The sequence below is a fragment of the Sarcophilus harrisii genome, chromosome 3 (genome assembly GCF_902635505.1).
Source record: "Sarcophilus harrisii chromosome 3, mSarHar1.11, whole genome shotgun sequence".
In the NCBI taxonomy this organism is placed as follows: Eukaryota; Metazoa; Chordata; class Mammalia; order Dasyuromorphia; family Dasyuridae; genus Sarcophilus; species Sarcophilus harrisii.
This window is the reverse complement of record NC_045428.1, coordinates 427,513,874-427,638,092: the sequence shown is the minus strand read 5'-3', so window position 1 is coordinate 427,638,092 and position 124,219 is coordinate 427,513,874. Positions and strand designations below refer to the sequence as shown.

General features: G+C 34.5%; 1 protein-coding gene and 1 long non-coding RNA gene across 3 annotated transcripts; one reads left to right on the top strand and one right to left on the bottom strand.

Moving 5' to 3' along the window:
* Window positions 1-26,988: 26,988 nt before the first annotated feature.
* Window positions 26,989-54,775, bottom strand: MMADHC (metabolism of cobalamin associated D). Its single transcript, XM_003763849.4, has 8 exons — window positions 54,685-54,775; window positions 54,283-54,373; window positions 48,123-48,267; window positions 44,355-44,572; window positions 41,276-41,384; window positions 39,514-39,644; window positions 31,043-31,129; window positions 26,989-29,410 (listed from the first exon to the last, which is right to left on the bottom strand). Exons 2-8 carry the CDS (start codon window positions 54,289-54,291, stop codon window positions 29,216-29,218), a joined length of 894 nt encoding a protein of 297 aa, XP_003763897.1. The 5' UTR covers window positions 54,292-54,373; window positions 54,685-54,775; the 3' UTR covers window positions 26,989-29,215.
* Window positions 54,776-54,848: 73 nt separating this feature from the next.
* On the top strand, window positions 54,849-119,641 carry LOC116422470. 2 transcript variants are annotated; one of them, XR_004233131.1, is made up of 3 exons: window positions 54,849-54,969; window positions 75,043-75,150; window positions 118,893-119,641. It is a non-coding gene; the product is annotated as an uncharacterized LOC116422470 (long non-coding RNA). The 2 variants fall into 2 exon arrangements; XR_004233132.1 differs by lacking the exon at window positions 118,893-119,641 and adding an exon at window positions 75,590-76,590.
* Window positions 119,642-124,219: the final 4,578 nt, after the last annotated feature.

Sequence of the window (124,219 nt, the reverse complement as noted above, 5' to 3'; positions counted from 1 at the left end):
ATGACGAATATGGGAGGAGATGTGGGAAAACTGGGACACTGATGCATTGTTGGTGGAGTGATGAACTGATCCAACCATTCTGGAGAGCAATATAGAACTATCCTCAAAAAGTTATCAAACTGTGCATTCCCTTTGATCCAGCAGTGTTTCTATTGGGATTATATCCAAAGAGATTTTAAAGGAGGGAAAGGGAACCACATGTGCAAAAATGTTCATGGCAGCCCTTTTTGTAGTGACAAAAAACTGGAAACTGAGTGGATGCCCATCCGTTGGGGAATGGCTTAATAAATTATGGAATATGAATGCTATAGAATATTATAGTATTATTGTTCTATAAGAAATGACCAACAGGAGGATTTCAGAAAGGTCTGGAGAGACTTACATGAACTGATGCTGAGTGAAGTGAGTAGAACCACGGGCATTATAACATAGCAACAACATTATATGATGATCAATTCTATGGATGTGGCTCTTTTCAACAACGAGGTGACTCAGGTCAATTCCAATGCTCTTGTGATGAAGAGAGCCATTGAACACCCAGAGAGAGGACTGTGGGGACTTACTGTGGATCACAACATAGCATTTTCACCTTTTTAATTGTTTGCTCGCCTTTTGTTTTCTCTCATTTTTTTTCCTTTTTGATCTGATTTTTCTTGTGCAGCAAGATAATTGTGGAAATATGTGTAAGAAGAATTGCATGTATTTAACATATATTAGATTACTTGCTTTCTAGGAGAGGGAGTGGGAGGAAGGGAAGGAAAAAAATTGGAGCACAAGGTTTTGCAAAAGTGAATGTTGAAAATTATCTTTGTATATGTTTTGAAAATAAAAAGCTATAATTTTAAAAAAGAACAAAAACTTCTTTGCATTAAGCAGTAAAACCTTGAAACAATACCTTACCTAAATAGATCTTCAGTATTACAGAAATGATTTTACTCTTTAAAAAACCCACAGACTTGAAAAATAAAATATATATTTAGTTATTAACACTTTGTGAACAGGCGAAAGAGCAGTTTTAAAGGTGTGCCAGGGATCCTTTTTCCCAAGTGGTTTGGGAAGTTTGGTGGAAGGCTAGTACCAACTTCCACATAAGGATTGAGGAATGAGGAATTTCTTTTCTTGGAGAAATGTTTAAAGTTAAAAATTTTTCATCTAACCAGCAGGAGGGCCCAGAGAAGACCAGAGGACAAGTGAGATCTTTCCACCTCCCCAATAATCAATGAAATGGGAGAAGGGCTCAGGTTAGATTAAGCAGCCACATCCACTGAGAGAAAGGTGAACTCCACCCTCATATATAATTATACCAAGAGATCTAAAATAAAACTATGATAATAAGAATACTGCTTGAACAATTTTGTTGGTAACAACTTTTTATACAGAATTCAAAATTAGCACTGCTATTAAAATAAATCTAGTAGTAAGCTTCTTAACTTAAACCCCTTAACTAGTACCTACCAAAGTGGAACACTGGCATTAGAACAAATTAATATGGTTATTTTTTTCTTTAGGAAAAATCCAACTTCTTGTTCTAATATTTGGCACATATTAGACACTTAATAAATGTTTGATGAACAAAAGTGAATTGAACAATTAATGATTGACAGGTAGTATGATATTGTGGGTAATAGGAAGAGCAATAGATTTGGAGTCAGAGGAACCGAGTCAGAATCCTGATTACTACCTACGTGATTTTGGACATATTTTGGTCTAAGATTCTTCAACTGTGAAATGCTGGAATTAGGCTAGATGATCTCTAACTTCCCTTCTATGACTATGTCATTTAATAAATAAAACAACCTTTTACTTTTCTGTATTCTTGTTCTTGTATTATTCATGTCCTAAGACTGGAGCTGAAGAAGGAATAATGATGAAGACTTGCAGACTTTGGGGAATATCAAAGAATATTATAGATGGAATTTGGGAAGGAAACATTTTTGAGTAAAACAGTTGAATAAAGAAAAGGAGAATGATTATAGGTTTAGTGTTGAAATGGACCTTCAAGGTATTAGGGGAGGACTTTGGGATTAGCCTGAGCCCTGAATATCTAATTCTTCTCAAGGAGGACTTCAGGACCAGTCTGATCTCTGATATCTGGTGAGGAGTGAGGAGTCAGGACTCAGGAGGATAAGCTTTCCACTCCATATACACTATAACCATGGAGTTCTGGCATGCACTAACTTGTTATTATGGACAGGTGGTTCTCACTTTAGTATAACGCTACTTCAAGTAAGCATAGGTGGACTTCTCAGGAAGGTCCAGCAGCCCTTGGGGGCATGGGGAGCCAAACTAGATGTGGCAGCAAGGTTCCTTACTGGGCTGGAGGGTCTTATACCTCAACCAGGGTTCTCCACTATCAATGGCCCTCAACGGTAAGGTTATTTAGTATAATCTTCCACAGAACCATAGAATCGACCTGAAAGACAAGGACTTCAACAGAAGAAGAAGGGTTAGAGATGAAGGAAAGAGAATTTGAGTCAAAAGAGGGGGAAATTTTGTGCAGAAGAACCTGCAAAGAATAAATAGGAGCAGAAAAAGGAAAATACTCTTCAGGGGCCGCCAAATGTGGCAGCTGAGGACGTTTATCCCCCTCACCCAGGGCTACGAAGTTTATTTAAAGGTTCACAAAACAAAGTTTTTGTTTTTACTATAGTCTGGTCCTCCAACAGTCTGAGGGACAGTGAACTGGCCCCCTATTTAAAAAGTTTAAGGATCCCTGACTGGGAATCGGACTTGAAGAAAAGGAAGTTGTAAGAAAGAAAGGAAAATAAACTAAGAAATTATATTAGAGAAAGAAAGTTTGGTGTAACCATGACAGGGCTAGCAAAAGGAGATAGTCCTAATAAGGGGTAAAGATTTTAAGTATATGAGGAGAGTGTTGAATTTTGCCTTGGATATGGTTTGGGACAGGAACTCTCAGAAAAGGATAAGGATCTCACTTCTGGTGAATATAGAGAGCTAGGTACATTTTGCAGTCCTATACAAAATGTGAGATATTTGCAATTCATAGGCAGATGACACAATGATGCCCAAAGTTCAGGTAGGTCTCCCTCCTAAAAGAGATGGTGAAAGGGCTACAAGTTATTAGGAACAATGACATTCTTTTTTTTTTTTTTTTTTTTATGAAAAAGTTCAGTGAAAACAGGGAAGAAAACATGAAGAAGCAGAAGGGAAGAAAAGTAATATGGAGATCTATATCAGAAGTTCGGAGGATAAAATAGCATAACAGAGGAGAAAAGAAAGAAGAATGACTACTGAAAGCTTCGACGGATCAATAAGTATGGTCTACCATGTGTCATTTGCTGTGGTGGAGTGAAACAGTTGCTATTCTTAAGGAACTCACATTCTGTTGGAGAAGACAATTTATAAATGTATAAGGATATAAATAATATTTACAAAAGGAGGCATTTTGGAGGAAGGGATGTGGGAGAATGAGGAAAGGTTTCATATGGATAGTGATAATTGAATTAAACTTTGAGAGAAAATAGGAATTTTAAATTAGAATAGAAAAAGCATTTATTAAGCTTTTACTATGTGCCAACTTCTGTGATAAATGCTGAGAATACAAATACAAGGAAAAAAAAAAATTCCTGTCCTTAAGAATAACATTGGGGCAGCTAGGTGGCTCAGTGGATAGAACACTAGCCCTGAAGTCAGGAGGACCTGAGTTCAGATATGGTCTCAGACACTTAACATTTCCTACCTGTGTGACCCTGGGCAAGTCACTTAACCCCAATTGCCATAGCAAAAATAATAATAATAATATATAAAAGTGAGATGAAAAGATAGGGAGAAGGTATAGGAACCAGGTGGAAAGATAAAAAAATCAGTAGTTGAGACAGATTGGGTGACCATAATTAGCCTTGGTAGTTTCTTAAATAAAGGTTCAAGGGGAGAATTCACAATTAGGAGAAGGCCTTAGAGATGGGAACATTTTCAAGGGGTTAATTTGACTAGGATAAAGGAGGAAAGTCCAGATAGTAAAGATCTGAGCTGAGTTAGAAGAAGCAAAAATGGGAAGCATTGTCAACTCTTGTTCCTGACATCTAAACAAACAACTGAGGCCTTGCTAGAAGCTGAGCCACTGAATCCTCTGATTCATACTTTTCATGGAAACTTTATTAATGATTTTATTGACCAACCTAGCTGACAGCAATCTTGTTTGCATGATGAACTGGGCAAAGATGGCACCCAGATTTCATGTATTTGCTTCTTAATGATCAGGGACCTCTTCTAGAATGTGCCTGGCTAGAGATCCTAATGACTAACCCTGTCTAACATTCATAGGAAAATCCAGAAAAACTTTTCTTTGCTCCTCACTTATTAATGCATAAAAAAACCAGAATATTTTGTACTGTGGCATAGAGATAGAAGTTGTATTGTTATATGAGATAAACAATAAGATCAGGTTAGCTGGACTCAAGAGAATTGTGAAAGTAAAAACTGAAGTTAAATAACAGATAAGAGGCTTTTTCTAAAAAAACAGAAACAAAAACTATAAAAGAATGGAATTGGATCCTTCAAAGTAAGAAAATGTTTATATTTTAAGGAATGATATTGGGGATTCATAAGTATTAATTTTTTTTATTTAATAGCCTTTTATTTACAGGTTATATGTATGGGTAACTTTACAGCATTAACAATTGCCAAACCTCTTGTTCCAATTTTTCACCTCTTACCCCCACCCCTCCCCAGATGGCAGGATGACCAGTAGATGTTAAATATATTAAAATATAAATTAGATACACAATAAGTATACATGACCAAACCGTTATTTTGCTGTACAAATAGAATCAGACTCTGAAATATTGTACAATTAGCTTGTGAAGGAAATCAAAAATGCATGTGGGCATAAATATAGGGATTGGGAATTCAATGTAATGGTTTTTAGTCATCTACCAGAGTTCTTTCTCTGGGCGTAGTGGGCAACCTTGTTTCACTCCAGATCTTATTGGGAATGGTTGCAGTTTGTCTCCATTACATATGATGCTTACTGATGGTTTTAAATAGATGCTGCTGATTATTTTAAGGAAAAGTCCATTTATTCCTATACTCTCAAGTGTTTTTAATAGGAATGGATGTTGGATTTTATCAAATGCTTTTTCTGCATCTATTGAGATGATCATATGGTTTTTGTTAATTTGGTTATTAATATGGCCAATTATATTGATAGTTTTCCTAATATTGAACCAGCCCTGCATTCCTGGTATAAATCCTACTTGATCATAGTGTATTATCCTGGGGATGATTTTCTGTAGTCTTTTTGCTAATATCTTATTTAAGATTTTAGCATCAATATTCATTAGGGAGATTGGTCTATAATTTTCTTTCTCTGTTTTCAACCTACCTGGTTTAGGTATCAGTACCATGTCTGTGTCATAGAAGGAATTTGGTAGGACTCCTTCATTCCCTATTTTATCAAATAATTTATATAGCATTGGGGCCAATTGTTCTTTAAATGTTTGGTAGAATTCACATGTAAATCCATCTGGTCCTGGGGATTTTTTCTTAGGGAGTTGTTTAATTGCCTGTTCTATTTCTTTTTCTGAAATGGGACTATTCAAGCAATTTACTTCCTCCTCTGTTAGTCTGGGAAGTCTATATTTTTGGAGGTAGTCATCCATTTCACTTAGGTTATCAAATTTATTGGCATAAAGTTGAGCAAAATAACTCCTTATTATTTCTCTAATTTCCTCTTCATTGGTGGAAAGTTCTCCCTTTTCATTTTTAAGACTACTAATTTCATTTTCCTCCCTCCTTTTTCTAATCAGATTTACCAAAGGCTTATCTATTTTATTGGCTTTTTCATAGAACCAACTCTTAGTTTTATTAATTAGTTCAATAGTTTTTTTACTTTCAATATTTTTAATTTCTCCTTTTAATTTTAGAATTTCAAATTTAGTATTTGATTGGGGGTTTTTAATTTGGTCTTTTTTTAGTTTTTTTAGTTGCAAGCCCAATTCATTAATCTTTTCTTTCTCTGTTTTATTCAAGTAAGCCTCTAAGGATATAAAATTCCCTCTTATTACTGCTTTGGCTGCATCCCACAAATTTTGGTATGATGTCTCATCATTGTCATTATCTTGAGTGAAATTATTAATTGTATCTATAATTTGCTGCTTCACCCAATCATTCTTTAAGATGAGATTGTTTAGTTTCCAATTACTTTTTGGTCTATTTACCCCTAACTTTTTGTTGAATGTAGTTTTTATTGCATCATGATCTGAAAAGAAAGCATTTACTATTTCTGCTTTCTTGCATTTAATTTTGAGGTCTTTATGTCCTAATATATGGTCAATTTTTGAATAGGTTCCATGAACTGCTGAGAAGAAAGTATATTCCTTTCTATCTCCATTCAATTTTCTCCAAAGATCTAACATACCTAATTTTTCTAATATTCTATTTACTTCTTTAATTTCTTTCTTATTTGTTTTGTGGTTTGATTTGTCTAATTCTGAGAGTGCAAGGTTGAGATCTCCCACTATTACAGTTTTGTTGTCTATTTCTTCTTGCAACTCTCTTAACTTCTCCTTTAGGAAGTTGGATGCCATACCACTTGGTGCATATATGTTTAATATTGATATTGCTTCGTTGTTTATGCTACCCTTTAGCAGGATGTAGTTTCCTTCCTTATCTCTTTTAATTAGATCAATTTTTGCTTTTGCTTGATCTGAGATAAAGATGGCTACCCTGCTTTTTTGACTTCACCTGAAGCATAATAGATTTTGCTCCAGCCTTTTACCTTTACTCTATATGTATCTGCCTGCTTTAAATGTGTTTCTTGTAAACAACAAATTGTAGGGTTCTGACTTTTGATCCAGTCTGCTATCTGCCTCTTCTTTATGGGGGAGTTCATCCCATTCACATTTACGGTTAGAATTACTAATTCTGTATTTCCTGCCATCCTAATAACCCCAGATTATGCTTTACTTTTTCTTGCCTCCCCCAACACTCTTTCCCCAAGTATTAATTTTTTTTTTACTGCTCAGTCATCTTGCAGGAAGTTATTACCAATTCTTAGCATTATGTTTACTAATGACCAGTGAGTTGATCTATTACCAAAATTTAAAAACTGGAACCACATTCATTTTGCCATTCTTCATATACTAAAGTTAAAATTACTTATATAGTGCTTTAAAGTTTAAAAAGTACTTTCATTGCAAAACCCCTCCAAAGAAAGTAGATAATAAAAAAAATATTACCTTTGTTTTGTTTATAAGGAGAAGCCCGGAGAGATTAAATGAATTGTCCAAGGTCACAAGTCATATAACAAGAGTGAGAAGCAATGAAAAATGGTTCAAATACCTCATTGGTACCTCTGGTATATTGAAAGAACCACAGGAAGCCTACAATGTATTGGATATATCTTCTAAGCAAGATTTACAAAAATATTTCAGTACATGGAAAGAAAAGGTAGAAACCACAATATGCATTGAAGAAAATACCCACATTATCAAAGTTATAGATTTTGGCAAAGCAGATAAGCATTTATTTATTACAGCTACTAAATGGTAAACTTCTTGGGAACAGACACAATATTTTGTTAATTTTTATGTTCTTTCCAAGTCCTATGTTCCAATATCTGTTGACCTAGCCGATAAAAGCTTAATAAATGTTTGTTGAATATAGTTGAGTAAATAAATGGTCAATAGGTTGAAGATTTAATTCAGTGATTAATATGCTCCTTAGATACTAAGCTAACAATACTTTACTCTGGTTTTCTTATTATTACCTCGGTATCAGCAAAACTGTAACGTATTAAGAAAATAGTCACGTTTACTTTCTTTTGATTCCTTGTCATGTTGAATCTAGGTACAATGGTTAAGTTGGTAAAATTCATTGTTGACTGTGTGCCTTCCCACAAAACCCTGAGCCATACCCATGGATTACCACTTACAACTCTTTCCCCCAGTCCTTTGAATGAATATCAGTTTGACTTTATGGTGAAGTAATCTGTAAGTAATAAGTAAGAGAATGAAATTTAGAGATGTCCAGTACCCTACCAACAGGATAAGTTAATTCCATTTTAATAATGTCTCTCTTGAGAAGTCCATTACAATATAATATATTAGGAGTCTTTGGGAATAGATATGGTCTCATGTAACCCTTCATAAAAGTTATATCATTTAATATCTACTTGTTCCTCTTACCCAAAGCTAGTCTTTCTCCTTACCTTTTCTCTGATGTATCATCTTCCACATGTCATGGAGCTAAGGGTTTTCTAGAAAGATTTTACATCCCTGATGAACTCTGTATCTGAAATTTTGCTAAGGTAATATTAGATTATCTTCAAGGCTTTTTGACAGTTGGTTCTTTCGTGGCTTTCTAGTTAGCTGTGTGATCTTGACAAAGTATGTCTTTGTGTGTCTTAGTTCACCTGAAAAATTGGTATAAAAACAAGTGACTTTTTCTAACTCCACAGATTAAAATGGGAAGGCCCTATTTATGTTGGACAAGTCACTTAACTGTTGTTTGCCTCAGTTTCTTTAATTAGAAAATGAAGAAAATAACTCTGACCTAAATGACTCAGTGGATAAAGTGTTGGACCTGGAGTCCAGAAGAGCTGAGTTTAAATCTGTCCTCAAACATCGACCAGCTATGTGACCCTGGGCAAGTCACCTAACCTGTATTTGCCTTACTCTACTGGGGAAGGAAATGGCAAACCACTCTTCAAGAAAGCCCCATGGATAGTGTGGTTCATGGGATTGTGAAGAGTCAAGCACAACTGAACAATGCTTTGAGACTTAAAAGGGTGATATGTAAATGACATGTTTATTAAAATTTTATCATGAGAACCTAATATTTATTTATGACAAGGATTTAGGAAATTTGCATTAGGGTAGTGAAGAGATTAGCATAGTATCCTTTCATGCCTATTATTAAAATAACATTTTAACCTATTGAGAGTAAACTGTTTCTCACTGAGAAGAAGAGGGTTTGGGAGGCTTGAGAGTGAGAAAAAAGGTGAATAGCAAAATAGGTCTTCTATACCTTAAACATTTGCAGAATAAGCTAGATTGTTGAGAAAATAATGTACTTTTAGTAAGGTTTTGTAAAAGGAATTTCTTCTGTCTGATTTCTTAATTTTTAAAAACTTTAAAATTAATTTTTTATTATTTATTATTTATTTTATTTATCAATAATTTATTAATTAATTAATTTTTAAGAGGTGAAAAGAGGAAAGTTTTTTAAAAATCTATACTGGAAGAAAAAAGGAAGATCAAAAGGACAGAACTTTTGTTTGGAATGAATAGAAAGACAATATAACTAATATTTATATAGCACTTGAAAGTTTGCAAAGTACTTTACATGTTAACTCATTTGATTTTCACAACAACCTTGTGAGGTAGGTACTATTACTGTCCCTATTTTACATTTGAGGAAACTAAGACAGAAGTTATTACTAGCAGGGTAGCCAGTATTCCTTATATTAGTCATTAATGGGAGTTAAAGACTCTGTATTCAGGATGAGTGGAGATCAAACATAGCAACTCCCCTTGCTGATGTCACACACCTAGGACTCAGGTCTTCCTGAAGTCAAAGTCCTACTTTAATCCACTCTGCCACCTAGATGCCTATTAACTAAAAATAGAAAGCAAAGTCACTCAATTTTTATTTCATTTTCTTTTTCATTGCAAGGGAGAATGACCTTTTACACTGGAGATGACAAGACACAATGACTAAACCAAGATAAGTAAGGAGATATTAATATCTGTTAACTGCCCTTCATGAATTCAAGTCACTTTGCTCCCATGAACTATATTCTCAGGGCGTGGATTCCCAAGTCACTGTTAATATATGAATAATCATGGAAAATGAGAAAAGTATCATAATAGTGGAAAAGGGTAAATGTTTCAATATTCAATAAAGGAAAGAGAGTAGAGTCTTCAAATTATGTCAGTGAATTTGACTTTGATTTCTGGGGAAGTTCTGGAATAGATCATGAAAGACAGGATTGGTGAATATGTAGAAAGAGAAAGGGTGATTAACAGAAGCCAACATGGTTTTGGTCATGTCAGATTAACCTCATTTCCTTTTCCTTTTCTTTCTTTCTTTCTTTCTTTCTTTCTTTCTTTCTTTCTTTCTTTCTTTCTTTTCTTTTCTTTTCTTTTCTTTTCTTTTCTTTTTTTTTTTTTTTTTTTTGACAGAATTACTAAACTAGTAAATGAGGGGAATATTGTGGATAAAATTTACCAAAATTTTAACAAAGTTTTTGATAGTTTCTCAGACTATAATTATGGAGAAAATTGAGAAATCAAATAAATATAATATGATCAGATAGATTCAGACTTTGTTGGATGGTTTGACTTAAACAGTAATTTTTTTTTTTTTTTTTTACATTTTAGCATCTATTTCTTTTTTTAAAAATTTTTTTATTATAGCTTTTTATTTACAAGTTATATGCATATGTAATTTTACAGCATTGACAATTGCCAAATCTTTTGTTCCAATTTTTCCCCTCTTTCCCCCCATCCCCTCCCCGTGATAGTAGGTTGACCAATACATGTTAAGTATGTTAAAGCATATATGTCCTAACAGATATTTTGCTGTACAAAAAGAATTGGAGTTAAACAGTAATTGGTAAAGAGTGATGGGAAAAATGGAAAACAATAAGGCAGAAACTAGATATAGACCAACATTTTACATTGGATACAAAGATAAAGTTAAAATGGGTAAGTGATTTAGACGTAATGTTATGCCACAGTGTCCTTGAATTGTTCTACCTCAGTTTCTCTGAAATGTTCTACCTCAGTTTCTCTGAATTGTTCTGCCTCAGTTTTCCTTAATTTTTGCCTCAGTTTCCCTAAATTCTTCTGCCTCAATGGCAACCCCACTTCCTGACCATTAGAACTGATACAAACTAGGGCTGGGAGCCTGACTATTAGCACTCCATAGAGCAGATGGCTCATCTCAGAAACCCTCTATCTCTCTTATTCCAGACTTCCTGTCTCTAGCTTGACTACCTTCTTCACTCCCAACTTATCAGAATTTATGGTCCTCACCCCCAACCTGTCAGAACCGAATTTATGGTCTGTTCCTGAAAAGTTCCCACTCACCAGTGTTCTATCCCTCCCCACCTCTGCCTTTGTCTCTCCTCATTGCTGTAGTCTTACAAAAATCCCTGGAATTCTTCACTCATTGCTGAATGCTTTGAGACTGGAGTCCCATTCAGGCTGCTGGGGGCAACATGTACTCCCAGCACAATCTCTCCCTCTCAAACAAAATATTAAAAACTCTAATCTCTATCTTGTTGCAGTTTCTCTGGCATTACAGTAATGGATGATATCATAAGCAAATTAGGGGAACATAAGATAGGTTACCTGTCAAATAGATAGTTAGAATTTAGGACCAGAAAAGAGATAAGAGAACATTACAAAATATAAAGTGGAAATTTTTCATTATACTAACTTTTTAAAATTAAATTTTATTTATTTTGCCATATTTCAAGTTCTGAACTATTTCCCTCTCTCCTTTCCCACCTTGTACTAATGAAGGTAATCATTTGATGCAGATTTATAAGTATATGTAAAAGCACATTATGCATATTTCTATTTATCATTTCTTTCTCTGGAAGTGAATAGCATCTTCCTTTATAGTTGATTTGAACATTTATTACAAAGAATAACTTGGTTGTTCACATTTATTCTTCAAACCGTAATGCTACAGTCTCCTTGAACTACCTCAGTTATTTTGCCCAAACCTTAGACTATCATACTACCCTTCCCTCTTGATCATAAATAATTGATAAGGATAAAAGATCTTATATTTTAGAATATCAGATGCTGCTCCCCATCCCAATCTATTAGAATATCAGATCAGATACTTTACCTCATTAGAATATCAGATAACTTTCCCATCTCCAGTGCTTCCCCATTATGTTATCCCCATCCGCTCCCCATTATGTCATTGTTTCTGTCACCCTATAAAGAATCTCTATACCTCACATTTGATACTGGATACTTGGAGACGAGAGTCTGATCCAATTGATTTATTCTCCAATAAATTAAATTATTATAACTCTCTAACCTCTATCTTGCCTCAGTTTCTCCAGCATTACAAAACAATATTGCTGCTCCTGTATACAATGTTCTCTTATTCTGCTCTGTAAAGGGCTGAAATTCTTAAAAGGTGTGCTTGAATCAGACAACCAAATGTAAGGCTAATTACCTATTGGACAATAACTCTATTAGCATATGTTTGGAAAAATGGCCCTTCTCACTATTCTGTGCTGGCTCGATCTTTTGGTGTATATAGATAATGGTAGGAGGGATTAGAGGGTGGAGTGAGACAAGCCAAATTCACTTTGCAGCAGGACCAGGAGAAGGGAGGTTGGTGGAGAGCTTGAGGCAGTTTTGTCCATCTCCTTCACTTCTTCCCCTAAAGACCAAATACTTTTACTTATCCTGACTCTGATTGATTCTGAGGCCTCCAGGGAGCTAGTCCAGAACTTACATTTTGGTGCCCCAACGTGAACCAAGGACCCTAATTTCACTGAAGAAGTCCCTGGTGACCAGGAAATAGAGTGAGTATTTTAATAGCCAAACAGGGAAATTACTTTGTTAAGAACTAAACTAGTAACTCTCATTTTCTAGCTGAAATGGGGCAGATATTAGGAAAAGATTCTCCCCCACCTCCAATCCCACCCTGAAGGAGATCTACAGGAAGCATACTCAGACTGATAAAGAGATAGGTTTGATTGTAACTTGGGAGCAGATTGGTAGACTCTTGGATACATTAGAATGCATGTCCCCTTGGTTCTTCAAGAAAGAAGAAATAGAGGTGGATAATTGGAAACTAGTACATCAACTATGTGAATATTATAATGAAAATGGTCCTGATTCAATTTCCAAGGAAACATTCTATATATACAACATAATACAATTGGCCTTAAAGAATCCTGCAAGTTATTGAAAAAAGAAAAGTTTTAAGAACAGTCAGATGAGGAAATGTGAGGAAAAAGAGGAAGACAAAGGACAGATTAATGGCAATATCACCAGAGGGCATAAGGACTCAAGTGAACTTGAAAGGCATGATGATTCTTACTCTCACAGCCCAGTTTCAACTCTGCCTACACCTGAGCAGACTCTTGATACGTCCCCATCAACTTCACCTTCTGGGATGGAGGGAGGAAGAGTAGTGGGAGGGGCAGTGATATCACCAGCACCTCCTCCCCAGCAATCACCCCCTCCTATGACTAGATTGCAAAAGGCACTACTTAAAGCCACAGAAGAAGGGCAGAATACAGCTGATTTGAGAATAGAAATGTATCCTGTGATTTAACAGTTTAACTCTTCAGGTCAAGAAAGGAGAAAATACACTCCTTTTGATACAGAAATCCTCAAAGACCTGAAAAAGACTTTATGGGGCTACATCGTATGTTAAGATGTTATTACAGAATTTGGCTTATGAAGTCTTAACCCCTAGGGACTGGAAATCTATAGCAAGGACATACTTAGAACCTGGACAAAACTTGTGGCTTTGTGAATATAGTGAGCTCTGTAGGATACAAGCCCAACGAAACAGTCAAAGTGGAGTTAATACTCCAATCATCTATGACCAACTAACAGGTGTAGGTTCTTATGCAGACACTTCAGCACAGATTAATTACCCCATAGCAGCATATAAGCAAATTGCTTCTGCTGCTATCAAAGCATGGGGTTTTATCACAGGTAAACAGGACAAAGGAGAGGCCTTCACAAAAATAGCACAAGGGCCAAATGAACCCTATGCTGATTTTGTAGGACATTTGTAGACAGCTGTATATGAACTATTAGTGAAAATGCAGCAACAGAAGTTATGATAAGGCAACTTGCTAAAGAAAATGCTAATGAGGCTTGTAGAAGAATTATACTAGGATTACACAAGGATGCTCCTTTAGAGGAGATCATAAGATGCTATGCCATAATGGGCACAAATACCTTTTATAGCCAGGCTATGATGTAGACTTTCCAAGATCCGAACATGGGAAGACACAATCCCTCTTGGCAAGCGACTTCCAGAGAGACTCGTCAATGCTCTCAATGTGGTAAAGTAGGGCATCTGAAAGTTCAATGTTGGCATAGAGACAGAGTGAGAAAAAAGGGTGGGAGAACAAGACCCTAAACCCCATGTCCAAAATGCAACAGAGGCTTCCATTGGGCATCAGAATGTAGACTGATTCAGGAAACAGGATGAGGGGTCCAGCCCTAGGACCCAAGGCAAAAAATACTTGGGGCATGATGGCAGTTGATGCTACACCCAGAGAGTCTTTAGAAATTTAATTCCCAGACATGATGAATTAGCCAAGAAGCCATCTGATGGGAGAAAGGGATTACACAATCAACCAGCCCAGAAGCAACCTGATGGGAGAAAGGGATTATAACTGGGGAGAATAGAGTTGTATGCAGCTGGGAAAACTGAGATACCCCATGGAGAGGTGAAATCTATTCCTCTCCAGCCTATGGATCCCTCGCTTCCAGGAACAGTAGGCTTTTTTTTCTTTTAATAACTTTTTATCGACAGAACCCATGCCAGGGTAATTTTTTTACAACATTATCCCTTGCACTCACTTCTGTTCCGATTTTTCTCCTCCCTCCCTCCACCCCCTCCCCCAGATGGCAAGCAGTCCTATACATGTTAAATAGGTTACAGTGGATCTTGGATACAATATATGTATGCAGAACCGAACAGTTCTCTTGTTGATCAGGGAGAATTGGATTTAGAAGGTATAAATAACCCGGGAAGAAGAACAAAAATGCAAGCAGTTTACATTCATTTCCTAGTGTTCTTTCTTTGGGTGTAGCTGCTTCTGTCCATCCTTGATCAATTGAAACTAAGTTAGATCTTCTCTTTGTCAAAGAAATCCACTTCCATCAGAATACATCCTCATACAGTATCGTTGTTGAGGAATATAATGATCTCCTGGTTCTGCTCATTTCACTCAGCATCAGTTCATGTAAGTCTCGCCAATCATCTCTGTATTCATCCTGCTGTTCATTTCTTACAGAACAATAATATTCCATAACATTCATATACCACAATTTACTCAACCATTCTCCAAGTGATGGGCATCCATTCATTTTCCAGCTTCTAGCCACTACAAACAGGGCTGCCACAAACATTTTGGCACATATAGGTCCTTTTCCCTTTTTTAGTATCTTTTTGGGGTAAAAGCCCAGTAGAAACACTGATGGATCAAAGGGTATGCACAGTTTGATAACTTTTTGAGCATAGTTCCAAATTGCTCTCCAGAATGGCTGAATGTGTTCACAATTCCACCAACAATGTATCAGTGTCCCTGTTTTCCTGCATCCCCTCCAACATTCTGCGTTATCTTTCCCTGTCATTCTAGCCAATCTGACAGGTGTGTAGTGGTATCTCAGAGTTGTCTTAATTTGCATTTCTCTGATGAATAATGACTTGGAGCGTCTTTTCATATGGCTAGAAATAGTTTCAATTTCTTTGTCTGAGAATTTTCTGTTCATATCCTTTGACCATTTATCAATTGGAGAATGGCTTGATTTCTTATAAATTAGAGTCAATTCTCTATATATTTTGGCAATGAGTTCTTTATCAGAACCTTTGACTGTAAAAATGTTTTCCCAGTTTATTGTTTCCCTTCCTTTATGCTACAAGCCAGTTAAACAAACCTCTTTGCTATTCTTCACATATGACACTCCATATCCTATTTCTATGTCTTTGTACCAGCCATCCCATTTGCTGCAATGCTCTCCCTCCTCCTTTACCTCTACTTCTTTTTTTTTTTTATTTTATTTTTTCTTTTTTTTTTTTTTTTATTTAATAGCCTTTTATTTACAGGATATATACATGGGTAACTTTACAGCACTAACAATTGCCAAACCTCTTGTTCCAATTTTTCACCTCTTACCCCCCCACCCCCCTCCCCTAGATGGCAGGATGACCAGTAGATGTTAAATATATTAAAATATAACTTAGATACACAATAAGTATACATGACCAAAACATTATTTTGCTTGTACAAAAACTTTTCAAGTTGATATAATCAAAATTTTCTATTTTGTAGTCAATAGTGATCTCCAGTTCTTTTTTGGTCATATATTCCTTCCTCTTCCACAGGTTTGAGAGATAAACTATCCTATGCTCTTCCAATTTATTTATAATCTCATTCTTTATCAGGCACAGTAGGCCTGACCATTTTACCTCCTGAGAGTACGGACAAAACAATGTCCACCCATACACTGATGTGGGAAACTGGGGAATGTGTAGATAATATCCCAGTCACTAATACAGGTAGACAATGTGTGACTTATCACCCAGGAGAAGTAGTAGCATCAGGTTTACTAATACTCCTAATAAGCAATCTGGTGATAGCTGCCCAGATTCTGACTCCAAGCAACAAAATCCAGGAATATACTGGACAGCAACTGTAACACCTGACTGACCTATGCTCACTATCTATATAAATCACATACCATTAGAAGTATTGGTAGACACTGATGCAGATCGTATAGTCATTAGAGGTGCCAACTGGCCTAGTCACTGGCCAAAGATTAAAGCAGACACCTACATGTCTGGCGTAGGAGGATCAATAGCAGTTGAAGTTAGTGCTACCCCTTTGAGATGGACGGAGATGGATGGATGGAAGGTGAAACAGGAGTTTTTACTCCTTTATATAAGGAGAAAAAATCCCCATCAATCTGTGGGGAAGAGACATTTTACAACAATTAGAATTACACATGAGTAATTCAGTTTTTTTAGGCAGGGCTTTTGTTGAAGGCCTGCCAACACTTTTACCTGTTCCTATCCAATGGAAAACTGATACACCAGTGTGGATAGAACAGTGGCCTTTAGGTAGTGATAAAATTCAGGCCTTATGAGATATAGTACAGGAGCAACTTGACCAAGGACACTTATAATCTTCTCTAAGTCCTTGGAATTTCCCAGCATTTGTTGTAAGAAAGAAATCTGGAAAATGGAGGATGTTGATTGATTTAAGAAAAGTAAATGAACAGATGGAAACTATGGGAATTCTTCAGCCTGGATTTCCATTCCTACTCAATTGCTTAGAGAATGGCCTCTTTGGGTTATAGACATTAAGGATTGTTTCTATTCTATCCCTCTAGATAAAGAGGATATGAAAAGATTGGCATTTTCAGAGCCCAGTGTTAACTTAGTAGAACCTTATAAAAAATATGAATGGACAGTTTTGCCACAGACATGAAAAATAGCCCTGCTATGTGTCAAATGTATGTTGCTACTGCTCTTACTCCAGTAAGAAAAGCATTTCTAAAAGTAATGTTATTACATTACATGGATGATATCTTGGGATGTGCACCTGAGGAGCAAATGTTAGAAGCATGTCTACAAAAGACCACAGAAATACTAAGAAGCTACAAATTGCATATAGCTCCAGAAAAAATTCAAAGACATGCTCCTTTTCAATATTTAGGATATGAAGTATACCCTAAGGTGCTTACAGTACAAAACCTTTCCTTTAGAACAGAAAAGCTAAACACCTTAAATAACTTTCAGAAATTGATAGGAGATATCCAGAGCGTCCAGTCTTAGGCTTGACTATCTATCAATTGCAACCATTATATGGCATTTTAAGGGGAGACAGTGCTTTAAACTCACCACGCCAGCTTACAAAAGAAGCTCAAGAGAATTTGAGAGAAGTTGAGCTGGCTTTATCCAATGTGGTTGAAAGAGTCACTGAAAAACCCTTGGAAATATCAGTTTTTACTACAAAAGAGTCATCCACAGCAGCTCCACTATCTTTAGATAATCACCAGCTGATGTGGAGAGACCCAGAAAATGGTGAATGGAAGGGACCAGATAGGCTAACTGCTTGGGGAGAGGGTTTGCTTTTATCTCTACAGATGGGTGCCAATGAACAGCATTTGCTTTGTCTATTAGAGAGAGAGATGGAGCAGACCCTTGAAACGAAGGAGAAGACCCAAAAAACATCGGGTGGTTCTGTCGCTGACTGTTCCCACCACTGAAAGAGAATGGCAGTTAGTCCTATGTGTGTGGCAACTGACTAATGTACATAACCATGGCTATAAAAATAGTTAATGACACTGGTGCAGGACTTCACAAATTACAGGAGTCACTGGATTTCCTGAGACATGAAGTGATGGACAATAATAGATGGTCTTTGGACTATCTCTTGGCTGCTGAAGGAGGTGTATGGGTGTCAAGGAGACAATGTGATAAGACTAGGTGAACCTCCCAGCACAACTAGAACGAAGCCTTACTCCTTACTGAGTGCTTGTGGCTAGAATTTTATTAAAGGCCATTCAGTGAGCAGTACAATTATCTGGGATAAGACCTGACAAGTTATACACCTTTTATACCAATGCACAAATTAATGTATGCTGTGAAACCATCCCAGAGTGGCAAATTTTATTGGCCACAGCTCCAAATCTTGTGCATGGGTCTCCATTAAAGATAACCAGACTATTACATAATTGGTGATAAATTCTTGAAAAAAAGGTTTCTAAAGTTCCCCTTAAAGGATTAACTATCTTTACAGATACATCCAAATGAAACATTTGTGCTGTATACTCTAGTGACTTAACTATAAAGAGAGCAGTCAGAACTCCTTTTTGGTCCACTAAGCAGAATGAATTGTATGTAATCATTCTAGCTCGCTCTTATTATCCAGGAAACATAAATATAATATCTGATTTGGCCTATTCAGTAGGTGTGGTACAAAGAATTGCCACAGCCCAAATAAAATTTATAGCCTCTAATATATATCAGCTCTTTAAGGAACTTCAAAAGCAAATGAGAAAATATCCATGTATTGAATTTTACATGATCACTCTCATAGTGGACTTCCAGGTCCTATTTTTTATGGAAATTCAAAGGCAGATAGCCTTCTAACCATGTTGGCCAATACTCCTTTATTTCAGGCAGCACAAGAATCTCATTCTAAATATCATCAGGCTGCTTGAGCTTCACGTTTACAATTTGGAATAAAAAGAGAGGAAGCTAGGAGCATAGTAAAAGCCTGTATAACTTGCCTTCCTTTCCATGCTTCTACACTGCCTCCAGGGAAGAACCTTTGTGGTTTGAGACCCAATGAAATTTGGCAAATGGATGTGACCCATTATAAATCTTTCGGTCATTTGTCTTTTATCCATGTTGTAGTAGACACATTTTTAGGATTTACCTGCAGTAAATTAATACCAGCAGCAAAAAAGATAGACCAAGTGGTCACTGAATTCCTTATCCAAGCATCTGCAATTATGGGTGTGCCACAAGAAATAAAAACAGATAGTGGACCTGCATATACTTCTAAACATTTTCACACTTTTGTGCACAGTATAAGATTTTACACACCACGGGCATGCATACTTTTTAATCCTCATGGACAGGCAATAGTAGAGAGGAGAAACAGAGACATCAAGGCACTCCTCCAAAAACAAAAGAAAGGGGAAGCCACAGGTAACCCTAGAGAACTTCTAAATTTAGCTCTTTATATAATTAACTTCTTGATTTTTGACAAAGATGCACTGGCTCCGGCAGACAGGTTTTATAACCCACCGGAAGGTCAGTGTCCAGTGCGAGCAGCTCCACTATCTTTAGATAATCACCAGCTGATGTGGAGAGACCCAGAAAATGGTGAATGGAAGGGACCAGATAGGCTAACTGCTTGGGGAGAGGGTTTGCTTTTATCTCTACAGATGGGTGCCAATGAACAGCATTTGCTTTGTCTATTAGAGAGAGAGATGGAGCAGACCCTTGAAACGAAGGAGAAGACCCAAAAAACATCGGGTGGTTCTGTCGCTGACTGTTCCCACCACTGAAAGAGCATGGCAGTTAGTCCTATGTGTGTGGCAACTGACTAATGTACATAACCATGGCTATAAAAATAGTTAATGACACTGGTGCAGGACTTCACAAATTACAGGAGTCACTGGATTTCCTGAGACATGAAGTGATGGACAATAATAGATGGTCTTTGGACTATCTCTTGGCTGCTGAAGGAGGTGTATGGGTGATTGTGAATTGATAGTTTTTTCTTTTGGGACTCATGGAAATCTTTTATAATATCTTGTTTATTCATTTTGTTTGTTATGTTACTTGTTGGAATCTTTACAAACTGTTAAGCCATTGGAGTTAATAGAAACAATAATTATCTAATTTGGCATCATGATTCAATATGATTGATTTGATCTTAGAAGGAGATATTTTGGGCCAGAACTTGAAACAAGGGACTAAGTACAACTGATATAAACAATGCTTGTGTTCACACCTTTAGAGAGCTCATAAGTATCTAAGTACTCAATGGAGTCCACACATTTGGGAGAATTCAGGGTTTAGAAAGAGATATCTGAATTCACACCTCCCTTAGGGCCAGAGAACATGCTGGGAGATATCCCACAATCCCACTCTCAGAGAAGTAGCATAAATACAGCTCCAGTAAGCCACTTGAAAGAGTTTTCTTGGGAGCATTCCCAGGAGTTGGAGAGGAGCACTCTGCAAGAAAGCCTACAAGCCCTATCTTCAAGGTAAGAGAGATTCATCGTATCTTCTACCTTGGTGCTGGCTGGAGTTGGAAGGACAAATCTTTGGATTTGGAGACATTTGGGCGGAGCTCTTAGAACCAAGTGGAGAGTAGTTAATAAAAGAGTTAAAGTGGAATTTCAACCGATAGGCCTCTGGGCTAACCGGGCTATATTGAAGGACACAATGAAAGTTCAGATCTTTTATCAGCTGGCTGTGATTTTGGAGTAAATATTTATTTCAACTGAGACTAAGGTTGCCTCCAGAAAACTTCTCCGAGAAACCTGCTTTCTCTCAGAGAGAATTCTTATATTTTAAAGAAGAAGAACTTCACAGTTACTACTTGATTTTGTGACTCCTTCCATGCTGAAGGGTTTATGTATACATGTTTCAGTTAAAACAAAAGAAAGCAGGAGATGTAGAGGGCCATAGATAATGGGGGAACTCTGAGAAAGGTATAAGACCCTTCATCCCAGAGAGACCCTACTAACAATGTCTGGTTCAGCTCTCATCTCCCCTTGGGGGCATCTCAGCCTTCCTGAGAAGTCAGGGTATGACAACCTGTGTTCTACTTGAAGCAGAGATACTTGCAGTAAAGAGGCATCTACATATTAATAGCAGGATGCTTATAGTTAGCACATGTGCAGTGTGCTGAGGTGATATAATCCTACTACAGTTGGCACATGCTCTGTGTGCTGTGGTAATATAATTGTACTAAGGTATTTAAGGCTGATAGAACTTGAAATAAACAGACTCCATGTTTGACCATCCACGTGGGTCCCTGCCTCATCACTCCTCCTTTAAAACCAAGGACTCCAAACCCAAGATCCTCCAGAGAGCTAGCCAACAGTACACCCCGACGTGGGGCTCTAGAAAGCACAGATGGCATAAGGCCAGTAAGGTACATAGGTGGTTGTTACAGTGGGGACATGGTTGCCTTCTGCTGGCATATGACAGAGGTGGCATTTGGAGATTGATGTCACGGGTTACATTAGGAAAGTGATCAAAGAGGTGGTGGTTGGGGATAAGTAACACAAGTGACTTTGGCATGTAGATGACATTGACTCAGAGCTGGTAAGGGTAATGGTGAAATTGATACAAGGGTGATACTGGTGACATTTATAGAAAGGTAACAAAAGCGACATTTGCATTTATGAGAATAGGGGGCATTTGCAGTTTTACATATATGTGCATAAATATATAAACACATTTATATATACATACATATATATATTTATGTATTATCACATTACATTACATATGGCCTGAGGTTGCAATCAGGGAACATTGGCAGATGGGTAACATAGGTGAGATTCCTTCTTAGCTAACACAACTGGCACTGGCAAATAGGTGACATCAGTGGCATTGGTGGGTTAGAGAAATAAGCAGCATTTAGTGATGAGGGCAAGCGACTTTGGCACATGAGTGGCATTTGGACAGGGGTAACATTTTCAGATGAGTGGAAAATATAACATTTGCAATTTAGAAACAGAGGAGATCTTTGAGCATAAGTGACATAGGTGCCATTTACCCCCAATATGTAGGTAGCTTTTGGAGATTGGTGTCACCGGGTGCATCGGGAGATTGCTAAGAGATGGCTTTTGGAGAGAGGTGACACAGGCGACTGACACATGCGTGACATTTGTGGTGGGTGACACCCAGATGTAGGTGACAAAAGAGGCATTTTCATTTAACAGACAGATGGCATTTATACCTAGGTGACCTAAGCGGCAGTTGCAGTTATATCACCTAGGTAACTTTGGCGACGGTGATGTGTTCTCATAACAGTAATATTTTACGATAACTGACAAAAGTAGCATTTGCACAGAAGTGACGTGGGAGCATTTGGAGACTGATATCACAGGTGACATTGGGAGTTAGGTGAGATAAGAGCCAATTGCAGATGTTTGATGAGAGGGCCATTAGCAGCTGCCTAATAAAGGATCCAGGTGCCGTGTGTGTCAAGTTGATTTGGGAGGCATTTGACAGCATAGGAGGTAGGTAGCATTTGGAGGTTGTTGTCATCAGGGGCATGGCTCAGATGGGTAAACGAAGGAGGCAAGGCAGATAGGTGACATGGGTGGCGTTTATCGGTAAGGGGCATGTGCCACATGTTGTCACCAAGGTGCCACCATTTCTGTCCCTCCAAGGATGATGGTTGTCACCTTGTCATCCATGTACCACCATCTTTTCACCTCTGTGTCACTGGCCTCTCTTGACCTTACCTGGCTGACTTCTTTTCCTTGTTGTGTCTCAAGGTAGATTTGAATTCAAATCGTCTTGATTTCCAGCCTGGTGTTCTTGCCTCTGTGTCCCCTAGCTGCCCCTCTGGCTTTCTTTGTTCATGGAAATTGTGGGGTACAAGGTATAATCTCCCTTGCCTCACCTACCTACCACTACTGACATCTCATTTCCAAAAGTGCACAAGGGTTGTTTCCTGAGACATTCTGAAGTGGAACAGAAATAAACACTATTTCAAGTCTTTTGTGACAAATTTTTTTTCAAAAGGCTGGAGACAGTGGGGTACATCTGAACCCTCGTTCTGCCACCAAGTTTCTATGCAACTTTGGTCAAGTCTCATAGCTTAACCAACTAACCATCAAGTATTTATTACATGGACTGCTATGTGCCAGGCACTCTGCTTGGAAATAAAGATACAAGTACAAAAAATGAAATGATCCCTACTCATCATAATGAAGGTTTTTTTTTTTTTTTTTTTTTTTTTGTTTTGTTTTGTGATTCAGATTAACTCCTTTTACACCAAAAAATAACCTTGTAATCCCTAGTTTCTTAGACTGTGGTTCACAATCCCATATGGTCTTGGAACTGACTGTGGGAGTCAGAAAATTATGTTATCAGTAAATGCTTGATTTGGCTTATCTACTACATACCTAAATACCTGAAGTCACATAAAAATTTCTTGGATGAAAAGGGGTCATGGGTGGAAAAAGTTCTTATGAAGCCCTGTAAATTTATTCTTCACTCTGTGTCCTGAGTGAAGTATATCATATCTCCTTGATAACCATAATATTGCTAAAAAGTATTCATTATTTCCCTGATGTAAGATACAACCAGGACCATGCTGGAGTCAATTGGTACCTATTCTGGAGAGCAATTGTTAAATTTTTAAAGTGAACATATATCTTAGAAATTGGCAAACATCATATATCAGGAAAGGCAGCCAGATGGTACAGTGGATATGGCACTGGGCTTGGGAGGGAGACTGACTTATCTTTGTGAGTTCAAATCTGGTCTCAAATACTTATTTTTGTAATGCTAGGCAAATCATTTAACACTGTTTGCCCCAGTTTTCTCAGGTATATAATGATCTGGAGAAGGAAATGGGAATCTACTCCAGTGTCTGCCAAGAAAACCATAAATGGTGTCATGAAGGAGAGTAAGAAATGACTGGAAAATGCTGAACTGATGGGCTTGATTATGACTGGACATAAGATGGAGAGAATGTAAATATTTTAAATTTAAAAGTGTGCTGTGCATATTAAGATGGAGAGAATGTAAATAATATTTTAAATTTAAAAGTGTGCTGTGCATATTTTTTTCTTGGAGAGCTAATTGTTAAAACTTTTAGAAATACATGCCAGACACATCTGTCCACAATCCTTCTATTAGTTGAGATTCTTTGTGTAACATCTGTTGGCCAGTCAGACCCACAAGCTTCTCAGAACTTCATTGGGCTATTTCTTGGATAACTGAAAAAACTTTCACCAAAGTTTAGTCACAACTATAGTCTTTGTAATAGTCTTCTTGTATAGTCTTTGAGAAACAAACACTATCTTCATGCTTGGATGAGAGAAGATACCAATGCAGGAATATCGAGAACATTCAAATAGTCCACATTCCAGCATAATCCTTTAAAAAAAAAAAGAAAAAAACTTCCCATGTGTTTCCTAGAGAGTTCCCCTTAAAATAAAATGACATTATTATTCTCATTTTAGCTATGATAGAATACACATTCAGGAAGATGAGAATGATCCAAAAAAGTGCCCAGCATAGAATATTCCCATAATTAATGTTTATTGATTCATTGTATATCAATCTATTTTCAATCCTTTCTTGTCTTGCTTCTTCCTTCCTGCCCTCCCTCCCATTTCCTTTCTTCCATTGCTAACATTTCTAACCACCTCAAATCTGTAACAAGCATAAATGAGGAAAACAACTTAAGGTCTAAAAATGTGTTTAATTTTACGCCTCTCACCCCTTTGCCAAGGTGCAGAAGCATATTTCAGCAGTTTTTTAATGTCATGATTGACACCTTTACTTGGAGTTTTTAAGTCTTTCAAAATGTTTTAATTTTGGTCATTATGTAAATTGTCTTAATTGTTCTCATTTTATTCTACATCACTTTATTTTTTGCTGAAGCAACTGGGGTTAAAGTGACTTGCTCAGGGTCACATAGCTAGGAAGTGTTAAGTATCCGAGACCATATTTGAACTCGGGTCCTCCTGACTTCAGGGCCAGTACTTTATCCACTGTACCACCACGCCACCTAGCTGCCCCTTAAGTATCTTTTCTAGTTGTAAAGCATTATGAACTGAATTTTTAGGCAGCAAGATGGCAAAATCCACTGGCAAAATGTGATACTGCAGATTGGCCCCTTTCAGGCATTGCAACTGTTTAAAACAGAAGGGAAAGGATAAAGTAGTTGTTTTTTTTTAAAAAAGTGGTCAGAAGTTGTGAGGTAGTTGGTGCAGGTGGTTAACTGAACCACAACTGTGTTGACTGTTCAACATTAAGCACAAAAACTGCTGAAAAGTACTGATAGTATCAAATTTGGTTTTCTTAATAGATTATGATAATATGCAAATCATTATTATTTAGTCCAAACCCTCATTTATAGTTGAGGCCTGGAGAGGCAAAATGACATCAGAAGTTACAAAACAAGTCTACAGCAGAGCTTGGGACTTGAACCTCACTTCCCATGCAATGCTCTTTCACACTATATCATTTCTGTTGTAAAGAATCAGAGTACTAGAGCTAGAAGAGATCTTAGAAAGCATCGGGTCCAATTTTCTCCTCTTATAGATGAGAAAACTAAAGTCCAGAAAAACAATTTATTAAAGTTTCTACATTGGCTACCATCCTTATGCCTGTATTTGTTTGACTCTTGGAATCCAAAGATATAGACAGAATTAAACTGACCAAATCCTTTGAACTTATTTGAGCAAAATGCTAGGAAAATTTGTGTTTAATTGAATTTGATTCTGAGGTACATGGACATTGAACAGTTATGTTCATCTAGGATAAATTGCCTTTTCTAGGAAGTTAAATAGAAGACAAGTAATCTCACAAGAATTGCTGTGCAGTGTGTACTGTACCATGAGGCATCTCATTAAAATGTCAATCTACAATAATTCCCAGTTTATTTTGTGCTATAACTTAAGTCACTTTTGGTGATTTAGCCATATCATTAAAATTTTGAGACTATGATGTAAGTAATTTGTTTTATTCCAAATGCCAAAACTGAATTAAAATGGTGGCAACAATGATATTTTGCCGTTAAGAAATGGAAACACTAGAGAATCACATGCTTAAAAATATTTACTATTCATGTGATGGGCAAGGATTTATTAAACAACTAATGAAAAATAAACAGGAAAAATTTAATACTGCTATCATAAAACATCTGGAAAAAAACAAACTCTGCTTTTTACAGAAGATGCTACAACAGAGAACTATCTCTTTTGAATGTATTTTCTAATAAGCTAAAAATAATGGCTTTTCCTCCCCCAGGAATTAAGAGGTACTATTTTTTATTAGTTTTGCATGGTAGTAAATTGCCCTAAAATGATCCCTAATTCTGAAGTTTTGGCATTTTATAGAGCACCGTGCAATATCTGTGAATTAAGACTAAACATTTCAGGAATAATTTAAAATCTCCAGTGGGTAAATAGATTAAACTGAAAACAAAGATCCATTTAACCCAGTTAGACTAATATATCTATACTGAGTCATTTCTGCATTTACCAAAATTTTCGGATTTCAACTGGGTACAAACTAGTAAAATGACATGCCATATCTTTCACCAAAACTACCAGCCATTCACTTCGATTTCCAAAGCAAAATAAACATGAATCGTGTTTGATCTACTTACTCTGCAAAGCTAGATATGAAACTCAAGATTTCATATTGTAATCGCTGACTACATAAAGAGCTATTAATACTCAATAACTCAAGTTACAACTACAACAGTATTTTTATGGAAAAATACTTTATTTAATTCATTCAAGTCAATAAATTTATGGATAATTTGATACTTAAGTTGTCCATAAATCCTTTGGTTTCCATTCTTTTAACAGAATGAATCCTTTGAAGAATATTTCTTGACAAGCTATGTGTATACAATTTAATGTTCAGAACCTAGACTTAAAAACAATTTTCTGAAAAATGGATATGTTGTTGCTTTCATCCTCTTTACATTTAGGTGTCTTGACTAATAATTTAGGGAAGAAAGAACTACCTCAAAGGTGGATTTAGAGACATAAGAAACTCTACTTGTAAAAATGTAGAAATAAGATTTTTATTTCTATCTATAAGCCCCTCCACAGTGATTATCCTATTTATTAGTCAAGGCACTGTATATTATATGATAAAAGCAGAAATGAAACATTTAAAATACGAATTTGGACCTTCTGGATGTTGACATGGCAAGGTATGGTTACATTATTGGCATAATACAGAAATTGTCATACAGCTTGTGCAAAGTATTAAAATGATGACTGTACAACTTAAGCTGCCAAAGTAGGTACAAATAAAAAAAATGAAAAAAGAGATAAAATATTTTCAAGATAAATGAAGTTGAATTTGTCAGTGTCACTGAATCAACTCCAATTTAAACCAAAAAACACTATTTTAAAACAGTAGTTGATTTGGATATTCACTAATTTTGCAAGTATATTTCTTAGCCTTAATTATAGGGTAACGGTCAAGGGAATGTGATAAAAAATAAGAATTGAGTTGGTTTTATAGGCATTTATTAGACAGTAACTGTCACTTTTTCCTTGTGGAAGGGTAAGTGTTCATAGAACTCACTGGAGACAAGTTTCTCTCCATGTTGACTATATTAAACATCAACTTTGTCAAAACACTATTTCTTACAGCATACAACTGTATAAGAAGTCCTTGCTTTTTGCCACATTGCTGGTAATTGCATCATCAACAAAGAGAGAAAACAAGTATTTTTCAATGCTTTTTTTTATCTAGCACATAGACAGCAGTAAACCTCTTTCTCCAGAATGGGGTGTTTTCTTTTTTGATAAATAGTACTCAGCTGACAGCATGAATATATGAAAGGATAAATCAAGAGCTTCAGCTGATGAATATAAGGCAGATCAAACTAGTAAAGAGTGAAGAAATAATATTTTGAGGAGTACCAATGCATTAAAAGATAGGTAAAATATGAAGTAGCAGGAAATACTTACAAACACTGGGAATGTAAATAACTACTGACAAAAAAACCATATTATGAGGTCATTTCATAGCATGGATCCTTAGGAATTCATTAGGAGTTCTATTGAGATGGTTTCACATCTAGAATTATAAAATGTTTAGAGACAGAGGGAACTTAGGGATTATCTTTTCCAATCTCTCATTCGGCAGATTTAAAAAAATGTTGACTGTAATGTTCAGTACTGGAAAAAAAAGAGAATCATTGCTTTTCTTTACAGCAAGTGGTAAGAAAACTTTCTTTATAAACATAAATATCACCTGTTACCCAAGCTAAATATTAATCAAGAAAGATTATACTACTAGACTTTTTCATTTCTATGGGTCATTAAATAGGTGTTTAATATCCCCATTTTTTAAACTCATAGAAAGAATGAGGCAATGAATACTTTCTGGTATGTTACATATTCTTATTATTTTCATGGTAGCTATTGGCATAAGACCAGTGATACAAGATTAGTTTTTTCAAGTTTATGTTGTCAAAAAATAAGTTCTGTCATTGACTGAGGTATTCTGTTTTATCACTGGATCACAAAATTAGATTTGGCAAAGGAAACAAAAATTGTCTGTAATACCATGTGTCTACATTCTGACATATTTAAATCCAAGGCCTAAAACATCTTAAGTTATATAATCATGTTGATGTATGCATCTTGACACAAAATAAATCTCTATAGAGTGAAAAAGATGAAAATATTAAAATCTTAAAAGCTTTAAATTTGAGGAAGACCAATTTTTTTTTTAAAGTAGGAAGTCTTGCTTTTCCAATAAACATGGAGAAAGATTCTTAACCTGAATGTAAATATTGCAACTATAGTTTACCAAAATTGTAATACTTGATTAAGATTTATAGGAGTTTGAATTTAAAATCTTTTAGGAATGAATTTGAAATGTACCACAATGGGAAAAGAAACATAATCTTTATCTTCTTAACCTGTGATTTATTTTTGGAAAGATGCAAGTAAAACTGAAAATTTCAAATGTAAGGAAGATATAGCTAAAACTCTCTTTCCATAAATATGTAATATGAGAAAATCTTGGCTCCATATGAATCATTGTTTTTATACAATGAAGGTGAGTTAACAAGAATTAAACAACAATACGAGGAGTGAACATTTGACATTTTTTGAAAATCTCATAAATCACATAAATTCTTATGTTTACAGATGTTGAAATAAATATTTTTTTCTTTAACCTAAAAATGAGTATTTTAAAAAACTGAAGACTTTTGGACAGAGTTTATAGATAAAGTGTCAAGTACAAATAATGCAGTTGCCACCTAGTTTCCACTTAATTTCTTCATAATGCAACTATCAGTTGTGGCATTTGTGAAGATACTTCCAACAACCACATGGGTACCCCAAAGACTATGGCGAATCACTTTGCAGCAGCCAAGATCATCAACAGAAAATCCCAATTGTCGATAACGCTCATCTGTTTCAAAAAGAGTGTTGCTTGTATATGGTCCAAAAAACTAAGAGGAAAAAAAAAATTAGTAAGGAAGATATTTATTATTTGGAACCAATGAATAGGAATAAACTGTTTCTAAACCAAGTGGATGTTAACTTAATGGCCTAAGTAAGTTTACTTGAAAAACAAAGAAACCATTAAGATACATACTTGAGAATAGTGTCTGTTTTTCTAAGAAACAAAGAAATAATTACAAATGAGAAAAATTGCTCCTCTAAATTAAAATACTGCTCTCTAGTCTTCTTTGGTCTTTCTTGTTTGAAAACAAAATCTAGCACATATCATATTTAATTCCATCATTATGTTCTCCTTTAAGTAACATCTTAAGCATTGCCTAATTATAATTTTCACTAATTGGCAAAAGAAAAATGCTTGCTACGTTACATATTAGAATTATGTCAGTTTTATTTGAATAAAAATATGTAATGATTTTTTTCACTCTACAATAGCTTTCAAAGGGACAGGAATTAGATATGTGATTTTAGAGAAAACTACTGCTACCTAAACAAGCCTTTCACATAATTTATAGTTTTAGAGATTTGCCTAGTACACTGATTCTGTTTCAAAGCCACTGTTGGAAGCAAGACTTGAATGCAGTCTTCCTAGTTTTAATTGATTACATCATGATACTTCTTACAAATCCTGTACATGTATAATATTTTATTGTGGTTAAAATTCTTGAAGTATAATATTAATTCATTGTTCTTAAAATACACAAATATAAATTTGAGATTTTAAATATTAAAAATAATCATAAAGCAACTTAACTGACCATAAATTTTCACTACGGATCAAGCTTTAAAAATGTTGGCATTCCAAATATTAATAAGGATGACCTTAATACATACTTTCAGTAATCTAGTTTTTTCCTTAAAAGAATTTGGAGGGGCAGCTAGTTGGTGCAGTGGATACAGCACCAGCCTTGAAGTCAGAAGGACCTGAGTTCAAATCTGGTCTCAGTCACTTAACACTTCATAGCAAGGTGATCCTGAGGAAGTCACTTAACCCTAAATGCCTCAGCAAAAAAAAAAAAAAAAAAAAAAAAAAAAAAAAAAAAAAAAAAAAAAAAAAAAAAAAAAAAAAAAAAAAAAAAAAAAAAAAAAAAAAAAAAAAAGGCATGAAAAGAATTTGGAATCTTTTGTTAGGGAAGCCAATTTAACTCAGTATAGATTTCTAATGTTCCATTAAATAGAAAACAATATGCATTCAATATGCTTAGCTTGGTACATAGTACTGTGCCAAATACTAGCGAGGCAAAGAGCAAAAAATGATCCATATTCAGCAGCATAACAATAGGGGAGACAATATATAACTATCTAGTCACATAAAATAGAGATACAGAATCTATGAATAGTTGGGAAGACCAGGAAAGGTTTCCTTGTGATTTAATAGTGATCATTACTTGTGTAAATATTGATTTTATTGCAAAACAGACATTATGTTGACTTTTCAAAGTACAGATAAAAAGCTGGAATGAGAGCTTTCCAATTGTCACTCAACTATGATTTTTAAGCAATATTTCTTGAGGTTTAAATTAACCTCCCCAAACACCTATTCTTTTTAGCAATATATGTGTCCACCCATTTCAGTCCTCTCCAATCTCAAATATTCTAGCTTTTATAACCTATTTACTCACTGCCAATCCAGATGATGGATCAATAAAATCAGCCCAATAGCCTTCAGTACGCAAAGCATAGCAAATTTCTTTAGCACCATTTATAAACTGTAAGACAAATAAATAGTAAAATGTTTAGAACGCCATTTTACAGTTAATTTTTATTATAATAAAATAAAATCTTGAACAGAACATCTTTTGCTTAGAAAAGACCATTAACAATACTAAGAACTAACATTAATAATGAATATTAAACTACTAGTCTATATTTTTGCCAAATGAAAAGTGAGGATTTGTACATTTTACAACTGCTTTGATCATTAAAGCTGATTTATAGTCTCACACTTGTTAACCTTCGTTTAAGAAGTCTAAAAAATTCATCAATATTCTAAGTTACTTCCTATTTAATGAACTATAATTCAAAATCAGTTCTGTGTAGATAATTGCCCAGGTTTCCTCTGACGAATCTCAAAATGGCCTGTAGTTACAATTTATCTTTGGAAGAGTATGAGTATTAAATAAAATACTAAAATATTAAGAGAGAAAACACTGGGTCACTTGCTGTTCCTTGAATGAATATTGCCAGATTCATTTCAATAAGAATCAATTAAAAACTGTATTTAAAAATTGTGATGTCAAACTAAAAGAATTAAGCTCTTGAAGGCTTATAATCTCTTCCAAATCTAAATTAAATATGAAAACATCTATCCTATCTACACACACATCCATCCACACACTTTTCTGAAGCAACAGAACATGAATAATAATCTTAAAGTATTTACTCTGCTTAATGATCAAAGCAAAACAACTATTATGTACCAATTAGCATCTACCAAATTGATAGAAGTAGACAAAAATGAAATGATGGTGGGATTATGGAAAAACTAGATAACACCCACACATGGTTGGTAGTATTGCATAAGATTTTCCAAAAAGATTTTTACCAATCTGGCAGTTTATTTAGAATTATGATAATAATAATCACTCCCTCTGGCTCAGTTACATTCATTATTGGGATTAAATTTTGAGATCATTATCCAAAAAGGAAAAAAAAATACCTGCTCTAAGATATTTTTAACAATGTTATTTGTAATTATAAACAAAACAAAACAAAACACCTCTACATCTGACAATAGAAAAAGAGCAAATAATTGTTGTATATCTAATATACTGGAACATGATAATGCATTTAAGAGCAACAGATAGAAATTTGATCAACTCAACAAACTTTATATTAGCTAGTAGGCACTGTGCTAACTACAAGACATACAAAATCCAAAATCAAACAAGTCCTTTTTTTTCAGAAGGACTATCTTCTACCTAGGGAACAAAACAAAGAGTAGTAAGGCTTAGAATGAAATTTGGAGATGGAGCATTAATAGTTAGTAGAGGAGAAATAAGGTAAAAGTAGGTGGCATCAGAATTGAGATTTGAAGAAATATGAGAGGTAGGAGGACAAGCATATCAAGCATGGAAATAGCCTGTGCAGAGGCATGGAGGTGGGAGATGGAATGTTGAGTTTAGGAAAAAAAAAGCACATTGATCAGCTTAGCTGGAATACAGCTATCATTATGAATAACAACAATAAGAAAACATTTATACTGCTTACCATGTGCCAGACACTGTGCTAAGAGCTTTATAACTGTTATTTCATGTGAGGTTGGTGCTATTATTATCATCCCCATTTTATAAGAGGAATCTGGGGCAAACAGAGATTAAGTGATTTGCCCAGGGTCACATAGCTGCAAAGTGTCTGAGGTTAGGTGTTTGAAGCCAGGTCTTCTTAACTCCAGAGGGGCACTCTTAACCACTGCGCCACCTAGCTGTTAAGGGAAATAAAATGAAATAATCTGGAAAGGTGGACTGACTGGAGCCAGATTTAAATGCCCAAGAGTAACAACTAAAAGTTCTTTAGGAGAGTGAAGTGAGATATATACTTTAGGAAGATTATTTTGACAACGATGTTGTCCAGATTTATTATAGCTTTCCTTCCAAGAAGCAAGCTAAAGTCACCATTATAGTGATCTTTGACCCCAAGGATATAAATTGACATTGCTTCCATTTTTTTCTCCCTCTATTTTTTAGGAAAAGATGGGACCAGCTGCCAAGATTATTATTATTATTTTTATGTTGAGCTTCAAGCCAGCTTTTATACTCTCCTTTTGCTTCTTAATTCTTCTTTATCTTTTGCCTTCAGAGATTGGAATTGCAAAGCCTAAATTAGAAGTGAGTGGTGGTTATATGAAAGATGTTGTGAAGGCAAAAACAATAAGACTTGACAACTGATTTGAGTAGCTCAGTATGAAGATTATATGGCAAATGCATTTTCTCTGAAGTTAGGACTTGGGTTCATAGTTTGCTTCTGATGCTAACCACTTGTGTGATTATAGGCACATCCATTTAACCTCCTGAGGCTTCACCCTCATCTCTAATAGAACGTTTGCCGAGTTGATCAAATTTATGACCATTGCTCTTAAATGCATCATTATGTTCCAATATATTGTTAACAACAAATTATTCAATCTTTCTCTATTGTCAGATATAGAGATCCTTTTTGTAACTGTTTAATTACAAAATTAATTTTTTGTAATTACAAATAACATTGCTTCAAGGACCTTCTCTAGTCATCCTGATCTATATCTGGCCACTGGACCCAAATTTATTTGTGGGGAGTGGGGGGGGGGGGGGGGGGGGGGGGGGAAACTAGGTGAAAAAGGTTCAATTGTTATCTATACTTTAATTGAGACCTGCTGAAGACCTTAGCTTCTTAGAAAAGCCAAGATCTCCCACTGCATCCAGGACCATCTCTAGTCATCCTGATTTGTCTCTGGCCACTGGACCCAGATGGTTCCAGAGGGGAAAATGAGGCAGGTGAGCTTGCACAGCCCTCCCTCACCTAAATCCAATTCACTTGCGAGTCAATGACTTCATCTCCCTGATGTTATTAATGCTCTTTGAGAAAGAAGGACAAACAAAATCTCAGTGCCTTAGGCCAGTAATGTCAAACACAAAAAGGGAACTACTAAAGCCACCTAAGAAGCTACAGGTGAATATTAACTTAGAAAACCACATATTTGTATTATCTATGCTCTATTGTATTTTTATTTACTTTGCTAAATTTTTTTCATTTGCATTTTAATCTGGATCTGAACACACTTGGAAGTTTTGTAAATACGTTTGAAATCTCTGCCTTTGAGGGTTTTTTCCCCAGCTTTAGCTATATAATCTCTATGACAAGCTATAAAGGAAAGTATGTATACAAATAGGGATAAACGGAGAAACAGGGATAAGAAGGTACTAATAAAATATCATATTCTTTAAAAAGTTTTATAGTAAATTTCAATTTGATACTATTGAAATCTTACAAAAACTTATACTATCCTAAAAAAAGTACTAATTCCTTTAAAGAAAAAAAAAAACACCTGTGAATTTTGATGTTTATGTGTTGTACATATCTTCATTAGCATTTCTCAATTTAAGAAATGCTGGGGGGAAAATCATGCTAAAATGCTATTGTATCACATCATTTCCTACTGCAATTAAAAATATAGTACAATTAACAAGAGATAGCAAAATAACCATTTTATAATAAGCCTTAACCAAAATTTCAGGATTTTTTCCCCTTAACTCCTCCTTTCACATTTTTTTTTCTCAATAGTATTTTATTTTTCCAATTATATGTAAAAATAATTTTCAAAATCCATTTTTGTAAGATTTTAAGTTCCAGTTTTTTTCTTTCCCTCTTATCTCCTCTCCAAGACAGCAAGCAATTTGACATAAACTATACATGTATGATTATTTTAAATATATTTCTGTACTAAGTTATGTTGTGAAAGAAAATCTAGAACAAAAGAATAAAAAAACACAAGAAAGAAAAAACAAACACCACCAAAAAAGATGAAAATGGTATGCTTTGATATGCATTCAGTATCCATAGTTCTTTCTCTGGATGTGGATACCATTCTCCATTCCAAGTCTACTGGAATTGTCTTGGATCACTGTATCACTTAGAATAGATAAGTTTATCAGTTTCTATTACTGCTGTACTGAATATTATCATCACTTCCAGTTCTAGTCATCTAGTACTGGTGTCAAACTCAATGGGGATTACTAATCCATACACATAGGAATCTCTGTAGGCCACATACTGATATTAAAAATATGATGTAATTAATGTCTTATTGCAATATATATATATATATATATATATATATTTTTTTTTTTACCAATTACATTTTAATCTGATTTGGGCTGTGATGGGAAGTTGTTGTGGACCACATTTGACAATTCAGCTCTAGAATGCATATTCAACATTAATATTAGTCATCTTTTAGCAAAATCCAAAAATAAAAAAGTTATTTTAGAGGTAGTAAAATTGCCCATCACGAAAAAGTATTTTTTAGTGGAGGTGGAATGACCATTTGTAGATTTTGTAGAGGGGATTTTTGGTAAATACTCTTTGAACTAGGCAACCTCTGAAGTAACTTTTTAGATTTTTCTCCATACGTGAAAAAGAAAATACTTTTAATTTTAAGCACTAAAACTAGATTTACAATTTTTTGCAAGCAAAAAACCTGAAATAGCTTAGCTAACATTATTTCTTCTCTTTTAAATATTAAAAACAATCAAATAGAGCCATTACAGAAAAGAATGCAGTCTTAATAAAATTGGACTCTTTGTTACAGTAATTATTTTAATAATAAAAAGCAAAATAAAATTCAGTCTTACCTATTAGAAACATGACTTTGTTGAAAATAAGGTTCATTTTTAACAATTTTCTTGAAGATATTTCTAAATAGCTAAGTCTGTCATGAAATTTCATGTCTAAGGTTAATACTCTTAACATCCTTATAATGACTTCAACAGAAAAATCTACGAATTACTAGATTAGATTACAATGCTAAAAACCACAAAAGTGCAAAATGATTCAAATAGAGAGTATTTACACACATACATACATCCACCCACCCCTTTAGGCAATTTTGATGACCTTACTATTTTTTGTTGTAATCTTTACAGTATTTGGTAATGACAATCATAAAGGCATTTTTTTCCCTCTCTGAACATTCCAAAATATTAATACTCACAATTCTGAACAAAACTAGGGAGAACTAAACAGAGATTTAGGATATGTAGTTTTGATTTCTTTGTGGTGGTTTTAACGCAAAAGAACCATACCAGAAGAGATGATGCACACATAGTTTTTAAAAGATAAAGTGAAGCTACAAAGTCTCAAACATTGCTCGTCCTTTTTCTTGAAGAGGACCAAAATGACATCACTATGTTAGAGTTGAGTTACAGTGTGTCTGACAGGCTGATGAAATCACTGCCATCTACTGGAACAGATCTGATTTACTTTTAATTATACATCATCTGTGACAAGCAATCCTTCACTGGACAATAATGTATGTGCAATATGTATATATGCATACACCTACATCCACACATACACACATAGATACTTATTCTATAAAGAGAGAATTCTGTAACAGTAATCTGACAAAAAAAATTCAGTTGTTGTGAAGTTGTTAATACTGTAGTATGTTAGAATAGCTGTATGTCTTCATCATAAGAAGATTTCACAAAACAGTTTGAAATGGATAAATGACAAAGCATTTTTTAAGTATTTACTACTAGCAAAGCACTGGGAATGATAGAAAAACAAAACAGTCTTTGGCTTTAAAAAACTTGCATTCAATCGGTTAAGACAAAACAATAAAGAAAAATGGTGACTGGAGGGTGTTTGTGTGTGTATGAGGGGATGAAGATCAATGACAAGAAGTTGAGTAGATTTTCAGTGCAACTGATGGACATACATTCCAGGAACTGGTCCTGTGGTGCAGATTATTGTTCTCAGATTTAAAGGTAGAAAGAAGGGAAAGGGGAAGTACAGGAAGCATTGAGTAATGTAGTATCACAATGGATGGGAATAGCAACATGATGGGATCTGAGTTATGTCTGATTCACACAAATATGAAGTAACAGAAAAAGGATTTGAGTCGAGGGGCTCTTCATTTATGGAGCTGAACATTCATTCATAACTTAACAGCTTTAAAAAGAAATGCCTAAGGCAGAAATTTCAAATGTGGTTTACAAAACTTACAAGTGTATTCAGAACCAGATTAATATGCAAATGGAAAAAATTTAACAAAGTAAATAAAAATACAATAGAACAAACAAAATACAAATATATGGTTTTCTAAGTTAATATTCACCTGTAGCGATTCTTATATGGCTTTAGTGGTTCCCTTTTTGTGTTTGACATTACAGGCCTAAGGCATTGAAATGTTGTTTGTCTTTCATTCTTGAAGAGACTATGATATCAGAGAGGTGATGCCAAGATGTGCAAGTAAATTGGATTTAGAGGAAGGAGGGCTGTACAAGGACCTGACTCATTTTCTCTTCCTGAGCCATTTGAGTCCAGTAGCCAATTGTAGATAAGGACCACTGGAGATGGCCCTAGGTGCAACTCGAGACCTTGGCCTTTATAAGAAGCTAAAGGGTTCAACAGATCCCAGTCTGACTGAGGCCATACTCATTCAATAATTAAGACTAGACAGCAACTGAGGCAAAGAATGCTCTCTTTCATCTAGTCCAAAAAAAAAAAAAAAATCTATAAATCAATCAATCAATCTAGGAGAGGAAGATTCTCAGGGTTTTGGGCCAAAGAAGAAAGGATTTCTATTTACATTCAATCAGGACCCAAGCAATAAACAAAAGGAGTTTAGCCTGGGACTTATCAATGAAAATCAGAGTGATTTTGGTTTAAAGCATGGTCCTTAAAAAAGAAATCCAGCCAGTAAATCCTAAGATATCTGGGGAGGGCAATTATAGGTAAGGGTATGATACCCTATTTGGACATAAGGAAAAGAAGAGGGAAGGGAGGGAAGAAAGGAGAAAAATTTGGAACACAAAGTCTAACAAAAATGAATGTTGAAAAGTATCTTTATTATATTTAGAAAAATAAAATACTATTGGAAAAAATAAATAAATGCAATATGCAACCCACATAAACAGGAGGAGCATCCTCAATAACATTTTAAACTAAACTGTTAAGTTTGAGAACCACTGATTGTGAGAATTGTATGAGGGTTTAGTTTCCATAGTTATGAAACTTATGATGAACTTGAAATGTAAGGAAGTGGAGGTTAGGGCACAGAACAAGGAAACAAAACTAACAAAAAGGAAAGAGGGTGGAGGATTCATAATTGAAAATTGGAGGGAAAATGTATCAAAAGAGGGGATTTAGAACAAGAAACACATACTTGAAAATGAAGAGAAAATGTAATCAAAAGTGGGGATTTAGAACAAGAAACACAAAAGGTGGGGACTTAACTACAAGTGGAAGAGAAGATATAATTAAGGATTTACATTGGAGGGGAGAGAGGGAGGAGAATTAATGAGGTAATTAGTGGAGATTCATACTCACTTTGTTGGATTAGGCATTTCAAGACAGGGCTGTAGCCTCTATAGTACTCAAATGGGGAATCAGGAGGAGAGACCTGTGTTTCAGGTATTAAAAAGATTACTGATTCCAAGGGTTCCTACTCTGGAGTACTCACTACTGTAATGTGTAATTAAAGACTTTTAACTTCATCCTTCCCAAGTCCAGTGGAGTTATTTCTCAAAATGATCTAATAGTTATGTTGTAGTTTACAGCTACACTACTAAGTCAGAATTAGGGCCCAACAGAGATCTACCAGGCACCTTTTATTCAAACTGCCTCTCATCCTCATTTTTCAACTACAAAATATGAATGATAAATATAGTATTTAGGGTTGGTATGAAGATCAAAAGAAAATGTAAAGTGCTTTATAAACTTTTTAAGTGCTATATAAATGTAATCTATAATCATTATTTTATTCATGTTTATTAAGATAAGAGGGGGCACGGTCACTTCTTTTAAAATACTGAGCATCATCTCATGCCTTCCACTATATCACTGTGGAATATAATATAATATAATATATACAAGGCAGAATGAGATGGAGAAAAGAGCTGGGCTTAAAAGTGAGGAGATTGAAATTTAGGTTTTTCATCTGTAAAATGGGGATTCCCAATGGATAGGATAATTATGAGGATCAAATGAAAATGTAAAGTGCTTTCTAAAACATAAAGTGCAATATAAATGTCAGCTATGATTGTTATTAATGGATATAACTAAAGGTCATGATTTTAAAGTGTAAAAACATTTTGATAGATTAGTATATAGAAGAGAAAAAGGAGGGTAGAGGAGAAGCAGAATGGCAAAGTGCATAGCAGGCTGACTTTGAATCGAAAAGGCACAAGATGAAGTCCTGAATGACCATAGACAAACAAGTTTAGCTTTTTAACATTCCAGGCAAATCTCTAAGAATACGAAGCTTCAGATGAATTGTCAATCAACACTGGTGGATAGTTTCCACATTAGTTCCTTATATCAACTATATCACAAATCCATTACATCCACCTCTGGGGGAAAAAAAAAGGTAAGAAATATTAGGCATACATACCTTTTCTAACAGCATTTCTCTTTCATTTTCAACCTCCTCACTCCACATGGTCATATCATTTTTGGTTTTCTGTGTTACAGTTAGAACCACTAGTTTGCCAGAATTCACTTCTGGAAACATTGATTCAAAATCTAGTGAAAGAATAAAATTAACATTATATGGATATAAAAATTCTAATTTTAGTCTTATTTTCTTCTTATTCGATTCTAAAAATAAGTGCCAAAGAGTTTCCAGAAAATTATTTAACTCAAATGGGTTGCCATGATTATATTTATTTAATGACCTACTTATTAGCCTTATTCAAATTATTTTTAAAAAGTAAAATATTGCAGATATCTCATTTTTAACAGATGAGGCAAGATCATACTGATGTTGGAGATGGTATCTTTGAAATTATGTCTTTTCTAACTTGAATCCGGTTCTTTTTCTACTAGATATTGCAGCTTCTCAATAATGATGATAATGACAATAATCATAACAGTTAATGTTCCAATTATTACTTCTCCTTCAGATTGTTTAGAAATAGACTGAAATTTTATATTTAAAACCTGGGTTCATCCTTATGCTCCACAGGCTTCTCCTACTCCAAAGCTTCAAGACGTAGAAGTGATGTTGGCTTTTGGAGGCTATGTTGACAAAACAAATGACTCTCTGAGGGAAAGCTTATTTGAATTTTGAAGAGGCTTATCACTAAAATGATCAATCTTCTTTGGTCACAGCAACTCATGCAGGTCCTTCATTGAATGCAAAATGACTGCAATGTGCCTCTGTGGAGGGGCGTGAATGCCAGTGATATCATAAATCTTTTAAAAGTATTTAAAGAAAGTTAAATAGAAATTCCATCATTATTATCTTGGTAGAGTTTGATCAGAATGTGAGCAAAGTATTTAGGGAAGAAATATATTACTCTAGTATCTTAAAAAAAAAAAAAGAATACTGCACTTTCTATGAGGTACTTTTTGCCCTTAAGAATGGAAAATAATACCTAAAATAAGTCCAATTATTTTAAAAGATATAAACGATTTCTGAAAGAAGAACAAATTTTGGTTTTCTAAGATGAACTCAAAACTTCTAAATTTATTTCCAAATTACTTTATATTAAAAGATTAAATCTCTCCCATAATTCTATTGACAAAAACATGTACAATAGAACTAAGTAAAATCAGATCATTCTTCTGCAACTATTCTTTCACTTTATTGATAAAATAAAGGCTCAGACAGGTTTGCTTAAATTCATATAATCTGATAAGGCTCATTGTAGGGACTGGAACTTTAGTAGGAACTCCTACTGGTATTTCAGTGCAGCAAGCACCAAGTATTTTAGAATCATATCCAGGGTTCATAAAACACACAATCTGGTAGAATGAAAGTTCTTAAGGATAGTGGCTGATTTTTTTTTTTTTTTTTTTGGTATTTTAGTAACTCTAACAATGCACAGTAGATGAATTAATAATTATTAATAATCACTGTTAATTAATATTTATTTATTTGGTATAGTCATTTTTCTATTCCAAAGTGGAATTTAAAAAAAAAAGGACAGCACAAAAGTGACAAAGCTGAACTCCTCCTTGAGGAATGTCATTATGGGGTAAGTATGTTGAAAAGTGCTTCCTGGAGTCAAGGTAAAAGCATTCAAATATCAAAGATGTATTAAATCAATGAGATTTAAACAAATATGACTATTAGAGAGCATTTTCCAATAGTAAGAAAATTACCTATGTTATCTGGTTATCAATGTCACAGAGGATAAAATATACTATACCTCTTCGAAGAAGCTCTGGACATGTTTGTATTACACATTCAACTTTGGCATTTTCAAAATAAGTTTCTGCCCTATTAATTTCCTGTTGTTCAACAGGTGCATCATTGCCCTAAAGGGAACAAAATAATAAGTAGATAAAACCTGCATTTCAAATAATCTATCATCTTATTGAGTTGCCTCTAATTAATTTGATTTAAAAAAAAAAAACAGACTCCAATCACACAGGGGTGGAGGTATGAACAAGTCATTTTTATAACATATTTGTCAAATTGAACTATTTCTTCCAAGAAATGGATGAAGAGTCTCACATATGTAAATGTGATAGTGATATTTATTTCCAAGACTTGATTTTCATAAAGAATAGAACATATAATAGGTTACAAAATGTATAAAAATGTCAGAATTATGTTGCAGTGACACCTGTGAAATCATCTTGTAACATTTCACTACCTGTCTTTTTTGTAAAACAAAGACACTATTAATCCATGTGGGATTCTTGTGTGAGATAATAGAAATAATTACGAAGCACTTACAAAGAGATATGTGCTGTCATTATGTACAAAGGAATGACTAACTTAATTGTTTAAAAATGTTGTATTAGCCTTTGAACAAATACTCTCTGTATATTACCATATTCTGATCAAGTAAAAAAAAAACTTTTTTTACTTGCCCACCCTTTTCTTTAATCCTTAACACACTAAAAAAGTACTTATAATTTATACAAGTTTTGCCTTTCTTCCTTTTTGTCTTGTTAAAGAAAAATTAAAATAATTTTCTACTCTATTAAAATGAAGAGTTTCCCTATGGAGTTTGCTCACTAATTTGAGAGGTCAAAGGAATTTTAGGTATAATTTAGATTCTCTATTATGAATTTAAAACAAAATTCTATATAGAGAATCAAAAAAAATTCTATTTAGAATAATTTTCAGTCTATATATTTGGGAAAATAATTTGGAATTATGTTTAAAAAGGACTAAAACATCTATATCTTTTGACCCAAAAACTATGCTAGTCATATGCCTTAAGAAGATCAAAGACACAAATCACATAAACACAGGTAGAGTATGTGTACATATATATTTATATGTGTGTGTGTAAATTATATTTACTCACATGTACTTTTTATATATTAAAAATATTCACATCAGCACTTTTTGTGGTAGGAAGAACTGAAAACAAGTTCATCAGCTGGGAATGATTGAACAAATTGTGGTATGTCAATAGAATAAATGGACCATTATTATGTTGTGAGAAATAATGAATATGAAGAACTTAGATAAGTTTTGGATGATTTCCATAAACTGATAAAAGTGAAGAATCAGAAAAATAAACATATTTGATGAAAGAAACAAAAAAAGAAACTGTATAACTATAAAGATCAAACCTGGTTTGAGATAAAAGATGAAAAAATGCACTACCATTCTGGATTCTTTGCTGGGATGGTACTATAAGTATATTGACTGGATATGCCATTAAATTTGGTTATTAATTTTGTTGAACTGCCTTTCCCTTTTTATTTTTTGTAATAAAGAATAGTTCTTTAGATGGAGAAGAGAGGGAAGGGATCCACATTTAGAAATAAAGATAATATAAGAAAAGATAACAATATTTTAAAGTATTTCTCTTAAAGGGTATATAAATACAATAAAAAAACCAAGTTCTTATTATTTTGGCCTTAGTTACTGAAATTCTACAATATGTAACCTGAAGGAAAAAAATCAATAAAGATCTGTTCATTATGAGGAATAAAGGAAAAATGCACATGATGTAGTAGAAAACTAGAATATTTAGAGATAAATAAGAGCTAATATTATGGTATGGCAATAACTAATGTGAATCTATTGAAAAGATCCTTCACTTTTACTTTTTTTTTTTGGGAGGGTGCCTAGTAACAAAAAAATCAAGAGGATTATGTTGATACATTATAATCTCTCTAATTCTCTCTCAAGAGATACCAGAAGGGTATTATGCAAATTAAAATTTTGTTAAGTTTCTGAGCTTTCATTCTATAGAAATTGCTGTATGGGTAAAACACATTTCAATGGTAGAAGAATCAAATATTTAAAAAAACCTGTATTCCCATAATACCTTCTCATATTATGTGATATTCATACTATTCTTCTATTGGACTCCACTCAAAATGTTGAAAGTTCTTCCTATAGAACAGGTCCACTGAACACTGTATGAAAAGCCATAGAGTACTTTTCTATTTCCTTAGCCCAAGATAAACATGTTTCACAGGTATTAAATAGAATAGTATGAATATGATTATACACACACACACACACACAAGCCCAGAGAAATTATTTTGCAACCTGAATTAATTACAAACTGTTGCTCCTAAATTCCATAATGGCAAAGTAAAACTGGGACTGGAAGTATGCGAATAACGATAAGCATGCTATGTAAGTTATTTAAACATTGTGCCTGAATTAGCATTTATTTAAAAAAAAAAAAAAAAAAAAGGGAGAAACACATTTTTGTACAAATGCTAACTAAAAGCCAAACTTTGGGTTAGAAATACTTTTGCATTAGATCCCTTCCAGCTATAGTGCACTCATGCAAATTTAATCAATTAGCAAGTAGTAAGTAGTTAAAATTCTGCTAAAGGTCAGGCACTATATTACATATTTGGAGTCAAATAGCATCTCCCCTCAAGTAGTTGGTATTCTTACAGGTAATTCAAATACATAAAAAGTATATAAAAAATAAATGAGATATCTTTGAAAGGGAAAGCAGTAACAGAACCTATAGAATAAACAAACTATAAGCTCAGACAAGGGTAAACATTTTTAGCACAGTATACCTACTTATTAACAATTAATATCTGTGAATTTCTAGGGAATATCAAATAATGAAAAGCAGCATGACAGAACAGATAGCTAATAGAAAGCTGGCCTTAGGAAAACCAGGTTTTCAGGAATTGCCTCTAATACATGCTAGTTTTTTGACTACATGCAAGTCACTTAAGTGCCTCAGATAGCGCCTCAAGCTAAATTATACTTGAATTGTCAATTTATAATAGTTGAAGTAATTTCATACAATTTTTACCTTTTTATTAGACAATAACAATTCTTACCTCAAATTCACTTACATACTGTGCCATCACAAATTCATGCCTTTCACTTGATAAAGGCTCTGCTAGGACATCAGGCAAAGTTCTATGAACTGGATTTTTCTTCTGTAGAGCTGTCCCATTGAGGTGACAGTCAAAACCTATGTTTCCAGGGAGCTGAAATCTTTGATCCTGGGGCCCAAATGGTCCCATTGTTTCATCTGGCCACACAGTTCTTGAACCTGGAAAGAAACAGAAATATTTCCCCCCCTTCAATTTTGGCACAGAAATCATGGCTATGATTTTAGCAAAGAAATTCTTTTGAAAAAACATTTTGAGGGGAGGGAAGGAGATAGGTAAGTTCTTAAGAATGGGGTTCTTAAGAAGTACACAAACCACCTACATAAATTCTATTTATCAAATAAGATTCAAGGTCTACTTAGAAAACAAACATGCTTTAAAAATTTAATCATAAGATATGGACATTTTAGTTTTGGCTTTTTTATTTTCCTGGTTGAAAAAAGGTAGATGTATTTGAACTGCCACACTTTTTGGTTTTAGTTAATCTTTAGAAATTCTCCCATCTACTACAAATTCGTCTCTTGTATTGCATTTCCTACCTCCTGGATGTGGCTCAACAGTGACTCTTAAGATTTTCAACCAAGATAAATAGGAAAACAATGGTATCACTACTATAAGTCAGAAACTAGGTGAAAATGATGAAGTTTTTTGAGACTTTAGGAAAAATCCATCTATTACAAAAATATGATAAGATTCTTTGGCTTAATTCTCTATGGAAGCAGACTTCAAATTTTTTTCCCTTTGCCTTTTCACATTTAAATTTTTACATGGGTTATTCTTGGGGGAAAAATACTAGAGTTGGCAGTCATTTCATTAAGTTATATTAAGCATAATTCTTATTGAACTTAAGAAGGAAAAATTTTTCATTCCTAACTAATCTTAAGTTTGGTATGGAAAATAGTTATGATTAAAGTAGTAGTGTAATGTCCACTAAATTTTGTCCAACATTTCAAAAATGTTTAATTTATATCATTATTATTTAGACTTAATTTCAATGTATGGATTTTAACCTTCTAGGCCCCCGAACCCTAAATAATAGTTCATATATTTACTTTTTTTTCTTAAAGAAAAACAAAAGACTACATGACCCCATCTTGCTCAGGCTGAAATACAAGATTCCAAACCTACTATTAATATTCCAGCATTGACCTGGTTTTTTCTGACTTGGGCTGGTTTCCCCCTCCCTAAGCATCTTGGTATACACCTCAGTACCCATTAAACCCTTTCCCCCTGGACTCAGACTTGGTGTAGAAATATTGTACTTTATATTACATATAGCCATTCAATTTCAACACCTGCCACTAACCTGTTCTTCTTCATCTGGACCTGTAACATCCCTTAGGTTTCTGATCTGATCTCTATACTGGGGATTTCCTGAATCCATGACCTACTCCTTGTAAAAGTTAATTAACTCATCTTTGACTCACCTATCTTACTGATGGGGGTTGTCCATTCTTCCCTGACCTTTCCCCAGCATAAAACTCTCGTCCCTGATTATCCATTCCTGTATGTACCATTTTTCCTTTAGAATATAATTAGAAAAGGACTATATCTTTAAAATCTTTGTCATCAGCTCTTAGTACAGTGCCTAAGCACTGCATATAATATAGTAATATAATATGTAGCATATAAGCACTTAGAAATGCTTTTTATCTTTTTTAACTCAACTCTGCTTTTTAAATTTGCATTATTCCATAAAAATGTTTCTACATGTTCCTATTAGTGTTGGTCTTAATTGTACTACATAATTCCATCACATTAATGTACAAAATTATATAATATTTAACTATTCTTGTTAAGCATGTAGATATTTGTAGTTGTTTGTAATTACAAATAATTTTTTAATGAAAATTTTAATAAATTTATTTTTCTTATTTATGACACTTGAAAAATACAACATACATCACTAACATTAGAATTATTGGGTCAAACAGAATTACAATTTTTGTGATTTTACTGGGTTCTACTGGATTACTCTCCAAATATATATTTCTAATTTCACTAGCAATTAATTTACCAGTTTCTCCATATTTTACCATTATTGAGTTCTTATTTTTCATTACATTTGCTAATTGTGATGTGGCATCTCACAGTTATTTTAATTTACATCTCTTTGATAACTAGTGCAGTTGAGTTATTTCAAGTGATTCTAAACAACACAGACTTTTCTCTTTGGAAAATTAGGGTTTTTGAGCATTTTCTCTATTGCAGACTTGAACATTAACTGTCTAAATTTTTCAACAGTTCCTTATGATTTAGATGTCATGTTTTTAATCAATTAATTATATCTGCCATAAACACTTTTCCAATCTTATTTTTTTTATATTGTTTCTGATCTGAATGTTGTCAAGCATATCTTTCATCCCTAATAATTTCTATTTGTTGAATAGAAAAAAGTTATCTTTCATAAACTGGGATAAATACATTTTTCTCTTTTCTTCCAATTCTTATATAGTTTTAAAAATAAAATTAAGTTCATCTACTTGACCTACCTCTCAATAATTTATATAATTCCATTCAAAATATAGAAGGAATTCTTTATATACTTAAATGAAAATAGCAATAATTCTTATTCTTTGTACCCCAAAGTACCCAGTAACCAAAACTACTGCTAATCAATTTATTATACATTCTGAATCCTGATGGGCAGGCTTTATTAGTTTAAAAACTATCAGATTTTTCATTTTATTTCTGATATTCTTGTGTGCTTGATTTTTCCCATATAAATTTCAATAAGATTTTATTTAATTCTATAATTAAATATTTTGTTATTGTCATTGTAGTTTCATAAACTACATATAATTTGTAGAGTACTATCATTTTTATTTTATTGATCTGGCCCATTCATGAACATTTAATTTCCCTTCTAGTCGTTATAGTTTTACAGCTATCCTTAAGTTGATCCTATGTATTTTTAGGTAGATCAATTCCCAAATATTAGATTTTTAAAATTAAAAAATAACAGTTCCCCCACTATCTGTGATCCTCTATAAAAAGGTCTTAAGATAACGATGAATAGTGAAAAAATGTAGGCAAAAGATACAGATCATGCATTAAGTTTGACAATGAAAGTAGGAAAATTATAGCAATTTGAGGAGGCAAAAATATAATAATCATGTTTTGTAGGAAAAAGTTAATATAAACATTTGAAGGTAGGGAAAAGAAAAGAATGGAATAAAATTTTATATAGCCCCTAAAATATTCCAGGCATTGGGAATGGATATTGCTATTGTCAAAGTTTTTTCTCTCTAAGGTGGAGTTTTCCTTATTTAAACTATTATTATCAGGCAAATACTTTACGCATTATACCAGCTTCATTATTTAATAATGACAAGTTGGAAAAAAAATTATAAAGGAAAAAATTTCTTAAGATGTAAAATGTGTTATTTTTAAAACTTCAAATCAAAACAGCCATTTTCAGTCTACTGTGTACTAGGCACTATTTATACCAGGCTTTTTTAAAAAACAAGTATCTCATTTGATCCTTATAACAATCTTGTGAATTAAATGTTATTATTATTTCCATTTTACTTTTGAAACTGAGGCACAGTATAGGCAATGTATAGATATGGGGATGAGGAATGATATTGAATGGCAATTAATAAGCTGGCATGATATATTTCCATTTTGGGAGAAAGGGAGGATATAATCAAATAATTTGCTGCAAGTGTAAAAAATAAATCAAATCATATAAAAATATCTTTTACTTACATATATCTGGAGGTGCAGTAGCTACATGAGACTCATCTGAACCTGAAGATCCAGCAGTGGAAAAAGCTTTGGGATTTACAACCCTCCCAACTAAAGAGTAAAATCCTGGGAGATATGTAACCAGCCTGGCTCTGTTACAGAGCACCTAAAATTAAAAAAGGAAAAAAAAAAAGATGGAATAGAAATGCTCTATTTCTATAGTTGTACATATCTCCTTGGTAAACACTTATATTGAAGTACAACTGTTTCCAAAACTTGCCATTAAGATTTTTATTTGTATAACTCAACAAAATGTAATTCATAAGCATATTATATTTATTGAAATATTAAGTAGGATTTTTAAGGATAAATAATCTTTCCAGAGAATAAACCAGAAACCAGAACAGTGTCATTCATGTAAGAGACATTTGAATGTTTTAAAAATGCCTTGTAACAATGTATTAAAGTTATCACTAGAAATGTTAACAAGCTTTTTAAAAATATAAGATGATGACTGTAAAGATAAATTTTTCCATGTCAAAGATTAGTAAGATTCTATTGATAAAGTCTTTTCCCTTTTGTAAGCATTTTGAGAATACTACAGAATGTTAGATCTTTGGTGTCTTCATAGAATTAAGAGGTAAAAAGGCTAAATCTTTGAGCTTAGGCTCATGAGTAAGGTCTAACACTAATCTAACTAAACACTAACCCACACTTGTTCAACATATCATAAGCTCTAATATTAGCCTAATTGGTCTCAGTCCAAACTTGCTAAAAATACTGCATAATGTAGAAAATTCTGGTGATTAAAAAGATTTAATACAATGGGATAGTTTTGAAATAAAGAAAAGATTTGCTTCTTTGAAGTTAAAATAAGTAGAAAGTGATCTTAAATGTAAAAAAAAATTTTTTAGAAAGATTTACTTATTAACTTAAGAGCTGTATATAACTAAGATTAAAATTATAATGAAAAATTAATGAACAAAAATAAAAATAGATCTACAAAAACCAAAAAATATATAAAAAGACAAAAACCTCAAGTTGTATCACTTTTTATAATGCACTTAGCTTTAAAATGCTGAACTTTGTAACTGTCATTTAAAAAATGTTTATCCAGAGTCTAGACCAGTCTTGAAAACAAAAGGACTTAAGACAATTATGACAATTTAATATAGACCTAAAATAAGATGGTTTTATGATAGTTCAAAAAAAAAAAAAAGTTTGCCTCCAAAACTTTTGTTTGTCTAGAAAAAACTTAACTGACCTTGTCCCCATTTACCATTATAACTCTAAACTACTTCCTGTGTTAAGCTAATAGAATACAAACATGTATATGAAGTAAAAAAGTGCAAGTAAAAGAAAAAAGTACTACTTATTTCAGGTAATCTTCCTCATTACTGCTGATCCCCAACAATTTTCCCTCACCACCCCTAAATCATTTAGCATTTATTATCATTGCCACCTAATTATGTATAGCTTTGCAATATTTCTTGAATCATTTAATTTTCCTTATGGAAATGTCTTATTTAACTATTCTTGCGCTGATTCAAACAGTCATTGGTTAACTATGAACAAGGTACCAGCTATGCTATATTTTCATTTGGGAATATCAAAACTCATTAAAGTCAAGCATATTAAAATCTAGGAAGAATAAACACAGATAACTATAACAAAACTAGAATTTCTCCAAGGGTCATCTAATTCTTCATTCTCAGTGAGCAACAAGAAGATCATCATAAGGGGAACCCAATAGGTGGCCCGGTAATGTTACAATGTAACAAGATGTACCCAAACACAGGAATTTAAAAGTTTTATATACTAGATTCCAAATGACCACCATTTTTCTGAACACATCTTCTGAAATTAATTTCAGAGACAATTTATGATGCACAAAAGCATTGTTACTTTTTATTCCCTTTGCTTTGGAAATTTACTGGTTTGAAAGTATTCACTTTTCCTACTGATATTGCCATTTGCAAAAATCATTGAGGCTACAGAAAAGAATGTGTTTTCAAATCTTAATTGAATTCTACAAATGTTTTAAATAATAGCAACATTATTAGAATAAATATAATTGCTACGCAGCATTCACTGGGAATGTAAGTTTTAATATATTTATCAAAAACATATTCAATAAGAGTCCTAGCTCTTAATATAGAATAAAAGTCTGACAAACAAGGAATAAAAGGAAGCAAAATAGTGGCTACTGCTTACTATCTTAATTTATTTATTTTCTCAACATTAGCATATCAAGTTTCTTTTCATCTAATAAGTGTTTCAACAACAATAAAAACTTAATTTAATCATGGTATTTCAATGCTTTTAATTTAATTTTAAATTTGCATAACTATAGATCAACAGTAAAGGAAATATCAGATGACAGGAGCTTGTTTTAACTTTATACCTTTAACCTGAAGGATTACTGAGCAAATGGAAAAGGGAGGGGAGTTTTAAGGACAGGCTTATCACGTGCTATGATTTCTAAGTGTGTAGATACAAAAGTTAAAAGCAATGGCCAAAGTCAAAAGTAATTTGCATAAAGGGCAGGAATATGATTAGATTATGTTGGAATGATCTCAAAAAAAAAAAAAAAAGAAAGAAAAGTATGAGAAAGAGGGATGCACTGGGAAAAGGGAGAGGTAGAATAGAGAAAATTTTCTCACATAAAAGAGGCATGAAAGGAAGAGATCTTACAGTGAAGGAAAAATGGGGAGGGGTAATGGAATGCAATGCTTGATTTGGTTCAGAAGGAATACAAATACAAACATAAAAACAGTATAAACTTACACACATAAATATAAATGTGCAAGTCTATGTATGCACACACTCTCAAATCTGTATAGAAATATAACTTAACCAATAAGGAAATGAGAAGGAAAGGATGATATAACAGAAAGCAGATTAAGGGAAGGAATAGTTAGAAGCAAAATAGCTTTTGAGGGAAGACAGGATAAACAAGAAAGAGGCAAAAATTTGGATTGGAGGGAAATACATAGCTAATAATCTTAATTGTGAATGGGAACAGGAAAAGCTCACCCATAAAAATTAAGTAAATAGCAGAATAAATTAGAAACCAAAATTCAACAATATATGTAATATGTAAGAGACACATTTGAAACAAACACATAATTTTTAAAAGGGCTAGAAGACAATCTATTATGCTTTTGCAGAAGTAAAAAAGGCAGGGATAACACAGTCTCATAAAGGAAAAGAAAAATATTAATTAAAAGGATAATCAAATAAACTACATTTGGCCAAAAATGACCACAGACACTGAAGTAATTCTCAAAAATTTCAGCAAGTTTCTCTGATATAAACCTCATTTCTCAAATATAAACTGAACATACAAGTATGTGAGCCAAATTTATAAAAATAGTTATTCTCACACTCATAAATGATCAAAGGATATAAACAGTTTTTAGATGAAATCAAAGCTATCTAGTCGTATAAAAATGCTCTAAATCACTAGAGAGGCTAATTAAAACAACTCAGATATATGCATTAGAGAGAGGCTAATAAAAACAACTTAGAGGTACCAGTTCATACCTCAGAAATGACAAATCCTGGAAAGGAATAGGGAAAAGGGGGTATATTAACATGTGTTTGATGGAATAATGCACAGATCCAATCCTTCTGAGACATTATGGAACTATACTTAAAGAGCATAAAACTGTACATATCCCTAGATCCAGGAATATTATTATTAGGTGTCTAGCCTAGAGATCAAAGAAAAAGGAAAAAGGGTCTATATGTACAAAAATATTTATAATAGTTCTTTTTGTTGTAGTAAAGAACTGGAAAGTGAAGGTCTACAATCAACTGGGGAATGGCTGAATAACTTGGAAGTTTATGATTGTGATGGAGTAATATTGTGCTACTAAGAAATGGGAGGAGTGGTTTCAGAAAAACATGCCCAAACTTGTGTGAATGGATGCAAAAAGAAGTGAGAAAAACAGAGTGTACCTTGCAGTGTAATGGTAATGCTGCTGTAATGATATCAGTTATGAAAGATTGATCAATACAATGATACAAGACAATTCTAGAGGGCTCATTATAAAAAAAACATACCTCAAAAAGAAGAGAGAACAAATGAATGAGTACAAAATGAAGTATAATTTTTTCATTTTATTTTTCTTGCTTTGGGAGGCAGGAGATATAGCTATCAATGAACTATGCTTTGTATGATTTTACAAGAGTAAATGATATTCTATTTTTTGCCTTTACAGTGGGTAAAGAAGGAAGTGGAAGGGAAAGATCTTGGAACTCAAAATTTGTAAAAGAATATTAAAATGATGTAAATAAAATTTTAATATTGCTGTTAATCACAGGTCTAAAGCAGATCAAGCAGTTTCAAGTTAGAAACAGACATGTATAATGTATCACATATATAATAAGGTGTCAGATTATTTACATATATTAAGATCCTTTTTGTAAAAGAAAACATTCCTCCAAAATTAAGAGAATATGCTTTCTGTTGTAATACTGCAAGATATATATGCAAAGTACTATATATAATTTATATGTATAAAAACTGATTTAGGTTCCTGCCATTAAATACTATACCCTGCGTATCAAATATATATATATTTTACAAAACTTTCCTGGTAAAAATTTTATTTTTTCCTTGTAAAAAAATTAATTTTTGAAAAATTTGAAAAATTTTGAAAAATTAGGATTTTTCAAACTGAATTTCTACATTCTCCAGAAATCACTTGAGTTTACCTATGAGTACATACTTTGAGAGGACTCTGAATCTACCAATAAAGTTATGAAAATGTATGTAAAACTTTCCTTTAAAAATGCAGGGACTAACTTTTTTATATATATACAATATTTTTATTGCTGGATAAAGATTTTCCTTTGTTTTAACAGATATGGCATTAAGAATCATGACTAAAAGCCAGTTAACAGTTACTATTTATTGTTCTCATGAACGTATCATGCTTTTGTGGTACTGGAATCTGATATTTCTAGCCCATAATTGATTATTCTCTAAATCAGGAATTCTTACTCTGAGATTTGTGGATAGATAACAGAGGAGCATCAAATTTTTTTATTTAATAACTTGGCTTCGATATATTTATTTTCCTTTGTAATTTTATATGTTTTATTTTATACCTTTAAAAACATACTGAGAATGGGTCATAGATTTCACCATACCACAAAGCACTTTACAACACACACAAAAAGTCATAAACCTTTGCTCTAAGTAGAATCAAGTTTAAAAAAACAAAACAAAACAAATGTGATGTTAAAAGACTTTGATAATATCTAGGAGAAGCATTATTAACGTGATTTTTGTTTTGCATTCATTTTTTAATATTAAATTCCAAAATATCTCCCTTCTTTCATTCCCTCCTTAAGTAAAGCAGGTAATATGATACCCATTATACAAGTGAAGCCATATAATAAAACATCCATATTTGCTATATGGAAAAAGGAATATTCTCTATTCTCTTGGTCCATAGTGGGGGATTTACTTAATGCCTGCTTTATTTATCCATAGAATTTATACACGGCAATGATTATATGAAAGGAAATTTTTAGCGAACTTGTTCCCCATTTTGAATTCAATTTAATAAAAATTTATTAAGTAAACTATATGTATATATATATGTGTATGTATGTATATATATAAATATATATATGTATAGTTACAGTCCCAAGCACTGTGAATAAGAAGGAATTGCATCTATAAATCTAAAAGCTATGGAATTAAAGAACCAAACACACTTATGGCTCAATGGAAGAACTGGATCAAACCCCATTATATTAAGATCACTCAAACAAATTAATCAATAAACTTTAAGTGTCTAGAATGTCCTTAACACTGCTAAGCGGTGGGAATACAGAAGGGCAAAATACTCCAATGGAGAGACAACAAACAACCCCCCCCCACAAAGCTAGCTATGCACTGGTAAGTTCTTACGTTCCTATTATGAGTTATGCTTTCATACTATAAGCACCAAAATTTGGATTTTTTGCGTCTTTATGTAGTCTTAAAGCCCTTAGCTCAGTGCCTCGCACGGACAGCAGGCGCTAAATGAATGTTTATTGGCTGAATTCCTCACCCCTCAAGACAAAAACAATCCGCCCTTCCCCCAACGCTCCCCTCATCAAAATATCCAAGTTTTCGGCTGCAATTATCGCTAGCAGTTTATGGACTCTATGATTTACTCACATTGGCCATTTCTGGTGAGAGGAAAATTTAAAAAATAAAAAGTTTTTTCTTTTCTTTCTTTTTTCCCCCTTTCCTAAATGGCAAGTTCTTCCTGGAGGAGAAAAGAAAAACAACAACAACGAGTTGATGACAGGCAGTGACTGAGCTTCACAACCCCCACAAGTACTTTTCTTTTGCCCAGAGCTGGAAGAGTCTCGGAGGCTGGGACCCCGATCTCCAACAGCCCCCGCCCCACAAATGTCCAGCCCTGAGTGGGGGATCGGGGCCCCGAGTGAGTCTGTGACAGGGCCCGAGAGAGACGTCAAGAAAAGGACAACTCCTAAGGACTAGAGAAAACGAGGCGAAAACCACGACCGGGAAGGTGGCAGAAGGGGGGGCTCATCGGGGGCGGCCAGGGTTTACCTGAGCTCTAGCCGCCGCTGGAGGCCCGGAGCCTCACTTTCTGGCCTCCGTCAAAATGGCTTCAGCGTCGTCATCGCCGCAGGGGAAGGTGGGAGAAATCGCTGCCAGAGAGCATCGAGGGAAAGGAACGCCAAAGTTCGATCGTGCGGAGGAAGGCGCGGGGAGGTGGGGGGAAAGGAAAGCAAGATTGCACGCATGCGTAGTCGGCCCAAGCACGCTCTTTCTCCATCCCTGCCCCGCCTCCTCTCTTCTCAACCGCTTTTCAAGAGCTGTTGGGGAAGTGTTGTAAGTAGAAAAAGGGATAGCTATTAGCATCCGGGAGTTAATCAGTTGGCACAAAAATTGTAAGCGCAGAGCTTTAATTGTTTTTTTTTTTTTTTTTTTGTCTTTCTTTCTTGAGGCTAAATGGTCCAGGTTCTTACTTTTTTTATTTTATTTAATTTTGTTTTTTTAATTATAATAACTTTTTATTGACAGAACCCATGCCAGGGTAATTTTTTTTTTACATTATCCCTTGCACTCACTTCTGTTCTGATTTTTCCCCTCTCTCCCTCCACCCCCTCCCCTAGATGGCAAGCAGTTCTATATGTGTTGAATATGTCCTAGTATATCCTACATACAATATATGTGTGCAGAACCGAACAGTTTTCGTGTTGCACAGGGAGAATTGGATTCAGAAGGTAAAAATAACCTGGGAAGAAAAACAAAAATGCAAGCAGTTTACATTCATTTCCCAGTGTTCTTTCTTTGGGTGTAGCTGCTTCTGTCCATCCTTGATCAATTGAAACTGAATTAGGTCTCTTTGCTAAAGAAATCCACTGACATCAGAATACATCCTCATACAGTATCGTTGTTGAAGGATATAATGATCTCCTGGTTCTGCTCATTTCACTCAGCATCAGTTTCATGTAAGTTTCTCCAAGCTTCTCAGTATTCCTCCTGCTGGTCATTCCTTGTAGAACAATAATATTCCATAACATTCATATACCACAATTTACCCAACCATTCTCCAATTGATGGGCATCCATTCATTTTCCAGTTTCTAGCCACTACAACAGGGCTGCTACGAACATTTTGGCACATACAGATCCCTTTCCCTTCTTTAGTATCACAGAGCTTTAATTGTTAATTAATTGAATGAATATTTAATTTAAATGCTAAATCAAAGCATAGTAATTTTAGCCTTTTTTTATTGTTGCTGTTATTTAATTTTTTTCTTTCCTTTCCCCCCTTTGCGCTTTTATTTTATTATATTATTATTATTATTATTTTGTGCAGCATGGTGAATATGGAAATGTGTTTAGAAAAATTGTTTAACATATATTGGATTGCTTGTTGTCTTGGGGAGGAGGGAGAAGAGGGAGAAAAATTTGGAACACAAGGTTTTGCAGTGGTGAAATGTTGAAAACTATGCATGTATTTGGAAGAATAAAGTACTATTAAAATATTCTTTCCAGATCCTTAAAAAAATAAGAACCTAAATAAGACAAGGTAGAATATAGTATATGAAATAAGAATGGTTAACTAACATTTTGCAGAAAAGTCAAGGAAACAATGGGGGTGAAGAGGTTTTGAGAAAGCAGTTGCTTCAAGTGATAGGAATAGAAACAAAATTGAAAGTTTGAAGAGAGTAGTCATTGTGAAAGCTTAGAAATTAGGGGGTTACTGGGAAAAAAAGGACATTTGGAGAGCAATAATGATGGATTCCTGGTCCTTGTCTGCAAAATTTCCTTTTCCCCAAAGACAGATGGAGGGAAATAATGGTCAGAGTTCAGTTTATTCAAAATTGCATATTTAGCTAAAGAATGTGGAACAATAAAAACCTATTTGTTGACAGTACCCTGACAAAAACTTTAGTCTGATAAATAATACTTTGCCAAAAGTCATACTGGCTCCTCCTTTATCTGAACCTTGCTCTCCATAGGTAGAGGAAGCTGAGGGAAATAGGCTAAGTGACTTTCCCAAGGTCACACATCTAGTAAGTTTCTGAGGTCTGATGAATTTGGGTTTCCTGACTCAATAGGTCAGGTACTCTAGCCTTATCTGACATCCCTCCAGAACCATAGAGATTGTTATATTGTATAGTCTTCTAACTGAAGCTTTGAATTTCAGTTTATAAAAATTCTCCAAACTTTTTTAACTGCCAGATTTCTCAGAATTTGGTCTGTCCACTTTTGCATCAATGAATTCTTTTGTGACTGTAAGAGAAACTCTTGGAATTCTTTCAAATTAACTATGAACCATATCACTCAAATTCTTCCTTAGGGTATTTTTAAGGATAGTGGAGAGCTGGAAATACTAAACACAGGAAAAGAAAAAAAGTAATTGGGAAAAGATGATATCCAAGAAAGGGCTAATTTAAAGAGTAAGATCCAGGAAGAATTAACAAGGCATAAAAGTTCACATTTATATAGCACATAACAATTTAAGAAACACTTTTCTTAAAACAGCCCAGCAAAATGGAAAGTATCTCATTTTTAAGAACTCAAAGAATCTTCGATTATTTGAAAGACCAGAAGGATTTGACTTGTTCGATTTGGCCCCAGAGGAGAGAATCAGTAGGAATGGATGGAAATTGCAGAAAAGATAAAGAGTTAATATTAGAACAACTTTAAAAACAATTAGATTTACCCATGCAAAAATGAAATGGGTTGTTTTGGAAAGTAGCTCACAATTATATAGTGATTAAAGTTTTGCAAATAACTTTATATATTTGGTCTCCTTAAACACTCCTCCCACTATAAGAGATAGACAAATCCTACTGCTTGGAGCTTACCTTCGAGCATGTGTTTATGTATATGTATGTATACACACATATGTATGCATGTACATAGACACACAGATACATTCTCTCTCTCTCTGTTTCTGTCTCTGTCTCTCCTTATTCTCTCTTTCTCTCTTTTCCTATCTTTTCCAAGCTGTCAAGTAGGGTCCAGCTAGTGTGATTTGGCGCTACCTTTCATATTAAGAATGCTTATTTTTAAGACCAGTATACAAATGGAAAATATCTATATTTTTTATATCTGAATCTTAAATTTAGTCACTTATATTCAGAAACATAGCTAAATTATCCAGATTGAATTCTTATTTTTTGTTCAGAGAATGATAGGTATAGATCCTTTTTGTCTGGGAGGGTGAACAGCCTACACTTGAATTATCTTTTTTACCCTACACTCTACAAGTAGATTTGGACTTAAAAAACCTGAATTTCCATTCCTCACCATCAAGGTAACCTTGGAAAAATCATTTAGTTTCTGTGAAATTTGGTTTCTCTTCTTCAAAAAGGGGCTACAAATGGTAGGTCTTCCAACCATACTGGATTGTTGCAAGGCTCAAGTGAGATACTATAATGATAAAAATATGATTTAATGGGAGCTGCACATGTCAGTTTCTCTGACCAGATAAGCCTCTCTGTATACCTAGAGTATAAAAAAAGTGATTAAGTTTACCATGAACTGAATTATGGCTCTGGACAGAGTAGTAGATAGCCAGTGATCCCAGTGAGATATCTGACAAAGCTAGACTCTTAGCCTTTTCAGTACTGCAGAGTTAAGTGCAGGCCTGGATGGAGCAGCTAGGTACCCTAGTAGATACAATGCTAGGCCTGGAGTCAGGACAACTTGAGTCCAAATCCTGTCTCAGATATTTACAAAATGTGTAACACTGAACAACTCTTAATTCTTTTTGCCTCAGTTTCCTCATCTAAGACAAGTCTCAAGAAGGAAATGACAAACCATTCCATTATTTTTGCCAAGAAAACTCCAAATGGGCTCATGAAGAGTCAGACTGAACAACAATAACAACAAAATAGGTCTGGGCAGAATCATTCCATATTAGTCCCATGCCTCTGTGTGGGAGACAAATTTAAAAGGAATTCTTGCATTATTTCTGTCCTGCTTTAACAATGAAGTTCATGGTGCAATAAGTAGGACCACACAAGAAGTATTTCAAAGTATTGTCAACAGAACATAATTTTCTAATTTTTAAAAGAACCAATTTTAAAAGTAATTGTCTTTAGTTGCTCATTCTAGTGCTTAGCAAGCCTAAGGTGTCAAGTGTCTTCTTTATGTCTAAAGTACTGTAAACATTTCATATTTCGATTTAACATTGTTGTCTTCTAGATAATATTGGTCATATGGAAACTGGAGACCAAAACATTGAACCACCCAGACCTCACCCTTTTTAGTATAATTAAGATAATAACAGGTATTTCTTACTGCTTTAATCCATGATCTTATTTCAAAGTCACAGAAACCCTACGATTACTACAGATATTGTTGTTGTTTTTTAGTCATTTATTAATTGTATCTGACTCTTCATGACCCCATTTGGGTTTTCTTGGCAAAGATACTAGAGTGGTTTGCTATTCCTTTCTTTGTCTGTCTGTCTCTGTCTCTGTCTCTCTGTCTCTGTTTCACTTCCTCTCTCTTCTCTTTTGTTCTCTCTCTTTGTCTTTGTCTCTGTCACTACCTTTCTCTGTCTCTCTTATTTAATGGGAACTGCGCATGTCAATTTCTCCAACCAGATAAGCCTGTCTTTGTATCCAGAGCATAAAAAAGCTGAGCAAGTTCACCATGAAATTGTGTCTCTGGGCAGTTTCTCTGTCTCTCTCTCTTTTTTTTTTTGGTCTCTCTCTCCATCTCTGTCTCTCTGTCTCTTTTTCTCTATCTCTCTCACTCCCTCTCTCTTCTGTTCTCTCTCTCTCTCTCTCTCTCTCTCTCTCTCTCTCTCTCTCTTTCTCTTTCTCTCTTTCTGTGTATCTCTCTCTGTATGTCTCTGTCTCTTCTCTGTCTCTCTATATCTCTTTGTCTCTCTCTGTCTCTTCTCTGTCTCTCTGTCTGTCTCTGTCTCTTTCTGTGTGTCTCTGTCTCTGTATCTCTTTGTCTCTGTCTCTCTGTCTCTGTCTTTTCTCTGTCTCTCTGTCTCTCTCTCTGTGTCTCTCACTGTCTCTCTGTCTCTTCTGTCTCTGTCTCTGCCTGTTTCTCTCTCTATGTCTCTCTCACTGTCTCTCTGTCTCTTCTCTGTCTCTGTCTCTGTCTCTCTCTGTATGTCTCTGTCTCTTCTCTGTCTCTCTTTATCTCTGTCTCTTCTCTGTCTCTGTCTCTTTCTCTCTCTCAGTTTTTGTCTCTGTCTCTACTTCTCTGTCTCTCTTATTTAATGGGAGTTGCACATGTCAATTTCTCCAACCAGATAAACCTGTTTATACCCAGAGTATAAAAAGGGTGATTAAGTTCATCATGAACTGAATTGTATCTCTGGGCAGTTTCTCTCTCTCTCTCTCTCTCTCTCTCTCTCTCTCTCTCTCTCTCTCTCACACACACACACACACACACACAAACTAGGAAACTGAGGCAAAAACTGAGGCTTAGGGTCACAGCTAGTAAGTGCCTGAGGCCAGATTTGAATTCAGAAAGAGGAGTCTTTAGGACTCCAGCTCCAGCATTACTGTCTGGCCTGGCTGTCTTAGGAAAGGTTAAATGATTAATAAATGCTCCCATGTCTTGGAAGTGTGGTTTGAGCCTTTCTTTTTATCCCAGAGATGACATGCTTTGCATTTAGCTACATATTTAGCATGCAGTTGGAGACTAGCAGTAAAGAAATGGAAATAAACCTTTTGGGGTCCAATAAAATTGTAAAGTTTAAAAATTCTTGGGTCCTCTAGTTTTAGGCATCGTTTGTCCTCACATTCATGAGGAATTGTGAATGGTTTTGCAATTGTTTACAGTGGCTGGGTTACTCTTTGGCTGAGGGGAAGTAATGAAGGAAGGAAAGAAGAAAAGAAAGAAGGAAATAATGAAGGAAAGGGAAGGATGGAAGAGAGAGAAGGACGGAAGAGAGAAAGTTAGAAGAAAGGAGGGGAAGGTAAGAAGGGAGGAAGGAAGAAGGGAAGACATAAGGAAGAGAAAGGAAATGATGGAAGGAAGGAAAAAATGTAAAGGGTAGAAGGGAAGGAGGAAGGAAAGAGGGAAGGGAAGAAGGAGAGAGAAAAAAAGTGAAGGTTAAAGAATCTAAACCAGTTGTTTGAAATATCTTTTTTTTTTCCTTTATGATTTTTTTCTGTTTTTATTTGTTTCATCACTATTCTCTTGGGAATCTCTTTCAACCAAGGGCTACCCTGTGCTCCTCTTTCTTAAAACAACACAGATGATTGTCTTCAGGCTTTCAATGTGTTCATATGGTTTAGATATGCTTGGTTAGTCAGAAAACATTCCCTCTTGTCTCTTTTGCTTTTATAATCCTTCTATTATCCTTATGGAAGAGCTGCTTGGCAATGATACAATGTCTTTCTAGGCTGAAGCTGTACCTTTGGTGCAATAGATCTTTTAGCCTGTTTAAGAGTGTGTCATTTGTAGATTAAAAACCTTTGTTATCTGGAATGCAAAATTAGTCATGTGTTTATCAGTATGCCTTAAAACACCTAGTTGTGAGGAAGGATAAAGAAGAAAACAGCTATTTTGTATTCTGAATACTTTAATATTCTGGTACTTTAATCAACTTTTACAATTCTGTATATCTGGTTTGTCCTTGAAAGAGTCAGGAAAACAAGAATATTAGAAGCTATTGAAGGAGGAAAGCTGGAGGAATATATAGTATTAAACACTCATTCAATCATTCATTCAATTTGCAATACTTTATGCTAATATATATTTTACTGGTTCTTGATAGATACCTTCCATTCTTCAAAAAGTCAGTTATTCCTATGTTGTAAGGTACTGTTCAGAAGTTGAAAACCAGGTTTGCAGAGAGAATAATCTTCCTAAGTTTGTAAAGTTAGTACTGATATTTTGACCGATAGAGAATATTTCATCCATGAAAACAGGAAGAATCAGTAAAAGAAATAACACTCAGAGAAAAGCAGAAAGGTTATTGCTCCAAATACAAATAAATGGGAAAAATCCTGAAGCTGACAAAGAGGAGTGAAGAAAAGAAAAAAATGGAGAAAACATCATCTTTTCATTCAACAAATTTTACCTCTCCTCTCCCACCCCCTCAGTTTATAAAGAGGCAGTTTGATAAAGTAGATGACAGAGCCCACTTTGCAGTTGCGAAAACTTGAACTTAAGTTCTTTGTACAAATTTTATCTCTCCCTTCCTTATCCCTCCCTGAGATGGTAAACAATCAGATATGGGTTATACATATGCAATTATATAAAATGTTTACATATTAGTCATTTTGTATAAGAAACAAATAAAAGAAAAATAAAAAAGAGAGAAATAGCATGTTTTAGTTTGTATTCAAACAATATCAGTTCTTTGAAGGTAGATGGTATGTTTCATCATTAGTTCTTTGTGATTGTTTTGGATCATTGTATTACTGAAAAGAGCTAAATCATTCACAATTCTTCATTGAACAGTATTACTATTACTATGCACAATGTTTTTCTGGTTCTGTTCATTTCACTGTGCATCAATTCATGTAAATCTTTCCTATTTGTCATTTCTTATAGTACAATAATATTCCACAACAATACCACAGCTTGTTCAGCTATTTCTCATTGAAGAGTTCCCTTCAACAGAAAGCTGCTGCAAACATTTTTGCACAGGTGGATCCTTTCCCCTCTTTTATAATCTCTTTGGGATACACACCCTGTAGGGATATTGCTGAATTCAAAGGGTATGCAGTTTTATAGCCCATAGTTTCAAATTGCTCTCTAGAATGCTTGGATTAGTTCACAACTCCAACAACAATGCATTAGTATCCCAGTTTTGCCACATCCCCTCCAACACTGATCATTCTTTTCCTGTCATTTTAGCCAAACTGATAGGTGTGAGGTGTTATCTCAGAGTTGTACATTTCTCTAATCAATAGTGATTTAGAGTATTTTTTCATATGATTGTAGAGGGCTTTGATTTCTTCATCTGAGAGTTGTCTATTCATATCCTTTGAACATTTATCAATTGGGGAATGATTTGTATTTTTATAAATTTGATTCAGTTCTCTATATATTGAGAAATGAAGCCTTTATGAGAGATACTTGTTGCAAAACATTTCCCTCCAGTTTTCTGCTTTCCTTATAATTTTGGTTGTACTGATTTTGTTTGTACAAAAACTTTTTAATATTATATAATCAAAACTTTCTATTTTATATTTTAAAATGCTATCTATACTTTCTTTGGTCCTAAATTCTTCCCTTATCGATAAATCTGACAGATAAATTATTCCATGCTCTCTTAATTTATTTATGGTATCATCCTTTATGTGTAAATCATGTATTCATTTTGACCTTACTTTGGTAGTCTTGAATTTTTGCCATACTGTTTTCTAGTTTTCCCAGAATTCTTCTCACTAGCTTCTCATCTTAATTTTAATGATTACATTCTTTTTTTGTTTCTTTTCTTATGGAGTCATTGATTTCTCTTTGGTTTACTCTAATTTTAAGATATTTCTTTTTTGGCTAAAGTTTCGCAATGTCCATACTAGTCTTTTTATTTACTTCCTAATTCTTTCATCTAGGATTCTTATGCCATTTATAGAATAAAACTTTAAACTCTTTCAGGAAATCTAGTGGAACATATGGGAAAATTATGTTCTTATTTAAGTTCATGCTTATAAATGATATGGAATTAACTTTTCCCCCCCCGGATTTGTGTTTTAGACATACCTGGATCCATGTTTCTCTATTATCTGTATCTTCTGCTATTTTCTCATTTTCCATTTCCATTTTATCATTTCCATTTCCATAATTAGAACCTTGTGTCAGGGTTTCTGGAGAGAATGGGTCTTTGGATCTTTATCTAAATTATATGGAGGTTCTGCCTCTCCTTTATGTGGGTACTGAAAGCTGTGTTCTTCAAGGATTCAAAGGTGGTTCAGATAATTGAAATGTAAACTTTGTGTCCAAAATTGCTGGCTCTAAGTTGTACTTTGATTGCTACTCTCTAGGGCTGAGCTCTGTAGGTCCCTAATTCCAATCTTAAATTTGAGACACTTAGCTTCAGTCTCCAGTTGCCCTGGTTCATTCTTGGTCTAGACTCTCATTTTTCTTCCCCTAGGCACACAGTTGAAGACTCCCTGAAATTGCCTCATTACTCTATCTGGAATACTTTTGTGCGCTGTGCTTTCAAATTAGGATTTTCTGGCTGTATCCCTTCCCTAATATATACAATTTTCTACATATATATTTTAATTCCTAAGCTGGAATAAGTGTACTTTTTCTGTATTTCTGGAAAGAATAGATTTTAGAATCTTCACCTAAATTATCTTCCCTCCTGGGTTCTACAGGTGAAATAGGAATAGGACTTTTGCTTTAAGGCAAGACTTTAGAGCCAACTTCTCACTGGAGGGCTGTTGGGTTGGGGTGGCTAGCATGAAAGCAGGAAGAAAGAGCTTGCTTTCAGGAGTCTCTTCGGGCTGATTCATCCCTCAGTCCATTTCTGGGTGATAGGGCTATTAATAATTTCACATCCTTTGATTCTTATTTGTCTTGGATATATATTCCTATTTGGCCGTTTTTCTTCTTCTTTTTTTTTTTTCCAATTCAAAGATTATCATTCTGTGCAAAGAAAGCTAAAACAAAATAAGAATTTAGTGGCTTTTCCTTCTCTCAGTCATTAGTTATTACAATTTTATTTCCCTAGTCAGTTGTCCATTTCTTCTTTGCACTTCTGTTCATAATTACCCAAGAATCAAATCAAAACCCTTATTGTTACCCATAGCTTGCCAGCTCCAGATCATTATAAAGTTAAATATTCTTGATATTATTCTGACAAGACTGCTATGCTTTTGTAGTAATTTTCTGTTACTTTTGTTCTCTTGCTTCTATCTTCTGTATGCCTTTTAAACATTTAAGTTATCTAATCAGTGCCAAGGCCATCCCTTGGGGTGTCTCTAGGTAATTCCCCCTTTCTTTTTCATCACAATTGTTCTTCAAAATTTTATTCTTGATATCTTCATTTTCCTACTAGGATAACCTTTTTTCTATAATTTTAGCTCATATGTAGTCCTTTATATGCTCTACTAATCTACTTTATCTGATCTACTAAATCTATCTTACTTATCAGACAATATCTGGTTTTTCCTCTTTGGATAATCAGTTTTAAGAATGAGTGATTATTTCCTCCCAAATTTCCCATTATTTCCACTTTAGAAAAAAGTTATAAAGAAAAGAGCCAGGACTAATTTTCTTAGACATATCAATAACAAGGTAATGGTCTGAATGCATATAGAGCTAGTTTTGTAATGATTACCACATTGATATCCAGTTGTATCTGTTAATATATAGGGAAATTTGTTCTCTATTATTTGGTTTCATTAAGTAGCAATTCTCAATTCTTTTGAAGAAAGTATTCTGTTTTATATAGGTGTAAAGCCTCTGTATAGTTTACAAGTCTTAAAACCTCATTTATCATTTAATTCTGTCATATTTTCCAACACATTTTCACTATCTTTTGTCTTATACACAACTTTGCATTGAAGTTACAAAATACTAAAAGTGTCTACTTTAAATTAAACAACCAAAGTATTTAATTTGGAGAGTCTTATTTTCTACATTAGTTGTAAGGAAATACCATGTAATTATATTCATGGTGTTCTTTTTACAAATGCTCATAATGAACTCTGTAATACCAAAAGACCAAGAGTCCTGTAAAATGTTGTTTTTTATTTGATACACAATAAAGACAGCTCTACCAACTTTTTTCTTTGCCCCTTCTAAAGAAAACCTGTGAATTATCCTTCCATTTAGTTACAAACTTTTCTTTTATCTTTCTGATTGCATTAAAATTGAAAGTGCCAAGATTAGTGTGATCCAACTACTCCCATTATATATTGACTCATTAATTGTTGAACAAACCCCCTATAATTAGACGACCAACAGTTAAGTTATTTTTATCGGTCTAAAAACTTGACTGAGGCACATTTTATGTTTTTCTTTGTTTCATGATCAAAATGTTCATTTTCCTTGTCCAGGGGACATGCTATGTACACGCATTAAATATAATAATACAAAGTTTATCATAAAGGCTAGGTTTAGAAGACATTCTAGGAATGGTTGAAGAGGGAGAGTTTAGTTGAAGGATGAGGGAACTATTCATGGGAGAAGTGCCATCCAAGTGGACTTGAAGAAGTGAAGTACTTTAAAAAAAGGTAATACATATCAGACATGGGAAATAGGTCATATGAATGCATGGAGATAGGAGACTGCAGTAAAGGATTAGGGAATAACTAATAATCTAATTTGTCTGAGGCAATATGGGCTTAAGGAGAGTTGACTTTCCTTTAGTCTAGTTTCTGTAGTCCCCAAATGTAAGGGGAAAATATGAAAGGTAATAACTATTATATGTGAACAAAGTACAAACTGTGTCTAGGCCCTAATGTTTCTTTATGAACTGTTCTGAAGTGTTTTATAAAAGAATTAAGAGTGCAGGTGGCTTGAACATAGCCCTGAATGCAGTACTCAGAGGGTAGAGGGAACAGTGTGAAAAGAAGCAGCACATTAAAGCCATGTGCCATATTACCTGATTTTTCTTGGCTACCACTTGTATTTTCTACATGAATACATCACTATCATTGTATATTAAGTTTGTGTCTACTATACCCATTGACACTGAGGGGAACAGTTTCCTGAATTTATGAGATGGTGAGTTTTATCACCCTGTTCTTGTGATTCTGTCTTAGTAAATGTTTTTGTTTTGAACTGTTTGTTGTTGATCATCCTTTATTTTCAGAGGACAAAGGTTATCATGATGTGATGGATGATGACTTGTGTATGAATTTAATTTGAGTGAGCCAGAGTTACACAAAGTCATCAACTTCACTCTCTTTCCCAGAATCATCAAAGTCCAGTGGCAATATAAATCAGGCCAGTTGTTGATGGTCTATAATGCAGGGAATGATCTTGGTATGTCTGACCAAGCTCTCAGCACTCCACATTGCCTCTTTCACCTACCTTCATGGCTGTTGGAAGAAATTGTTCTCATCTACCCATTTCACTTAGGGAAGTCTTCACAGTTTAGGACATACTTCCCCCTAACTCATTGATGGGTTGGAAGATTGTTAGTTACCCTCAGCCTGGTTTGATCCATCTGCTTAGTTGGTTTTACTTGGATAAAGCCACTGCACATACTATAGCTTCTTGGAGCCACAGGGAGAGATGTCACAGGTAGACACTAAAGGCAGATGAATAGTCCTGAAAAGGGCCCAGCAAGTCCTCACATCAGAGTTGCTAGACCTCCCAGAGTATCCCAACCACCCTTGGCCTGCTTGTACCTCTTATCTGACTTATTAAAGGAAATTATACTAGTGGTAACAAAGTTTTAGAAGTAAGTACCCATAGAATACATCTTGAAGAACCTAGCAGTATCATATGTATTCCTTAAACATTCCTACAAACCTGTCAGTATTGAATTGAGCTAGTTCAGAAGAGGTGTTAGATCTATAACATAGATTACATAACTGTCAGTTAATGTGCAACAACATTAGAAAAACAGATAGAAGACAGGTGGTGGAAAGCCTAAAATACCAGACATACCTTTATCTCCCCCATATTTAAATAAACAAAACAACCGTCACTTGATCCAATCATCCTTTGTAACTTTTATTCCATGTCTTTCCTCCTTTTGTATTGCTAAACCCTTTGAGAACTAAATCTATAATCTCTATCTCCCATCTCCGCTTTTCTCATTCTGTTTTGAACACTACATTCTGGCTTCTGTTTTCATCATTCAGATGAAACTGCTTTATTCAAAATTATCAATGATCTCTTAATTTCCAAACTTACTCACATTTTCTCAATCATTCTTCCTGACTCTCTGCAGCCTTTGATACCTATTGATCATCAACATCTCCTGAATACTCTCCCCTAAGTTTTCATGACTCTGATTTTCTTCCTGCCTCTCTAATATCTAATAAATCCTTCCTGATCTCCTTTGCTGGATTTTGATCCATTTTATGACCACTACCCATTTTATTTTATTTTATTATGACTACCCATTTTGAGTTTATCATGGACTGTTATGTAAGTCCCCGAGACTTTGTCATAGGCTCTCTTTTCTTTTTCCTTTATATTATTCCACTTGATGATTTCATTAACTTTCATGGGCTTAATTATGATCTCTATGCAGCTAAATTTCAGCTCTATTTAGCTTTAACCTCTTTTCCTGATCACCAATCTTATGCCACTACCTCCTCTTTGACATCTCTAAATGGATATCCCAGACATCTTAAACTCAATAATTCAAAAACTGAACTCATTATCCTTTTCTTTATAGTTCACTCTTTTCACAACTTCCCTATTACTGTCAAGAGCATCACTGTTATTTCAATTAAGTTTTACAATCTAGGTATCATTCTTGACTCTTCATTTGCACTCATTTCATATATCCAATCTGTTGCCAGGTCTCTATTCAGTAGTTACTACTTTTGCCGGCCCTTGTCACACCTGGTCAGACTTGCATTTTAAGAAGATTCTAGCTGAGTCAAGAATTGACTGGAATGGTGAGAGAATTAAGGAGGCTACTATAGTCGTGTGAGTGTAAGGCAATGAGGGTTTTATCATACTACCCCATAAACCCTATGTCACTCAATAAACTCCAATGATTCTCTATTAACTTCAGGATCAGGTGTAAAATCTTTGGTTTTGAAGTTCCTGACAACCTGATTCCTTTCTCCCTTTCTAGTGTTCTTATACTTTATTCCCCTTTAAATACTCTGATTCAGCAATACCTGACATTTTTTTGCATGACCCTCCATCTCCATGTCTTTTTGCTGTCTTTCCCCCAGATTGGAGTATTCTCCCTCTTCACCTCTGCCTTCTGGATCTCCTAGGAGGCAGCTCAAGACCAGATTATGAAAAATGCCTCCCCTCTCTGCACCCCTTAGCTAGAGCCTTCTCCCTGTGATCACCTCTCATTTACAAGATAGATGTATACTAAGTTTGTACATGTGGTCTCCTTCATGGAATGGGAATTTTTTGAAACCAGAGGCTATGTTTTTGCCTGTCTTTGTATGGCCAGTGCTTAACTCCTTGCCTGGTACAGAAATATTGCTTGTTCTTCCTTTTCAAAGAGGATGATGACATGGACTGATATAAGGATATGCAAGTAAATTGGATTTAAGTGAGGGAGAGCAGGGCAGGGGCACCCGCCTTACTTTCCCCTTCAGAGCCATCTGGGTCCAGTGGCCAGAAATCGACCAAAATGACTGGATGCAATCAGATACCTTGACCTTTTTAAAGAAGGCTTAATCTTCAGCAAGTCTCAAATTAAAGCGAGGTAGCAATTGAGGCAAAGAATCTTCTTTTTCACCTAATTTCCCCCCCCAAAAACCTAAATAAATAAATCAAGGAGGATAAGACCCTCAAGATTTCTTGCCAAAGCAGAAATGATTCCTATTTACATTCAATCTGAGTCAAATCAGGGCTCAGACAATGACCAAAGGTGGTCAGTCAATGAGAATCAAAGTGATTTTGGTTTAAAATATGTTCTTTAAGAAAGTAATCTAGCCAGTAAACTCCAAAGTAATACTTGTTAACTTGACTAGAATGTTCATATTTTTAATCCATAATCCAGTAGAGGGTGATGAAAGTTTTGAGTAGGGAAGTAACATGGCCATTTTTTTGTACTAATGAATATTGCATGCAAATATTCATGTCAAATACTTCTTTGAAGTCTTTCCACAAATTTCCTCATCCCTGTGTTTGACTTCACTTTACATTATGGCTGGGGGTAGGATGTATCTATACAGGTAAGTAGAAACACTTAACTCTTTAGAGAGAATCTCTCTTTTCTTTGGTCTTCCTTATTTTCCAGAGTATTTTCTCTGAAAAAAATAGTATTTCATATTTCAGCTTAGATTTCATTGTTAACTCACCAGTTTATAAATCAAGAAAATCATTTCTGAAATCATAGATATTAAAATCCGGGAAATTTTATATGGCCCATCATATTTTTTAGTTGTTTTCATCACATTCTTGACCAGCTGTTCTCCAGCTCCATTGAGAATAGAATAGGAAATGCATGGCCTTATGATCCAACATGAGGGATTTGAGGTGTGTATAATTTCCTGACAGTGAGGGCTATTTGACAATAGGATAGGTTATGGAAGAAGGTCATGAAATTTCCTTCCCTAGAAACTTTAAATAGGACAGATTTCCTTCTTGGGAGAAAGATAATATATGTGGTTAGTTTGCACAGCTGCATTGATGTCATATGTCCTTTCATATAGAGAATCTCATCAATTTAGACTCCATTAATTTATAATAATTAAAAAGGGTTTGAGAGGAAATTTGCTTTTATGTCACCTATTAAATGGTGGCAAAGAGGTTGTAGAAGGACTGTTTCTACACAAAGTACATTTCATTTTATGAAAGGTTTGCACCAATTAAGTTGGAAAGTATCTTCTACTTCACCCTTCCTGCCTCCAAATGCATCCCCAGTGCTCACATAACACTTTGTTTTTGAAACTCTCTAAAGTACTTAGTGTGATAGCTATATTTATGTCTTTATCTCCATCCATCATCTATCTATCTATCTATCTATCATCTATCTATCTTTTGTATCTTTCTTAGTATTTTAAAAATAATGCCCTTAATAAAATGATGTTTATCATTATGTCTCCCACAATCCCTAATGCTAACTAACTTATCTAATAGATGCTCAATAAGTATTTATTGAATCAGAGTCTGTGCCTCAATTTCCATATGTGATGGGATTGGATTTAAAAAAAATGAAAACTTAAAAAAAATAACTATATTTCAATACAATTTGTTTCCTTTGTAACTCTTATGTATTTTACTTTAAGCACTTAAAATTTTATTTTAATAAGGGATTTAAAGAATTCCCTAGAATGCTCAAAGGGTCCATGACATTAAAAAGCTGATAATACCTGAACTAGATGATTTTTGGGCCTTTCTAATATTCTAGGATATACCATTGGAGGGATGCAATATTCCACATGAACACCAGTCGTCACTCTCACCTAAATTTTAAAATTGCCTTGATAATTGGGAAAACAATTATTGGAGTGTAACTTTGTTAATTTGAAAGGAAAAGGAGTTTTTTTTTTTTTAAACAAAGAATTTAAAGTTAAGTGAATGTGTTTAATCCAATATTTATATATATTTAAGATCCTTGTTACATCTTTTTTAAAAATATGATTTTATTTCTCCTTCAGTTATATGTCAAGAAAATTTTAGCATTTATAAGATTTTGAGTTCCAAATTTGTCTCCCTCCCCCCTCCCCTTTTCCAGAGATGATAGACAGTTTGATATAGTTTTTACATGTGCTATCATGTAAAACATATGTGTAAGCCACAGTTATGTTTAAAAACCAAATCTGCCTTTCCTTCTGCCCTCAACTTAGTACATAAATATAATTGAGGCACAGTAGTGATCTTTTTGATTAACACCTTTACCTGAACTTTCACAGACACAATTATCCTAACAAGATCCGTAGTGAGTTGCTGGTAGTTGAGGTCACATCCATACAGTTCAGGAATTACAAATCTCTAAGGTCTAGCTCTGGCAGTCTGCTTGCTGTTGAGGACATGCCCAATTCTCCATATCCTATTTCAGTACCTTTGTTTTGGGGTCTGGCATGTCTAGAATACTTTTCCTCCTCATCTCCACTCTTAGGCTGCCTACCTTCTTTCAAGACTCATTTTAAACACTGTCTTCTTAAGGAGGCCTTTTCTAGTCCACCCAGCTGCTAGTGTTCTTCCCTTTAAAGTATTTTTTTTTTTATATTTCCTCCTCTTGTTTCTACTCTTCCCTTTTTCTCCCTCTTCCCTCCTCTTGCTCTCCTTCCTCCTTTATTATTTATGTATATATCTCTTTGCCTCTTTTAGAATATAATTTCATTGATGTTCAAGGGCTAGTTTTCATTTGCCTTTAAAATTTTCAGCTTCTAGTATAGTGTTTTGCACATAGTGGCATAAAGGAAATATTGTTGTAATTGAATAAAATAAGAAAAAATGAAAAAATATGAAAATTATTAACCTCAATAATAAGCTTAAAAGTATACATCAAGAAATTACATTTGGGTTACTGAAAACCCAAGCTTAACTTCAAGGAATTTGCTTAAGGATTTTGCCAAAAAGTACAATTGTTGGACGCAACTGGAAGTTGCACTGATTTCTTTTCCCCTTTATTTGAACGCTAGGTGGCAATAGATGATAATAGGTTATGAAGATTATTTTGAACTAGGAAAGAATAGTCCTTAAAATAGGTTTTGTTTCTTACTGTTAATGCATAGCTCTTCGTTTTGTTTGTTTGTTTTTTAATTAATCTTTGGATTGTGATTTTATTAAACTTTAATAAAGACAACAACCCTGTTGTGGTAATGTTTGAAAAGTCTTATTGTTTTGTTTTGTTTATTTGCTGTCCTCTTTTCCCCCAGGACTGATTATTTCACACTTTTTCAAAGTATTTAATTAGTCTCATCAGACATTCACATTTGATACCTATGCTCAAATTTAGAAGCCATAGAGATAGTGAACAGGTTTAATTGGCATCTGGGGCCATTAGAAATAAAAAGAAGAGTAGACTGAGACTTGCCCTGGGGTGATTTAAACAACACACAAGGAATACAAATCACATGATAATTGAGGAATGGCTAATAAGTTGTGATATATGAAGGCGAGGGAGTACTATTTTGCTGTAAGAAATGAGAAAATATATCATTTCAGAAAAACATTCACTTAGGCAGAGTGAAGTGAGCAGAAATAGAATGATTTATCAATTGTAGAATCAATGTTAAAAAATACACTTTTGAAGTAAGCAGAACTAGGAGAACAATTTATTCAATACAACTTTGTAAAAACAAAAACTCTGAAAGCCATAAGTACTATGATCAATATAATGACCATTCATGATTCCAGAAGACAAATGAAACTTGTTATATATTATAGAAAGATGATGGATTTAGGATACAGAATTATACACACATATATGTAAATATAAACACATTATACATGTGTATGTACATGAATGATATATATATATATATATATATATGGTATACATATATGATAAAGTAACCTTTAAGGGAATTTGTATAGATTGATGATACACTTTTATTATATGAAATTTGCTTTTTTTTCCCTTTTTTTTCTGTACTTCTTACAATGGGATAGCAATAAGAGAGAGAGAAAATTGATTTTCTGTTAATTAAGAAAAACAATAATAGAGATGGTTTAGTGGTATTTACAGATATGAAATGTATGAACTTTTAGTTGAGGTCACTATATTAACATTACTTAACTGTTTTACCTTGTAAGAGACATCTCACAAAGTGGGAGTAATATGTAAATATATGTAACTTTAAAAAAATGCACATCAATAAAAGTGACTATTATCTGCAAAAATAATCTCAATAGATGTGGGAAATTAAGAAAACAACATTTGAAGGTAATGATACATTCTTTTTTAGTACATAGCAGATATTAAAATTGTTTGCTCATCTGTTGACAAATTAGTGTGGAAACACCTTGGACTTCCCAGTTGTTCATGGTGCTATCATTTGTTATGAGGCTGATGTCTTGACTTGCATATGAATTAGATTTAAGGGAGACCATCTTTTATCTCAATTCTTATCTAACCCTTAGGCATTGAATGAATTTTGCCTCAGACAAACAGACCTGAGAAAAACCTTAATTTAGAAAGGTAAACATTATCTATTACATTCTGGCTATTGCTAGTCTTCCCGACTTTTGTCTTGCTACTGGATTTTGATGACTGGAAGAGAATGTGAGACTAATGGCTTTGCACAGCTCTGCATTGGCTGTTTAATACAGTAGAAAAAACTCTGCATTTGGAGTTAGAATCCTCACCCCATTACTTATATGATCTTGATGGATCTAAGTTTCATCATCTGTAAAATGGACAAGTTAGTTTATAGTACTTCTAGAGGTTTGTTCCAACTTTAAAGCCAGGATCTGGTTCTAAATTATTATATATTATTGAGATTATAAAATAAAGCATTTTATTGTATACTTTCATGTGTTCTTTATTCCATGCTATTGCATATATTTTCACCAACAAAACTGTGAACTCATTGATGTAAGAAGCTTTATACATGTCTCCGGCCTCTCCTAGCACCCATTTTGGTAATAGTACAGAAAGGGCCTCAGTACTACTGAGGAGTTAAGTGAAATTATCCTTATGAAAAACTTTTGTCTTGAATTCCTTATCTCCAAAATAAGAACCCTGATACTTGTACAGGACTATTGTGAGAATAATAAGAGGATACAATATAGAACAATGCTGTTGAACTGCCAAAGTTCAAATTTTTAGGGGCATTCAAGTTTATGTAGTTTGTGATTATGACTTATGGGTTCCAGCGACAACATTATACTTCATTTATTTAATAAATACTTAACCTTGTACTAGTTGCTGAAGAAATAAAGGGACAAACCAAAAAGTCCTTATCTTTAAGGAACTTTTTTACATTTTATTGGATTCAAATCTACTCCTATCTATTAAATTTAAATTCACCAAACATGTTTGAGCTCCTAATGTGTACAACACACTGTGCTAAGTGTTAAGGGATATAAATAAATAGGACTACAAAGATGAAGGCATCATTCCTGTTCTTGAGTTTATAATCTACTACAATAGTGTTGGGAAGATGGGTATTATATATACACAAGTGAGTCAAATGAAAGATAGGGAATAATTCAGAAAAAAGGAAAATTCAAACAAAATGACTAAGTAGTATTTGAGGAGGGAGGGAAACAAAACTTTTAATATAGCAGACCAGGGAATATAAAAGTTCTGAAAAACTGAGATAATAGAGGGAATGTATTCCAGGAATGGAGGATGGCTTGTGCAAATGCACAGGTATAGGTGATTGTATATAGCATTAGGGGAATGTCAATTAGTCTTATTTGTCTTGACTGTAGAATGTATAATTGGGAGTAATATATGATAAGGTTAGAACTGTAAATTGGAGACATTGTGAAGGTCCTTAAATATCAGGTTAAAGTGCTTATATTTTATGCTATAGATAATAGGCAGTCTGTTTTTTCAAGAGGGAAGGTGACAACATGAGAACTATGCTTTGGAAAGACTATTTTAGCAATTATCTGAAAGATGAATAGGAGAGAGGAGAGACTGGAGGTAGGGATAACAACTGGTAAGATTATTCTAATATTCCAGTTGGGGCTCAGTCTCAGAGCTTTCCAAAATTATTGTTATTATTATTAAAAATTATTTGCTCATGTCACCATCCATGCTTTTTCCTTGAACATCACAATGTGGTCCATGTCTAGGTCATGACATATAGTGAAAAGGTCCTCAGTTCCATACATGCCCTCAGGATAATTCAACATTAAAGGATTGGCTTAATTTAAGGTAACAGAAAATCCAGAGGACTCATGCTGAGGTCATTAACAACTATCACCATTCTTATTCCCTCTCTAGTGGGCTTCTGACTCAAAGTGAAAGGACTGAGTATAGGGAGTTGAACATCACCGCTGTGACCACCTCTCTGGATTTGTGACTACCTACATAACTCAGTATCCCTGAAAGGTAATGCTTGGGTTCTCCACCTCATGTCTCTAAACCATGCTGATCATTTAGCTGAGGTTTTCATATCATTTTCACTTTTCCATGTAACCTAGAAACTCTGCCAGTGAATCCAGAAAGACTGGTCAGGTAACTTTGTCATTAGGTCTTTTTCATTGTCTTTATTTCTTCATAGTATATGGCCAACTAGTATTTATTAAGTGCCGTCAATGTGTTGGGCACCATCCTAAGTACTGTGGATACCAAAAAAAGCAAAAAAAAAAAAAAAAAAAAAAAAAAAGGCAAATAGTGACATGTAGTTTTCTGTTACACATGAGTGTCAGATCTATTTTTTCTTAGTACATGTTTCTTGGAAGAACAGTTTGGGTACAAAGGCTTCTCTGAAGGAACTAAGTCTATTTGTTTTATTTCTGTCCTATTTTCATCCTCCATCTTTTTAAAGTTATAATTCAGATGTGTGAACTGGGCATGGATCAATTACTGGATATCAATTGAGTATCAAGGAGCAAAAAATACAAGGTAAAGAATACATACTTTTTACATGTTCTTCATATATTCTTAAGAAGACAACATGAGCTGGGAATTGGGGTTGGAAATTTCATCAAATGGCAAAAGGAATCTTGTACAATATAAGAACCCACCATCTATATTTGGTTCATTGATCAAGCCTATTTTGATTTTGTCCATCTTGAGTCTTCCACCATCTTGCCTCTCCCTTTCAGCTTTGTGTCAGCTACAAATATGATGAGTACCATCAGTGTTCTTATGTAAGTCATTCATAAAAAGGTTAAAAAGCAAATAGTGAAGAAAAGATCTTTGAGGTACTCCACTAGAAATCTCCCAAGTTAAAATTGAACGATTAAGTGATTACTAATTAAATTTAGATCTAGCCAATGAATCACTTGTGAATATACTAATCCACCATCATCTATCCCACATTAAGACATCTTTTCCATAAGATTAGCATATATAAATTTTTCAGATGATTTGTGGACTTCTAGGTGTACTATAACTACACCATTAATAGGAAGTATGATAATTTCCCATGAATTAAAATTTAGCCCATAGGTCTGTGGTTCACAAATTATATTATGTTTCTTTCTCCCTCTGAAAATTGGGACATTTGTCCAGCTCCAGTCCAATGGTACTTCTCTCCTTATCTATATCTATATCAGTCTATCCATAAGCAATTAACATAAACATTCTACAGTTGTGTAGATCTGACTGTGTTTGAAAAATGTTTTATAGTTATGTTCATATAGTTTGTCTTAGACTTCCAAACTTTTATATTGACTACAGCTATTTTAAGTGGAATTTTTCTTTTTATCTCTTGTTGCTGGATTTTGATGGTAATATGCTGATGGTTATGCTGATAATAATGTTGATAATTTAGATGTGAAATTTAGCTAAAGTTATTAATAATTTCAAATAGTTTTTTATCGATTCCCTAGAATTTTTGAAGTATAACATCATGTTATCTGCAAAGAATGGTAGTTTTATTTCCTTATTGCTTATTCTAATTCCTTTTTCTTATCTTATTGTTGTAAATAACATTTCTAGCACAATATTAAATAATAGATATGATAATAGGTATTCTTGCTGATTATATTAGGAAGGCTTCTAGCTCATCCTCATTACAGATAATGCTTACTGATGGTTTTAGATAAGTATTACTTATCATTTTAAGGCAAGCTCCATTTTTGGCTATTTAAAAATTTTTTTTTAGTAGGAATGGGTGTTGTATTTTGTCAAAGGCCTTTTCTGCATCTATTGAGGTAATCATGATTTCTGTTAGTTTTGTTGAGATAGTTAATTATGCTAATTACCTTGATATTGAACTAGCACTACATTCTTACACTAAATCCCATTTGATCATAGTATATGATCCTTGTGATATATCACTGTCATCTCTTTGATAGTATTTTATGTAAACTTTTTGGTTAAATATTCATTAGGGAAATTGGTTCATAATTTTCACTCTCTGTTTTGACTCTTCCAATTCTGCTTTTTAGGGAATTCTTCTCAGTGAATTTTTGTATATCTTTTTCCATTTGGTCAATTCTGTCTTTCAAGGCATTCATAATCTCTTCATTGGATTATTCTACCTCTTTTCATTATTTTGTCTTTTTGTTTATTCTGTTTTTTTAAGGTATTATTTTCTTCAGTATTTTTTTTATGTGTGTTTCTTTTATCAAACTGTTGATTTTTAAAAAAAAAAATAATTTTCTTGCATCACTGTCATTTCTCTCCCCAATTTTCCTCTATCTTTCTTAAGTGATTTTTAAAATCCCTTTTGAGGTCTTCCATGGCCTGTTTTCTCTGAGGTTTTGGATACAGTAATTTTGACTTTATTATTTTTATCTGAGTGTGTGTTTTGATCTTCTTGTAGTCATGTTGCTTTTTTGTAGTCAGATTTTTTTTCTTCTTGTTCACTCATTTTCCTAGACTATTTCTTGACTTTTAACTCTTTGCTGAAGTGAGGTTTTGCTTTTTGGATGGAGGGTGCACTGTATTGCAAGCGTCAGGGTTTCTGTGCAGTTGTTTTCAGAGATATTACTAGGGAACTATAAATTTTCAATTCTTCCAAGATGGTATGATTTAAGGAGATGTGTGTTTACTACTCTTGTAGTCTGTGCTCTGATATATGAATGACCAAAAGCACTATTTTCTTTCTTGGAACTATGACCCCTGCAATTGCAAATTCTAGTGTGCTACTTACTGTGCCTCTTTGTCCTGGATTGCCACCCAGACCTGAGTGTGTGCAACTGCAGATTGCAAATGTCTTCAATGCAAAAGGGTCTTGTTCCTAGTGAGAAGAAAGGGACCCTTGCAATCTCCTTTTGGTCAGTTGTCCTACCCCCTTAGCAGTTATGGATTGACAACCCTGGAAGTTCCCACTGCTGCTTTTGATTTAATCACCCCCAAGACCTGCTCATAGTTTGCTGAGGCCTGGTCTGTACTATACTGTGCTCTACTCTCACCCAGATGTAATACACTTTTATTGCTGACTTTATAAGCTGTTTTGGGCTGGAAAATTGTTTCATCCAGTTATTTTCTGGGTTCTGGTGCTCAAAAATTTATTTGAGATATTATTTAGAATTATTTTAAGGAGAATTTGGAAGACTTTAGGTGAGTCTGAGCATTTTATGCACCATCTTTTAATTCTAACTTGCTTTAAAGTGTAATGTACTTTCTCTGCTTTATTATTATTATTATTTTTACCATGTTTTCTTTTACTGATGCCTTGTATAGAATTGCTTCCTCTGCTTTTAAAAAACTTGCCTGAAACATAAGCCAGTTCTGTCTCTTTATTTAAACCTTCATATTTCAATCTTTTAGCTTATAACAATGTATTTTTGGATTCTGATTTCTAATCCATTTGCTACTCTTCTTTCTTTTATAGATACATTCATTCCATTTATTTTCACTATTATGGTTGTTTATCGTGTATTTCCCTCCGTTATATCCTCATACTTATTCCCATTTTTTTTTTTTTTTTTTTGCCTTCTCTATACAAAGAGGAGGGAGCAGAGGTGGAGAAGTGATGTAATCAAAACTAGTAATCCATATTTGAAGCTTTTCCATTCCTCTTTTCTTCTCTAACCCTCTTTAGAGGGCAGAGGATAATTCTGCCTCTTTTAATCCTTTTTTCATGACTAATCATCTGAATCTGTACTTTGTTTTATTTGAAATTATTCCTTCCCTGACTCTTTACTTCCTTTTTATATTATCCTTTCTTTTTGGGTTTCTACTTGCTCCTCTGTTTGCATTTCTACACCAAGAAGTGTATGTACAAGAAATTATCCTTTATCTCATTCAGGCAAGATTGAGATCATGAGATTATCACTCCTTCCACTTTCTGTTCCCTATTTGTATGCTCTTACTTTTGCATATTCCTTTTATGTTAAATATTAAGTTCTTCCATGCTGCTCTTGATTTCCTCCCAAGTATATTCCTTTGTCCTTCCTTTTCTTTCTCTTCTAAAAACCAGGAAGACCAAACTAACCTAGACCCCCCTTCTTCTTTGAACCTTGAAGATATTAGGACTCTGAATGGGCATTTGTCTCTTCTGTCCTATTAGAATGTAAGCACTTGATCATTGTTTAGCTCTTTCAATTGATGAAATAAATTTCCCTTAATAGGCTTCCCTTGATGGTTGCTTTTGTATTTCAAAGTTTCTACTCTGTTCTTTTTTTCTTCACCAGTGGTACTCAAAAATCTTCCATTATTAATTCATTTTTTCTCCATTGGATTATATTTATTCTCTCAACCTAAATTATTTTTGGTTGTAATCCTTTAGCTTTTGTCTTTTGTATTGTATTGAATTTATATTGTACAATATTGAATATTATATTGCAAGATTTTCTATAGTATTTCATGTAAATATATATACATACATACACATACACATGAATATACATATATACATCTATGTATATACTTATACATACACACAATACACATACATATATGTGCATTCATACATACACACTTTGAAGCTCTGGATTTTGACATTCTTGGGTAGTTTCAGTTTGGAGTTTCTTTCCACAGGTGATTGATAGAGGCTTTCTATTTTTACTTTGTCCTATAGTTCTGATAGATTTGGACAATTTTCTTTTACAAAATAGAGATATGGTCTTTTTCTTTGGTCATACTTTTCAGAATTTGTTGATTTTTCTGGAGTTATTTTTCAAGTCAGTTGTTTTAGATAGTAGAACCTGACAGTTTTCCTATATCTTTCTAATATTTTAAGTAGAAAAAAGTAAGCACTCAAATCCTTATATTTTGTCAAAATGTTTAAAAATCTATACAGAAGCAGTTCCAAATTCAACAAGCTGACAGGGAAGAAACAGGACTAGTTACATTTTAACAAGACTTTTTCTGCCTTCTTACACATGGTGCGTATTTAAAGTTGATGAAGACTATGAATGGTTTGTTTGCCTTGGAAAAATTATTTTTATTCATTTATTTTTCTCTTAAAAGGAATAACCTTGGAGAGAATGGATGGAGGAGAACAAATGTGGTTTTTAAGGAAGCTTATTGAGAACCTTGCTCAAGTCTCTTAAAGAGTTTTGAGCCCCAGTTTTCTCATCTATAAAATGGGAATAATATTTTACTTAACCTTTAAACTTTGTTGTAAATACCAAGTAAAATAATGTAGGTAAAGAAGTTTATGAATCTTAAAGGGCTATAAGTATTTATAGAGAAGATTCTCAAACCCAGGAGTTATGCCTTTATAGCTTTGGGAAAGTTAATCTTTCATTAGTCTGGGCAATTATCTAAGATTATAAATTGCAGAGAAGGTGCCAAAAAGTAGAGGGAATTTTCTCATTTGGAATCCCCTAAACCAGTTGGTTCCTAATTCCAGCCCAATCCCTATTTTTACTATTATTCTTGCAGTGGTATGGTACTGGGGATGCTTCAAGCTTTGGTTGAGGAAGGGATTCCTTTTTCTTCCTCCTTTATCTAACAAGTTTAGATTAAATTAGACGGGTATATATTAATGTCACTTCTTTCCATTTCCACACACAGACACAGACACAGAGACGCACACTGCTTGTCAGTATTGATTAAAATTCTGTGTGTGTGTGTGTGTGTGAGAGAGAGAAGGAGAGAGAGAGAGAGAGAGAGAAAGAGAGAGAGAGAGAGAGAACGCGTGAGCACTAGGTGGCACAATAAATAGAACACTGGAATTAGAATCAGGAAGACTCACATTCCTGAGTTCAAATAGACAAATCACTTACCCCTGTTTAACACAGTTTTCTTATCTGTAAAATGATTTGGGGAAAGAAATAGCAAACCACTCCAATCTTTGCCAAGAAAATTCCAAATAGGGTCACAGTGAGTTGGACATGAATGAAAATGATTAAATAGAAACAAATACATATAATGTGTGTGTATATGCTATATTAAATAATGTATATAAGTATATATACATTACATATATACACACGTGTATATATTTGTGTGGGCATGTGTGGTTTCTTGCTGGGGGCATATAATTCATTTGAATGTGGATGTATGGATAGGGATGGTTAGGAAATATGCACGTTTCCACCACTGAAGCTGTTTGTAAAATGTTAATATTGGTGAGTAAGAAGATAATAAGCATGCCAGTTTGCAAGTGGTCACTTAACATTTACACAGTGCCAAAACATCTGGTTAGTTCAGTCAGTCCAATAATGCATTTAGTAAGTTGATCACTTGGTGTTAACTATGGAAAACATCTGGCTCCTCAACTGAATTTGTACTGATGATTGAGCTGACCGGATGTTTTGGTGTCCCATAGACTGATGTTATGTCTAGCTGAAGATGGAACAGTGCTTAATGTAGTAATGAGGAAGAATTTTAAGTAAATGTATGAATTGTTTATGTTTATAATATTATAGTAAAAGATTGCCATTTGTTATTAGGGTTGGCTCTTGGAAAAGCCTCAAAGCAGATGAAGTTTATCTTTGGTTCTCTTTTCTCCCTATTTCACTGTTCAGGTATCTGTTATTCTCCATCTGCCATGGGGCACTAAGTTCAATTTGAGCTTGGCCTCTCCTTTTACAAGTCTTTCCAGGTCCCTTTAACCCTGTGAAAACAGGTGCTATATATGTTGTATTCCCTGAGAGTCCTATTCTCTGAAAAGTGGCTAACTCAAGAAACTAATTCTCAGTAATGTGTTAATTGGTTATGTATTAAAAATGAATGTTAGTCTGTTAACAGGTTTTCATTTTGGTAGGATTTTTTTAATGACCTAAGGATTTCAGGAAATTCACATTGCAAGAATTATTATTTTTTTTTGTCCAGGTGGGCCTTTGGAAGGCTGTTCAAATTAGACTTATTTGTTAACTTATTTTTTATTATTAATTTATTTGTTAAATAGAACCTGGAAAATACAGAAGGGACAAAATTCCAAAATGTATGTAATATTTAAACGATTATCATTCTGTGACAGTTTTTATGACAGCCAAGAGTAAGATAAAGAAAGAAGACTTTAGTTGAACTCATTAGAATTAATAATAGTGTACATCAGACCCCCTAACTAGGAAGTTTTCTAATAGTTCTCCCTATATTCACCTGCTTTGGTTTTTAGTAATGATGCTGTCATAGTTATGTGGCCAAGCTATGCTTCGCTTACTCAGCAAATGAAAAGTTCTGTGTGTTTGTATCTCCATTGTATATGTGGTATATGTACATATATGAACATATACAAATTGTTGTTTATCTTCTGTTTTCTAAGAGAACCAATGACATCATGGGGTGATGTCTTGGCTCATGCATGGATTGGATTTAAGTAAAGCAGAGTGAAGTACAGTAGCAAGACAAAAATCAGAACAACTGGTGATGGCCCAGGATGTGTGGATGACCTTGGTATCTTTGATGTGGGAATAAGACCTAAGTGCTCAGCTGCCTTTATGGCCATTGGAGCAAAGTGTTCTCATCTGCCAGTCCTCATTGAATACCCCATACACCCTATTAAAAATATGTGCATGTGTGTGTGTGTGTGTGTGTGTGTGTGTATATACATACATATACACATATATAGTATATATATATGTACATTCTCTGTATGCTATAGTATGTTAATATATATTATACACATATATCTATATAACATATAGGTGTGTATTGCTTGTGTCTGATGGGATCTTTCTTAATTCTGAATTGCAAACACTAGAGATATAGATTTCAGTTATAGAAAATAAATCTCTGGTTTTGTTTAAGCTGCTGATATAGCAGTCAATTGCAGGGTAAAATAGAACAAAAGCCAGCATTTAGAGGATTCAGCTTCCAAATAGCTTTGGTTAATTTGAAGCTTCTCCTCAAGGAGTATTTTCTTTAGTATGTTTACTGTACAGTCCTTTCTCTGTCTTTTTCTTTGTATTGCACCTTTATAGTGACACATTGGCTTTTAACAGCCTTTGTAGAATGCCCCATTTATTTGCAGCTTTCCCTTTATGTAAACTTCCAACTCATGGAATTTGTATTTGGTAATGAGTTAAATTTGAATTCCCCCCCTTCCTTTGTTTCTCTAGGGTACTTTCTATATCTCCCTAGAACTGCTGCCAGCAGGCATCTGCTATTTCCTTCCCAACCCCCATTATTGCCCCCACTGAGTTATTAAGTATATAAGTTCATAATGGACTTATTCACTCAACCTGCTGGCATGAGACCACATTAAAATGTTTATTCTTCATAGCTGCCCTGCCGTGGGTAGAGAAGTCACATGATAAATCACGTGGCCAACTTGGATTTTATAGGCATAGGGACTATCATAAAAAAAGGAAAAAAGAATCATGTTTGCTTGGCAGAAAATGTGGTAGCTTCTTTCTTCATAGATATGGCAAGTTTGACAGATAGGGGATCTGGCAAAAATTAGTTTTGTCAGTTTCTCTAAGTCATATCTATACTGACAAGTGGAATATAAGATTCCATTGCAAATCTCTTTAAAATGCAATATCCTTACAAGTATGGTTTCTGATGCCAGTATGTACTTGGCCTAGATACATTATCCCCATATATTTTAAAGGATGCAAATAAATATAGACCTAACAGGAAAAAACTTCAAGGAATTTGTTCCCTTAAATTATTGAAGCCATCAACACTTTTAAGGCTCTTACCCTTTGTGTACATCTTTTAATTCATTCTTTTTTTTTTAATAATAGCCTTTTATTTCCAAAATTTATGCAAAGATAGTTTTCATCATTCACCTTTGCAAAATCTTGTGTTCCAAATTTTTCCTTTCTCCCTTCCCCCCTTCTCTTAGGAATATATGTTAATCCAATATATGTTAAACATGTGCAATTCTATACATAGTTCCACAATTATCATTCTGTACAAGAAAAATCAATTCAAAACGGAAAAAAAATTTAGAAAGAAAAAAAGCAAAGAAACAACAACAAAAAAGGTGAAAATAACCTGTTGTGATCCACACTCAATTCCCACAATCCTTTTTCTGAGTGCAGATGGCTCTCTCCATCATAAGATCATTGGGGCTGGCCTGAATCATCTCATTGTTAAAAAGACCCATGTCCATAAGAATTGATCATTGCATAATTTTGTTGTTGTGGTATGCTCTCTCTCCTATGTTTTATTTCATATTAAAATTAGCCAATAGTATAAACTTTATGGCATAATTATTTATTAGATTGTGTCTATTCAAATTCTGCCTTTGATATTCTTTCCTTATGTGACCTTGAGCAACTTAAAGTCCCTTGACTTCAGTTTTTACATAAAAAGGGTGGAAGGGCATTGTGTTAAATGACTTTTAAGGTTTCTTCCATCTTCAAGTTTTTAATACAACGATATTTGATTGTGTTCTTTTCTGTGGATGCCATTGTTACATCATAAGGGGGAAAAACGGTGAGCTTTTTGAAATCAGGGACTATTGGCAATGAAAAAATGGTTAAAAATCATTATTAGGTAATAATTATTCTTTAATACTTCACAGTTCTAAGGTTTTGTCAATGTGATACTCTCTATACAGATGTGGATTATATACCCCTCTGCATGTCCTTGTGAGTTCTATGGGTCAAAGACTTCATCTCCTCTAGTGATGAGCCTCTTCCAAACTCACAAGAGCTGGTCCTTGGAAGACATATTTTCGTCATCAGAGGAGATGGGGTGTATGGGGTGTTCACGGAGGACTAGCACCTCTCTGTAGGGGCTTGCTGAGCCCTTCTTATTATTGCTGGTCCACCTTTGGTGTCTTCCTGGCACTCAGCTCTCACCTGTGGTTCCAAGAAAGTGTAGCATGTGCATCAGACACATCCTAGTTAACCTTCACAGCAGATGGGCTAAGTGGAGTTGAAGGTAACTAACTAACCAACGGGTCTCAGATCTGTCGCCGAGTTGGAGGATGTCTGCTTTAAGCATGTGAAATGCATCGATGAGAATGATTTGTTCTAGTGACCATGAAGGCTAAAGCAGGTGCTGTGGATTGCTTGTGGTTTGTCCTTCCTTGTCAAAGAAAACCATGACGTGAGGGAAAGGATACCATGACAGACAAGTGAGTTGGATTTAAAGGAGAAAAGGCTGGGCAAGGTCACCTGTCTCACCTTCTCCTCCAGAGCCAGCTGGGTCCAGTGGTGTGCCTAGAGCTTGTCAGATGACAAAGATGAGGAAGTCATCCACTGCTCCCAGGCCATTGCCAGTGACCCTGACTTTTGTCCTGCCCCCCAACTTTGATGACGCAGGAACAGAGAGTGAGACTTAGTGCAACTCTGCCTCTCTTAATACAGTTCACCCCTAAGTTTAGGCCTTAGCCTCTGATGTTTTTCAAAACAAAGAACAAACAATAGCTAAGATATACAGTACAGATTATAGAACCTATATATGTGCATATATAGAGAGTACAGTTTATATACATCAAACTATATATATATATATATATTCTATATAGAGAATTCTATATATAAAATAGAATTATATAATTCCATAGAATTATAGAATGGTCTGGACTGCTGCTAATTGGATGTTATTTATTGAGTTGATAGTGCTATCACCCATCAAAGGTAGAGTAGATTTCTGTGTGTCATAGCAGTGAAGCTCTGGCTACCCAAAAACCTGGTTGGTCTTTCACTGACACGCTTGTGCTTCTATCTCCTGAATTATGTACCTCTCTGGAGTATTGCTTGTTGAGTTGATTGTGTGAAGACTACTGGAGGTTTTAAGGCACAATATCATGGGGATGATGCTCTGTTGTTAGATCAGTGACAGAAGTATTGTTGATGACTTCTACTGTGCTCTTCCATATTTTTCTGAGAATGCATGTCTCTGCCAGATTTCTTGAGACTTTGATAGATAGGCTCCTTCTAGAACTTCTGTTTCTAGTAAAGTCCTTCAGACTCACTTTGATGTCCTACAGAGGAATCAGGATAGGACTTTAGTAGAGCACATAATTCCTTGCTTTGATAAAAATTATCTAAGAACTCTATTCATATACATGATCCTATTTTATTTTCTCAAAACCCTTTTGAGGTAGCTAGGATGAGTGTTCCTTATGCCTATTTTAGAGATGGAGAAGCTGAGTCCCACAGAGGTTAAGTGAATTGCTCACAGTTATATAGCAAGCTGGCAACTGAGCCAGGGCTAGAACCCAAGCGTCCTGCTTGGGTTGGTAGTCTCCTTGTGTGCCAAGTAATGCTATTCCATCTTCTGATTTTAGTTTGGCTTTAGTATGTCCACTGACTAAGATTTTTCAATACCAGCTTTCATTTTATGGCTATTTATGCCCTCCTCCCCCCTGGCCTCCCTGCTCCCTTTTCTTCCTCAGTCCCTGTCTTGAGGCAGGTCTCAATGATACAATGTCAAGTCCAAGCTGATGTCAAAGAGTACTGCTTCTGGCAATAGCATAGCATACACCCAACCCTCTCTGCCCACTCTTGTCATGTTATGGCAATGTTACAACAAAATCTGTGGACATCTAAAGATTCACAACAACAGAATTAGAGACAAGGATCCTGGAATCAGTATGGTCCTTTAGTAAAAGCTTGAGCAAGGGAGGGAAGGGAACAAGCATTTATTAAGCACCTACTATGTGCCAGGCATTGTACTAAGTGCTTTACAGATGCCTGTTAGGCAACTCAGATTTCATGGATTATTTCAATCATCTGACTTACTGTGTGACCCTGTGGAATTCCATTAACCTTAGTGGGCCTTGATTTATTCATCTATGAGATGGAGTTAATTTACAAATGTTTTTTACTCAACCTTTTTTTTTCTCCCTACTTTGAGGGCATTCTTGGAGAGCAAAGACATCGTCTTTCTTAGTTATGTTTTTGCAGTCTAGCATATTATGAATGGTTACTGAGCCAGATCATTTCAGTGCAGCATGAACCCCTGGGGGGGAGGATGTCAGGCACTTTTGGACACTGACTCTCTAAGGCCACCAGGGTACCATTTAATCAATTACTAACTCTATGCACCATTAAACTCAAACTGTCTCTCATTCTCCAGAGGTACAACTGGAGACACCCCCACCCTCCCTGCAAAAAAGTCTGCTCCTTTTTAATATTTTCTTTTTGGAACAATCCTTTTTTTCTAACTGTATGTCTCTGAAATATGTCAGACCTGCTGGGAGTTATTAGTATCTGCTTAAGAGGGTGGGCAGCTGCCAGTACATTTAGGAGCCTCTGGGATACTGGAATCACTGTATCCATCATATTTCTCAACTTTTTCTGAATTAATGAATTTTGTTTTTAAAATCAAAACAAAAACTAAAAAAAAAAAACAATCTTCCCCTCCCCCGCAAAATCTACAGACTTCTGAAAGAAGAAAAAACTGGACAATTATTTCATTCTGTCCCATATGACTTTACATTATTTACAACTTTACAAACTCAATATACATTTATTGGCTCAAAGGCTTAAGAGATCCATCATCCAGTGGCAGTTTGTTGATCTCTCTCTCTCTCTCTCTCTCTCTCTCTCTCTCTCTCTCTCTCTCTCTCTGCCTCTCTCTGTCTCTCTCTGTTTCTCTGTCTCTCTGTCTCTCTCTCTCTGTCTTTCTTTGTGTCTTGTCTCCTTCTGTCTGTCTGTCTTCTCTTTCTCTCTCTTCTCTCTCTCTGTCTCTCTCTCCCTCTATCTGTCTTTCTCTGTGTCTCTCTGTCTTCCTCTGTTTATCTGTCTGTCTGTCTCTCTCTGTGTTTGTGTCTCTCTGCCTGTCTCTGTCTCTCTCTGTGTCTGTCTGTCTCTCACTCTGTGTGTCTGTCTCTCTGTGTCTCTGTCTCTGTCTCCCTTTGTCTGTCTGTCTGTCTCTCTCTGCATCTGTCTTTCTGTGTCTCTCTATTTCTCTGTCTCTCTCTGTCTCTGTCTGTCTCTGTCACTGTCTCTTTCTCTCTGTCTCTCTGTCTCACTGTCTCTGTCTCTGTCTCATTTCTTTTGGTCTGAAGTCCAGGTTTATGAGATCTAAGTTAAAGGTTGGACATTCATGCCTGCTTTTAATTTACAAAGGAAGTTACTGGCATGAATGAACACAGGAAAACGTCTGCCAAACTGGCACCATTTAGCTACTTTGCTCTTGGCTGGCACCATTTAGCTACTTTGCTCTTGGCTAAGGCAACTATTTCTGGAAAATAAGATAATTGAGAGATTTATGATTCTAAAGTAAGAGAATTTCATCTACTATCAACTTGTGGATATCCTTATTTTATACCCTAAGAGGTAGCCTGATCCCAGAAAACTATAACCTAAATTACCCATAGTGTTTACTCAGGTATTGAAGGGTCATTAACACAGATTGGAAAAGAGTGATTTTCTTTCCATTAAGCCTAAGGAGGCTCTGTCAAAATTTCTATTTTTTTCTTGAGACTTGTATTAGGAAGACAGGGAAGGCACATAATTCAAAACATAGAATCAAGACTCTTTAGCTGCCTTTGTTTATACCTTATATAAGGTAGACTCCAACTTGCCAAATCATTTGTGTTCCCAAAATCTATCTATAAATCAGGTGTTCAGAACTGAAAATATTATTATCAATGGTCTGTAAATTTTCAGGTTAGTTCATTCAATTGAACCACTATTAATTCAATTATCATTTAAATGTCTATAAGTGTGGGGCATTATACTAGATGATGGGAATGGTGATATTCAAAGACCAAAATGAAAATTAGTCCAAGTCATATACTTTAAATAATACAAGGTAATTATGGAACAATCAGGGAAAGCCTCATGAACAATGTTCATTTGAGAAACAGTGAGTAAACCAGTTTGAATGGAAAACAAAATGTATTAAAGGGAATAGGGTGAAATAATTGTGGAAAGGTGGACTGTAGTTGGGCAGTGAAGAAATTTAATGCAAAGCTGAGACATTTGTATTTCCCCAAAATCATTAGGAAGACACTGAAGTTTTTGAGTATCAGAGTAACAGAATGGTCTATTTAAACTATAATGTATCTGACTAACTGTATATTTTCAGTGAAAACTAGCAAAAAAAAAAGTGTTACTGTGGCAATACTAGTAATAACACATAACAAAAATAATAAAATCAAACAAGAAATAATTTAATAATTTTCTTGAATGCTTGAAATCCAAGTTCACTTAAGTAAAAATTAAGAATTAAAAACTTTTATGGAGATTGTGAAATAATCTGGCACTTTCCAAAAGCTTTGGAGATTGATGGTATTAGCTTAATATATCTAAATTTTGAAGTGAAATTAGTATTACATACTTAGTTTGTCATTAGCACCATTCAAGTTTATTAACTATTCTTGAAATTTTTTAAATTTTGGCTCACAAATCAAGATATAGGAAGAATATGATTGACAAAGAGGGAGATTTAAAAAAAATTATCAGTGGATCATTGAGCAAGAGTTAGAAGATAGAGGGACATGTGTAAAAGAGAATGCCTGTGATAAAATTCACTGAGTGGTGCTTAGTGTGTAAGACAGAAAAAGACATGGCAGTATAGCATATGCCTGATCTTTCTGAGGGGAAAGATAGGAGGTGGTGGAAAAAACTGATCATATAACTGTACTGAGGAGCTAGTGGGTTGGTGCTGTTATCTCAGAGAAGCTTGGTTACCATCTAGTATTATGTGTGTGTGTGTATGTGTGTGTGTGTGTGTGTGTGTGTATGTATGTATGTATGTATGTAAATCTGATGTTTTAAACTCAACTATCATTCTGAATGGCCTTTAAATTCTCAAACACCTCAATTCATTCATTATTTTAAATGACTACATGTTCCTGGCACCACGCTAGGTAGTAGGGATTCAAAGGCAAAAACAAAACTGACCCTTTCTTGAAGGGTGTATATGATAAGGTAAAGGAGATAGGGTGTATACAAGACCTTTTAAGTCAAACATTCATAATTCTCGTGGTCCAGGTTTTTGTGCCATTCTTGCTACCATTCCTGCTCAGTCTTCCATGTATATTGTCATATTCCCAGGTTTCTTTCAAGTTTACTCAGAAATTTTTGAATGTCTTTTCTATATAAGATATGGTATTGATTTCAATAGACTTGTGATTAGAAGGTGGCATCCACATCGAGAGAGAGAGAGAGAGATTGAGAGAGAGAGGGGGAGGGAGGGAGGGAGGGAGAGAATGAGAACTATGGAGACTGAATGTGGATCAAAGCATAGTGTTTTCACCTTTTTGTTGGTTTGCCTGTTTTTTTTCTTTCTCATGCCATTTTCCTTTCAGATATGACTTTTCTTGTGCAGCAGGATGAATATGGAAATATGTTTAGAAGAATTGTACATGTTTTAGGTTAAACCTAAATCCTCTATTGGATTGCTTGCTGTCTTTGAGAGGGGGGGTGAGAGGGAGAAAAATTTTGGAACACAAGGTTTTGCAAAGGTAAATGCTGAAAACTACCTTTGCATGTATTTGGAAAAATAAAATAATATTAAAGAAAAAGAGGAAAAAAAAGATATGATGTTAGGTACTATGGGAGTAACAAAGAAATACAATTATCAGAGATCATATGTTGACATTAAAGGCACCAGACACCTTTTACTTTTCTTTTTGCCCCTATCTAATTCAGTATCTGACATTCCCATAAAGTTTAGTTAGCCATCAGCTCCTTTGCAAGGATATGAGTTCACAAGGTTTAAAACATGAACTTTTTTTCCCAAATTAATAGAAATGGACAGGATTCATACCTGAGCAAACAGTAATAATAACCTTAAGTGAGCAACCTTCCCCTACAATCCTTGGGAATTATAGAGCTACCCTGTGTGCTCTGTCTATGGGAAGTTAGGCTTTTTTTTTTTTTTTTTTTAGCATCAGTTCTGTCTGTAATCCTGACTTCTCTTACTTTGTAGTGACTGTGCACTGAAAAGAGTGGAAGATTTTTAGAATCCAACCAACAATTAGGATTTAATAAGCAACTGTTAGGTGTCAGACACTGGGTTAAGTTCTAGGGATACAAGTAAAGACAAAAACAAAACAACTTAAAATCAAGTTGGGGACACAAGGTATGACTGCATGAAAATTTATATAGATTTCTAGGGGTTTTAGAACTGGAAATGGGAGTTTGGTGTAGTGATGTGTGATGTCAGAGGTCCTTTAAATTATAAAATTTCATAATTTTAATATTGTTATAAAGATTTAGAAAAAAGAAAGGCTAAGAAACAAAGAGTAATAATCTTTTATTGTCTATTGAAATTCCAAAGATCCATAAATGCTTTAATTAGCTCCTTAATCTGTCTCAATACTACTGTAAAGTAGTTTGGACATATTAACCTTATAGAATTGTTAAATTCTGTTATTGAAAGGGATCTTGGAGACTATTACAACCTGACCCTTTTATCACAACCAAGACTTCCATTTTACATAGAAGGAAATAAGCTCAGAACAGTTAAATAATTTACCTAACATTTCATAGATGCTTAGTGGTACAATTGAAACTGGAACCCAGGCACAATTATTCCTGATTTACTCATAGATAAATTAGATCATAGTAAAGTTACTTGGCAGATTCACAATTTTCCAGTGAAACAGTCTTGAAATTGTTTTGCTGTTTTTAAAAAGAATCAAGTAATGTATACAAAAAGGAGAATAGATGTTTGGATGTCCTTATGGTTTTCTTCAGTTTTGGAAGGAATCAATTCTTGGAAGGGGACAGGTAATAAGGACTGAGAAATGTTGAAAAAAGATTAAAACTTTAAAAAATACTTTAATTGACAAGAATAAAAATGCTATTAACCACAAAGATTATAGATGATCAATATCTCCAATATCCACAAAGTTGAGCCCCCATTTGGAGCTTCTGGAAAGATTAACTACATTGCTTCAACTCTTTTCTGAGATTAGACTACAGCTGCAAGCATTTGCAGGAAACTGACATCATGACAGATTTCAAGGTAAAAAAAATCCAGAAATTAGATGGCTCTGTCAAGTTTCCTCCAATATTCAGTTTTTTGAAATTCAATATGAGCTAGTAAGGGAGTAGGAGAGGCTGGGATAGGGGAAGAGAGAGAGAAAGATAGAGACAGAGAGAGACAGAAAGACAGAGACAAAGAGAGACAGAAAGACAGAGAGAGACAGAGAGACAGACAGAGAGAGAGACACACACAGAGAGAGAGACACACACACACACACAGAGACACAGAAAGAGAAAGAATAGTAAAGGAGTGAGGAGTCACTCAGTTCCAAATATAGCTGTCTGGGATATACCCCAGGGAAACATTGCATCACTAGATAATTCACCCTGCTAAATTACAGTTATATTTCCTTCATTTTCACCTTTTTGGGCAACATAATCCTGACCTATCAGTTGAGTAGTAGTTGGCTAATTTCTTGATACATGGACATGCTCAGTGTTGATAGTCAGCTTGTGTGGAGCTGAATTTACATTAGTTTGACAGCAGGGTTGGAGGAGGAGGTAAAGATATACATATATTTTAATGTCCTCTGTCAATTGGCTGAATTTCAGAATAAAGATCTTAGAGCATTCTACTGAGTTTAGAATGATAGCATTCTGAAAGAGAATTCTACACCAATCCTGACAGAGTAATAACTACAAAGCTTAGATTCCTAAAGATGAGTGATCCTTAAATTTGTGATTAGATAGTTGACACACAGTGCTCAAAAATCTTCTATGACATTCCCAAAGAAGAATTCCCAGAGGCACACAGCTTCTTTTCCCCCTTGTCTCTTACCCCCCCTATATTAAGAGGTAGATCAATGTAACACCAAAGGCTCCACTTGTACCAAAGAGCTCAGCTTTGTGTGGCTCCAAATCTTGCTCACGGTTAGAAATTCTCTATAATGGAACAAAAACTATTATGCATTTTTATTTGAAAATTAATCTGAGTGTAATTTATTATGAATCATAAGTATGAAGGAATTTTTAAAAGGAATTTATATGGAAAAGAGCTCTTTCCAGTTGTTTTGCCCCAGAACCCTACTTGTTCTTAATTCTGTGTATCCTTGAACACTTGTATTACATTCAAACTAGTTTATTTATTTATTGTTTCTCTGAATATACCTAGTGCTTTCCCAGAACATTTTTGTAATGGTACTTATTCCATGAGACACTGAAACAGAGGATAGAAGGCCCAGAAATGCCAGAACCTGCCTCTGCTCATATCCTGTTTGTCTGACCATAACTTCCTTAATCTTCTTAATTTTCCAGTACTTTATGTAAGACAAATGAGCTCATCATTTCTTATAGCACAATAGTATTTCATCACAATATGCCATTCAACTATTCTCCAAATGATAGGTATCCCTGAAATTTTCATTTCTTTTGTATTAAAATGTATCGGCAACATGGTCAAATCATATTGACTATATAGCACTTGTTCATCTCCAGAGTGGTCATGGGAAGCCCTACAATAGGCTGAAGTGGTGATGCTATATGTAGAATAACACATTTCTATAGTTTTTCCTGCTTTTCCAAACTCAGACCAAAAGATTCCAATGTTAACAAAGTTATCATTTATCAACAATTTGGATAATGAGAACTTGATGAATTCAAAGTTCTAGTTATTCATTATACATGAATTCATTTACATGAATGTCCTTCATGTTCACTGTTTTAAGTCTGCTTTGTTTATATCTTAGCAATACTACCCAATAGGAAAATATCTAGATGGACAAAATGCATATATAATCCCAGGGAGTAGACACTGAGGAGAAGGAATATCTTTATTTCTGTGTTCCTTTATTAAAAGAACCTGACATCTTAGAAAAGTTGGCAGAGTTGATTGCCCAAAGGAAATCTGATTTTCATGCAGTGATTTTTAACTTGAAGCACTTTAAGGCTTCAAAGACTCTTCTAAGAGTCTTATGTGCTATCACTGAGTACCACAACAGTAATGCCAATTTCCATGGTGGCGTGGTGTTCTTATTTTTTCCCTCATAAAGTATCTAAATTTGTGGATGAAACTCTCCATGTATCTTTTTGTTAAAAATAAAAATTGTTTCAAGACAATCTCGAATAGATAATGAACTGGAGAACTGAATTGGGGTGATATTGCATTTTTAATCAGAAGTCAGCAATGGCCTAGATTAAGTTTTCCTTATTCTTTGTGTTTGGGAGAAAACAAGAAACTGATCTTAGCTGTCCATCAAAAAACTTAAAAGATAAGCAAAAATTCTGGAATATAGGGAGCCCAAAAAGTCTTTGTGCAGCTTTAAATCATTAGAGTTTATTTTAAGCTATTATAAAAACTCTGCACAAAGATTTTTGAGATACCCTGTCATTAAAGAGTATGTCACTAGGAAGACTAGTATGTAGAATCAATATTTTGATGCTCTATAAATCTTAAGAGAATATATATTTTTTATTATTTCCTGCCATATGGATAGCATGAGGGAAAACCAATTAAATAAAGGGGTGAACAAGTCAATCCAAGCCTTCCCTGTATGTTACAGTAAATTTCATAGATGTAAAGAGGGAGTAGAGGGATGGGTGACTCCCTTGAGGTAATTTTTAAAGAGACATTCAGATGGAAATATGGAGATAAAAGAACATCATTTGTTTTCTAAAAGAGGAACATGGAGGAAAAATCAGGGACAAAAACTAGAATATGGAAAGAAAAGACCTTTCTGGGGAATAAAATATTTTATTAGCTTCTAGTCTGGGTCCTGGGCCATTTAGTTTCACTGCTTCCATTTCTCCATTGAAAAATGAAATGAGAATAAATAATCAAATCATAATGCTGATGTATGTGTTGCACACATCTTCCTTTTACTAATTTCTCCCATTATTTTATTTTTTGTCAGTTAGTCTTGTCTGACTCTTTATGACCCCATTTCTTGGGAAAGATACTGGAATGGTTTGCCATTTCCTTCTCCGATTCATTTTATAGATAAGGAAACTGAGGTAAACAGGAGTAAGTGACTTGTCCTGGGTTACACAGCTACATAAGTGTCTGGCTCAGATTTCAACTCGGGTCTTTCTGACTCCAGGACTAGTGTTCTATCCTCTATACCACTTACCTGTCTGTCATTTTCCTCTTAGCTATTTTCTTTTAAAGCTGGTTTCCCTAATATTCACTTGAGTGATTTTTGTTCATAGAGGCCTATTTAAGAAAGATTTGATGAAAGAACACTAATTTGCTCCCTTTTTGAACATATAATGAGTATTTTGTTGAATGGACAGAGGATGAACTCCCTGTCAAAAGACAGGAATAAAGTAGTATCAATAATAGCTAATATATATTTATGTAGAACTTTTAGGTTTGCCAAGAACTTGACAAATATTTCATTTCATCTTCACAACAACTCTGGGAGGCAGGCTTGGTCCCCATTTTATAGATGAAGGAACTGAGGCAGAGGTAAATGATTTCAGAGAGAGTTTGGGTCACACAGTGAGGTAGGGTTCAAGAATAGATTTATAGTCTCTTTGATTTCAGCATCATTGGGCCAAATGCTACGGGTCCAGCAGTCTATCCCCTGAGCCATCAGGATGCCTCTAAAAATGGGGAATGATGTAGAGTAACTTTTCCAATGATAATCATTTTCTTTTTGAGTCCCTATTAAACATTCTCCATTCAAGTTTTTGACTAAGTTTTCACTTGCTTGCATTTTCCTTGTAAAAATAATGCCCTTAAATGTTCTGGTTTCCTTATGGTTCATAGTACTTAATATTGAAGTTGAATTATATATAGGAATCAAAGGAAGAAATACAATATCATGCATGAAAATCAAAATGTGAGACCAAAATATATTACTAAAGTTGTTGCATTATTTTTTTCTGGGCTCTTGACTTTAACCTTGACAGATGAACTTCTGTTTTTACTAATAGAAGACTTTTATCCCAAGCATAACCCTTTAATCTCACCTTTTCCTCTTCTTGCTTCTTGATAGATAAACATCATTGCTTCTTTTTGTGATATACCAAAATAATGGTCATAAATTCCTCCAGGACATATGACATACTAGCAACTGTCCAAGGAGCCTTGGTTTATGAAAGAAGCAAATTTCATTAAAACTTCAATTTTTAATTTTTTTTCCTATTGTGATGTCCACAATGTCCTGAAAAATCTGCTACATGTTTTATTTAACACATAAGCAGAAATGTGTGAATCATTGCAATTTCTCTTAGTGTGCATGACATCCAATATAGCTATAGTCTGATCTGACTGAAACTCTCTGGTCAAGAAAACTATTAATGTAATTCAATTCCAGCAGTCAGTAACAATTGATGTGCCATCAAGGATATTGATGCAAACATCTCATAGGTATTGAAAAGCATTTAAGAGGTTAAGGAAAGCCCCATTTGAAACATGATTAGTGGTAACTAATAAGGTTCATTTCACTTATATTTTATGCTCTTATCATCTCTGTAAATATAAAGATTTTAAAGAATATATAAAAAGAATATAATTATTGTTGGTGGTGGTGGTATTGAGAATTCCTGTTAAGACTTTATGAAATTAGCAAAAAAATGGTTTGGAATTATAAAGAACTCAATCTTTAAAGATGTTGATATCAAAACTTTTTAAAGAATTGGAATAGAAACTAAATTTCCCATTTAATCATCTCATCCTGGAAAAGGGCATGGAAATAAATATCAGATTATATAGCCTAGAATAATTATAGTAATTAATGACATTAAAAAAATGAGTTCCTATATTCAAAGTATGCTCAGAAAACATCATTAACTCTTTAAAACAATAATTGGTTTTTTTTTTAATCCAGGACAAAGCAAGAAAGATAAACACATATTGCTAGCATTCAACAAATAAAACTCTTATCCACAAATTTAAAGAAAAGAATAAAAGCTTTGATTGGAAGGAGGCCAGCAAGACCACCCAAGTATTCCATAAAGTTGACTGGAGAGATATGATTTTAAGGGCAGCCATCCTGTGCAGGCTTAGGGCTAGAGGTCAAAGACCCTAAAGACCAAAGGAAGAGTGAATGAATTCCCTAAATTTATACAAGTTTTTGGTGGTAGAAACAGGAATATGATGATATGACCACCATGGTCAACGGGAATGAGCACCGTTACAGCTGTCACCTACCTACATAAATATCTAACATTATATAATATTTTAAGGTTTGAGAAGAACTTTAAAAGTCTCATTTGATTCTCACATCACTCCTTGGAGGTGCATGCTATTATTTTACAGATGAGGAAATAGGCACATAGTGATTAAGTGACTTAATCAGCACCAAATAACTAGAAAGTGCCTTTAGAATAAAAATCTCCTGACCTCCTGCCTTGCTGTACTTTCCCTATTAGAGCACATTGCCTCCCAAAAGTTGGAGGGAGAATATTATCCAGTGACATCTTCTATAATATTGGATATCAATGTTCAAGAATTTCACCAAATAACCAAATTTCAGAGATAGAGCTGTCGAGTCCAACCTGTACCTTGACAAAAATGTCCCCTCCTCCCAATATTTCCAGCTAATGTGATTATCCATCTTTTGCTTGAAAATCCTTTGTAACATTGTCAAATATTTTTGTCCTTCTGTCTCTCATAACAAGAACAATTCTTTGCACATAGTAGACACTAAATGCATATTTGTTTAAATTAACTAAATATTTTTAAAGTCTGATTCTGATATCCTGTTAGCTCTTAGTCATTTATAAATAAGCATTCTATTTGTATCTTTATCCTTTTCACACACCTTCACAGTTTTCCCTCAATATTTATTAATTCTGGCATTGTTAAAAAAAGACAGTCGACTAATAGTTAAATGCTACCAGGCTTATGGTACTTAGAAGTTTTAGCTTTCTTCCAGAACATGGTGCAGTGGACAGTGTGATGGATCTGGAGTAAAGAATAACTGAGTTCAAATCTGTCCCTAGATACTTACTAGCTATGTGACCTTGCAAGTTACTTAACCTCTTCTAAACTTAATCCACTGGAGAAGGAAATGGCAAACCACCCCAGTATCTATGCCCTGGGACTAAAAACCTGGACTTTGTTTTCCCTTCTTCCCACTAGACCGTATTAACTTCCTCAAGAACTATTATCAGATTCTCTTCCCTTCTCTCCCTCTGTTTTTGATATTTCATGCTTTGTCAGCTGTTAGAAGAAATACTACTACCTGACATAAGTTTACTCTGATTTATGAGACCTACTAGAAGTCTTTTTCCTTGAAATGCCCAGGAATCCCAGCCATAGTGATGCAGTTTCCTAGCTGGTCTTGTCTACCAGTCTTAGCTGGTTTAGCTAAGGGGACTAGTGAGTACAGTGCTGAGCCTGCAGTCAGAAAGACTCATCTTCCTGAATTGAAATCTGGTTTCAGACACTTAGTAGCTGTGTGACCTTGGGCAAGTCACTTAACCCTGTTTGCCTAAATTTCATCATCTATAAAATGAGCTAAAGAAGGAAATGGCAAAATACCCCAATGTTTTTGCCAAGAAAACTCCAAATGGGGTCACATAGAAGTGGACATGACTGATAAGACTAAATAACAGGAATTTTTTCTCTATGTTAGTCTTCCTGGCACACCCTTGTCAAATTAGTATGCCTAAAAATCTAACTTTCATCATATCCCTTCCTCTTCATAAAAAGAAATTGAGACCATATATCTTTATATCATCTTCATTTCCCAACATATCACTTTCCCTTCCTGGAAAATAAATCACTTTTCTCCTTGTAAAACAAAGAATAACCAAAAAAAAATAGCTAAGTTGAACTAATCAATGTATTTTTAAAAAATCTTATATGATAAGTAGTGTAGTATCCTACCTTTGCAATTAAGTATTGCATCCTTGCCCCTCCCCCCCCAAAAAAAAGAAAATAAAATCACATAAAAACAACAAAGCAAAACAAAAATTAAAAAAAAATTCATGGCTACTCACTACTTGGGGGCACTAGATCACTCAGTGGGTAGAGTTTTATATCGAGTCAGGAAGATTTATCTTTCTGCATTCAAAACTGGCCTCAAATGCTTACTAGCTGTGTGACCGTAGACAAGTCACTTAAACCTGTTTACCTCAATTTCCTTATCTATAAAATGAGCTGGAGAAGTAATGACAAATAGTTTTAATATACTGGCCAAGAAAACCCCAGATAGGGTCACAAAAAGTTGGATACAACTGAATAACAACTCATTAGTTATTGGATAAAATCAGCACCCTAGCTTGACCTTTAATACTTTTTATAACAGGGTCCCAACTTACCTCTCCCTCTATTCTTATGGAACTCTCAGTACCAGCCAGGTTTGACTTTGCATTATTGACTTTACACACCTTATGAATTCTCATTTGAATTAAGGCTATTCTGGCAACTGAAATCCTACAACTTCTCCAAGGGTCAAATTAAGTCCTACCTTTCTCCAGGAGGCCTCCATGATCCATCCTGTCCATAATGATCTCTTCTTCCTCTGAACTTCTGTAGTTCTTACTTTTGGGCAATTCCCTTAGTGATTCTACTATACATCTACTGTAACTCACATTTCTGTGTGTACAATGTTTCTCTCCCTAATTAGATTTTAAACTCCTGAGGGCATGTGTCTTAACTACTTTGCAATATCCTCCTGATTTCCTGTTAAAGTATATGCATAGTAGGCATTGAATAAATTGTTGAATCGAACCAAAATGAGCCAAAAAAGAAAAAAAAAAAAACCAAAGATGTCAAGGAGGGGTGAAGGATAGGAGGAAGTAGCTAGGTAGCTCAGTGAATGGAGTGCTGAACCTGAAGTAAGGAACACTTATAGCATCAGATCCTCACTAGCTGTGCGACCCTGGGCAAGTCACTTAATCCACTGCTATGGAAATGGCAAACCACTCGAGTATCTTTGCCAAGAAAACCGTCTTGACAGGATAGTCCATGGGATCATGAAGATTTGGACCAGCTTTTGACAGCTTTCCAGAGTTGTTTTTACTTGTTTAGATGTGACATATGAAGTTTAACAAAAGGACATTCTACTTTTCCCCACTTTATTTCAAGTACCAATGTTTAATAAAAACCAGGCTTTCACATATGAACTGACTTTCCAATCCCTAAGGTATAGAATTCTATATTTCTAGGTATTAATCTGTTTCAAAAACCTCATTCTTTAGCCATTGCTCTCCTTTTCATGTGAAACCTGTAGGCTCATATTATAATTGGTTCTTTGTTCTTTGGATCTGTCTAGAAATTCAACTTATTAAAATCTTAAATCCCATTTATCTTTTAAAACCTACATCTTTATATAGTCTTTTACTTCTATATAATATACTCAAAATCAATCTAAGAGATTTTTAATGCTGGAATGAAACATTCAAAGTTACCTACAAGAAGACATGATGCTTTTTTATCATGGTAGTCTGATGATTCCTATGGACTTCTCAGAAGAATGTTTTCCGATAATTGAAGAAAATGGCAAATTTCAGTAAAAGTTGATAAAAATCAAGAGGTAATTTTTCCCTTGTCCAAATTCACAAACTTTTTGGAGTGTATTCAAGGAGTCCATGGACACAAGGTTAAGAACTTTTACTTTAGATCCCACACTTATGTTAGAAATTAGGATCCTTCTCTGAACCACTAACCCAGATCAAATCTCTTATTTTACAGATTAATATCCCTCTAGTGGGCAGCTAAATGGCATAGTGGAGAGGCCACTGGGTTTGGAATCCAGAAAACATCTTCATGAGTTCCGATTTGAACACTTACTAGCTGTATGATGCTGGGCAAGTCTCTTACTCTTTTGCCTCCGTTTTCTCATCTGTAAAATGATCTGGAGAAGGAAATGGCAAACCACTCCAATATTTCTGTCAAGAAAACCCCAAATGGGGACATGAAGAGTTGGACACAACTGGAATAATAACAGCAAGATCCCTCTAGTATATAGGTGATTTACTAGATGTATGATCCTAGATAAAACAACCTTTCTGTACTTTTCTCAGTTTCCTCATCTGTACAATTGGGATAATATTAGCCCTACCTCCCAGAGTTAGTGTAAGGATCCAATGAGATAACATATCTAGCACTTTGCAAACTTTAAAGCACTATGTAAATGCTAATTACTGTTGATAATTCCTATTGCAACTTTAGCCCCACAACTTAACTTTTGCCTTCTGATTTCCACATGTATTTGATCCCTTACTTTTAAAGTTTAGGAAAGTATCTCTCTTTTTACAACATTTTCCATGGTGCCTAGTCACAGTTCTGGGTATATTGTCAATACTCAATAAATACTTCCTGATTGGTTATTTAACCCTGTCAGCTTATCATTCCTTTCAAGATGAAATGGAATTATAGACTTAACTTCATTTGATACTTTTGTGTTGGAGCAGTTCCTGTACTAGCAATCAATAAGGAGAATATTGGGAAGAGGGGGTGAGGGGAAGGTCCTATTAAAATTACTGTTATTTTTCAGTCAGTCTGGTTTCCTTGTCTCTGGCAGCTTCCAGGCTAGAAGCACCGTGAGCTTTATGAAGTGCTGGCAGTTCTGACAAGGCTATTGTCAAAGTTTCTACCAAAATTAGTGGGTAGATGGCCCCCTAATCTTCACCATTACTTCTTGGCCTTTATTTGCTTTTCTTCTGGCTTTCTGCCCCTCTAAAGTGAGGATGACTGATGCGCTGACTAGAATAGTTATTTCACCAAAGCATGGCTTGATGTATAGGTTGTTATTTAATGAAAAGTATAAGCTTTATCTGTTGATATTATATTAATCCATGATGAAATTGCCTTCATGTTGTGGTTTGGCTTACTTGGAATACTAGATAACTTCTATTAACTGATAGACAAAACTTAAATGTCTGTTTAGAAGTTCAATACCCAAGTATATATTATTTAATTTTTAGGGAAAATGACTTTTTACCAATCATTTTCCAGAATCACCTTGGAAGTTTCCTGTATGCTATATTGCATCTATGAAGTATTACTCAGGTTCTTAGTCACTGTGATTAAAATACAGTAAATTTTGTCCAATTCTTTCATGGTGCCTTTCTCACTAAAATAATAAACAATTTCAAATAAGTAACTTCCCTATTACTGCTGAAGCACACACACACAATACTCTGGGCCATATAGCTTCTCCCTCTGCACCATATCTGAGATATTGAGTGCTAGACAGAATTTGACCTTATACGACTCCATCAATGTTTACTTTCCTATTGTAATAAAGTATGCTGAATACTACTAGCTGGATCTTGCTCCTAAACTTCAGACACAATTTATATTTGTAGGTCAATATCTAAACACAATTTATTTCTCAAATATACTAGTGGGGTTCAAGTTCTCAGCTGCATTAACACCCACTCTCTCTGTTTTCAGATCTCAAATTCACTGACCCAGTTTCCAAGCACTGCACTATATTTATTCTGCTCTGAGTCTTCTAACTCTACAATCTCATGCAAATGCATATTTTAGTACATACTATAACCATAACTCTTTCCATATTACCATGTTCTCTAGCTCCTTGTTTTGTAAATCTCCAATTGCCATATATTAATACTTCCTTTAAAAATATTTTAAAACTGAAATGAACAAAAAACCAATGAGAAAAAACTGTATAGAATAGAAGAGGTTGCATATGAAATCAAGAATCCCTGTTTCATGCAGTTTTTTCCTCTTAAATATAAGATAAATTTAATTTAAGAAACTTTTGAAACTGTCATGCTTTCCTTTTAGCTGCATTAAAGTCTTTTGATAACTCTCATTTCTTTCTTACTCTACTCATTTCTTGATACTCTATTGCTGACTCTGTAATTCTTCATCCCCTCAAATTGAAAAACAAAACAAAGGAAAATACTTATAAAATAATAAGTATCATCAAACAAAATAAATTCTATACTGTTTATATTCATGCCATATTCTGCACCTTGAGACCATCATGTCTCTCTTTTAGAAGATGAGTAGCATGTTTCACCATTTTATCTTTTGTACTCATAATTGATCATTGCATTAAACACAGTTTTTCAATCTTTCAGTTATTCTTTATGATATTGTTTTTCTATAAATTGCTCTCTGAGTTCCCACTTTTTTCTCCATGTTCTATTTACTTCAATATGTATAAACTTCAATTCGTTCATATTGTAAATTCTTGCTCCTCCTTGTGATTATCTCTGAAATGATAGAAGATGATGATGAAATCTGTCTCTGTGGGATATGGCTATGCCTTATATCCTATTTTATCACATCCCAAGATCCTGACCACTATCTTTACAAAGTTATGATAAAACTTTCTAATCATATTAATAACTAATAAGTTTTTATAAGCTAGAAATTTTTCTGGAGGAAAACAAATGACCAAAAGTGGGCTTGGCTAGTTGCTAGTAGTTAGTTGGAAAAAGAAATTAATTCTATTGACTTAAATGACATTGATGAATTGATTATCTCTGGATTTTATGTAACTATATTCCTCATTACTATGAATAATTGCCTAGCTGTATTTTTTAGCTTGATGAAAGGACTTTCACATTTCTTTATACTTCTTAGTCAAGAAAGAAAAAAAATATAGCTTATACAGAAGTATGCTGAAATCGTTATTCAAGGACTTCTGTCATAAAAGTTTGCTCAACTTTTCTGATTCTTTTAATTTTTATTCTTGGACAAGTTTTCATTAGATCCTATACTCTAATCTTTAAAGACTCTATCTCCCTTTAAAGCAGAAAGTAAAGACCAAATATAGACCTTTTTTTTCTTGGGGGTGATAGTGGGGGGAAGTACACAGCAGATCTGAATTTTCTAACCACTTTTCATTCCAACTCAAGTTGAATAGAATGATAATGAACTAAGACTGAGCCAGCACAAGAAAGGGTTCTCTCATGTTAATATTAGTATATATAAGGAAGATTAACAATGGCATTTTATGATTCTTTGTGCTTTATTTTCAATGAAACAGATGTCTAATGATGGAAAGACTCTCAGTCTACCCTTTATTGGCTTGGAAGTTTTCAGAAATAAGGGACCTAGAAAATCTATTACCTTTCAACACTTTTCTTTCTTGGGTCTGAGCTTACTTAAGTTAAACTTCTGCTCTCTTTATGTGCATACTTAGACATTGAAACATAGACCATTTATTCTTATGGGTCAAGACCTTGTAAAAATTAATGAGATCTGTCAGAATAGTGCTCTTGGGAATAATGAATGTGGTGGTTAGGTTTGGTTTGAGACAATAGCTCATGTAGCTGGTAGGGAGAGTCACTGGCCCGACCCAAAGTAAAAAAGTATTAAAATCCTTGAGGTGCTTTAATTATGACAGATCCATAAGAACACTATTTAGCACATATTAGACATTTTCCCGTACCTTGAGCTTGGAAAAGATTGAGGGAGGAAGGTAAGAAATATATTATTTTTGAATTCTTTTATTTTGATGTTAAAAAAAACAGGGCCTTTCTATGGTCTGCTTTTAACATAGTCTAACTTAGGAAAATATGGATTCACAGAATTTAGGCAGCAGAATGATTTATCTTATGAAGAGATTTTTTTTTTTATCAAAGGAGTAACAGTAGAAGAATTTAGATAGCAGGGCCTTAAAATACAAAATCAACTTAAAAAATCCATTTAACTGGATTAAAAATCCAACTTTTTAAGGATACATTTATTATTTATTAATAATATATAATATATGTTATTATATGAATATAAGGATATATTTATTGTAGGAATATCTATCAGTCATCCTTAATTTTTATAATCATATTTAATATTCTTATTGGATTTATTGACTCTCTTGATGAAGTATTGATTCTGAGATCAATGGATCAGTAGTCATGGTTTGTCACAAAGATGACTATTGCTAACTATTCTTCCCATGTAATGAAGGATTGAGATCAATCATTAAGGATCAAACTGACATTTCTAAGGCTGAGTTTGCAGGACATATTATTACTATCTTCATCTCTTCCTATTATAGATGTATTCTTGGTTCCCAAACAGTGTGGAACCTGACCTTGGATCACACCAGAACCTCAGGGAAATGCAAATGCCACACAAGCCTTGGAGCACTCCTTTCTCAAAGGAAATTAGTTAAGACCAAGCATAGCAACCCCAAAAAAGACAGGAAGAGAAACCATTCCCACTGAGTCAGTACAATCTTCTCTGATGCTCATTTGACATCCCTTCCCCATCCACCCAGATACCCTCCTGGAATCTCAGAAGGGTGGGGTGTGCTTCAGTAGAGTACACCAGCACTGAAGATAGTACAGTTATCTGTTAGATCTGTGTGGGATCTCTGATAGTATCAGGGGGATAGCTTCAGCTGATCCCTTTTACCTCACCCATGCTCTTTTAAAATATTTATCTCTCTATGTACTGGCACATTTACCACCACCCCACTGTGTCATTACCAACCAATACCAAAGAGTAGCAAACAGTTATATTTTTGTCTTTTCTGCCTATTTCTTGGGAAGTTTATTTGAGGAGTCATTTGTACTCACTGGAAAAGGGGTATAGGGAATAGATTTGTAATTTCTTCACGACATGGAATTTCTGGATGAGGATGGGGATTCTTTTGATACTTGATTGGTAAAGTTTTACCGATTATCTTTTGTAGAACCAGTACAATATGCTATTTTCCCATTTTCAAAGTCTGTTGTTTGACCTTGGCCTCCCTTCCTAACTTGTGTCCTATTAGAATGTAATTTTTCTGAGGGTGAGGAATTTCATGTTTGCTTTTATTTATATATATTTATTATATATATTTATGTATCTCCAGTACTTAGTATAGTACCTAGAACATAGTAAATGCTTAATAAATATTTTTTCATGAATTCAGAATTGCCTAGCGCTCTGAAAATTAAGTGACTTGCCCGGGGTCACACAGTCAGTACATATCATGGGCAAAACTTAGATCCAAATCTGGCTCTACGGATGGTTCTATACCCACTATGCCTCTACTTCCTCATCATTAGCTAAAATCTGCATTTTCCAAAGGAATTAAATTCTGTGAAGAAATAGGACTTGGTCTAGACTTGCTGAGACTAAAGGAGGGACCATGGGAGACAAAAAAAGAATGAAAAAATGTCTGCATATACTTGTGAGTGGTATTAAATGTTCTTAGTTTCTTCAAAAATGAATATAATACGTTGGGTTTGGGTGCATGTAAGAACTTTTACCTTTTACAAGCTGCATATTGTATGGTGAATAAAGCTGAATCAAATGCTGATATTTTGAAGTATCCATTATGACCAGTACAACTACTTATCATAGCTATAGGAGTGGGACAGGGCAAAAACTAGCAAATCTAGAATTTATCAGATGCCCTGTTCATGGCTGTATAGTTTATGTCATGCATCAATATTATATCATATATCTGTGCCAGTTTGTGATCTATTTCCTGAATTCATTATCCATTTCTTCCTTCTAATTTAAAAACTGCATATTAATATTATCTATATCCTATTGTATTTTTATTTATTTTGTTAAATATTTCCCAATTACATTTTAATCTGGTTAAGTTTGCATTTATATGTTACAAGCAGTATGTGGCCCACTTTGCTTGATATTTCTAGTCTAGAGTGTATCTTCACTATTACTTCTGTTTCTTCTCCCAGTGATCTTCATCCATTCTATTATTTTTTTATTATAGCTTTTTATTTACAAGACATATGCATGGATAATTTTTCATCATTGGCCCTTGCAAAACCTTCTGTTCCAACTTTTCCCCTCCTTTCCCCAATCCCTTCCCCTAGATGGCAGGTAGACCAATACATGTTAAATATGTTAAAGTATATGTTAAATGCAATATATGTATACATATTTATACAGTTATCTTTCTGCACAAGAAAAATAAAATTTAGAAATAAGGTAATAATAACCTGAGAAGGAAAGCAAAAATGCAAGCAGACAAAAACAAAAGGAATGGAAATGCTATGTTGTGGTCCATACTCATTTCCCATAGTTCTTTCACTGGGTACAGCTGGTTCTCGTCGTTATTGAATAATTGGAACTGATTTGGATCCTCTCATTGTTGAAGAGAGCCACGTCCATCAGAATTGATCATCATATACAGTACTGTTGCTGAAGTGTATAATGATCTCCTGGTTCTGCTCATTTCACTCAGCATCAGTTCATGTACTCTCCAGGACTTTCTGAAATCCTCCTGCTGGTCATTTCCTACAGAACAATAACCACAACATTCATATACCACAATTTACCCAACCATTCTCCAATTGATGGGTATCCATTCATTTTCCAGTTTCTAGCCACTATGAAAAGGACTGCCACAAACATTTTTGGACATCCAGATCCCTTTCCCTTCTTTAAGATCTCTTTGGGATATAAACCCAGTAGTAACACTGCTGGATCAAAGGGTATGCACAGTTTGATAACTTTTTGAGCTTAGTTCCAAATTGCTCTCCAGAATGGCTGAATGTATTCACAATTCCACCAACAATGTATCAGTGTACCCACTTTCCCCCATCCCCTCCATCATTCAGCATTATCTTTTCTTGTTATCTTAGCCAGTCTGAGAAGTAGGTAGTGGTATCTCAGAGTTGTCTTAATTTTCATTTCTCTGATCATTAATGATTTGAAACACCCTTTCATATGGCTAGAGATAGTTTCAGTTACATCATCTGAAAATTGTCTGTTCAAATCCTTTGACCATTTATCAATTGGAGAATGGCTTAATTTCTTATAGAGTCAATTCTCTATATATTTTGGAAATGAGGCCTTTATCAGAACCTTTGATTGTAAAAATGTTTTCCCAGTTTATTGCTTCCCTTCTAATCTTGTCTGCATTAGTTTTGCTTGTACAAAAGTTTTTTAATTGGATATAATCACAGTTTTCTGTTTTGTGATCAATAATGATCTCCAGTTCTTCTTTGGTTACAAATTCCTTCCTCCTCCACAGGTCTGAGAGGTAAACTATCCTATGTTCTTCTAATTTATTTATAATCTCATGCTTTATATCTAGATCATGAACCCATTTTGACCTTATCTTGGTGTATGGTGTTAAGTGTGGGTTAGTACCTAGTTTCTGGCATACTAATTTCCAATTTTCCCATCAGTTTTTGTCAAACAGTGAATTCTTATCCCCAAATCTGGGGTTTTTGGGTTTGTCCAACATTAGATTATTAAAGTTACTATTTTGTCCTGTGAACCTAACCTGTTCCACTTATCAACTAGTCTATTTCTTAGCCAATAACAAATGGTTTTGGTGACCACTGCTTTATAATATAGTTTTAGATCTGGTACAGCTAGGCCACTTTCATTTGATTATTTTTTCATTAGTTCCCTTGAAAGTCTTGACCTTTTTTCTTCTTCCAGATCAATTTTGTTGTTATTTTTTCTAGGTTAGTAAAATAGTTTCTTGGGAGTCTGATTGGTATAGCACTAAATAAATAGATTCATTTAGGGAGTATTGTCATCTTTATTATATTTGCTCAAACTATCCAAGAGCACTTAATGTTTTTCCAGTTGGTTAGATCTGACTTTGTGTGGAAAGTATTTTGTACTTTTGCTCATATAGTTCCTGACTTTCCTTTGGCAGATAGATTCCCAAATATTTTATACTATCTGCAGTTATTTTAAATGGAATTTCTCTTTGTATCTCTAGCTGTTGGATTTTATTGGTGATAGATAAGAATGCTGATCATTTATGTGGATTTATTTTGTATCCTGCAACTTTGCTAAAGTTGTGGATTATTTGTAATAGTTTTTTAGTAGAATTGCTGGAGTTCTCTAAGTATACCATCATATCATCTGCAAAGAGTGATAATTTGGTTTCCTCATTACCTACTCCAGTTCCTTTAATCTCTTTCTCAACTCTCACTGCCCCAAAGGTAGCATTTCTAAGACAATATTGAATAGTAATGGTGATAGTGGGCAACCTTGTTTCACCCCTGATCTTATTGGGAATGTTTCCAGTTTATTCCCATTACATATGATGCATACTGATGGTTTTAAATAGATGCTACTATTTTAAGGAAAAGTCCATTTATTATTATACTCTCAAGTGTTTTTAATAGGAACATCCATTGTATTATTTATGAGAATAATGTGTACTTCCAGTCATATTATAGTCACAAGTCACATCTCTCCAAGTCAGTGATGCTAGTGATCTTGAATTTACCTCTTTTGTTAAGATCTTTAGTTAATTTAGCTTATCATTCACATGTTGTTCAATACTGTATAGATACCTGAAGCTCTGGGTTTAATTGCTTCCCCTCAGATATTTTCTTTTGCAACATACAAATCATATTCATCATTATCCTTTCTATGTTGTGTCTATTACTGGCTTGGTTGGACATATGTTGGAAAGTTTTTTTCTCTCTCTTATCTTCAATTTATTGAATTCATTTATTTATTTATTAATTCACTTATTCATTTGAATTCATTTAATTGTTGACTTTGATTTAAATTTCTAGTACAATTTCTGTGTTATTTAATAAATATTATCAAAAGAATGCTTAGAGAATATCTAGAAAAGGAAGCAATATTCACAAAAACCAGAAAGTGGCTTGATCATTAATAGTTTACTTTTTGACAGGATTGCAAGGTTAATTGATTTATAAATTCAAATTGATTTTACTCATATTTTAGAAAAGTTTGACAAAGCCTTTTATGTTATTTTTATAGACAAGTTGAAGAAATTTTGGGTAAGTGATAATATAGTTAGGTAGATTATATATTTTGCAGGATGTCTTCCTGGTCAGGAGAGAGTTAAGAAATTTTAGAAAAATTTTTTTAGAAAAAGAAATTTTAACTGGTTTTTGAAAGAAAGAATTCAATTTAACAAGCGCATATTAAGTTTCTACTACATATAGACTACCATGGTAGTCACTGGATGAAGATAATGATTTAAAAAAAAGATACCCATGGAGCAGGAGGACCTGAGTTCAAATCCAGTCTCATATACTTGTTTCTTTTTTTTTTTCTTTTGATCTATTTAATATTTTCCCCCAGTGATATTTAAAACTTTTTTTTTTACATTTGTTTAAAGAAATTTTGAGTTCTAGGTTCTCTCACTTATCTCCACCCACACAATTAAGAAACTACAAGTGAAGTTATGCAAAACAATTCCACAAAAGTTATGCTATGAAAGAAAACATAGATCTCCCACCCTAATTAAAAGAAAAACCCTCAAGATGAATAAAACTAAAAAAAAGAGCTAGAAAGAGAAAGCTTTAATCTGTATTCAGACACAATCAGTTCCTTCACTGAGTATGGATAGGATTTTTCATTATAAGTCCTTAAGAGAGCATGGATCATTGTACTGTAGAGAAAAAAGTCATTTACAGCAGGTCATCCCAGAACATTTCTATTACTTTGTATACAGTACATTTCACTTAAGTTCATGGAGGACTTTCCAAGGTTTTTTTCCTTTTTCTGAGACCATGCTATTTGTTATTTCCCATAAAACAATAATATTGTCACAAACATATCACAACTTATTCAGCCATTTCCCAATTGATGGGCATTCCCTCAATTTCCATTTTTTTTTTGCTTGAGAAGTGAGCTAGTATGAATATTTTTTTGTATATTTAGGTCATTTTCCTTTTTTTGAATCTCTTTTGATATTTATGTTTAGTGGTGGTGGTGTTAGGTCAAAGGATATAAATGGATTTATAAAATCCTTTGGGCACAGATCATATTTTGATCATTTATTAACTGGGACATGGCTCTTATTTTTTACAAATTTGACTCAGTCCCCTCTATGTTGGGGATATGAAGCCTTATTGGAGAAGCTTGCTTCAAAATTATTTTTTACAATTACTATTGCTAACTGTATTTCCCTTCATTTATTTTCTCTCTTCCTTCACCCTATCCTTCCTCAAAAGGGTTTTGCTATTGATAACTCCCTCCCCCAATATGGCCTCTCTTTTATCATCTAACCCCTTTATCCCATTTCTCCTTCCATTTTCCTGCAGGGTAAGATATATTTCTATACCCATATTGGGTATGTATGTTATTTCCTTTCTGAGCCATTTCTGACGAGAGTAAAGGTTTACTAACTTCTCTTCCCCCTTTTCCTCTCCACTGTAAAAGCTTTTTCTTGTCTCTTTTTTATGGCAGATAGTTTGCATCATTTTACTTCTTCCTTTCCTTTTCTCCCAGCACATTTCTCTCTGACTCCTTAATTTTATCATCTTTTAAAAAAATTATCTCTTCATATTTAACTCACACCTGTGCCCTCTGTCTATTTATACTCCTTCTAACTGTGTGTTTTGATCTCTGTGTGTTTTGATCTTCCTTTTGAGATCATTACTCTTTGTTAAAGTAGGGCTCTGTTTCCAGGGTGGAGGAATTGTATTGTCCCAAGCTTCAAGGATTTCGTGCATCTGTTTTGAGAGAACCTTCTAGGGATCTGACCACAAACATTCTTTTCTTCCCTAGAACTGTGACCTGGTCCCACTGTACCTGTAAGCTCTAATGTGCTAAAGCACCAAAATAAGAGTTTTAGGGTTTAAGTATGGGGAAATATTCTAGAATACCACTCATCTTACTAACTACTCTCTGGCCCTTCAATTAAGACTTAATTTATCTTTGAATTCCCATTTCTAGAATTCACTTTCTACTCACCTAAAACTCATAGTTCCTAGTTTTATTCAAAACAGGTTCCACCTTTACACAAAGGCCTCTGTTGATTTCCACCATTTCTTAGTGCTATAGTCCACTAGAAATAACCTTGTATGTAACTTCATATTTATTTTTGTAAAATTTGATTCAGATTTGGAAGCAAGGAAGGGCAAGAAATGACATTGGGGAAATAGCTTATAGGATCTTATTTCAGTTGATTTGGCATTCTGAGTTGACTTCCATTCCTGATCATTAGCAAGAATGCCTTGCTTAACAAGTTCCTTGACACAGCTAGCTAACATTAGATAGGGCCCCAGCATCCCATAAACCTAAGAAGCAAGGATAAGGCATTAATGGCTATATTTATTTTAGTTAAAGTAGTCACTAGGGTCTTGTGAATGCCTTTCAAAAATCGTTATGTCTACAGAATTCAAATTAATTTCTCTTTTGGAATCCCTATCTTCTGTTTTTCCCCCTTGTTTCCATTCTGAATATATAGAAGATAAGTAATACAGACATATTTTAAGATTTCCCATAGTGAAGATAGCTTTTATAGCTACTGAAAGAAGGATAGGTTATGCTAAATGAGGAAGGTAGTAGAAATGATGCCATAGTGGAAACCAGCAGATCCGGGTTCTAGTCCCCATTTTACCAAGTAACTTAACTTGAAGTTCAATTCAATAAAAATAAGGCAGCAATTCAGGCAAAACAATATTCTAAATACTGAAGATACAGAAATTAAGCTTTTCTTTTTCCCCTGAAAGAGCTCCCATAAGACCGTTGATCCAAAGTCAGAGCACAAATATTCAGGTTCTCTGTCACTTATTTTGTACCTGTTTGATTTTGGACTTCAGTTTTCTCATACTCATATATAGAATGAGGAAGTTGCATTATGTGATCTTCATGTTTATTTCTGGTTCTATTCTACCTTTCTATGAACATTCTCTTGGAGGGAGGAGATGACATTTGTACATAGGGAAGTAAATGTAAGGAAAATAGAGGAGGGACAAAGTACGGATAATTGGGAAAGCTGAGGAGGCTTCACAGAGAGTTGGGTTTCTGGACTGAGAAAGCTAGACTGGATTCTGAGACACAAGGATGGAGTGCTTTTCAAGTATAGAGCCATGACTTGGGCAAATGAATATAGACAAGTAGATAAAATGGTAGTTAATGGATAGAGGGCTGATATTGAAGTTAGAAGACTTGAGTTTGAATCCTGCCTCAGACACTTATTGTGTGATCATTTGACATTTTTACCATCAGGTTTTTTTTTGTTTGTTTTTTGCGGAGGCAGTTGGGGTTAAGTGACTTGCCCAGGGTCACACAGCTAAGAAGTGTTAAGTGTCTGAGAACAGATTTGAACTCATTCCTCCTACCTTCAGGGCTGGTGCTCTATCCACTGAACCACCTAGCTGCTCCCTATATTCAGTTTTTTTTTTATCTGTAAATGAAGGTAAAAATATCCTCTACCTCACAGTATTGAGATAGAAATTGTGTAATGATATATTGGCCCTTCTCTTCCAAAGGGACACTGATTATATCTTTCCCTTCCTAGGGATACTACTAAGGAGCATTAGTACAGCTGAACACAGTACTTGGCATAGAGTACATGCTTAAAACATTTTTATAGTTTATTATTTATTAATTCTCTCTAATTCTATTAGCTTGAATTTCCACAAAATGGAAATAATGCTTTCCTATAATGTTTAGTTTCTAATTTCTAGAGGAGGCAGCTAGGTGGCTTAATGGACAGAGTTTTGGGCCTGGTGTTAGGAAGACCTCATTTTAAATACAGCCTCAGATATTAATTAGCTGTATGACCCTGGAAAAGTCACTTAACTTCTATTTACCTTAACCCACTGGAGAAGGAAATGCAAATCATTCCAGTGTCTTTGCCAAGAAAACCCCATAGACATTATGGGCCATGGGGTCATGAAGAATCAGACATGATTGAACCACAATTAGTATCACAATTCCATATAACCAGTTGACTTCAGTTAGTTTTTACAAAGGAATGTTTAATGTTGAAGATATAATAAGGACAGAAATAAAAATATTCTCTTTTCCTTCCTTAGTGTGAAGAGATTATAGGTCAGAAGTTATTGAGGAGTTATCAAAAAGGAATATGAATGTGTAAAAGAGTACAAGTGAGGTAGTTTGTTACTTGCAGGCCTGTACATGTGGCTCCTTCTCACAGTACCTTAATCAAGAACTCAGATCTCCTGGGTTTCTGCCCTTCAATTCCCAGGAACAACATGAGAAGGGCACCTTAGAGGTTGTCAATCAGCAGGTGGTCTAGACAGTGCCATTCTCCCTCCAACTCCCACCTCCACCAGCCAAAAGGCCAGTGTGAAGTTTACTAACATTATATACCTTGATTAGATGGGGTTAATTAGCTGACTTGTTTTTTAGCTAATCTTGCATTCCTAATGCTAAATGTAACTCCTCAAGCCAGTTATTGGGTATATTGGAACTTTTCAGTGTACATGTAGGTCAATCAGTGGCCAAACATGGGGTCACTCCTCTTAGGTGAAGCCCTGACATAGACATTCTCTATTCCCTTGTCCCCAGCACACCTAGTGGTACAGCCTCCCCTGTGACACCAGCCTGATCCCTAGAGATAGTTGGCTGAGACTTAACAGTTTTTATATTGCTTTTACTACATCAAGTTCACCTCCAAATTCGACATGATTGTTGGATGGATATCTGCATCTTTTCTATTGCTGGGCTGGGCTAAGAAGATCATTTGGGGTTTTCTTTCCTGACTTTCTGAAGCTCACAAGGCCACAGCCACATCTATTTTCCTTTATTTAAAATAGGAAAAAAACAAAGATCTGTGTTCACAACCCACATATTAGCCTTGGATGGGGAAGTTCGAGTCCTCATCCTTTATGGAATCACCTCTCACTTGAATATCACTTGTTCAAAAAAAGGATGTGCCAAATAGAGACCTTGGTCTCCCTGGTTATTGTGAATGCCCTCCTGTTCTAGACACACAATGCAATCACGTGGTTATTAGGCTGGGGCCAGCTGCAGAGTCTCCTGACGTGGTGGTCAGGGCGCTTTCATGACATGTCATCATGCCTTTCTAGAAGGAGGCTGTCCAGCTTCTTCCATGGGGGAGATTGCCTCATTCCCTCCATTATATATGCAAATTATTTGCAAATCTTAAAATGTGACATAAATCATAGCTATTATTATTGTGCTGACTTTAGGGAACAGTTTTCTGGTTGACATAAAGAGTTCAGGAAATGAAGTAATAAAACTCAAGCCTGGAAATATAGGTTGTAAACAGGTTGTGGCAGATCTTAAATATCACACTGAGGATTTTGCATTTATTAGAAATGATAGAAAACCATTGAAGGCTCTTGAACAGTAGAGTGATATAGTCAGATCTTTGCTTCTGGAAGATTGTTTTACACATAGTATAAAGGTTTAAAGTATAAGTGAAGTTTTCTAGAATGCAGATCACCTTGCTGTGTAGAGCAGAGGGGTCAACCATGTGGTCTGCAGTTCTGAGTATTGTCCAAACAAGATTAACATGCAATTGGGTGTATTTAATAACCCCCAACTATAAAGATTTTATAATAGTGTTTAACAAAATGAATAACAAGAAGATATGGATAATAGTACATTCTAAACTAATTCAATATCTAGTCCAAAGGGATCATCATATATGGCTTTCTGTTTGTGTCTTATTCTTCATGACTCCTTTTGAGGTTTTCTTGCTAAGGATACTGGAATTATATGACATTTCCTTCTCCGACTCATTTTACAGAGAAGGAAACTGAGGCAAACAGACTTAAGTAATTTGTTCAGAGAAACATAACAAGGAATTGTCTGAAGCCAGATTTGAACTCAGAAAGATGAGCTTTCCAAACTCCAGACCTAGTACTCTATCCACTGTATCATCTTGCTGTCCCCTATAAATGGCTTAGGAGCTCTTATTACTATTTAAGTTTGACACAACTGGTGAAGAATATAGATTGAGAAGAGATTCAGGGAGCACAATTTTTGAAGAATAGAGGGAGAGAAAGAGAAGACTTAAGATCAATTCTAAAGTGATAAACCTGTGTGAATGGGAGAATGATAACACTCTGAATAGAAATAAGGGATCTTTTTGAAGGATTGGGTTTAGGAACAAAGATGTTGAATTCTATTTTATGAATGTTGACTTTTACATGCTAATGGGAAGAGACATCATGTGGATATGTACAGTAGGCAATTATAAAACTGAAGTTCAAGAGAAATTAGGATTGTAGATTTGTAGATTTAGAAGCTAACTTTATAAATGATACTTGATTCATTGGGAACAAATGAAATCACTAAGAGAAGGTATAGAGAAAAGAGGGCATTGGCAGAGCCCCTGAACACTCATGTTTACCATAGAAAACTCTATGGTTTTCTCTCTACCATAGAAAACTGATCGGAGGAGAACCAGGAGAGAGCTAGTAAGAAATTGGTGGAGGAGGGAGTGCTGAGGAGGAGAAGGTGGTTGGCAGTGTGAAAGAGATGTCACTGAAGAGAGATTGAGAATAAAGACAGAAGGTGCTGTTGTATTTAGCAGCTAAGAAAAAACACCTTTGGGTATGCAGTTGAATGTTTGGGTTTCAGAAGTCAAAGAGTGATGGGGGGAAAAGAGCCAAAAAATATAAACAGTTCCATGACATTTGCAGTGAAATAGAGAAGAGCTAAAATGAGAGTTTGAAGAGATGCCCAGGATAAAGCAAAAATCTTTTTAAGGATGGGAGAAACCTCAGCATATTTGTAAGCAGTAGAGAAGATGTCAATAGAAAGGGACAAGTTGGAGAAATAGAGGGAGGAGAGATTAGAGGTGATTAATAGGGGTTTACTTTGAAGGAAATAGAGGGATTATCTTCTGCATAGAAAGTTCTCTGCACATCTAGAGAAAAGGAAATAAGGATGAATGAAGAGGTAGAGAGGAATCTTTAAATGTGGAGAAGGGAACCTGGAGATCAGACGGCCTGAATTTTTCTCAGTAAAGTAGTAGCCAAGGTCACCTAAAGCAAAATAGGAATCTTTGGGGGCTGTGGAAAGAGTGGAAAGTTTGAAAAAATTTCTGTAAAGAATGTAATAGACAGTAAGTCCTTTGGCGATCAATTTCCTCATCTGTAAATGGGAAGAGGTTGGATTGGCTATGACTAAAAAGATCATTTTAAGATCTAATATTCTACTATAATGTCTCTCTTTTTCTAGAGCCAGATTGCCATATTGCCCCTCAAGATTTCAGAGGGTAAACCTACAGAGATGAGGTTGGAAAAGACAACATTGGTACCCAGGTTTTACTTCAGAGAAAATTTCATGGTTTTTTTAATATTGATTTTTCCAACAACTTTTAATGCTTTCTAAAAATATTTTGCACTAATGACTTTAGTTTTTACATCTCCTTCATTTCTTTCTTTTTTAAAATTTTTTAATAGCCTTTTATTTACAGGTTATATGTGTGGGTAACTTTACAACATTGACAATTGCCAAACCTCTTGTTCCAATTTTTCCCCTCCTTCCCTCCACCCCCTCCCCCAGATGGCAGGATGACCAGTAGATGTTAAATATAGTAAAATATAAATTAGATACACAATAAGTATTCATGACCAAACCGTTATTTTGCTGTACAAAAAGAATCGGACTCTGAAATATTGTACAATTAGCCTGTGAAGGAAATAAAAAATGCAGGTAGGCAAAAATATAGGGATTGGGAATTCAATGTAATGGTTTTTAGTCATCTCCCAGAGTTCTTTCTCTGGGCGTAGCTGGTTCAGTTCATTACTGCTCCATTGGAAATGATTTGGTTGATCTCGTTGCTTAGGATGGCCAGGTCCATCAGAACTGGTCATCATATAGTATTGTTGTTGAAGTATATAATGATCTCCTGGTCCTGCTCGTTTCACTCAACATCAGTTTGTGTAAGTCTCTCCAGGCCTTTCTGAAATTATCCTGTTGGTCATTTCTTACAGAACAATAATATTCCATAATATTCATATACCACAATCTATTCAGCCATTCTCCAACTGATGGGCATCCATTCAGTTTCCAGTTTCTAGCCACTACAACAGGGCTGCCACAAACATTCATGCACATACAGGCCCCTTTCCCTTCTTTATGATCTCTTTGGTATATAAACCCAGTAGTAACATTGCTGGATCAAAGGGTATCTCCTTCATTTCTAAACATATCTCTGTGTCTTCTTTACTGAGTCATATGCAAACTGTATCTCTGAGGACACTGGATAAATCTTCATATCTCTTTTGGTTATTATAATTATATTTCTTGATTGTCTCCATGTGTCAACAAGATATAGTAGATAGAGAGCTGGTCTTGATTACAGGAAACCCTGGGTTCAAGACAGACTGACTGTGTGACACTGGGGATCACTTACCCTCTCACTACCTTAGGTAGTTTTTCTAAGATGATCAAGTTGCAGAAAAACTTCTGACTTGCACTGGCAGAGAAAGTATCTCTATGCAGAAGCTTTCTATTACAGTGAATTCACTATATCAAGTCTTTATTCCTTTCATGTATACTGCTGGAATCACACTGAATATTGTTTTCCTGATTCCCTGTACTTTACTCTATATCAGTTCATCTTAGTCTAATTGGGTTTCTCTGAATTCTTCATATTCATCTTTATTACAGGGCTGTAATGTTGCTTCATGTTCATGTGTCTCAATTTGTTTAAACATTACCCAATCATTGGGCTATATTGTTTCTAGGTTTTTTTGCTATTACAAAAGGGGCCTGTTTTGAATGTTTTGTTCTCATGACATTTATGTAAATTTGAGATTCTTATTTCCATTTTACAGAAAGGCAAACTGAATCTAAAGAGTTAATAATTTTTGACTATAAAGTTATTATATAGTCAAGAGAGGCCCATTGCTTTTTTTTTCAACCTTTGTTGCTTTTCCATTACTTAAGGCAGTTTTGTTTAGTAGTCATGAAATTCTATATAACTATAAGAAACAATAATCAAATTTTCCTGAGTCTGTAGAATCCTGGTGTCATTGACTAATTATTTCAATAATAATTATACCAAATATTATTGAATGTGAAATAACTTTTCTTCCAAACTTTTTTTTTTACATAAAAATGTTCACATATACTATCTTGGCTTATAAAGAAGAAACCCAGCTGGTTGAAAAGGCTAATCACATTCTTGTTTTTCCATATTTAAAAAGCTTCTAAAATTTAAACTAAGTAATCATCGCTAAAAATGCTTTAAATGTCTGAAATAGTGCTAAAATGTCTTAGAGACAGAAAAATTAAGTAGTCTATTTCAGTGTTCCCATTTCCTTAAAAAAATATTTTAAAGTGTCATCTGTAGGGCATTTTATTCCCTGATAGATTACAGCTCTAATGACAAGAAAAAAAAAAAATCCCCACAGTGGTTTAAAAAGAAATCTCCCTCTGAAATGTACTTTTTTTTTCCCTAGGTAGAATTGTCAGAAAAGACCATGAACCATAATGAGATGTCACAGCCTGGAGTGACATGTAAAGTAGCTTCAAAAACATTCTTCTTGGTGTCAATGTTAACAATAAAGTAGGTAAATACATTTGATCCCTTTATGGCCCTATTTTGTTTGCACCATGGAAATCTTCCCTGCTATCTTTTGGCTCAGATGGGTGGAAATCTGTTATTCAAACTCTACAACAACAAGAAGCAAAAATATGAACCAAAAAAATCCTACTGACCTACCAAAATCTAAAGGATGGTAAAACCCCTTCAGAAAGCTTTGATTGAAGTAATTTTATTTTACCCAACAATTATATTGCCCCTTTCCCAAACTTCTTTGCAAACAATGGTGGGAATGGCTGAGCTGGCTATTTCCTTGGTATTAAAGATGAATGTGGTCTAAAGTTTTAATAGATAAGAAATATGGAGATTTAATTCAACATAGAATATCTAGCCTTATCAAGTTTAGGTGATTGTTAATATGTGTGGTTTCTTTCTATTCCTATTTGTTTGATAGTTAAAATAAAATGAAATAAAGGGTAAAAGGCTGCTATGGAAGTCAGAATTTAAGAATACATGTGTATGATTAAGGAGATTCTAATATAGAGTGGCACAGGGGGAAAAAAGAACATACATACATATGTACTCAGACTTGTTAAAATTTACCAGGCTTCCTTAGTTCATTAGCTTTTTTTCCCCCTCATGTACAAAAGAGTAGATAAAATATATACTAAGGCAAGAAGACATTACATTTTAGAGGTGACCACAATATGACAAGGCCTCCTTTTAATAATAAACACTGTTCTCTCTCCAGGCGGTAGACAGTATGCAGTGCTATAAAAACTGTAATTATACTCTCAATAGGAAGCCTGCATTTAGAGTGACAGAAAATATCTCTAAAAACCTGTTCAGTTCAGACTGCTAGTCTTAATTATATGTATTAGGAGTTTGTGTCTTCACTTTTTCCCTTTTAAAATTCAAAGAAAAAACCTAATTATAACTTGGACCCTAGTAAATTGGACCATATTTAGACAATGAACATTTGGCAATCTCTATGCTCACCATGATGCTCCTGACTGATGCAGCTGCTACTGCAGCCAAAGTGGCTACCCCCAAATAATTTGTTGTTGTTGCTTCATGACAGAAGTAAAACAAACAAAAGCCAAACTAAAGGGAAATGACAAAATGGTGTTTTCTTTAGTGAATAGGCTTCCAATTTTGAAAAAAGTGGAGTTTATTCCACAGGTGGGTCCCCTATGTCTAAAATGACATGTGATTTGAAGTAGCTAGGTGACAGAGTGAATGGAAAAAACCAGACTTGGAGTCGGAAGGATTTGAATTCAAATCCTACAGCTTGGCACATAGTAATTGTATGAATTTGGGAAAGTCACTTTTTTATCTATAAAGTGGGGGAATGGTGATGGTGGTGATGATGATAACAATACTAATAATAACAATAACAACAGGGTTAGTATGAGGATGAAAGGATATAATATGTGTAAAGTAGACCTGAAAGCATTATACACATTTTGTCTACTATTATAGGCCTACTTTTCTGTATTTCACTTGGAAAATGGTAAAAAGAAAAATTTTATCTTATTGGCAGGAGCTTTACTTTCCCTTTGGGAAATCCCCTTTGGATTTAGGAATAAATCAAGCTTTCTGGTAATGATTGTTTATGGTCATATACTTAGTTCTAAAATTCTGGGATTCCATGATATCTTTATGACTGAAGCATAATTGGGTGAAATGGAATTTGGTTCTGATTCTCTTGGCAGAGTGATTACTGTATTTGAAGATTTTCATTTTAGTCCAGATTTAGCTATTTGCCAGTTATGTGATTATGAACCAAACATTTTCATCTGGTTTCTTCTCTCTTGAAACCATATAGGTGCCAAAATAATTTACTTAAAACACATATCTGCTCATATCGTTCCTTTTTCAGGACTCTTTAGAGGTTCCCTATTTCCTCTGTGATATAATATAAATTGTTCAGTTTGTCATTTAAAACTTCCTCAGGTTGGCTTCAGCATGTGACCTGTTTCTCATGTATCTGTGACCAAATACCACATTTCCCCCATTCTAAAGTTCTGGGCTCTTATGACCAGGTTTTATCCTTAGGACTCTCCCATAGGTTGATAGTTTCTTACTCTTTCTTTGGCTAATTATTTACCTTTTTCTCTTCTCTATTTTATCTTTCTTCCTCCCCTCCCCCTTTTCCTCCTTAGCATCATTCCAGGAAATCTTTGAGATAAAGCTTAGTGAATGTAACTCATGTCCATGTTTTGAAAAATATGAGGGTAAAGGGTTTTGTCATCCCATATAAACACTGAAGTGTGTGGAAATCAGGTATGGAACAACTTTATTTGTCTCCATAGAACTTGTAGATGATGCCAAAAGCTTACAGGAATCCACAAAGAGACATAAGAAAACATAAGCACTCAAATAGTCTTTCAGCTCCCTCCTCACCTGTCCCCAGAAAGAAGTTGGATTTGGACTTGCTGTTGAGAGAACTTGTGGTTCCAGTGAATGCCTCATTTCCAGGGAATCCTACATAGTTTCTACATAAGACTTGTAGTGTGACATGTTTAGCGTCACTTTGGAAGGAAAACATGCTCTAGAAATTGTGGAACAAAAAAATCCCCTTCCCACTGGACTTGACATGTTTGAATAAGTTACCTGGTTTTCTACTTTAAGTAGAATTATGCTGGGGAACTAGGTAGAGAATTTTTTTATTTGTCCAAGATACAATCTGTATCAGGAATCCTCTTTTGTCCAAGAAATAATTTGTTATCAGGAAATTCTCTTTTCTTTCCAAAAGAACACTCTCTTAAACTCTTGAAATTGGGAAATCTTGAATTGTAACTGCCTGGGAAATTTTCTTATTTAGACTAGAAGTCCAAATTCTAGAATCCTATGGGTTAGAGGACTAAAAGGTCTCTTCCATGTGTCAAAATTCCAACATGTTTGTAACCCTAAGATGACAATTTTTAGTACTTTGGAGAACAGACTGTATATGGGCAGAATTGATCTAGTCTCTCAGAACTCAAATCTACTCAGCTATGCACTGGTCTGACTTCAGAAGGCAAAAATAAAGTCCAGAAGGGAGTGTTTATATGATAGTCAGGTTAGTTTTATAGATAATGGAAAGGGTAGCTTCTGCATAATTTTGGAGATCTTGCTTTTTCCTGTCCCAATGGCAGAACAGACTAAAACAGGTCACTTCCATTAGCTCTGAACCCTTCCAATATTTTGTCCCAATTCACCAATGGGCAGGAGAAAAACCAGCAACACTTGAAAGTAATCACATTTTGTTCTCTTCCCCAACTAATCCTTTTTTTTTTTCCCTAACTGTCCAGTTCCTAATAGGCATAGGTCACACTGCCCACTGAATGCTATTAGAGTTCTTCCCCTTCCTGTTCCCATTGCCCTTGTTTTTCTCCTCCCCCTTCCATGGCGAAATACCTCTCAGAAGCCTTTAAACAATGCATTTTATAATTCCATCAAATTAATAGGGTGATTTGTCAGCTTAATTGGGTCCCCTCTTATATATACATACGTTAAATGTATGTATATATAAATACTCTCTAAATATTCTCATTCCACCAAATTACCCAACTTGCTGTTTCCCTAACCTGGCATTCCATCCCACACCTATGTTTGTAGTGCCTATAATCTGCTGTCCTATTTCCTGTGCCTTTTAGAATGCTTAGTCTCATTTAACACTGAGCTCCTTCCTATGTAAAGTCTTTGCTGAAGCCTCCTTTCAACCTTGTTTTCTCTCTCCTTAATTTATATTATATTAACTTGTTTCCCTATATGTTGAATCCTACAATACAATCAATGTAAACTCCCTCAAGGTAGGGAATATGAATTTATGTTTTCCAGAAAATTGTATAGAGCTAAAAAGTGGAGTTCTTGATCCTATTGTCACTGTACTTATTGTTGAGATAACTCTGGGTAAATGGGACTGACTCAGTTTTACTATTCCACAACTGATATTTCATGTCACATCATCATATTCCTCAGAGATGGTGATCAAGAGAAATTTTCTTTCATGACCTTTTCCCTCATGACACTGTGGTGACCTCAGAGATTTATATGCAGCATAACTTAATTAACATCTAGTCAATCTTGAGTCTCATCTGTGATTTTAATCACATGGTAAAATTTCTTAACATTGGACCTAATGGTTAATTTGTTCAATATTAATTTTAAAAACTCGCACATAGACATGCACATTTCTTATTTTTTTTTGTAACAACTCTTAAGGAAAATTTAAACACTGAGAAGTTTAGGAAATAACTAAGTTAACTTGTTTTAGTGGTGGTCCAATAGATTCAACAAATGATGCCAATGTGGCTTTGATTAAGTCAGATTAGAGTAAGAAATAATTCAATCAATTGTTATTAAACTGTAATATATAGTTCATACCTGGAAACAATAGTCCCATCCATAGCTTATATCAGACGTGTCAAACACTTCCTTATGGGCACACTCCCAGTGTAGCTAAACCAAACTAAAACTTTCTAGGGAAATATTTAACAAAGTAAATAGAAATATAATAAAACATAAATAACATTACACTGAAAAACTTCACTCCATGAGCTGCTGCTAAAGATCTTTCCCTATGACTTGGTGGATCTCTGTTTCTTCTATTGAAGTTCGACAGCATTAGTTCACATAAGGGTAAGGAGTTGGTAAACTCCTTTTGGAGTTTTGGTTTTGTAGTCTGAAACCAGATGTTATTTTATATAGACTCAATTGAATTTTGTAGCTTATAAAATTTTTGTAAGTTGAATTTTTCTCTAAATTGATTAGAAATCATCATCTTCTATCATTAATTGTCTAGGGCAATAATAGTTTCATTTTGGAATGATTTAAGTGGATAGGAAAAGAATTAGGAACAGGAGGATAATTTAACAACTTAAGACACATCTTAAAGTTTAATCTGAATTATTAACATTTCCCTCTTCACTTTAAGTCTAGACAATCAACAAAACAATAAATCAAGCCTTGATTTGCAGTGGTTATTGATTTCTGAAGTGTAAATATTCACAATGAAAATTTAACAGTTGGTTTTTTTTGAGCTGCTATGAGTTGTTGCCAGCTTACCCCTGGTTTGGAAACCATTTATTTTTGGCATGAACTAGGCATTTCATATCTTCAACTACCAAACTGTATCAATTACTGATTTTCTCAGTAATAAGTATCACTAGAAGAAAGCAATTAAAAGAAAATATTATGTTTAAAGCTATAAAAAAGTTTTATAGAAGAATCTTATTGATTCTTTCTGATCATAGAGAT

Excerpts from the sequence above, each read along its gene's own strand:
- MMADHC (XM_003763849.4), bottom strand. Across the intron at positions 39,645-41,275 it reads TCCAGAGCTTCTTCGAAGAG|ATTTTGAATCAATGTTTCCA; the intron begins GTATAGTATATT and ends TTCTTTCACTAG. Across the intron at positions 29,411-31,042 it reads ATCCATCATCTGGATTGGCA|TTTTTTGGACCATATACAAG; the intron begins GTGAGTAAATAG and ends TTTTCCTCTTAG.